The sequence below is a fragment of the Salmo trutta genome, chromosome 3, assembly GCF_901001165.1.
Source record: "Salmo trutta chromosome 3, fSalTru1.1, whole genome shotgun sequence".
NCBI classification, from domain to species: domain Eukaryota; kingdom Metazoa; phylum Chordata; class Actinopteri; order Salmoniformes; family Salmonidae; genus Salmo; species Salmo trutta.
Genome location: NC_042959.1, coordinates 53929706 through 54072121, shown reverse-complemented (window position 1 = coordinate 54072121; position 142416 = coordinate 53929706). Strand labels below are relative to the sequence as shown.

The window sequence follows — 142416 nt, the reverse complement described above, 5'->3', positions numbered from 1 at the left end:
AACCCGCCTAGGTCCCGTGTGGCTCAGTTGGTAGAGCATGGTGTTTGCAACGCCAGGGTTGTGGGTTCGATTCCCACGGGGGACCAGCACGGGGGGAAAAAATGTATGAAATGTATGCATTCACTACTGTAAGTTGCTCTGGATAAGAGCAGATGCTAAATGACTAAAATGTAAATGTACATTGTTGCTCTCTACCTAAAACCATTACATTGGCCTCAATTAAGCTTGATTGAACATTTCTGTGCAATAAATCTAGGAAATAAGAAATACATCTAGGGCAAACAGTGGACTTGAGTGACAGCTCTTTGTTGTTCGCATCCTCTAACCTGGTTCTTGACTGGGGTCACCATGCCCTTCTTGCGGTAGTCGATGGACCTGGGGAGCTTCACCACATTGTTGTCAGGGATCCAGGTGTTGCTACGGTCCCTGTTCATGGGCACCTGGAGGCCAGTAAGCTTCTCAACTATCTCCTCTGACGTCTGGGGAGAGGAGAGGAACGAGGATGAGGGAATTATGCATGCACAGCAATAGACTATGAACCATTTACCCACTATGAGTAGGGACAAGTGTTTCTATGTTTATAGTCCAGCAGTTATCATATTAAAAAAAAATCAATGGCTTATTAATCCCATGGGAGATCATGAAATAAAAAACTACTGCTAGTCTCTGTGAAACTGGATGTACTATATATCCTTGTTTTATTTACAGAACATCTCAACATAGAAGTGAAACTGACATTCAGATGACCTGATCTCTGTGTACTCCGATGGATAACAAATGGACAAAGCATTAATGAGTGGCATAGAAGCCACTCAGTAAAAGCCAAGCAGCGATATATCAGGTTGCTTTTCCCTACCATTTTAATCTACAGCCCGTTCAGGGAGTTCAAGTCTCACACTAACACGGTCATCACTCATGACCCAACCTGACATGCATGTCACAGCTAGGGGTAGATGGTCACTAACCTAACACCCTCCCTTTTAATCAGTAAGCCATTGAGTGAGTAAAAACACAGATGGCTGTGCTCTGCATCAGCTAAAAGCCACTACTCTGTCCTGTGCTTGATCTTGTTTGTGAAATAAAACCGGAACCACAACTTAAGAGACATTCCCGTATTTGAAACACATACCCAAAATGATAAGCCTTGGACAGTAGGGAGACACTGATTAGAAAGGGTAACCGAGGACAGCAAACACAAAATATTTTCCCTCGGACATATCATTCCAGACGTATGCTTTCACACGGAGTTACATAGACCCTTTTTAGACCCTCCCTTTTTTTGTGCTTTTTCTCCGCCCCATAGAGGATGTGGCTCACTAACTCACCATGTCTCCCAGGTGGTTCATGCCCAGCTCGTACGAGTGAATGCCCAGAGCGGCCTCCTCATTGTGGGCTTCGATCAGACGCATGTTCTTCTCCCAGATGGTTCTACGGATCGCCTCCTCCCCCTACCATGAAAACATCAACAAAACATGAGTATCAATCATACACTGGCCTTTCATGTGTTCTTTGGTCCCTGTGCTCACAGTCTCTCCAGTGCAACTGAACTGGTTCATAGAGGCACAAAATGGTGGAGGTGAAAGGTAGTTAGGAAAATATTTATTGTCAACTCTTTACAGTGCCTTCGATCACTCATTACAGTGTGTGAGGAATGATGCTTCAAGCTGGATGTAGTAGGGGAAAAAGTGCTGTTCTGTGTTTTCTGCTGACTGCTGAGGAATGTGCTGACCGCAAATTGTGGGGGACACACATCCTGAAGCAGTGAGGCCCAAACATTGTCTTGTAAGGTCAAGTTAGCTTATAGCACTGAAATACTTGTGTTCCTAACAGCTTGGCTGATAGCTCTTTACTGGTAAAAACAAGGAAGTTGAAATTCTGAACAGAGGATTAGTTCTCATGTTTCCTGCTTTTCTTGCTTGCAAGGTATAATAACAAAACATTTCAAGGGACAACAACACATACAGAAGTTTTCCACAATAGTTTGTAAACTATTGACTTAAATACAACAGTGTTCTCATACGTATAAGTGACACACTATATTATAACTCATTTCATGATGATGAATGGCTTTGATATTCAAAAAAAAAAATTCGCCGTCAAAGCAAATAAGAAACATCATGAGTATTTGTTATCCAAAGGCTGAGGTAATCGTTCTGTAATTGCCAATCTTAGGAGGAACGGGCATCATTTAAACAAACACCACTGCATAAATGTGAGGAGTAGGTAGCCAGGCAGCCAGAAAGACAGACACTCACCAGGCCGTTGTACTCTCTCAGGTGGGTGGTCTTCCAGGAATCCCACTGTGCGTCCAGTGACATCTCGTTCAGGGGATGGGCTAGGACTGAGCCCAAGAACAGCAGTACACAACCACACAGCAGCATTCTGAGAAAAGACAAAAGGGCTACTTTAGTCATTGATGAATACATATTACATTGATAAATAAACTTAGATAAATGCATTATGCATTATATTTCTACATTTAAATATTGTGGCAGCACCTAAGAGTCTAAACAAACGCAAAGAAGGGCACTATTTACAGTACAAATACAGAAATGGGTGTTGAATTTCATACTGACAACGTCACATCCATAAGAGAGCTGAAGTACACTGGGCTTCAGTTCATATTTTTCTGGCTCTGCCTCATTAGTAAGAGGTGTCATAACAAAAGACAGTATCTCTATGTTCTATGGGAAATGCCTCAGATCATTCATAGGGAACTTCATGCTACTGTATAAACCTTTGCTGCACAGTAATAATGCTTGCAACTTATGGTTTACTTAATGTCTAATATTCCCATTGTTTCATGGTGCTATAAATTAATGTAGGCTATACAGGCTATAAAGGTTTCATAGTTAACTTTAGAAGTGTTTCATTTCTATGATAAATGTTTGGCTACAACATGACCAAAGTGCATTCTTCGTTGCAAACAGAATATAGTACACTTATAATCACATCACAGCTCTGCAATGTTTTAACTATAAAACAAACGAAGCTTACTATTTGTCGAAACGCAGTGATTACCAATGTTATTTTTAACAACTAATTCGATGTGGTAATTGCTTTATGGAAACATAAAATCCCAAGTGAAACTGAAAATTGTAATGAACATAATTCTACAAAATGACTGCTTGAAAAAATAATGTAGACATAAAGGCAACATCAAAAGTTTGCGGGTTTAAGAAATAGAAAAAATGGTGAGTTGGCAAATTCTACCTTGGTCGTAGACTTGAAGAGAAGGTGTCGGATGAATTCCTTTGACCAGTTGTTTCCCTGCGATGAAGTAGGTCACTGTGTGAGCAGTTATATAGTCTGCAGTTTGAGGAAGTGCAAAGGGAGTTCTGAATTTAGGAGGGGAAAAAGTTTCCGCAAAGGGGAATTACATCTGGATTCGCTCATCTAAAGGAGCCAACCAGATGGTCAGGTGTCAAATTGCAGGGGCGTCTCTAACTTCAAAGTCAATATTTAACATTGCAATAGGCCTTTATTCATTGTGCACATTTATCTCAGTCGCATAGTTTTATAACAAGCGTATAACGATTATTTGAATTAAAAGATGTAGGCAAGCAGTAGCCTCTTACTGTTTATTTAGAACATTCAGAAAATAAAGTGAATGATTATGAATATATATCAAACAACTAAATATTTGTATAGTATTTATTATTTCAGAATGAGCCTACGTTGTAAGTTACATAATGGTGTAATGCAAAAAAAATACTAGGCATGCTGGTAAAATTGAGGGTATGAGCGGTGAGTGGGCTGGTGTTGTCTGGTGGTGGGGGGGATAGGCCATTTGGATAACTTTGGACCTTCACTTTGGATAGCTGAAGCAAAGTTGAATTTTTCCATGTGACTCAAATCAGGGTTAAGTATAATATATACTGCTCAAAAAAATAAAGGGAACAGTTAAACAACACATCCTAGATCTGAATGAACGAAATAATCTTATTAAATACTTTTTTCTTTACATAGTTGAATGTGCTGACAACAAAATCACATAAAAACAATCAATGGAAATCCAATTTATCAACCCATGGAGGTCTGGATTTGGAGTCACACTCTAAATTAAAGTGGAAAACCACACAACAGGCTGATCCAACTTTGATGTAATGTCCTTAAAACAAGTCAAAATGAGGCTCAGTAGTGTGTGTGGCCTCCACGTGCCTGTATGACCTCCTTACAACGCCTGGGCATGCTCCTGATGAGGTGGCGGATGGTCTCCTGAGGGATCTCCTCCCAGACCTGGACTAAAGCATCCGCCAACTCCTGGACAGTCTGTGGTGCAACGTGGCGTTGGTGGATGGAGCGAGACATGATGTCCCAGATGTGCTCAATTGGATTCAGGTCTGGGGAACGGGCGGGCCAGTCCATAGCATCAATGCCTTCCTCTTGCAGGAACTGCTGACACACTCCAGCCACATGAGGTCTAGCATTGTCTTGCATTAGGAGGAACCCAGGGCCAACCGCACCAGCATATGGTCTCACAAGGGGTCTGAGGATCTCATCTCGGTACCTAATGGCAGTCAGGCTACCTCTGGCGAGCACATGGAGGGCTGTGCGGCCCCCCAAAGAAATGCCACCCCACACCATGACTGACCCACCGCCAAACCGGTGATGCTGGAGGATGTTGCAGGCAGCAGAACGTTCTCCACGGCATCTCCAGACTCTGTCAAGTCTGTCACGTGCTCAGTGTGAACCTGCTTTCATCTGTGAAGAGCACAGGGCGCCAGTGGCGAATTTGCCAATCTTGGTGTTCTCTGGCAAATGCCAAACGTCCTGCACGGTGTTGGGCTGTAAGCACAACCCCCACCTGTGGACGTCGGGCCCTCATACCACCCTCATGGAGTCTGTTTCTGACCGTTTGAGCAGACACATGCACATTTGTGGCCTGCTGGAGGTCATTTTGCAGGGCTCTGGCAGTGCTTCTCCTGCTCCTCCTTGCACAAAGGCGGAGGTAGCAGTCCTGCTGCTGGGTTGTTGCCCTCCTACGGCCTCCTCCACGTCTCCTGATGTACTGGCCTGTCTCCTGGTAGCGCCTCCATGCTCTGGACACTACGCTGACAGACACAGCAAACCTTCTTGCCACAGCTCGCATTGATGTGCCATCCTGGATGAGCTGCACTGACTGAGCCACTTGTGTGGGTTGTAGACTCCGTCTCATGCTACCACTAGAGTGAAAGCACCGCCAGCATTCAAAAGTGACCAAAACATCAGCCAGGAAGCATAGGAACTGAGAAGTGGTCTGTGGTCACCACCTGCTGAACCACTCCTTTATTGGGGGTGTCTTGCTTATTGCCTATAATTTACACCTGTTGTCTATTCCATTTGCACAACCGCATGTGAAATTTATTGTCAATCAGTGTTGCTTCCTAAGTGGACAGTTTGATTTCACAGAAGTGTGATTGACTTGGAGTTACATTGTGTTGTTTAAGTGTTCCCTTTATTTTTTTGAGCAGTGTATATAAAAGTTTCAAGGTGGCCTCTCTACATAGAATATGACATACTGTCTGTAGCAAATCCCAACAATTCTATGCTATGGTCCCCCCTTCTGCATATGATCGCCATTGCTCTTTTGTTCGAGCGGTTACTTCCGTGTGTTAGTCAACCCCCTGTGGTCCTGAGCAAATGTGTCAGGGCTGTGTGTATATGAAGACTGTCTCATGATGTTAGGTACATGCAGTCAGACATGACTCTACATGCTTAAATCACCCCTTAAAAAAGAATGCATCTCGTGACATACACTCAACAATGAGAACAACCCACTAAACTGCATGTTGATTACTCACACTTTTTTCATGTAAAATGGGGCCCTATTCAACCCAAACTATTCTTCCTGTGCTAAATGAATGCATGTTTAAGTGGATTTCCTCATATTTTTGCATCACAAGAACTTGTTTCTCGGTCTTATCCACCTAATCTAGTTACCATTTTTGATAAGACATTATCATTATTTCAACATAAAACACTAGATAACAGAATAAAGATGTTTAGCTCTCTCTGTTTCAAAAGTAGAAGATTGATGTTAAAGGTCAAGCCATGTGGAGTCTCGAGTATGAGAGTCATTCATGTGCAAGGGAGCTAGCCTGGCATTCGTCAATGACCATTTGTAATCTGTCTGATCTCTGGTATAGACTTGGGCACCTGAAGCATATGCCCTTGGCCCTCCGGAGCTCACTGGGCAGCAGAATGAGACTTACTTAGCTCCTTTAAGACTCTTTCAGGCACTGTTTGATTGGGCCAGACACTCTAGATAATGAGACCAGGACTGTCTGCATCGATCAACCAGCAGTCCCCCTCTCAGGTCAAGAACATGTCATGGTGATGTGGTGATGTGCGTGTATGTGTTTGTGTGTGTGTGTGCGTGCGTGCATGTGCGTGTTGGTGTGTTTGTGGAGTGGGGGGCGTTGGCATTTTACTAGATATTTTCTGATTGACCATGTTTAAGTGACAGTGCCAATACCTGAATTAACTTGAATTCCAATGGAGTGTTCACTTTGAAATTGCTAAGCAAACAAGTTAGATGTGAGAAATATAGTATTCTTTCTAACAAAGATATCTACATATACAGTACCAGTCAAAGTTTGGACACACCTACTCATTCAAGGGTTTCTCTTTCTTTTTACTATTTTCTACATTGTAGAATAATAGTGAAGACATCAAAACTATGAAATAACCCATATGGAATCATGTAGTAACCAAAAAAGTGTTAAACAAATCAAAATATATTTTATATTTGAGATTCTTCAAAGTAACCACCCTTTGTCTTGATGACAGCTTTGCACACTCTTGACATTCACTCAACCAGCTTCACGAGGAATGCTTTTCCAACAGTCTTTAAGGAGTTCCCACATATGCTGAGCATAACTCAGCTTCACTCAACTCATCCCAAACCATCTCAATTGTGTTGAGTTTGGGTGATTGGGGAGGCCAGGTCATCTGATGCAGCACTCCATCACTTTCCTTCTTTGTCAAAAAGCCCTTACACAGCCTGGAGGTGTGTTTTGGGTCATTGTCCTGTTGAAAAACAAATGATAGTCACAGCAGAATGCTGTGATAGCCATGCTGGTTAAGTGTGCCTTGAATTCTAAATAAATCACAGACAATGTCACCAGCAAAGCACCCCCACACCATCACACCTCCTCCTCCATGCTTCACGGTGGGAACCACACATGCGGAAATCATCCGTTCACCTACTCTGCGTCTCACAAAGACACGGCGGTTGGAACCAAAAATCTCAAATTTGGACTCATCAGACCAAAAGACCGATCTTCCGCCAGTCTAATGTCCATTGCTCATGTTTCTGTCTCCTCTGAACAGATGATGTTGAGATGTGTCTGTTACATGAACGCTGTGAAGCATTTATTTGGGCTGAAATCTGAGGCTGGTAACTCTAATGAACTTATCCTCTGCAGCGGAGGTAACTCTGGGTCTTCCTTTCCTGTGGCGGTCTACATGAGAGACAGTTTCCTCATAGCACTTGATGGTTTTTGCGACTGCACCACTACCTTGAAATGTTACACATTGACTGCCATTCATGTCTTACAGTAAAGAAGGACTGTCATTTCTCTTTGCTTATTTGAGCTGTTCTTGCCATAATATGGACTTGATCTTTTACCAAATAGGGCTATCTTCTGTATACCACCCCTACCTTGTCACATCATAACTGATTGGCTCAAACGCATTAAGAAGGAAAGAAATTCCACAAATTACCTTTTAACAAGTCACACCTGTTAATTGAAATGGATTCCAGGTGACTACCTCATGAAGCTGGTTGAGAGAACGCCAAGAGTGTACAAAGCTGTCATCAAGGCATAGGGTGGCTACTTTGAAGAATCTCAAATATAAAATATATTTTGATTTGTTTAACATTTTTTAGGTTACTACATGATTCCATATGTGTTATTTCATAGTTTGGATGTCTTCACCATTATTTGACAATGTAGAAAACAGTAAATATAAAGAAAAACCCTTGAATGAGTAGGTGTGTCCAAACTTTTGACTGGTACTGTATATGTAGATATCTTTGTTAGAAAGAATACTATATTTCTCACATCTAACTTGTTTGCTTTAAATACAAACTCAACTGAGGAAGGAATTTTTCCATAGTTTGAACTTGACTAATCACACAAATGCGAGGTGTCTTCAAAATTGGGGCAGGAAATGTCTGGGACAGGGATGTTGTTTCAATGTGGAAATTCTGAGGCTACCAAGCCCATGAAACTGGTCTGCAAGATTCTTGATTTGTTTAGCAAGCTCAGACTCATGTCAGACAAGAGCTTGTGTGCCTCGGCTACTCTATCATAGCCTCTCTTTCACATAGGTACATGTTCATTTTCTTTTTTGCCTATGTAACTCTTAAGTGTAATTTGGTCCAATTTTTCATCCCTTGCTGCTGCTCGAATGGACTTCTTCCTTTCTCTCACTTCCTTGGCTGCTCTTTCAAGAACCTCAAGGGGCTAGACCCTTGCTTGTTTTTCGTTTGTATACATGGGACATGATGTTTGCTCTGTAACAATAGAAATGCATCTTAAGTTCATATGCATGACAAACTGCAAAAATACTATGCGTAATATGCATAAAACCAAATAGTGCAATTTACCTCAAAGAAACAATTTTGACTATATTAGCCCACACAGCTGAGGATGAGCTTTCATGCTAGGTTTAGGACCTCATATTGTAGTTTATAGAGACCCAAACTAATGTATAAAACAGTCTTAAAACGATCTACTTGGTTTAGATACAAGCATCATGAAACCTTTAACACAATAAATTAATTTGACTTAGTGAAAATCATTTTTTTTTACCTAACTTTTTCCATCTGGTTTCTTCCTTCACAGACTCCATGAAAAGATGGCCTCTTCCCAAATATTTGGTTACATGGTTCATTTTGTCTACGGTATCCTAGAAACAAGGGGTGGCTAAACTAACCTTTTGGCACAACTTACCCCACTCTCACCTATAGTTCCTTAAATGGTATGGTCATTGTGTTACTACAGAGCTTTCTGTTCTGTCCAAAATCCTGGTACCATTACATTAAACATATTTGATTTCCTATTTACTTGAATTTCCGTTCAATATTCAGTGAGACCTGACAGCAGTTGGAGGGGAGGCCACATCTGTTTCCTGTTTTGTGCATACCATTGAGCCCACCACAAAACTGGAAGCAGATCACCTCCCAGGATCCTCTGCTCTGATCATATGACCAATCCCGTGACTGAGTCATGCGGTGGGATCTCCAGTTTGACTAAGCTGGTCTGGTACTATAATAATAAGTAATCTGACATCGTTGTGCTGTTCTATGAGAGCAACAAAGTAATCATAAACATCCATATATACAGCATGTTTATATATACACCCCAATATCCATAAGATCCATACAGCAATTCCACAGTAGAAGCTTTGGAATTTACAACCAATCCATATATTTTGTTAGGAGAATTATACATCTCTTTTGTTTATTCCCTGTCCAGTATCTGTATATGGAGTAACATTCTTTCAGATTTTTTCCAATCTACTGAAATATGTGTATGCCTGGGTTTGAATTCAGATGTGAACTGTGTGCACTTGTCACTGACCAATTCAGAGAAATGCATTTAAACTAGAGGGTTTTAAAATATTTTTGACAACAGATTCAAGTATAGTCTTTATTTCATTCTCGGCAGAGATAGTTAATAAAAGGAGGAGCTGGATTTTAATTCCAGTACATTGATTTTTAAATTGACTGTTAAATATATTCTGTATCATCTCTCAAGGCAATAAATCCATGATAAACCAGGGGGGTAGGCAGGATTGTTTGATTTGAATGTCCCGCAACTCTGGAACATCCAGATGTGTTGAAAATAACCTCTTGTCCCATTATAGCTGGGCATTCTTTCACCGTTTGAAAGGGTTAGAGAACCAAACTAGATAATGAATAACTGCAGTTGTGTAGATTGTTCATTCAGATGGCGCATGGGGTTGTAGGTTCCCACATGGGTTACATGTACCAATAGGCCTACTGTATGTGTTGACTTGAAGTCGCTCTAGATAAAAGCATCTGGTGAATGGCTGAGCCTGTCCTGAATCAGTCAATCAGTGTTCAGAGAATTAGCAACACATTGTATTACAACAAAGACTTGAGGTTCTGGATGGGAAATCTATCATTGCATAGAATGCATCCAACCACATTGTGATCTTAGTGTAAGTAGACCTTAGTATGTACTGAAATACTATCAGTGACCTTGGTACAAAATCCACGTGACAGCTGTTAGTTTTGGGGTAACTAGTTAAACCGTAAGGCTTGGGATGTAATGTCACTTAGGGGCTTCCTCCTTTGGCTTTGCACATAGGGAATGCAGGAAAACTACATGTCACCTGTGCAACTAGAGGTGAAAAAACTCTGGATCGCCTTTACTCCACTCACGGAGACTCTCCCTCACCTTCCATTTGGCAAATCTGACCATAACTCTATCCTCCTGATGTCACGTCCTGACCAGTAAAAGGGGTTATTTGTCATTGTAGTTTGGTCAGGGCATGACAGGGGGTGTTTGTTTTGTGTGTTTCGGTGTTTTTGGTTTAGGTTCTATGTTTTCTATTTCTATGTTTAAATCTAGTTTTCTATTTCTATGTTGGGGTTTTGGTAGGACCTCCAATTAGTGGCAGCTGGTTGTCGTTGCCTCTAATTGGAGGCTATATTTAGTTGGGGTTTGTTTCACTTGTGTTTTGTGGGTGGTTGTTTTCCTGTATAGCCTGTGTTGCCTTACGGAACTGTTTCGTCGTTTTGTTTGTTTATTTTGTTTGTTTATTTTGTTTAAGTGTTATCTTTAAATAAATTAAGAAGATGAGCACTATACCCGCTGCGCCTTGGTCCAATCCTTACGACGTCCATGACACCTGATTCCCGCTTACAAGCAAAAACTCTAACAGGAATTGATGCCCTCAATATGGAAGTGGTCCGAGGAAGTGGATGCTAAGCTACAGGACTGTTTCGCTAGCACAGACTGGAATATGTTCTGGGATTCATACGAGGGCACTGAGAATTTTACCACACCAGTCACCAGCTTCATTAATAAGTTACTCGATGATGTTGTCCCCACAGTGACTGTACAATGGATTACAGACAACATCCGCACAAGGCTAAAGGCTAGAGCTACTGCTTTCAAGGAGAAGGACACTAACCCGGACGTTTGTAAGAAATCCTGATGAACCATTAAACAGGCAAAGCGTCAATACATGACTAATATCGAATCCTATTACACCGGCTCTGACGCTCGACAGATGTGGCAGGGTTTTCAAACTGTCATGGATTACAACGTGAAACCCAGCTGCGAGCTGCCAAGTCATGCGTGCCTATCAGACAAGCTAAATTCATTCTATGCTCGCTTCGAGGCCAGACGGATTACCAGGATGCATACTCAGAGCATGCGCTGACCAGCTGGAAAGTGTCTTCACTGACATTTTTAACCTCTCCCTGACCCAGTCTGTATTACCTACATGTTTCAAGCAGGCCACCATAGTCCTTGTGCCCAAGAACGCCAAGGTAATCACGTAGCACCCCGTAGCACTCACATATGTAGCCATGAAATGCTTTAAAAGGCTGGTCAAGGATCACATCAACACCATCATCCCAGACACACTCCAATTCGCAGAAACACTCCATCATCCCAGACACACTCCAACTGTTCATTGACTACAGCTCAGCGTTCAACAACATAGTGCTCTCCAAGCTCATCACTAAGCTAAAGACCCAGGGACTGAACACTCTGCAACTCTGCAACTGGATCCTAGACTTCCTGATGGGACCCCCCCCCCCCCCCCCCCCAGGTTGGGAGGGTAGGCAACAAAAACCCCCTCAGTGGTGCGTGCTTAGTCCCCTCCTGTACTCTCTGTTCACCCATGACTTTGTGGCCGCACATGACTCCAATACCATCATTAAGGTTGCCGACGACATGACGGTAGTAGGCCTCATCACTGATGATGATGAGACAGTCTATAGGGAGGAGGTCAGAGACCTGGCAGTGTGGTGCCAGGACAACAACCTCTCCCTCAACTTCAGCAAGACATAGGAGATAATCGTGGACTAGAGGAAACGGAGGGCTGAGAACGCCTCCAATCACATCGACGGGGTTGGGTGGAGCGGGTTGAGAACTTCAAGTTCCTAGGTGTCCATATCATGGTCCAAACACACCAACACAGTTGGGATGAGGGCATGACAACGCCTCTTCCCACTCCGGAGGCTGAAAAGATTTTTCATGGGCTCTCAGATCCTCAAAAAGTTTGACAGCTGCACCATTGAGAGCTTCTTGACTGGCTGCATGGTATGGCAGCTGCTTGGCTTCCGACCGCAAGGCGCTACAGAGGGTAGTGTGTGCGGCCCAGCACATCACTGGGGTCGAGCTCCCTGCCATCCAGGACCTCAATACCAGGCAATGTCAGACGAAGGCCCGAAAAATGTCAAAGACTCCAGCCACCCAAGTTATAGACTGTTCTCTTTGCTACCACACGGCAAGCGGTACCGTTGCACCAAGTCTGGAGCCAACAGGACAGGAATAGCTTCTACCCCCAAACCACAAGGCTGCTAAATAGTTAGTTAAATAGTCCGGGTAGCTATTTGGTTAACTATGTTCATTGACCCCTTTTTGTACTCATCACATACACTGCTGCTACTGTTTACTATCTGTCACTTTATTCCTAGTTATATGTACGTATCTACCTAGATGACCTCGTACTCCTGCACATTCGGGCAGTAGGTAGCCTAGTGGTTAGAGCGTTGGACTTGTAACCAAAAGGTCGCAAGATTGAATCCCCAAGCCGACAAGGTAAAGATCTGTCGTTTTGCCCCTGAACAAGGCAGTTCCTAGGCCGTCATTGAAAATAAGAATTTGTTCTTAACTGACTTGCCTAGTTAAATAAAGGAAAAAAAATAAAAATGGACTCGGTACTGGTACCCCTTGTATGTAGAAAAGTTATTGTTACTCATTGTGTATACAGTTTATTATTACTTTAATTATTACGTGTTTTACTTTTCTATTATTTCTCTATTTTCTTTCTCTCTGCATTGTTGAGAAGGGCCCGTCAGTAAACATTTCACTGTTAGTCCACACCTGTTGTTTACGAAGCATGTGACAAATACAAATTGATTTGATATGTGCTGATGTGTAAATTATCAATGGATACCATCATATCTGGCAATGGAACAAAGCCATTCATGATTCCTAATATCTAATCATAATAGCTGGGATCGTTGTGCAGACATCTGTTATTTTTGTTCCCTTTACTGTTTATGGGATTAAAGTTCATGCACCGCAGCAATGGCTAACCTCCACATCACACACAGAATGAAAAGCCCATTTCAATGCCGCAGACTGCCAGCTCATTCACAATTTTATTTCAATATTGGTAGATCTCATCTGCCACGTGCTGCTCCATCTCCAAGTTTGCGCTTTAGGGATTAGTAGTCCGAGACAAGTGGTGCGTGCCTCATGCTTCGGCCTTCAACGCATATTTTTAGACCAGGGTCAAACACTCACTGTGCAGAAGAGAAAGTGAAATGAGCTGGGAGACTGTAGCTAAGTGACGTTCACTTTATAGCGGTGCCAATATTTTAAAGAATAGTTGAGCGCTCTGCATTATGGGCCTGCTCATTAGAAGAGCCAAGAGAGCCACAAGAGAAAACAGCTGAGGCCTCACTGTGGGTTTAAAAGCTGATAGGTCTATTTGGAGTTCCATGCTTTGACCACGGAATAGTATTAGGATGACCTTTGACATCATCTGAAATTCCATGCACCACAGTTACTATTTTATGTGTGGGTATGTGTGTGTTTGTTTACGTGGTTGGTTGGTTCGGTCTGTTATAGATTTTAAACTCAAATCTCAAATTGAAATGGTGGTCAAGCTATTATAACAGATGTATCCCAGAATCTATTATCTGCATCAACCAAGCAACATTACCAACACATGATTCTGTTTTGCAAAAACATTTAACGAATTCATCACAACAATGTTTTACTAATTACATGTTTGTCTGAGATTAGCATGTACATTTAATTCATTTCTTGAGTCTTGCTTTGGAGAAGGGAGTGTGTTTTGTTTTCGTTTTTCCCATGTTTTCATTATATAAAAATATTTAAGGATGGATCAGAGCCACCCAAAACAAATAATCCCAATGTAATCTTCTTGGTTACAGAACGAAGTGCTGGCTGCTAACCAAGCAGAGCCTGTTAGCAGGTCTTTGACCAGCTGTCTGTGGCAGCCGTCACAAAAAGAAAAACCCTCAAGAAAGCTCATTCTTAATTTCAGGCTCCTTCCAGTGCAGAGAAAAACATGAAGATTATTAATATTATACAGATTATGATCCTTTACTGTATCATTCTGATGAAACACAACATTATCGTTCTGTTATTCTGTACATGTTTTGTTTTTGGCTAGAAATATATATCTACATTAATCGACACTGTTGATATTAAGATTTTGACAATGATACAAATCATTCCTCGTTGTGTTTTCTCAGATTTCAATCAGGTCTGATATATGTGAAATGGAGTATGTGACACTAATGTAGTCCACTAGCTTGTTTTGTTGTACTACTTTAATTCAGATTAAAGTAAGTGAACTCCATTCGGTGGTAAAGGTGAACTTGGCTAATTATAGAGAACCGGCTCCATCTCCCTTTGTTCATTTTAGACATTCTCCCCCCAGTGGCCAAACGTAATTAAAGTCCTTTGGGCTTTGCCAAGAGTGCCACTGTCCTCCCAAATCACTAATGGATGGCGCACCAGTTTCAGATACAGAGAAATAAAAGGCTACTCACGATCACTACAGCAAATGTACCATACTGGTCATTAAAATTAATTAAGTGACTGTCAGCTACATTATGTCGGCAAAGCAACCAATGCCAACTAATGCACCTTAGTGAACAACACTGTAACAGAATGTCATGTGGAGAGCGTGGGACTCCTGTACAATCAAGACGTAATGTATCTCTAATGCATTTTTTTTTTATATCAATCCCATTCTATCTGAATGCTGGATATCGCAGGCAGGTCACCTGTGATACAAGTCAGTATTCTGACGTCCATCCATGTCCGAGGATGTCAGGAGATGACGCGGAAACTAGCCACTAGGGGCAACAGTGAGCGATGTTAAATTCAAGCATCTGCCTCTAATTCCAAAAGTTGCATGTTTAAATCCAGTGATAGAAAGTCGTTTTCAATATTTTTGTTTTAAGCCTATCTCAAACCTTAACCCTTACCTTAACCCATCGGAGTTCATGCCTGACCTTAAACATTACCTTAAAAATGTGGAGTTGATGCATAAACTTAACCTTAAACACTTTGAAATTTGACATTTGAGAAACATGGATGAATGTCTAATTCTGACGTGTGAATGTGAGAGCTTGTAGGGATATCATCTGTTCAAAACGAACTTTGACAAGGCCTAGGGCAGTTTCTCCAAATTAACATGGCCATGTGTTGAGCGTTGTTAAATGCAATAACCTTCTGCACCTGCCTCAGTTTCAGACGCACTTTTCCTCTTGCTCCTCATCAGGAACATACCCGCTGGCAGATGCTCCATGTTATGCTCCATAGAGAGGAACCCAAGGCTGCCCTGCTCCAATCAGAGAACACCAGGCAAACTGATGAGGATTCTTTAAAATGGAACGTGAGGTTGAGCCCAAATCTACCATTTACTAGCGGGAGCCAAGGTCCAACATCTAGCCCATCTGGCATCTTTCTGAGAAACAGTCACAGTGTTAGATTAAAACAAAACCCAGAGTAGTTTGCCCGAATCCCATTGACGGGGCGTTCACAGGGCATTGTCAGGTTGGCCACACTTGATAAGGTGCAAGACAGAATTCTTCTTGAACACAAATCTCTTGTATACCCTAAAGGGAATGCTCAATGTCAGGTTAGAATCAACCATACCAACATGTTTTTGTACCAATTAAAATATCAAATAATGTTTTGTGAGGATTATTGGGGCAAATCCACGAATGATTGCATGCATGTGTATGCACACTTTGAGGCATGGACTCTCCAACCTAACCCCGAAGGGGATGAATTTACTCTGTGATTGCCCTATAGTTTTTTATTTCTATATATTTCTTTATTTTCTATCCAGCTGGTGTCTTGCCTAAGTCAAAAGATTTGGCTGACCAGAGTGCACATTTGCCCATCATTCCTAAAATATTGGCCTACCCAGTGCGATAGTAATGTACTGTCCTGGATCATTTCCAGAACTCAATCAGTCTAGTGGATAAAATCACAAATCCTGTCAGAATGCTGAGAACTCAGGGATTTCGCCACCATATTCGCACATCTACTGTAGCCTACTATGAACCCGTTGATGCTCTCTGTCCTCATGGACAAGTGTTTCATTCATGTAGTTGACTGGTTCGTTGATTCACACCTATAGGCTACTTTCCCCCAGTTCGCTTGAGGTAATTATGATATTTTTCTGTGGGATGCGATTGCGACTCGAGCAAGAGCATCACCACCACGCAGAAGAGCACGAGCAGGGGCAAGAAGGCGGGCTTTCGAAAGCGTCAGAAGAGAATAAAGTAGTCGACCTAAATTATTTTCTGTAGCGTAATTATCCCACTACTCCCTGAGGGTGGTGCAGTAGTCAGAAGAAATTAATGAAGGAGGACGAATTAAATTGTGTGAGGTCTCAAGGCATATGTTTTAAAGTCTCGTAAAACATGATAAATCAACCAGCAACCGAACGAAAAGCTTAGGCGAGAAGGAACCCGAACGTTTGGAGTTGTGCGTAAGATATGGAAATGTTTTACTATCAACGTTTTATTGAAGTCATTAGCTGGTGAGTTTTCGTTCACTGTATACAATTTTCAGTGTACATTTTAAATTGTGTAACCATAACCCTAATTGATTTTGCAATTGTGTTTTTATATCAGACATAGTTCATAAACTAGGTTACTGATTTACCAATCTGCAATGTAGGCTACTTGTCAATAATATGAACTAAGCACCTGTGGGCAACAATATTTTCTACATATTGTGAATTACATCATACTTGTTTGTTTCTTGAAACTCAAGCAGGGCAGTAGTCCAGGAGCGGACTTGTGTTGTCGCCCTTTGGCGTCGATTGATTTATGGGTCAGCCTAATTCAGACCCCATGTAATAGTTTTATGGTCAACGTGGGCTTCTGGACTGAGACCAGCTCAAACGAGTTCTTGACATGGCTTTCGACTTTAATCCCACAATAAGTGCCAAAATGGTGACTGTGATTTCCATTTTATTCCTTCGACTCAACATTTGAACAGGTCCACAACCTAATATGGAAGGAACAAAAACACAAACAGAATATAAATAAATATACAAAAATACAGTACCTGGGTTGGCTAGGCTATATTGTCAAAGAAGCAAAGGCTAGACTACTTGATTTATCTTCAGATGTAAGTGTATGCACGATGCTAAGTTTTTCAGGTGGTGACCATTTTTTTTAAACATTTAAAGCAATCCTGATTGAGCATGGTAAATGTTCTTATCATTTAGAATAAGTTGGATGAGCTAATCATATAAATATCCATTAAAACGTATAATTAGATAACTAGACGTTTATGATATATTTTCAATTTCATAATTGATTTTCATCTGCAGCCTGATAAACTAAAATGAACATTTCAATTATAATTCATCAAGGGAGTGAGAAAAATACAATAATGTTATCCAGCCTGTAGAAGAAAAAATAATGTTTTTTTCCCCCCCAGCCAGAGAGAAGGCGGATATCACAATAATGAAGTGCGACTGGCAAAGCTGAGTGCCAAAGAGTACGTTTTGGTGACTGGCCAAATAGGCACTTTACTCAGGAGGTGCTTTATGCACAGGAAGTATTTCAGTGTCCTTGTTAGTGGACTGATTTATCCTGACTTTTAATTATTAACAAGACATGATCTGGGTCAAGCAAGAAAGTATTTTTCATCAGTGCCTTCTTTGTTTTGCTTGGTCATCGTTACCTAAGTGTAAAGCCAATATTTCGAATGTACTTGTTCTTCATTTCAAAGTTCTGTGAGGCAGGGCTGCTTATACAGTCCCAACAATCCAGGAATGAGAATATATTTTGATGGGTTGCTCAACTGCAGCTTTTAGTTTCATCTGCAGCCCTTAATAGTAGGCTTAGCTAAAAGCATTGGGGCAAGGTCACGCGGTAACGGAGTCACACTCCCACTATATCTTTTAAGATGTGTCATGGAGCCATATGGGAGTCATTAAATGCATACAATTAAGATGTATTATTTCGTTGCTGGGCAGCTGTGACTCCATCAAGCACTAATCATTATTTTGCGTTAAAGATATATTTGAACAATTACTTGTTAGTATTGCACTAACTAGTACGGCACTATAAATACATATATATTTATAAATATAATCGTTAAAGATTCAATACGTAACATTTTGTGCGACCTGACCAAATTCACATAGAAATGTGGGTTATAGATCTATCATTCTCATTGAAAGGAAGTCTAAGAAGCGGTAGATCTGTTCTATGTGGGTTATTTCTATGTTTCCCATTCATTAAGTTTAGTTATTGCGTCTTTTACTTTCGGTTTTGTTTACCAGCTTCAAACAGCTGAAAACACAATATTTTTGCTTACTGAAAATATATTTCACAGAGGTTTAGATGGTACAATAATTCTCTATACATTGCTTCTTTTGTCACATAAACTAAAATGATTTGAATTTGAACAACCAGGAAATGGCAGAACGATTTCTGCATATAGCACCTTTAAGATTTGGCCCCAATTATAAAAAAATATATGCCCATTTTTATAGTGGGAGTGTGACCCCTCAACCGCATGGCCTTGCCCTTTGAACCTGGAAGAATGCACCACAGATCCCTGCACACTTTCATCCATTCTGCTCCAATTTGACTCTTATAGTCCAGGGGATTAACATCAAGGCAATTCCACAGTAAAATAATGGTAGTGAGACGACAATTTAATAGTATGCCAAACAAAAAACATTGATTTCAAAGTTAAACAAACCATACAACTCTATGCACAAGGACTACTTTTTTTTCCACAGAACATTTTACAAAAATACATTTACTCGAAGAACAGTGCAGATGTAAAGTTTGGTAACAGAATGACAGTGAAATCTCCATCATTTATGTTACCACGTTGTCCAAAAACGACTCTGAATTAAGATTCAAAGATGTCTGCAGAAATAATGGGGTGTCAGCTATGATATGCTGTATATACAAAAGTATGTGGACAGCCCTTAAAATTTGTTGGATTTGGCTATTTCAGCCACACCCGTTGCTGACAGGTGTATAACATCGAGCACACAGCCATGCAATCTCCATAGACAAACATTGACAGTAGAATGGCCTTACTGAAGAGCTCAGTGACTTTCAACGTGGCACCGTCATAGGATGCCACCTTTACAGCAAATCAGTTTGTAAAATTTCTGCCCTGCTAGAGCTACCCCGGTCAACTGTAAGTTCTTGTTTTGGGAAATAGAAACGTCTAGGAGCAACAACGGTTCAGCCACAAAGTGGTAGGCCACACAAGCTCTAAGAACGGGACCGCCAAGTGCTGAAGCTCGTAGCGAGTAAAAATCGCCTGTCCTCAGTTGCAACACCCACTACCGAGTTCCAAACTGCCTCTGAAAGCAACGTTAGCACAATAACTGTTTGTCGGAAGCTTCATGAAATGGGTTTCTATGGGTGAGCAGCTGCACACAAGTTTAAGATCACCATGCGCAATGCCAAGCGTTGCCTAGAGTGGTGTAAAGCTCACCGCCATTGGACTCTGGAGCAGTGGAAAGACGTTCTCTGGAGTGATGAATCACACTTCACCATCTGCCAGTCCGACGGATGAATCTGGGTTTGGCGGATGCCAGGAGGACACTACCTGCCCCAATGCATAGTTCCAACTGTAAAGTTTGGTGGAGGAGGAATAATGGACTGGGGCTGTTTTTTATGTTTTGGGCTAGGCCCCTTAGTACTAGTGAAGGGAAATCTTAACGCTACAGCATTACATTCTAGATGCTTCTGTGCTTCCAACTTTGTGGCAACAGTTTGGAGAAGGCCCTTTCCTGTTTCAGCATGACAATGCCCCTGTGCACAAAGCGAGGTCCATACAGAAATGGTTTGTCGAGATCGGTTTTGAAGAACTTGACTGGCCTGCACAGAGCCGTGACCATTCAGTTGTGGCTGAATGTAAGCATGTCCCCGAAGCATCTAGTGGAAAGCCTTCCCAGAAGAGTGGAGGCTGTTATAGCAGCAAAGGGGGGACCAACTCCATATTAATGCCCATGATTTTGGAAAGAGATGTTCGACGAGCAGGTGTCCACATACTTTTGGTCATGTAGTGTATGACACCTTGAGTTTGAAAAAATATATATTTTGGTTATTGAACTACAGTGAAGTGGATTAACACATGGTAACAGAATGATGGTAACAGAATGACATCATGGGTCCCTGATCTGTACTATAGACGGGTTAGCAGACGTCACAAAAACAATGCAAACGCTTTAATGGGGCAGAAGGCAGTGTGTTGTTGTGATTCTGGATGGCCAGATGGCTTGCAATAATGATAAGAAACTGCCATGTGGGGATTTGTTTCAGCTAGTTTTATGTTGTTCTTGATAGCATGTCTTGTTTTGAGGTGTGTTGACTGATTTCATGTCAATGTTAATATGTCAAAAATGGGCTAGCTAGCTAACCAACATCTGTAATGATGTATTTGAAGGACAAGTTTTCATTCTGCAAATGTATTTGTTTTCAATAAACATTGGAGATGAAATATATACTGAACAAAAATATAAACACAACATGCAACAATTTCAAAGAATTTAAGGAAATCAGTCAATTGAAATAAATTCATTAGGCCCTAATCTATGGATTTCACATGACTGGGAATACAGATATGCATCTGTTGGTCACAGATACCTTAAAAAAAGATAGGGGTGTGGATCAGAAAACCAGTCAGTATCTGGTGTGACCACCATTTGCCTCATGCAGCGCAACATCTCCTTCACATAGAGTTGATCAGGTTGTTGATTGTGACCTGTTGTTCCACTCCTCTTCAATGGCTGTGCGAAGTTGCTGGCTATTGGCGGAAACTGGAACACGCTGTTGTAAATGTCGATCCAGAGCATCCCAAACATGCTCAATGGGTGACATGTCTGCTGAGTATGCAGGCCATGGAAGAACTGGGACATTTTCAGCTTCCAGGAATTGTGTACAGATCCTTGCGACATGGGACAGTACGTTATCATGTTGAAACATGAGGTGATGGCTGCGGATGAATGGCATGACAATTGGCCTCAGGATTGAAACCGCCATTAATAAAAATGCAATCATTTTCATTGTCCGTAGCTTATGCCTGCCCATACCATAACCCCACCGCCACCATGGGGCACACTATTCACAACATTGACATCAGCAACTGCTCGCCCACACGACGCCATACACGTGGTCTACGGTTGTCAGGCTGGTTGGACGTACTTCCAAATTCTCAAAAATTATGTTGGAGGCGGCTTTTGGTAGAGAAATGAACATTCAATTCTCTGGCAACAGCTTTGGTGGACATTCCTGCAGTCAGCATGCCAATTGCTCGCTCCCTCAAAACCTGAGACATCTGTGACATTGTTTTGTGTGACAAAAACGCACATTTTAAAGTGGCCTTTTATTGTCCTCAGCACAATGTGCACCTGTGCTGTGGACAATGCTGTATAATTAGCTTCTTGATTTGCCACACCGGTCAGGTGGATGGATTATGTTGGCAAAGGAGAAACTCTCACTAGCAGGGATGTAAACAAATTTGTGCACAAAATTTCAGAGAAATAAGATTTTGTGCGTATGAAACATTTCTGGGATCTTTTATTTCAAATCAAATTTTATTTGTCACATGCGCCGAATACAACAGGTGTAGTAGACCTTACCGTGAAATGCTTACTTACAAGTCCTTAACCAACAATGCTGTGACAAGAAATAAAGTTAATAAAATATTTACTAAATAAACAAAAGTTTTAAAAAATCTAATCGATCGAAAAGTAGCATAAGAAATTTACATAACAATAACAAGGCTATATACAAGGAATGTGCAGGGGTACAGGTCAGTCGAGGTAATTTGTAAAGTGACTATGCATAGATAATAAACAGCGAGTAGCAGCAGTGTAAAAACAATGTCAGCTCATGAAACATGGGACCAACACTTTACACGTTGCATTGATATTTTTGTTCAGTGTAGTTTACATGCTGTCAACGATCTAAGTCAACTCTCATCTGTTTTGTCCCTTAGTTGTGCACGCACCAGTTTTGATGCTAAACAACCAACAATTCTATACAGAAATGCATAATTATGAATGTCATTCTCTTCAGGATGATGTATCCTGAATAGGTACACAAAGGTAGAACATTTTTATTATTCTACACACTGACTATTATTTGAATGAGCTCCGCTGCCAAGCATGCCACTCATTGACTACAGCTCAGCTTTCAACACCATAGTGCCCACGAAGCTCATCACTAAGCTAAGGACCCTGGGACTAAAAACCTCCCTCTGCAAATGGATCCTGGACTTCCTGACGGGCCGCCCCCAGGTGGTAAATGTAGGCAACAACACGTCTGCCACGCTGATCCTCAACACTGGGGCCCCTCAGGGGTGTGTACTTAGTCCCCTCCTCTGTTCACCCACGACTGCGTGGCCAAACACGACTCCAACACCATCATTAAGTTTGCTGACGTCACAACAGTGGTAGGCCTGATCACCGACAACGATGAGACAGCCTATAGGGAGGAGGTCAGAGACCTGGCAGTGTGGTGCCAGGACAACAACCTCTCCATCAATGTGAGCAAGACAAAGGAGCTGATCATGGACTACAGGAAAAGGCGGGCTGAACAGGCCCCCATTAACATCGATGGGACTGTTGTGGAGCGGGTCGAGAGTTTCAAGTTCCTTGGTGTGCACATCACCAACGAACTATCATGGTCCAAACACACCAAGACAGTCGTAAAGGCACAACAACACCTTTTCCCCCTCAGATTTGGCATGGGTCCCCGGATCAAAGTTCTACAGCTGCACCATCAAGAGCATCCTGACACGTTGCATCACCGTCTGGTATGGCAACTGCTAGGCATCTGACCGTAAGGCGCTACAGAGGGTAGTGCATACGGCCCATTACTTCACTGGGGCCAAGCTTCCTGCCATCCAGGACCTCTATAATAGGCGGTGTCAGAGGAACGGCCCAAAAATTGTCATAGACTATTTTCTCTGCTACCACACAGCAAGCTGTACCGAAGCGCTAAGTCTAGTACCAAAAGGCTCCTTAACAGCTTCTACCCCCAAGCCATAAGACAGCTGAACAATTAATCAAATGGCCACCGGACTATTTATATTGACACCCCCTCCCCCCTCCATTTGTTTTGTACACTGCTGCTACTCGCTGTTTATTATCTATGCATAGTCACTTCACTCCTACAACGACCTACCTGTACCCCCCGTACATTGACTCGGTACCGGTACCCCCTTTATATAGCCTCGTTATTGTTATTTTATTGTGTTACTTTTTATAATTTTTTTTGCTTTAGTTTATTTGGTAAATATTTTCTTAACTCTTCTTGAACTGCACTGTTCACCTCTTAAGGATCAGACCCTTTTTTTCAGTTTTCGCCTAAAATGACATACCCAAATCTAACTGCCTGTAGCTCAAGTATTGAAGCAAGGATATGCATATTCTTGATACCATTTGAAAGGAAACACTTTGAAGTTTGTGGAAATGTGAAAGGAATGTAGGAGAATATAACACATTAGATCTGATAAAAGAAAATACAAAGCAAAAAACAACAATTTTTTTGTACCATCTTTGAAATGCAAGAGAAAGGCCATGATGTATTATTCCAGCCCAGGCGCAATTTAGATTTTGACCACTAGATGGCAGCAGTGTATGTGCAAGGTTTTAGACTGATCCAATAAACCATTGCGTTTCTGTTCAAAATGTTGTATCAAGACTGCCCAAATGTGCCTAATAGGTTTGTTAATAACTTTTAAAGTTCCTAACTGTGCACTCGCCTCAAACAATATCATGGTATTCTTTCACTGTAATAGCTACTGTAAATTGGACAGTGCAGTTAGATTAACAAGAATTTAAGCTTTTTGCTAATATTAGATATGTCTATGTCCTGGGAAATTTTCTTGTTACTTACAACCTCATGCTAATCGCATTAGCCTACGTTAGCTCAACCGTCCCGTGGGGGACCCACCGATCCTGAAGAAGTTTTAAGGGCTTGTAAGTAAGCATTTCACAGTAAGGTCTACACTTGTTGTATTCAGCGCATGTGACAAATAAAGTTTGATTTGATTCCAAATTTGTCTGTGTGTGTGATTTCAGTGCTATCGATAAACAACTCCTGCATTCTCGCCAGCCAGTGCATCCATATGACCCTCAAATATTTGGGGCCTTCCCATCTAGCACATTGGGTTCCTTGGAAGTTGTGGGAACTACTGTTTTTGGTTTCACATTGGTTGCTAGAATGAAGCCATGCATTTCCTGACCGGTAAAACGTAATGTTTTTTTTTTACTTTCTGCGAACAGCAGTGAACATTTCGGGCCTCCCTGTAACCCAAAAATGTATTTTAGGTTACAGGGAGGTTCTGAGAATGTTTTACTCTGGTACCCTGTAAGCTTTCATGGGAGGGTTAACTAAAGCTATGTGAATGGAGATTATAGTTAATTTGGAGGTTCTTGAATAACTTCTTTAAAACTTTCACTGAATTTTTCAATAAGACTTTTAATAAACTGCTATCTTGGGTTACTTTTTTTAACTCCAAGCACAGATAGAACACATTGAGCCTATAATCTTCTGTTATTTTTCCATGGAATTAGTCCACTGCGCCACCAGGATGGAGGTAGCATGACATGTTTTTTTACGCAAACAAAACTGTTCATTTTAGTCTATTCAAACAGACTCCATTTCAAAGGAAACAAGCACTCCAAGATGCACTCATTAAGATCTGGACAATAAACGGGCATGGCCAATACACCTGAACACACTTAACAAGATAGAGGATAGAGAGAATTTTGTTGATGCTGAGAACGGAATGTATATGTTTTTAAATAACATTCTCTAACGTTACTAACGTTTTCTTGTGGTTTTTATGGAAAGAACAATTTGAGAACATTCACAATGGACAACCACACTCTCATCAAGCTCTAAGAAACATTTTGTTCTCAGAACATTATGTGCTAGCTGGGCTTATACCCACAATACATCACTATGAACCAGACCAAATCTGTACCAATCATAGATGTCACAAGTTTAGACATCACAGTGCGGCACACGACATTAGAGTAAAGTACAGTATAGTTCAGTACATTTCAGTACAGTACAATAGAGTCAATTATATTGTACTCTACTCTAGTGTGCTCTACTGTACTAACCTCTACTGTACATTACTGTATTGCACTGACCTCTACCTTTCTGTACTGTACTATACTGTGATGGGCTGTACTGTACTGTACTGTGCTGTCCAAACTTGTGAAACAGACATCTATGATTGGTTCAGATTTGGACTGACCAAATTTCAACTACTTTTCAACATCCATGGACGTCCGGTGTCAGTCAGTGCTCAGTTGGTGGGGGGGTTAGTTACACTAAATGGAAAGAGAGGGGGCACATGGGTAGGTGTCAGTAAGAGGTGGGTTATCCAGACTGTTTTCAAACTCTTGCTTTGACCACTACGTGACAGAAAGAAAACAGTTATGAGCTGAACATAACATTATGCCAGTGGAAGGGAGGACAGGAGCAGCTGACCCAACTGTGGTTTCTGACTACTATGAATTCCCATTGTAGCCATTCAGTTGCAGTCAGTCTGTTACAGATTTTTTGGTTATTCTTTTTTCCCCGATTTGGTAACAGAATAATCACTTAATATATCATGAACCAAATTGCTATCAGTAAAAACACAAACTAACTGGTTGGTCTACCTTTACTTGTTACTTCTGTGAACTTTCATAACCCTCCCTCTTCATGAGGGAGCGACATTTGAAAATATCTTAAAGATGTGTGGGTTTTTGGTAACAGATTCCAAGACACTAGACAATATTTCTTAAACTTACAGAAGGCAAATTGTTTTTTTAAAAATGTATTTCTAATACCTTTTAAGACTTTTTCTGCTAGATGTTTTCTAAGACCCCTTTTCCATCTGTTTGACCAGAAATCAAGCCTTAGCTTATTCCTAATTTCTAGGATGGAAAATGGTTGACAATGTCCCCCCCCCCCCCCCCCCGAAAAATAGACTATCATAGCTTTCATTTCACACCAAATGTGATGTGCTCCTATGAACTTCACATGTTAATGCTCAGGGCTTTTTACATGGAACTAACCATCACTAGTATTGGAGAGTTGGTTTAAAAATCTGTTTATGGAGGATAATGTATTCTGTTCACACCAACTCTGCCCTGGGTTGACCGTTTCAAAGGATTGTTTCTGTCGTTCTCTTTTTTTATGCCATCTCAGTAGCCTCAAACAAGACCCATTTGGAAGGATTGTGCATAAACATTATGCATACATAATTAAAGTCACAATATGAATATTTAAATGGCAATACACTTGGGCTCATGTCAAACCAACAAATTACTTATTTTCATCATTGCAGTGGTTATGAGAGACAGTGCTAAAGGACTAGGACTAATGTTTACGCATGTTTTCATTCCACCTTTTAATTTGATTATGTTCAACTAAATTCCGTAGTGTTTCTGCATATCAGAGGACTTATTAAACTAATCAATGATGTAAACACAACATCACAGCATTATAATAAAACCTCATTGTTAATTTGCCAACCAATCTATTTGAGCAAAATGAAGCATGGTTGAAACAAAAACCTGCATACTTACTCTGAGATCACAAGGAAATGGACTCTGTGTCTCTGGAGCCTTTATTTGATGATGTATTCTTTCAGACTCAACCGCGGTTATCACATTTATTGGATGAGAGAACAACCCCAGTATGTGCTGTACCGAGAGAGTACAGCATGTGCGTTTTATTACCATGCCACATGATTTGACCCACACTATAGCTTTAGCACCACCATAGCAGGTTACCTTTATTGGAATCAAGTTAGGATTGTGGATGGCTCTGATCAGATTAACAAGCAGCCCGGTAAGTGTGCCAAAGGGAAAAAGCTCCACCTGTCCAGTTGTGTGTGGAGGATTATGTAGTGTAGTTGCTTTTCTGTGAAAAACGCAACCCGCAACAAACTGTTGTGGCTCTCTTTCAAGAGGTTGATCTCTTTGTCCTCTCAAAGCTGTTTTGGAATAGTGAAAGCAGAGAGGGTATGCTGAAAATGGAAGGACTTTCTAATGAAAGTGTAGCCTAAAGGAGACCTTGTAACAGAGGCCCAATGTAATCCACGAATGGTATAATTGGCCGCTGTTATTTATTCTTGGTATATTCTTGGTTTATTCTTTATTCTTGGTATATTCCCCATAGGCAGAACGTTTCCTGACCGCTGAAGTCCACCTTCAGAAGAATCAAGCACCTTTTGATGAAGCGTGCTTGTTTACCATCCATCTCCTCCTGTCAGACATTGTTCTTTCTCTCATTGTACCTCGATGGATTCAATCCGTCAATGCTATTAACTAAAACGACCTCATTTGGCATGTCACATCTGTGCTACACTGAAACCAATTAACTTTTCTAATTTATTTGTGCTATTATTAATTTAGCAGACAGTGCACTTTGTGCGAGCAGTGACTTAACTGACTGCCTTGATAAAGAATTATAATATAGTGCACCCTGCAACACGACAGAACAGTGTCTCTGGAACCAGATTTATTTAAGTGGGCTGTCACAGTGACCCACTTCTGCCTCTGCCTGTGAGACAGAGTGAGAGTGTAAATACAAACATATTCAGAGCACATACACATCCGTGTATACACACACACACACACAAAATGCATAATGCCTAACCCTAAGCATACTGACGCATAAACACACATTCCACCATACAATGACCAAAAACTCCCCCAAACCCACAGGCATTTAAGTTGCAAATACACACAAAAAGCATTTGTATAAAACACATTTAATCCATATGAAACAAATGCAATTGCAAATGTGGGCACAGTGTCACACAGTTAATATAATCATATTTGTCACAGTTGCAAGCTTACAGCCAGACAAACATACTCTTCTTTATTGCTTCCCTACATGCTTACTGTAATGCAAATACACAATCTATCTAACGTAGGTCTACACACACACACACACACACACACACCGCAATATTATTGAGGTATTCGTTGTCTTTACAAAATGTTTTAAAGTGATTGAATCAGAAATGGCTCGCTTGACTTGAGGTTGTTTACGAACCCTTTCTCCTTTTCCTGGCAGACCCAATGGAAAAAGAATCTGGCATTCTGAAGAGCACTGCTATTCTCTCCCCCTCAGCCTAGCAGCTGTTCTGCTCACAAACCTTTTAATACATGCTTGTAGAACTCCGGTGCATATCACAGGGGCTGGTACACTGTGGCAGGTGCCAGGAGCAATAAACAATGTCTTTCTAGCATATAAAAACATACAGATATACACACAGAGACACTTTCAACAGAGTGTAACACACACCCTGGCCCCCATGTCCGTGCTGTTGTTTCATTTCAGCCATTAATTGGTCTAAGAATCAGTGGCGGTTCTAGACCATTTCAACTGGGGGGGGGGGGGGCAAGCTGGGGCCAGTTACATTAGACGTTATTGTTGTCATATCGTTTTCTTCACTGCATCGCAGGCATTAGCAGGCAAAAGACCATGTTCATTATCATCATCGTTGCCACAGTCTAATAATGGATGTAAAAAAAAGAATGATAGCAAAAATTAGTTATGTAAAAATTATTTCATGCTCCACATTTAGGGGCCCACAAGGGGGTCCAAAATTGTTGTCACAGGGGCGGCACTGCCCCCCCCCCGAACCGCTAGTGCTAGGAATAGCACTTAGGCAAGTGTCAAAGTGTAGCCTGGCTTACACTGTGCATTCTCTTTCTAACCCCATGGCGATTTAGAGAGTGACCAATGTGGGGAGGGGAGGAAAAGTCTGCCAGGGTGTCTGTTTTGAGGACAGACTTCAATACAATGAATGAACATAAGACTGTTCTCGTGGCCCATCCAAAGCGGCCCCCAGCTAGACATCATGCACCGGTTAAATTGGGTCTTTTTGCCTATAATCTGCCTATAAAGTGTTCCTGCCAGTACTGATTGGGAAAAATATGTCTTGAGGTAGGAAAGACCAAAGGCTTTGGGAAATACTAGGCAGGCTGCAGAGCAGATATCCCTTAAAAACAATGAATCACATAAAAAACAGATCAAACTTAGTTTGGGGTTGTTGTTTTGCTCCGTTTCTGCTGCGTGTCATGTCAAAATGAGAAGGAGGCTCATGAGCCACAGTGCTGAGTGTGTTGGTTACCTAAAGTGATTCCATGGAGTCAGTAATGGGGATTCTGTAGCTAGGCACGCACTTCAAGGTCACTGTTTTGACACTCAGAATGTTCTGACATCTGTCCACAGTTTGATGTAACACGATGACAGCTGAGCGGACTTGATGAGTTTTGTGTGATGATGGGGGAGAGCTGAGTGGGAAAGTCAAAATGTTTGAAAGAATTAAGCAACAGTGGGGACCAACCCAAACACCAAACATGGTTTCTGGATCTGCCATGGGATTGTCTGAGTGGATGTTACATCAGGTTGGCTTTGATATTGTTTGCATTTGGCGTTGTGGTTGTCTGTTAGATAAGAGCTGGCCGCTGCACAGGTTTGGACGGCTGGGTTTTTGTGTTATGCAAAAGGTTTACGGTAGCATCATATCGGCCAATCAGGCATTTTGCCATCAACTCTCCAGCTGAAAACAAAACAAACCCAATACCCTTACCACCCAGGACAGACTTCATTCAGCAGCTTCCTCAACAACAACTATTTCAATCGGAACAATAGTTGAAATTGAATACTATTTTTACCTGTTAGAATGTACTTAGCATAAATACAGAGGAATATGATACCGTGTGACTGTGGAATCTAGATTCCTGACCCTGTCTAATTTTACAGACGGGGTCAGGTCTCTTTGTGACCCCTAGGTCACGACCATCGACTGCAATCTAACTTCATGGTGTATGCATGGACATACAGTACCAGTCAAAAGTTTGGACTCATTCAAGGGTTTTTCTTTATTTATACTATTTACTACATTGTAGAATAATAGTGAAGACATCAAAACTATGAAATAACACATATGGAATCATGTAGTAACCAAAAACAAATCAAAATATATTATGTATTTTAGATTCTTCAAAGTAGACACCCTTTGCCTTGATGACAGCTTTGCACACTCTTGGCATTCTCTCAACCAGCTTCACCTGGAATGCTTTTCCAACAGTCTTGAAGGAGTTCCCACATATGCTGAGCACTTGATGCCTGCTTTTCCTTCATTCTGCAGTCCAACTCATCCCAAACCATCTCAATTGGGTTGAGGTTGGGTGATTGTGGAGGCCAGGTCATCTGATGCACTGCTCAATCACTCGCCTTCTTGGTCAAATAGCCCTTACACAGCCTGGAGGTGTGTTGGGTCATTGTCCTGTTGAAAAACAAATGATAGTCCCACTAAGAGCAAACCAGATGGGATGGCGTATCACTGCAGAATGCTGTGGTAGCCATGCTGGTTAAGTGTGCCTTGAAATCTAAATAAATCACAGACAATGTCACCAGCAAAGCAACCCCACACCATCACACCTCCTCCATGCTTCATGGTGGGAACCACACATGCAGAGATCATCCATTCACCTACTCTTTGTCTCACAAAGACACAGCAGATTTTTTTTGTTTAGATCAAGATGGGGCACAGTCATGGGCGTATGTTTCATTACCGTACCAATCCCTTTTAGCCTGCAGCTTAGACTATATAAGGTGCAGAGTAAAAGTGGAAAAGGATGTATTATGTGGTAATCAATTAGTAATCAATTAGTGGTTGGAACCAAAAATCTCAAATTTGGACTCAGACCAAAGGACAGATTTCCACCGGTCTAATGTCCATTACTCGTGTTTCTTGGCCCAAGCAAGTCTCTTCATCTTATTGGTGTCCTTTTTATTAGTGGTTTCTTTGCAGCAATTCAACCATGAAGGCCTGATTCACGCAGTCTCCTTTGAACAGTTGATGTTGGGATGTGTTTGTTACTTGAACTCTGTGAAGCATTTATTTGGGCTTCAATTTCTGAGGCTGGTAACTCTAATGATCTTATCCTCTGCAGCAGAGGTAACTCTGGGTCTTCCTTTCCTGTGGCGGTCCTTATGAGAGCCAGTTTCATCATAGCGCTTGATGGTTTTTGCAACTGCACTTGAAGAAATGTTCTGCATTGACTGACCATGTCCTCAAGTAATGATGGACTGTCGTTTCTCTTTGCTTATTTGAGCTGTTCTTGCCATAATATGGACTTGGTCTTTTACCAAATAGGGCTTTCTTCTGTATTCCACCCCTACCCTGTCACAACATAACTGATTGGCTCAAACACATTAAAAAGGAAAGAAATTCCACAAATGACCTTTTAACAAGGCACACTTGTTAAATTACATGCATTCTAGGTAGCAACCTCATGACGCTGGTTGAGAGAATGCCAAGAGTGTGCAAAGCTGTCATCAAGGCATAGGGTGGCTACTTTGAATTATCTCAAATATAAAATATATTTTGATTTGTTCATCACTTTTTTGCTTACCACATGATTCCATATGTGTTATTTCAAAGTTTTGATGTCTTCACTATTATTTAACGAGTACTTTTGGGTGTCAGGGAAAATGTATGGAGTAAAAAGTACAATATTTTCTTAAGGAATGTAGTGAAGTAAAAGTATAAGTAGTCAAAAATATAAAAAGTAAAGTACAGATACCCCCAAAAACTACTTAAGTAGCACCTTAAAGTATTTTTACTTAAGTCCTTTACACCACTGCTTTTAATGTTTTCGATTTTGATTTTGCCCTTTGGTGTTTATGAGGGCTACTGTAGATCTACATGTAGTTGCAGTTACGACTAATGTTTTTGGCATTTGTGTCGGTATAAGAGTTAGTGCTTTAGTCGTCATCAGGATTAAAACTTTTTAAAAGCATTCCCAAAATCTGATTTGCACCGTAGTTGAATCACAGATGTTGCTTAAATGTATGTCATATTCTATTGTATATATTTGTACTTAAAAGGATAGTTTGAGATTTTGTCAATTAAGCCTTTTTTTCTACTTACCCAGAGTCAAATAAATAAATTGATGTGTCTGTGTGCAGTTTAAAGGAAGTCAAGGGTAGTTTCTGGAGTTATTGCTTACTTGTGTTAGTGCAATGACTGGAAGTCTACAGTAGCTGCTAGCATTGTATTCATGAGTTCATCTGACTCTGGGTAAATAGAAGAAAGGGCTTAGTTACCAAAATCTTGAACTATCCCTTTTAATACAGTGAAGTGGAAAATGTTCCCTAATTTCTTGTCCTGCTTAATTAATTGAAAACGAGGCTGCACAGTACGACAAAACCTTTTTGTTTCTTGGGGTATGTATGATGTGCCTCTATGGGAATGTTGACTATTCCCTACTCGACCTTCTCAACTTGGTCCTGTATAGCTTACGTGTGCACATCTGCCATCACATGTCACTGGCCCTTCCCCAGATAGCCTGCCTAATCCAGATGTCTGGCCAGGGGGCACAGCTCCCATCCGAACTGGCCTTCATCAGGGTTTTTAGAATCAGTGAGCATAGGTTTGGATGCACTAATGAGGATTTTTTTGTGCAGATCAAGATGGGGCACAGTCATGGGCGTATGTTTCATTACCGTACCACTACCTTTTAGCCTGCAGCTTAGACTGAGGATATAAGGTGCAGAGTACAAGTGGTAAAGGATGTATTATTTGGTAATCAATTAGTAGAGATGCTATCTGTATTAAACAGAGATGTAGGTCGATAGTAACTATGGAATCTGCTCTAAATCGTACCCTAATTATGCTCCGATGTTAATAATAATTTTTAATACATTTTTTATTGTCTTGATTCCACTCTCAAATTCACCACTTTGCTAGGTTTATCTCAAAATGTTGGAAACTCATGCTTTGTCCATAAATATAGCATTTGCAATCCATGATTTACAAATGCTACAAAGAATCCTTGCTTTTGTATTTTTGGGAGGGGGAAGATTCATTCCTGTCTCTTTTGTCTCTCTAGGTCATTTGCAAGGACATGTTTTTTACAGAACATCATCTCTTATAGAAGACTTAACTCAAGTCTGATCCCAACTTGACCACCACTGGTTATGAAAACCTGCATCCTCATAGTAAATCGGTAAGTTCCTTAACAAATACTAAAATATATTCATACCTTTGTTTTCATTTGTTATAGCATTGCGAGTAAGCATGACTGCTCTTTAGCTATCGGTTCATACCTTGTGTCCTTTTTGTTTCCCTTTTTAGGCAGGAGGCAAGATGTTTGTGGAGTCTGTTGTCCGATGGGGGGCATTTAGCATCTTGCTCCAGTGTGGATTATTGGGTGTGTCAGCAGGGGACTTCCCCTGGCCTTGCCCTGCCAGGTGTGTGTGTCGGCTTGAGACTTTAGAAGCGAACTGCTCTGACAAACAGCTGACTTCTGTGTCTCAGGGCTTCGCTAGTGGCACCCAGCGCATTAACTTATCTCGTAACAAGCTGAAGACGCTGGGTCGTCGCCAGTTCTTTGGCATGACCCAGCTAGAGGATCTGGACATTAGTGACAATGTCATCGCCATGATTGATGTGGAGGCTTTCCAGGGCCTGCAGAACCTCAAGACCCTGTGCATTAGGGGCAACCGCCTCAAGATCATCTCTGTGGGGGTCTTCTCCGGACTGCCCAGCCTGCGCTTCCTGGACCTGAGTGAGAACGAGATCCTGGTCTTTCTGGACTACACCTTCCGTGAGTTGGTGAGCCTGCACCAGCTGGAGGCTGGGGAGAATGACCTGGTGTTCATCTCCCAGCGGGCCTTTACCGGCCTGCAGAACCTGCAGGAGCTCAATCTGGACCGCAGCAACCTGACCTCCATCCCCACCGAGGCACTGTCCCAGCTCCAGAGCCTGACTCGGCTGCGCATGTTCCGCCTCACCATTTCGGCACTGCCCAACAATGCCTTCCGCCGCCTGCATCGACTGCGGAGCCTCATCATCTCCCACTGGCCCTTGCTGGACACCCTGGCCAGCAACAGCCTGATTGGCCTCAACCTCACCTCGCTGGTCATCAGCAGCTGCAACCTCAGTGCTGTCCCATACCAGGTGCTGCGCCACCTGGTCTACCTTGGCTACCTGGACCTGTCCTACAACCCCATCACAGCCATCCAGGGTAACCTGCTGGGGGACCTGTTGCGGCTGCAGGAACTGCACCTAGCTGGGGGCAACCTGCTCCGCATCGAGCCAGGGGCCTTCAGGGGGCTGGCTTACTTCCGTCTGCTCAACGTGACATCCAACCAGCTCAGCACGCTGGAGGAGAGTGCCTTCCACTCGGTGGGGAATCTGCAGGTCCTGCGGCTAGATGGGAACCCCCTGGCCTGCGACTGCCGACTGCTCTGGGTGGTCCGCCGGCGACAGCGCCTAAACTTTGACGGCCGCCAACCCACCTGCTCCACCCCGGACATGGTGCGAGAGCGGGAATTCCGGGACTTCTCGGAGAAAGAGCTCCCGAGACTGTTCACCTGTCGGCAGGCCCGCATTGTAGACCGCAGGTCCCAGGAGGTCAGGGTGGAGGAGGGCACTACGGTGCTCTTCTCCTGCAAGGCGGACGGTGACCCAATGCCCTCCTTTACCTGGTTGTCAGCCCAGCGGATTCCGCTCTCCACTACAGGGCGCATCAGGGTGTTGTCCAATGGGACTCTAGAGGTACGCTATGCCCAGGTTCAGGACAGCGGCACATACCGGTGCACAGCGGGCAACGCAGCTGGCAACGACAGCCTGTACGTCAGCCTCTATGTGAAGGGTTTCCCACGTAACCGCACCATGCCCTTTTTCACCGACGAAGGCTGGATAGAGTCCTCACACGCCCCTACTGCCAACTCCTCTGCCCAGGTGGCCAACCAGTACCCGTTTGATGCCAAGACACTGATCATCGCCACCACTATGGGCTTCCTGTCCTTCTTCAGCTCAGTGGCTATCTGCTTCGTCTTCATGTTCTTCTGGAGCCAGAGCAAGGGGCAAATCAAACACACAGCCACCATCGACTATGTGCCCCGTACCTCAATGGGAGTAGGAGGAGGAGGAGGGGGTGGAGGTGACGCTGGCAAGTTCACCATGAAGCTTATCTAAAGTTATGTGGGAGAGGACTTGGGACACATTGACTGTGTCACTCCCTGAGGGTGAAGGCTCTACAGGGTCACAGTGACACGGTCTGCCTTCAGAAAGCTAGATCCTCAGTGCACCCTTAACATACGGAAATTATACATATCTGATAACATATCATCCTAAATATCTTGGAGAAGAAAATAATGAACAGTGGTTGTCTAGAAGCCGGTTTATTTAAATTCTGTTGTCAATTTTTTTTAAATGGTGTCATTTACTTTATTCAAGTCTTTATTCAACATTACAATTACAGTGCTACAAATCGAACATGATGATATGAAATATTATACATGTTCATGTGTATAAGGAATGCTCTTAAAGTGTCAAGGTTAATTTCACTCATATCAGGTGTGCTTGGTGGATCTGATATACAGATATATAGCAAGTGTGGATATCATGTGTCAATTTGCCAATACAGGTCAAGCAAGAATTGCCCTCTGACCTGAGGATAACTACTTATGCTTATCCACAGAGGATCCATTCAGAGACTGCATACTCACCATTTGCTTAAGACTCTATGAAACTATAATAATATGCAAACACATGACTGTAGTTATAATAGATGTATAGAATACTTTACTAGGCTATATTCAAATACGGTAGATAAATCAGTTTCACTGTACAGTAACATTTCATGGCTCACTTTTTGACTAGCCTCTCGTTTACGAAAATTCATGTTGTTTTGGCGACAGGAGTATTATTTAGTTATCAGAATATGACGGTGTCCAGCGGGTGATGAAATTCTAATCTGTACATGAGAATGTATCCAATTCCATGTCATATTATAAACAATCTTTTAAGCTTTAAATCCTATTTCCATTTTCTTTTTTATAACAAAGTAAGATAGTTCGCACACATCAAATAGAGAATTCAAGATTATTTTTTGCAAGTCATTTTCTTTTTATATCAGTGGAATTTCATACTGTATAATTTGGTAAGATATTGCAATCAGCAACAATGCTTCAATGATAATATAACTGTATAACATTCATGTAACCTCACACTGTTTATTTTTCCTGAATGTTTATCGATCACTGGGTATTGAAAATATGTGCCTGAGTAATCTCACTCGCCATTAAAGAAATAATGATGAACTGTAATGGCGAACAGTACCTTGTGAAATTCGATGTTAAATGTAGGTCATGGACATTTCCATGCTCTAGGTTACTTTATGGCTATATCTAGTCCTGTGGATTAGTGCCACTCTTCTTTCATGTTCACTTGTTGTGTAGGTACACACAAACCAAAATTCCAAAACAATGTAAATGATGTACACATCTATAGTTAAGTCTGTTGTTTTGCTATCTTATTTGTAAAATATAATCTTTTTGCATTTTCAAATGATTAAAAACCTCTTTAACCTGCCTTATTGCCTTGGATTGATTCAGCAATATCCCATAGCCTTTTATGAAATGACAAAAAAACTATTCAGTCTGCTACAACATACAAATCTCAGTGGTTCTGAGTTGGGCTCTATTTTAAATGACTATACAGTACATTGTTAAATAATTGCTATGAGAGAGACATCCTTCCATGTATAAGACACAGTACATTAATAATCTCAATGTTTTGACTCAGTTGTCAGACCATTTCAATCGATTAGAGCAGAGAAAATAAACAGATTTGTTTCATCGCCTCAGCGCAAATGCAGATGGTTATTTGATAGAGCTGTGTTTGTTTGTTACCCTTCCTTGTTAGTCTTAATTTTCTGACGGGAAAGGGGGAAATAGTAAATTAGGGTTTTGCTGTATATTGTCTCATTAGTTCAGTTGAAGGTGACAGGATGAAGGTCAACCTCAGGAGATCCACGATCCACTGACAATTTCCCATCCAGACGGATATGAAGCCCACCAGCTCTAAGTGGATTCTGTGGAAAGCAAATAATTTTCTCTCTCTTGCCCTTGCCCAGAATAATCTAGAAAAAATGATAATCACGTGCATGAGCAGAGATTTAAACCCTTTTGGATTACCTCTGCATGTCTCAATCTGTTATATAGGTCTGTCTGGTGGCTGCTAACCCAAGGCCTGGCCTGTCATATTATCTGTTTTAATGCAACTATTTCCTCTCATGGAATGGAATCCAAAGATTTTACTGTAGCGTCATAAGCCAATGCTCCCTATGGGAAGCAAATCCAAGGGCATTATTTATTTACTTGTGCTATCATGTGCAATGTTCACTGATATTAAAGACAGCGAGGACAGGAAATCATTATTTTTTGTAGGTATAAATCTATTTAGGTTTACAACAGGCTGCCAAAGAAAGATATACTCTCAGGTAGGTCTCATGGTTTACAGTACAGGTCTACAGTATTATTGCACCTCTACACAGATGTGCCCACAAGAGAAAGAACATGTCAGGTGTGTCAGTTCTAACATGGCTAACACCTTTAATGAACCCACAGTGCGGTTTTTCTTTACCTATAATTGATTGAATTGGGGCCCTTGTGTCTGAATTCCAGGTGATAAAATAACCATGATGCTTTGTGTTCCCCTTATCTGGCCTGATGCTGGCCACTGAGTGGTGCTAAAACACCATGGTTAAAGATTCTCAGGTCTCATCCATTACACTTACCAAACATGTTTTATTTTGTATTAATTATACAAAGGTGCTGGGTCACCGTTTCTTGGGAAATCATTTTGTGGAACTCCTACTGATTGGATTTTATAAGAAGGGAAATAAAATGTAGTTATAGGTGACAATGACTAATTAATCTAGGCGATGGGTATGGGTATTCTAGGCGATGGGTATGGCATATGCTGCAGATACAGTAGCCTATATCTAAAATAACAGATGCCAAATGATCTCTGTATTATGTAAATATCGTATTTTGCTAAAATAATCTAAATATCTATTACTCCGGAGTTGCTGTGAGCACTCTTCTTAGTGTCTCAGATGGTAGCCACCATGGCATACACTGACACTACCATTAAGATTGTAGATAAATGGTAAATGTAGCCTACATTTTTTCCAGTTTGGATGATTGTTTTATGCTATAGATACTGCTGTTAATATCTGAAAATTGCATCCCAAAAAAAACTGCTCACATTCTGGACATAACTTTGTAAGGACTGTGTTTGTGTAAATAGTTTCTGAAAAAAAGTGTGGCCAGCTCAAATGCTGATTGTTGCTTCATAAGAAACTGGCCGTTCTAAATAAGCATTCTAAATGAGCGTTCTAATCACACGCGTGTGATCGTACTCTTCAGGAACCACTGTAGAATGATCACACCTGTGTGATGGTACGTGTGAAAATGTAGGCTACATTTGTCCTAGCGCTGAGGAAAGATCAACGCAACACAAGCGGTCATATTTTCTAACTCTCGGCTGACATAAACTACAATATGAATTAGCTAATAGCAATTACTATGTATAATTAATCACATCACGGGTGAGCTCAACATAGATCGAAATAATTGAGTAAAACACTTTCTAAAAATCGAAAGTAATCTGACAATGATTAGTTTCAGCACGCAGCCATGCTTTTTTTCCTCACAGAAATCTAAGATAATAAGAGAAGACAAAATGAGTTTGGTCTGTTTATAGTATGCATGTTGAAGGGGTGTTTCGTCTACCATCATTCGATTCTCACCATTCACTTCCTGAAGTTCTCAAAAAAATGAGTGTACCCTTACTCACCTCATTTTGTTATAGCATCTTTGGTCTGATTACGTGAAACCCAGAATGCATTGTATGTCAACAAACATGGCTCCACACATAGCTGAAATTAGCTTAGCTCATCATAATCAGTACAACATTCAAAAAAGTATTTTATACACATATTTTGTGCCTATTACAATCTATGCAAGAATCGGAATGCCTGATTTATCACAGGTAATATTTTCTGACAGTGATTTATTGATACAAATGGCGCATGCAGGCAGTCAACCACGTAACCTCTCAATCCCACTCTGAGCCATTCAGTGTTGTTGTTTTATGTATGTAGCTAGTGAGCTAAGCTGTAGCATTAGCAATGTCTTTCAAAAGGAGACAACTCACAAATGCGGAAATTCTGGAGATTTAAAAAAATTCTGACAATGAGTCTGAAAGTCAGGAATCAGATTCTGACAGTGAGAGTGAGGAGCTGCCCCCCAGCCATTGAGAACCCTGAATCTGAGGACCCCTTGTCCACTGACAAAGTCCTAGTTCTCTTTGAAGATGCTGGGGTGATGGAGACAGACCGACTGTGGATGAAGTACATGTAAAGGGTGCGTGCTGGTGGCAGGGATGTCAGGCGCAGGAGAGTGAACTTGGTATAAACGTAGCAGTTTAATAAATGCTAAAAAACTCTGAAAACCAATATGTACAAAAATAATATAAAAGGGTACAAAACCCGTCACACACCAGAACATGACTTGAAGAAAACATACAACAAACAATCACCGACAAAGACATGAGGGGAAACAGAGGGTTAAATACACAACATGTAATTGATGCGATTGAAACCAGGTGTGAAGTAAGACAAGACAAAACCAATGGAAAATGAAAAATGGATCAGCGATGGCTAGAAAGCCAGTGACGTCGACTGCCGAACACCGCCCGAACAAGGAGAGGGACTAACTTCGGCGGAAGTCGGGACAGTACCCCCCCGACGTGCAGCTCCAGCAATGCGTCGACACGAAGTCGGGGACGACCCGGAGGGCGAAGCGCACGGCGATCCGGATGGAAACGGTGGAACTCTTGCAGCATAGAAGGATCCAACACGTCCTCCACCGGAACCCAGCATCTCTCCTCCGGACCATACCCCTCCCAGTCCACGAGGTACTGAAGGCCCCTCGCCCGACGTCTCGAATCCAGTATGGAACGAACGGAGTACGCCGGGGCCCCCTCGATCTCCAGAGGGGGCGGAGGAACCTCCCGCACCTCAGATTTCTGGAGCGAGCCAGCCACCACTGGCCTGAGGAGAGACACATGGAATGAGGGGTTAATGCAGTAATCGGGGGGAAGCTGTAACCTAACAAACCTCGTTCACTCTCCTCAGGACTTTGAATGGCCCCACAAACCGCGGACTCAGCTTCCGACAGGGCAGGTGGAGGGGCAGGTTTCGGTTCGAGAGCCAGACGGGGCCTCACTGCAGTGACGGTCTGCGGCAACTTTCTGGCGCAGCACGGCGCGCTGAAGGTGGACATGTCCCATGTTTCCTCTGCGAGCCGGAACCAGTCATCCACCGCAGGAGCCTCGGTCTGACTCTGATGCCAAGGAGCCAGAACCGGCTGATACCCCAGTACACACTGGAAGGGAGAGAGGCCAGTGGAGGAGTGGCGGAGCGAGTTCTGGGCCATCTCTGCCCAGGGCACGAACGCTGCCCACTCCCCTGGGCGGTCCTGGCAATAAGACCTCAGAAACCTACCCACATCCTGGTTAACTCTCTCCACCTGCCCATTACTCTCGGGGTGAAAACCTGAGGTAAGGCTGACCGAGACCCCCAGAAGTTCCATGAACACCCTCCAGACCCTTGACGTGAACTGGGGACCCCGATCAGACACTACATCCTCAGGTACCCCGTAGTGCCGGAAGAAGTGTGTAAACAGGGCCTCCACAGTCTGTAGGGCCATAGGGAGACCGGGCAAAGGAAGGAGACGACAGGACTTAGAAAAACGATCCACAACGACCAGGATCGTGGTGTTACCCTGTGAAGGAGGAAGATCAGTCAGGAAATCTACCGACAGGTGCGACCACGGCCGTTGTGGAACGGGTAAGGGTTGTAACTTACCTCTGGGCAGGTGCCTAGGAGCCTTACACTGGGTGCACACCGAGCAGGAGGAAACATAAACCTTCACATCCTTAGCCAAAGTGGGCCACCAGTATTTCCCACTAAGACAGCGCACCGTCCGACCGATCCCAGGATGACCAGAGGAGGGTGGCGTGTGGGACCAATAGATCAGCCGGTCGCGGACAGCAGACGGAACGTACAGACGCCCAGCTGGACACTGGAGGGGAGCGGGCTCTGCACGTGACGCCCGCTCAATGTCCGCGTCCAGCTCCCACACTACCGGCGCCACCAGGCAAGAGGTGGGGAGTATGGGAGTGGGATCCATGGGTTGCTCCTCTGTGTTAATACAGCCGGGACAATGCGTCTGCCTTAGCGTTCTGGGAGCCTGGGCTGTAAGAAAGGGTAAACACAAAATGGGTGAAAAACATGGCCCACCTTGCCTGGCGAGGGTTCAGTCTCCTCGCCGCCCGGATGTACTCCAGATTGCGGGGGTCAGTCCAGATGAGAAAAGGGTGTCTAGCCCCCTCAAGCCAATGTCTCCACGCCTTCAAGGCCTTGACGACAGCCAACAGCTCCCGGTCCCCCAACATCATAGTTTCACTCCGCCGGGCTGAGCTTCTTCGAGAAGAAAGCACAGGGGTGGAGCTTCGGTGGCTTACCCGAGCGCTGAGAGAGCACTGCTCCTATCCCAGCCTCGGACGCATCCACCTCCACTATGAACACCAAAGAGGGATCCGGATGGGCCAACACAGGAGCCGAGGTAAACAGAGCCCTCAGGTGACTAAAATCCCTGTCCGCCTCAGCTGACCACTGCAAGTGCACCGGGCCCTCCTTCAGCAGTGAGGTAATGGGTAATGGGACCAAAACCCCGGATAAACCTCCGGTAGTAGTTGGCAAACCCTAAGAATCGCTGCACATCCTTTACTGTGGTGGGAGTCGGCCAATTACGCACGGCTGAAATGCGGTCACTCTCCATCTCCACCCCTGAGGTGGAAATGCGATACTCTAGGAAGGAGACAAACTGTTGAAAGAACAAGCACTTCTCAGCCTTGACGTACAGGTCATGCTCCAACAGGCGACCAAGCACCCTGCGCACCAGGGACACATGCTCGGCGCGTGTAGCAGAGTATATCAAAATGTCATCAATATACACCACCACACCCTGCCCGTGCAGGTCCCTGAAAATCTCATCTTCAAAGGCTTGGAAGACTGATGGCGCATTCATCAACCTGTACGGCATGATGAGGTACTCATAGTGCCCTGAGGTGGTACTAAAAGCCGTCTTCCACTCGTCTCCCTGTCGGATACGCACCAGGTTGTAAGCACTCCTGAGATCTAGTTTAGTGAAGAAGCACGCCCCGTGCATTGACTCTATCGCTGTGCCTATGAGCGGTAGCAGGTAACTATACCTCACAGTGATCTGATTCAGACCCCGATAGTCAATACACGGGCGCAGACCTCCCTCCTTCTTCACAAAAAAGAAACTTGAGGAGGCTGGTGAAGTGGAGGACCGAATGTACCCCTGACGCAGGGATTCGGAGACATATGTTTCCATAGCCTCCGTCTCCGCCTGTGAGAGGGGATACACATGACTTCTTGGAAGTGCAGCGTCTACCAGGTGATCTATAATTGAGTCGCCTTCTTTTTGGAGAAGGCGAGAGCCAAATCGGCATATTCAGGGGGAATGCGCACGGTGGGGACCTGGTCTGGACTCTCCACCGTAGTAGCACCAATGGAAACCCCTAAACACCTACCTGAGCACTCTCGCGACCACCCCGTGAGAGCCCTCTGTGGCCAAGAAACAGTGGGGTTATGACAAGCTAACCAGGGTAGGCCCAGCACCACGGGAAACGCAGGAGAGTCAATAAGGAAAAGACTAATTCTCTCCTTGTGACCTCCCTGCTTCACCATGCTCAAAGGAGCAGTGACCTCCCTAATCAACCCTGACCCTAATGGTTGACTATCTAAGGCGTGAACGGGGAAAGGCACATCCACAGGAACAATGGCGATCAGTAAACTATGGGCTAACGCTCAATAAATGAAATTCCCAGCCACGCCTGAATCGACGAGCACCTTATGCTGGGAATGCGGGGAAAACTCAGGAAAAGTGACAAACACAAACAGTTGTGCAACAGAGGGCTCTGGGTGAGAATGGTGCCGGCTCACCTGGGGTGATGCCAGAGCGCCCTGCCTGCTGCCTCGATTCTTAGAGGAACCAACCCGGCACAGACCGGCAGTGTGACCTCTGCGTCCACAGATGGTGCACGAGTGGGAACCTCCTCCGGTCTCCCTGCGCACTGCCCCTCCCAGCTCCATGGGTATCGGAGAGGGCGTGCGAGAGGATGGAACCACCAGACCCCGATCTGAACGTCCGTGAGTAGCCAGCAGGTTGTCCAGCCGGATGGACAGGTCCACCAGCTGGTCAAACGTGAGGGTGGTGTCTCTGCAGGCCAGCTCCCAACGGAATTCCTTGCGCAGACTGCAGCGATAATGGTCAATCAGGGCCCTGTTGTTCCATCCCTCGCCGGCAGCCAGGGTCCTAAACTCCAGTGTGAACTCCTGGGTGCTCCTCGTCTCCTGTCTCAGATGGTAGAGGCATTCACCCGCCGCTCTACCCTTGGGCGGGTGTTTGAAGACTGCCCAGAAACGGCGGGTGAACTCCTCAAGCTGGTCCAACGTCGCATCTCCCTCTCTTCACACTGCGTTGGCCCACTCCAGGGCTTTCCCGGTGAGGCATGAGACGAGGGCGGACACCCTCTCACGGCCAGATGGAGCCGGGTGGATGGTGGCCAGGTATAGCTCCAGTTGAAGTAGGAACCCCCGGCAGTCCGCAGCCTCTCCGTTGTACTCCTGGGGCAGGGAGAGACGAATCCCACTGGAACCAGGTGGAAAAGGGATGCTCAGGGGAGACCCCAGTTGTGCTGGTGGAGGCGCTGGAAGAACTCCCTGTCTCTCCCAGCAGTCCATTTTCTGGACAACGAGGTCCATGGCGATACCAAGATGGGGAAGTATTTCTGCATGCTCCTGAACGCGCTCCTCCACCTCTATGGCCGGGGTACCTTGTCCTGCTGACTCCATAAATGGGTTGGTGATTCTGTAAAGGGTGCGTGCTGGAGGCAGGGAAGTCAGGCGCAGGAGAGTGAACTTGGTATAAACGGAGCAGTTTAATAAATGCTAAAAACTCCGAAAACCAATATATACAAAAATAATATAAAAGGGTACAAAACCCATTGCACACCAGAACATGACTTGCACAAAACATACAACAAACAATCACCCACGTGGGTGATTGAAAGAAGAACTGTGTTGCCAGTCAGTGTAGCAATACTATGAAAGTTTAGATGCCAATCGCAATATCAAGTCAAGAGAAGAAAAGGCCTGGAAGGAGGAGAGATGACTAGAAATGATTCGGTTGACCGTTTTATGTGTGGATTAATTGTCGGAGTAGAGGACCTTGTTCATTTCAGGTAAAATATCAACTCAATGTTTATATCCCAGGACAAATTACCTAGCAACAGCAAGCTAGCTAAATAGGACAACTTAGCTAGCAAGTGCAAGCAAGCTAGCTAAATTGCCATAAAGGTTTAATGCTTTTCGACCTGTCCCCAAATTAATGTAATTGGTTCAGAGTTTGTTTTGATATTTTAACCTGCGTGTCGTGATCGCGTTTGGTGTGGGGGGACAAAATAAATGTATGCACGATGGAGCACGCGCACAGCCAGTTTGGGTTCCATGTTATACCCTGACTACACCGCCCGTGTCGTGTGCGCGAGCGTTGCAAAATAAATTAGAAATCTATGTTATTCAATTTTTGCACCCACACTGCTTGTACGCGTCAACGAGCGTCTGCGTTGCCAAGGGCTAAAATAGGAGTCCTTTCTATTTCTGACGCAGATTGTGCTGCAAGTCCTGCCTCTCCCATCTCCTCATTGGTTTATAGAAGCAGGTACCCACGTGCCATCTCCTCATTGGTTATACCCACGTGGGTGATTAAATGACAAACTGTGTTGCCGGTTGTCATGGTAACACTATGAAAGTTTAGATGCCAATCACCATATAAATTCAAAGATGAAAAAGCCTGGAAGAAGGAGAGATGACTAGAAACGATTCGGTTGACCGTTTCATGTGTGGATTAATTGTCGGAGTAGAGAACCTTGGGCATTTCAGGTAAAATAACAACCTAATGTTTATATCCCATGACAAACTAAATTGCCATAAAGGTGTAATGCTTTTTAACCTGTCCCCAAATTAATGTATTTGGTTCAGAGATTGCTTTGATATTTTAACCTGTGTGTCGTGATCACGTTTGGTGTGGGGGGACAAAATACATTTACGCACGATGGCGCACGATGGCGCACGCATGCAGCCAGTTTGGGTTCCGTGTAACGGCACTTGCTAGCTAATTTGTCCTATTTAGCTAGCTTACTGTTGCTAGCTAATTTGTCCTGGGATATAAACATTGAGTTGTTATTTTACCTGAAATGCACAAGGTCCTCTACTCCGACAATTAATCCATACATTAAACGGTCAACAGAATCGTTTCTAGTCATCTCTCCTCCTTCCAGGCTTTTTCATCTTTGAATTTATATGGTGATTGGCATCTAAACTTTCATAGTATTACTACACTGACTGGCAACACAGTTCTGCTTTCAATCACCCACGTGGGTATAACCAATGAGGATATGGCATGCTGCTCAGAAATAGAAAGGAGTTCTATTTTAGCCCTTGGCAACGCAGACTCTAGTTGACGCATGAGCAGTGTGGGTGCAATAATTGAATAACATAGATTTCTACATTTATTTTGCAACGCTCGCGCACGCGACGCGAGCGGTGTGGTCAGCCTATTAGAGAGTTTTGGAACTCACGCATGAAAGGGTTCGGGCACATTGAGGACGTGGAATGATGAATTATATCATATTGGCGACCGTTTTTTCCATGGTTTTTGCCGAAAAGTCACCTCGGCTGAAATTCATTGTAAAAGGTATGTGCTAATTTAGCTATTTGCGTTTAGGGTGGTCAGATACGCCCTGTCTGTGTATTAGGCTATATGCGAGGACCTTGTTTTTCCTCCATAGAAATAGTTAGATTAACAATGAACAATAGACTGTAGTCTACTTGAAAATCAAAGTAGTGGATCACTTTCCTCATCACGCGTTTATACATGCATGACATCATGCATGATTCAAGGTAGACAATAATGTAAAATGTTCCACAAAACAGGCTATACCAACAAAATAGAAATGTAGCCTAATAATGATAGTAGGCTATATTAAATTGGCAGAATGATTGGCATTGTGTCAATGAGAAGGGATCTCAGAGAAACGCAAATAATGTGATGAGAGAGAAAACACGTTGGACTTGGTATAATTGTATTATTTGAATAGCCAATTTGTCAAATTATATATGCGTCCCAGTTCTCAACTAAAGGAAATAAAATAAGCAATTTGTATTAGATTAAATGGAAGAAATGAAGCACTGTGTATTAGATTATATTAATCTTTATGGGGGCTAATTTAGGCCCAGTTGCCTATTCCATTGTAATGAAAGGTAAGGGACAGAAGTGTTCATACGTTTGGAACAGGTTTATGGCAGCGAGAACGTTGGAATTATTCAGAACCAATTGTGTTTTACAAGAAACTGGCTTAATTAAGATAGCCTATTATTACTATTTAGGCGTTGATTATTCGGGTAGCCTGTCCTATACAATAGTGACCCACTCCTACGAAGACATCTAATCTTGAATTCAGAGCGCACCTCAGCATGTCAATGCAGAGGCTGTATGTTAAAGGCCCAGTGCAGTCAAACATGTTTTGTCTGTGTTTTATGTATATTTCCACAATATGAGGTTGGAATAATACTGTGAAATTGTAAAAAAAAAAAAAAAAAAAGTTGATAATGCCCCTTTAGTGTAAAACCTGTTTAAAAAGGCCGCCTGAAATTTCTGCCTGTTTTCGTGGGATGGAATTTTAGCCTAAATTCGGCTGCATTGGTCCTTTAAGTGTTTTGACAGGATCGCGGTTTGGCGTTTGGGTCATTAATAATCCATGTGTAAGGTTCAACCTAGCGCAGTGGGTAGACGTTTGCCAGTTGTCATGGAAACGCAGTCCTGGTGTTGTTTACCAATCAGACAGCTGTTATTTGTGATCAATGCCCGGACATTTCTTCTGATCTGCACCTCATTCACTCTTCAAGACAGAATATAAGGCAAAATGCTACGTGCTAATTGAAGAGTGCTAAGGAGCTCTGGATGTAATGTCATTAAGTTTACTCAAATACACAATGTCAGTGAACGTATTACAAAACCACTACATTACAGTTAAAACCCAGCATTATGGTGAATATTTAGCTCGCGCTGCAGAACTGCAATGCAGGTGCACGAGCTGACGCGTTGATGGTAGGTTCTGCAGTAGCTGAGGCTTGTTGAGGATAGAGCAGCAGCATTAGCTCCAGGACCTCATTAAAACACGCGAACACAAGCTCGCGCTAACACGCTCGCGCGCACACACACACACACACACACACATCCACACAACCCAATGAATATTTATGAGAATTCCACGCAGCAAACTAACAATTATATTTTCAAACTCATGCCTCACACCTTGCACAGTAGTCTAATATATTCACAATCAATAGAAACAGGGCTATCAAGTTAAGATGCACGGACCCTATAGTCATTTCAGGTGTAAAGGACAGTATTCCTCTTGGCAAATCAGCAGTCAAATACAGAACAACATGGCGTATTTGTTTGACATAACAAACTTGTTATACAAACCTATAAAGGGATGTCATGTTAACGACATTCAGTCTTAGTGTACCTGATAGAGACAGAGACATGTCAAAACAGAAAGATTAAATCGATAAAGCATTACATTCCTCTCACCGTGGAGGTTTAAATGACTGAAGCCTAGGTCATCTCCTTGGACAGCGCCATTTGGTGCTCTTTTGTCGGCCAATTGAGGAACTTGTGGTCTACTTTCCTGAAGCGTCGAGAACGTCAGTAACTGAATTGGTAGACACACTATTGTCGGATTTGCATGTGCCTGTAGGAATAGGAGTCCTGAGGGTAAATTGACCTTAACCATGGCAACCAATTCAATTAAAGTACAGACTCTTTCTCTCTCTGATCTGTACAGCTTTAGCCTCATATCATGTAAAACTAAAATGGCTTGGGCCAAAAGGTAGACTGGCGGCTTTTTGAATTTTATTTTAGACGTTACATGACCACACCACAGAGCTCAATTAATACATTCTTGTTAAATCAAATTAATGAACTGAAAATGATGGCCAATTACATGTTCAATTGACTCAACTTGAAACCCCCAACGACACTGATCTACTGGTATATCATATAACAACATTGTAACAACACCTTCTCCTAATCTACTTTGATATGGCCCACAGAGCCGGCCAGGTACCACTTCTCGAAACCGGAGAACTACATGTCAGTGTACCACCAGGAGGGCACCAATGTGCTGTACGTGGGGGGCCAGACAGTGATCTACGTGCTGACTTTTACTGACAGGGGGGTCAGCGATGTGAAGGTGAGTTGCTGGTAACCATAGAGATGAACAGAGATACTCGGTGGTGGTGACACAGTAACCCAATGCAGGCACAGGAGACTGGCTTAAAGAGGAGGCTGCAGCTGTCGACCTAGTTCAACAGCCTCCGTAGCACGAGATGGGTCATGCATACATTTATAGAGAAGATCTAATCTCTGTCCAATCGGAAGGAAGTGATTATATAGTGTGGGCTTATGAGGTCAACATACTGTGGTAAACCGTGGGGTGTTTGGTTGAGCGTGCAGAGATTGACACAGAGACAGGGAGGTTTTAGTCCGCAAAAACAACTTTACTAAGACAGAAAATAAACATAACAAAGAAAATTCAGTTAGGTTTGGCGCTGTCCTTCTTCTCTGCTTTTGCTCGGTGTCGGTCTCTCCCCGTTCTCTCCCTCGCGGTGTGCCACAGTGCTCCTTTTATTTGGCCTCCACGGCTGGTTGGCACTTTCCCCTAATTACCTCCACTTGGAGCTATCTGTGTCGGGGTGCCCACCTCACGTACTCCCAGCAAAGGGAGCCAGCATCGCATCACGTACCTCCCCTCTATTACCATCCCTGGGGTAGACCTCCTGGGATACCCCCCCTTAGCCCTGACTAGAAGGGAAGCATGCTCAGGGCTAGGTTTGCATCCCTCCTGGAGAGGGCGTCTGCATTGCCGTGCTGGGCCCCCGACCTGTGGATGACAGAAAGAGAATCGCTGTAAGGACAGGAACCAGCGGGTGACACGGTCATTCGTGTCCTTACCTCTTGCCATCCACACAAGGGGGGCATGGTCAGTGATCAGGGTGAACTTCCTCCCGAGAGGTAATACTTGAGGGTGTCCAGTGCCCACTTCACGGCAAGGCACTCCTTCTCGACAATCAAGTATTTCTTCTCCCTCTGGAGGAGCTTCCTGCTGACATACATGATTGGGTGCTCTTCGCCGTCCTGCTCTTGGGACAAAACGGCCCCTACCCCTGTGTCAGACGCGTCTGTCTGGACCAGGAGGTTTTTTGAGAAGTCCGGGGTGACGAGTACCGGGTGCGAACATAGCGCATCCTTCAGGGCCTGGAACTCTGCCTCTGTGTCCTCCGTCCATCGCATCGTCTGGGGTAGTCGTGCCTTCGTTAAGTCTGTGAGGGGAGAAGCTATTGCGGCAAAGTTAGGTACAAATCTAGTGTAGTATCCTGCTAACCCCAGGAAGGACTTCACCTGCCTCTTGGTTCGGGGGAATGGCAGCTCTTTTTATTTTATAATTTTTTTCTTGGTGTTTCACATTTCCCCTCTCGATCTGATAGCCCAGGTACTCCACCTCGGCGTAGCCCAGCTTGCACTTGTAGGGGTTCGCGGTCAGACCTGCATCCCTTAGCGCATCGACCACTGCCTGTAACCTGCAAAGACTTGACTCCCAATTGTTACTGTGCACAATTAGGTCATCCAGATAAGCTGCTGCGTACTCACTGTGCGGCCACAGGACGCGGTCCATGAGTCACTGAAAGGTCGTTGGTGCTCCGTGGAGCCCGAAAGACAGAACTCGGTAATGGTATAGCCCCCCGGGTGGAGAAGGCAGTCTTCTCCCGGGAAGCTGCTGCCAGTAGCACCTGTCAGAACCCCTTTGTCAGGTCCAAGGTGCTAACGTATCTCGCCATCCCCAAGCGGTCGATCAGTTCGTCCACCTGGGGCATGGGGTAGGCATTGAACTTACTGACATCGTTCAGGCCCCGGAAGTTATTGCAGAAGCGGACGCTTACGTCCGGTTTCGGAACCAGCACTATGGGGCTAGACCACTCACTGTGGGACTCCTTCAGTACCCCCATTTCTAGCATTGTCGTCACTTCTCGCTGGACCGCCACCCTCCGGGCTTCTGGTATCTGGTATGGCCGTTTACGCACTTTTTCTCCCGGACGTGTGTGGATATGATGTTCCACGAGATCTGTGCACCCTGGCACCTCGGAGAACACGGCCGTATTCTGTTGGACCAACTCTCGGAGCTCTTGTCATTGGGTCAGGTTGAGGTCTTCCCCCATTGCAACTTCGACAGAGGGCGTGCCATGCTGTGGCCGGGTCCACGTTACGCACAGCGCCTCGCGTGCGTGCCATTTCTTCAGTAAGTTCATATGGTAAAGCTGGAGGGGTTTTCTCTGCCCCGGTTGGAGGACCTTATAGTTGACGTCGCCTACCCGCTCAACGATGTCGTAGGGCCCATGCCATGTAGCCAGGAATTTACTCTCCGTTGTAGGGATCAGCACCAAGACCTTCTCACCTGGTTGGAACTCTCGTGGTTGGGCCCCCCGGTTGTAGACACGCTCCTGGGCACGTTGCGCCTGGGCCATGTGCTCTCTCACCACTGGCCAAATCCCCGTCATCCTCTCCCTCATCTCCTCCACATGTTTGACTATGCTAGGGGTCAGCTGCTCTTCCCAGACCTCCTTGGCTAGGTCCAGCAGCCCGCGGGGCCGACGGCCATACAGGAGCTCAAAGGGGGAGAACCCCGTGGATGCTTGGGGTACCTTGCCCACTGAAAACATCAGGTGGGGCAGCAGCTGGTCCCAGTTCCTCCCGTCTCTCTCGATGACCTTCTTCAGCATCTGTTTTAGGGTCTTATTGAAATGTTCAACTAGCCCGTCCGTTTGTGGATGGTACACACTGGTCCTCACCTATATTAATCGTAACAGATTGCAGACATCTTTCATCACACGAGACATGAACGCGGTGCCCTGATCCATCAGGATTTCCAGCGGAATAGCTACCCGGCTAAATAAATGGAAGAGCTCCCATGCGATACCTTTTGCTGCCACCGTGCGTAGCAGGATTGCCTCAGGATACCGGGTGGCGGAATCCATGATTACCAGGATATATTGGTGTCCCCTCACGGTCTTCACCAACAGACCCACCAGATCCTTTGCCACCCGCTCGAATGGCACTCCTATGATGGGCAAGGGAACCAAAGGGTTTCTATACTGTACCCTTGGAGCTGTGATCTGGCACTCTGGGCAACTACGGCAGTAGTCCTCCACGGCGCGCTTGACTCCGGGCCAGTGGAACCGGTTCCTGGTCCACTTCCTGGTTTTCTCCACATCCAGGTGTGCCCCAAGCAGGTGGGTGTGGGAAAGCTGCAACACAGTCCTAACATACTGGCTGGGTATGAGTAACAAATCTTTTGTCTCCCCATTATGGTTTACTACCTGATACAATAGATTATGCTTGATTGCGAAGTGGGGCTAGCGCCAATCACTTACTCCAGGTAACAGTACGCCATCCACCGCAATCACCTGGCCCCTAGCGTTCTGGAGATTGGGGTCTTCTAACTGGGCCATCCCAAACTGACCCGTGAGGATTCCCGTGTCAGCGAGTGGCTGAATGGGCCTCCCCACCTCCATAAAGGGGAGCCTGAGGTCTTCCTCGCACAGTGGCTCGCTTGCCGGAGCGGGGTCGTCTCCCTCCTCCGGGTCCGACTCGGGCCCAGTGGACACCTCTCGTGGCGGAGGTTGGGTTGCACAGGCCACCGTCCTTTTTACTTTTCTTCCTACCTCACGTGCGCGCCTCCCCAGGTCCCTTCTCCACAGGGCCTGGAAGAGAGGGCAGTCTCAACCCAGGAGAATGGACACGGGTAGGTTAGGAACAGCCCCCACGCGCATCTGGCACTCCCCCTTGGGGTGGTTATCCTCACCACCACCGTTGGGTACCTCTTCGTGTCCCCGTGGACACAGGACACTGTCACCTCCTCGTCCCCCGGTTCCTCCTTCCCACCTCGTGTGGGCCCCTGCGGGTGGGCCAGGGTCCCCATGCTGCCGGAGTCCAGCAGAGCGCTGGTGTCGATGCCATCGATTCGTACAGGAACCATCGGAGGGGCTGTCTCGGTGTGCGGCCAACAGGAGGTGATGTAACTCGCCATCCGGGTTACCCCAGAGCTGGGGGATGCGGCGGGCATGGCCTCCTCCCGGCTGGGACAGCTTCACGCGAGGTGCCCCGGCTCACCGCACTCATAGCAGCGTCTCTGATCTGGGTCCAGCAGCTGCCGACGTTGTCGGTTTGGGTCACCCTCCTGCTTCACAGCCTCGGCTGGTTCCGTCTGGGCCCCCTTCAGCCCCTCGCCTCTCTTTGTGTTGTTCGTCCCGCTCACCACATCTCCTCTCTCCGCTCGGGACCCTCTCAGCAGGTCCTGGGTGTTCTGGTGAAGTTCCACAGCGGTCAACAATTCCTCCAGGCTCTCGGGGTTCTGCATGCTCACCGTCTTCTTCATCTTGTATGGCAGGGCCCGAAGGTATTGATCCAGGACGAGCTTGTCGAGCATCGGGAGGGACGGTACTTCCGTCAGTAGCCAGCCCTTGGTCAGGCGCACCAGTTCACTCATCTGAGCACGGGAGGAAAGGGTGGGGGTCAAAGGCCCAGTCGTGGACCAATTGTGCATGGCAGGCGAGGCTGAACCCATAATTGCTCAGGATCTCCCGTTTGAGTCCCTCATAATTCGCGGCCTGGTCAGCGTTCAAATCAAAGTAGGCCTTCTGGGCCTTCCCAGAGAGGTAGGGTGCCAACAGGCTGGCCCACTTGGGCTTGGGCCATCCTTCCCTCTGTGCAGTCCTCTCGAAGGTGCACAAATACGACTCCACGTCATCTTCCTCCCTTAACTGAACCAGGAACTGATTCGGGCCAGATTCCTGAGCCCTCCCAACCTTCAACTGGGCTACCTCCGCTACCAGTCTGCGGTTATGTTGGTGCTGCTCCTCCAGTGCTTGCTCCTGGAGAGCTTGTTGCTTCTGCTGGCTGAGGATGAACTGAGCCACCAGCTCCTCCATGGTAATCTCCGTACACTCGACTCCACGGCACCTAAAGCTACTGAGTTGCCCGCATTCTCCACCATATGTGGTAAACCGTGGTGTTGGGTTGAGCGTGCAGAGATTGACACAGAGACAGGGAGATTTTAGTCCGCAAAAACAACTTTACTAAGACAGAAAATAAACATAACAAAGAAAATTCACTTAGGTTTGGCTCGGTCCTTCTTCTCTGCTTTTGCTCGGTGTCGGTCTCTCCCTCGCGGTGTGCCACAATGCTCCTTTTATTTGGCACTACGGCTGGTTGGCACTTTCCCCTAATTACCTCCACTTGGAGCTATCTGTGTCGGGGTGCCCATCTTGTGTACTCCCAGCAGAGGGAGCCAGCGTCGCATCACGTACCTCCCCTCTATTACCATCCCCCGGGGTAGACCTCTTGGGATACCCCAATACAATAAAGAAAATACACTGAGCTAATAATGCCAACGTTGACTCGACAAACATGAGCAGAAGGTAGCCTATCATTTGTGTTGTGACTATTCTGATTGTCTGTGCCCTATAGATACGCTTAGGTGATCAAATATTAGAGACAGCAAAGTAATCCTCCCTTTGTTAGTTTATGGCACAGGACCAGACTTTTGTCATTTTCAATCAGCACTGAATTTGATTGCAGTTATTTGAAAAGGCCTAATTTGCATACGAGTTATGGATAAATTGTATGAAATACTGGAATGTATCTTATATTATTACAGATCCCTGTGGTAACCGATGAAAATGCAAAGGCAGCTTGCATCGCCAAATCAGACCCACCAAAGGTAGGTGGTCACCACCATCATCATGCTCCATCAATCTTCGTCATCATTATCACCATCATTACAGTGAGGAAAGTTTGTTGCTACTGTAAGAATATGAATTAAACAGAGACATAATATCAACATGATATCGACACCAGTAGAAACTGTCCCAAAGGTTAAAGGTTGGGACAGGGGAACGGTACAATGCTGTATTTGGTATTCAGGCACAAATTCCATCTGGAAGTTTCTCTCGAGATAAAAGTCCTGCCACTGTACTTAATGAATAAGTGATGCAATGCATACGAAGTTATGCAGACAATGCATTCCCTCAGTACTGCAGAGGTAATTCTTGCGCTGTCTGCCAAATTAGGGAAAATGGATCAGTTCCAATATTCTCTCTCTTTATCGCTCTCTCTCTCTCTCTCTCTCTCATCCCCCTCTCTCTCTGCTACAGTTGGAGTGTGACAATTTTATCACAGTCATTCAGAAAGTCAATGACACTTTTGTGGTATGCGGGACAAATGCAGGAACCCCTAAATGCTGGCTGCTGGTAAGATGACATGATGATGAATAGAATAGCTATTGTCTTCAACATGTGTTTAGTGTTCTCACAACGGTCACACTTTGATCTTACTTAACTCCTGTATCACTTTTATAAAAGTTGGTAATAGTGTTCAATAAAAAACTTTAACTTATATCTCTATTTGTACATTTTACATTTACATTTTAGTCATTTAGCAGACGTTCTTATCCAGAGCGACTTACAGTAGTGAATGCATACATTTCATACTGTATACAAGGAGGTAAGAACATTCAGGATATGGCTTGTGAGGTTGTGATGTAATTTCCTCTCCATAGGTAAATGACACTGTGCTGACTGACGCCCCCACCAATGGACAGATGGCACCAGCCTCTGACATCTCCCCTCCCTACCCCTCCCAGAGGTCCGTCAGTCTGTCCGCAGGTACGATGAGAGGACAGACAGACACTCCAGCCAAACATCCATAGAAACTCTGCTATTGGCACAATACCAAACCCATCCCTCACCCCTATTTCTACATCCTTGTTAACTCCTCTCTGTGGATCTGAAAGGATAGGATAAGTATCAGCATTTTGGTGGAGAGCTCCATCAAGCCATTATGTTCATAAGTATACAGACCAATCAGATCCTCAACATTGGCTTTGGTATGGGATAGGAGATCTGTTTAAAATGGTACTATAGTACTACAGATGGTTCACGACATGTAGCGAAGCTGTAACTCACAGTATTATTGGAATCATGGCAAGGTTACTTTGTATAGCAGGTTCTGTGATAGCGCAGACCAGGCTGGACTGGAGTGATGAACCAATAAGCCATTTGCTAGAGTGAGGCAGCATTCTGATAACGTTCATTTCTCATTGAACCATTAATGTCATGATCCAAATGACCTTCCTTATTGCTATGGAGACAGTGCCCTAAGTGGGGTAATTGTAATATGGTTATGGGAGGGTGTTGGCGCAGTCAGCTGTCTTCTGTTGATTTATTTTTTATCTCTCCCTCTAACTTCTGTTTCTCTCTCTCTCCCTCTCTCCTCTTTATCTTTCTCTTTATCTTTACCCCCCCTCTCTTTCGCTCTCAGATGGGAATCTATACTCTGCTCTGTCAGCAGTGGGGCGTCACCCTGGCTCTATCCGCCGGACCTACGGCACTCAGAAGCTCCTGAAGACTGAGACCAAGTGGCTGCAGAGTGAGTGGGATGAGAGCAACATGGGACTATATTGGTGTAGGAGAGCTGCATGAGGCACTGGAGTGGATGAGCATGGAAATAGCAAGTCTACATTATCTAATATCTTGTAACTGTAACATGCTGCATGCAGAAATGTAATCCCTATGAATTCTTCCATTTTAAAGATCATAAGTTAAGTTCACAGTTGTGATAAAACATTGTATGACCTACTCCCTGTATTATGTACGGGAAGTCTTTATTAGCCTATAAAACTTCCAACCAAACACTTTTATCAACATGTATTTTTTAAATACACCTTTATCTCTGTACACGCTAGATGGCCCTGCTAGAATGAAATGCATTAGTTTGAAATGTGCCCAGATAGTTACAACCAGTGACTGAGTTGGCCTGGAGCTCACTGGCCTCAAATGTTTTACTACCTGATTGAGTATTAACACTTATAAAATAGTGCCTGTTAAATAGTGATAAGTACCAGCACCTAAATATAAAGAGTAACGGCACCAGAAATGAGTACCGGCACCTATTTCAGTCCACTTCAAGCACTGGTGGAAGTCCTTTCTCTCTCCTGCTGCAGGCCCCCAGTTTGGTGGAGCAGCAGTAATGCCAGCCTCTCAGAAACACAAGGAGGAGATCTACTTCTTCTTCAGTGAGATCAACAAGACGGCCATGGTGGACGAGGAGCCCTACAGGTCGCGCATCGGCCGAATCTGCATGGTAACCACAACAACATCACTATATCAGCTGTATTGCAACGTTATTGCGTATTAAAGCTGAGCTCTGCGAAAGGAGAAACAGCACCACTGGTCACCCCATGCACATTTGTTATTGTTTAGTTTTTTTAAACAGAGGAGATGAGCATCCAGCCTCATGGTAAAAAGAAAACGTAGCACATACTCTGATGTTCTATCGCCCGTGCAATGATGTCAGAGGGGGATAAAAACTGGGTTTGTTGTTTGAAGTAACATCTTTGTTGTTGTAATATTGCAAACAAACCTGGCAGTTTCACCGCTAAGGATTCCAGCTTTAATGTTATGGTGTACTGTTGTATACTGTGTGTCCGTCTCCAGGTGGATGAGGGGGGCATAAAGAACCTGCTGGCGGACTCGTGGACTACCTTCCTGAAGGCCAGGGTGATGTGTGGTGCGGGTAGCACCCCCCAGCAGTACAACAACATCAGACAGGCCTTTGTGCTGTCTGACGTGGCCCAGGAGAAGAGGACCGGGGTCATGTACGGCCTGTTTGCCAACGCCTGGTGAGTACACACCTTACACCTTCAACACCCTTCAACCCATATGGCTGCTTAAGACTGTGTCATGCTTAAAATGCAGGAGAGGAATGAGCTGCACAAACAACACAATCAGAGGAAAGGAGGAATTATGCACAGCACATCCAAATGGGGCACAGGAGCTGGATAGACATGTACATCAATGAAAACCTGCGAGCAGCAAAAAGTTTCAGTGAGGAAAATACTTGATTGTATTTGAAAGCGAAAGGGAAAGGGGGATACCTAGTCAGTTGTACAACTGAATGCATTCAACTGAAATGTGTCTTCCGCATTTAACCCAACCCCTCTGAATCAGAAGTGGGCTATGCTCTGTGGAGGCGGCCGATTACTTTTGAGTTTGAGTGCTTTTATTAGCATATTTGAGCAGCCTTAAGGAAGGAAGGCTTTTAAGTGTTGTATTGTTTGGTTGACCAGGGACACGACAGTGATATGTGCTTACTCCATCGAGGACATTGACCAGGCCTTCGCCACATCCAAACTGAAGGGCTACAGCATTCCTCTGATTGGACATCGCCCTGGCACAGTAAGACACCCACTGAATCAGTTAAATTAACTTTCTTTTAATTAACGTTTTGTAGTGCCAATCAAAGTAATTTTGCAAAGGCCAATTGCATAAGCTCATGCATGTGAGTCCATCAATTTTGGGGAAGTGGAAGACTTGTGTTTCTATTTTGGAACAGTTGCAGATGACAGACACTGGTTATGAAATTATTGTTCAAGGCAAAGCCACAGCCTAAGTCTGTCTCCCTTCCTGATTACATCACTTCCTGTCCCAGTGTGCCTTCAAGAACTCCACGGCAGCCCACAACCCTAAGACCCTAGTGGTGATCAGGGACCATCCGGAGATTGAGGACGTGATTCGTCCGGTCGGGGGTGCTCCGCTGAACCTGCCCACCGACGATCACTTCACACACACTGTCGCTGCCATTGTGCTAGCAGTAAACGACGAGCACTATAGTGTGCTGTACCTGGGAACAGGTGTGTGTGTGTGTGTGTGTGTGTGTGTGTGTGTGTGTGTGTGTGTGTGTGTGTGTGTGTGTGTGTGTGTGTGTGTGTGTGTTTTGCTGTCAAGCTGTATCTCATGTACAGGCGTTTGGTGTAACCTATTTAAAAGGGATCTTTTAGAAGACGTAGTCTCCTTGACAAAGTAAATAAAAAAGTTCTTTGCTCAACGCAGGCATGAGTTGGGGCTTATTATAAGAGTGCATTTTTGGCATGAATCCCAAATAAATTGACTGAATTAAAAAAACACTAAGTAGCTACAGCCTAATCGACGTGCTCCGATAAAGAAGTCAGTCGCTACCACAGGGAAAGTAGTGATAGAGCTGTGAACAGAGCCATGGGTCTCTGAGGTGGCCTAATAACAAACTAGAGCAGTTAGTCTTCTGTGGGAAGTAATAGCCTCTCAATGTGGGGAGGAGATAAGAGAGGACAAGCTGCAGGACAGGCCTGCTCCTCTCCGTAAGTCACCCACTGATGAATTGACCAGTAGAGGAAAAAGGCAGCATGTGCTATTATAAACCTGGGGCCGTATTCAATCAAAAATAGTCACTGGGTTTCCGGGATACATAAAAAAGAACAGGTCTCGACCATGGTGTCTCTCTCTTTTCTGATAATGTTCTCTCTCTCTCTTTCTGGTGATAGAACAGGGGAAAGTGCTCAAGGTTCTGCACACTATCGAGGAGGCCTTTATCATATCCCAGTACTCCCTCTTCCACAACGAGGGTCCTGTTCTAAGCATGGCCATCGACTCTAAGAAGGTACTGTGAGACCATCAGCGAACACTCCTTAGCAGCTAGCACTAATATCCGTAGAATAATTTGTTTACGACGTAGCTGCAGTCCAATCCATTTAAACAATGCCCTTCTAGTGATAACCACTGTATGTCTCTTCCTGTCTCTCATGTATTACTCCCTGCCTTCTCCCCCAGGGCCACCTTTATGTGGGCACGGCAATGGAGGTCCAGCGCATACCATTGGCTGACTGCGGTCGCTATGGAGACAGTTGCCAGGAGTGCATTCTGTCTCGGGATCCCTATTGTGGTTGGGACGCAGGCAGGAGGAGGTGCACACCCATCCCAGCTGGATACAACATCAGCACTGGGTATGAGATGTGACGATGTCACTCCTGGAATACAGTTTAGATACCTATGGAAAACATGCAGTGTACCAAAAAAATAACAATCAATACCAGCCATAACATATCATTTCTTACAGAGGAGTGTCGAGGTTCCAACTACTATTGTAGGTTTTATGATAATTGTTTAATTTACATAAAATGGTTGATTGTTCAAAATGGTACATGCTAATTTGATGTTCCTTCAATAATTTGTTTCATACCATAGGGCACTCACTCAGAGTCTGGACCATTCCAATGCCTCTATCTGTGGTGAAGCTGCTGGTGAGTGCCACTCCACCTCCTCTCTGACTCTCTGTATCTTTATTAACTGAAATAAGGAACTTTTTTCCAGAGCCTAACTCAGAAGATGATATCATATAATTGAGCGGAGGCTCAAACCCATTGGGTGGTTTAATATCAGTTTGCCCTCACTTCAAAGCCCAATAGCTTCAGCCATATTAACCTCTAATAATCCAAACAAATGATGGGATATGTACTGTCTTTGTTAGCAGTCTCTTTTTTCCATTACTTCTGTTGGTCGCAGTCTCGGTGCAGCTGTCATGCATATCCGCTGACTGTTTCCCTTTCCTCCATTCCTGGAACATTGAGATATAAACCCAGGGAGTGGAGGATGAAAGGTGATGCAATATCATATATAAAGATATTATATTTTTATCTGTTATTTTATCTGATATTTTCCAGAGAGAGTAAGTATCAGACCACAGAATACAATTGATGCATCTCTGTGTCCGTTTGTACACGTTAGTCTGGTTTTAGGTTTACTGGGCTTTGAGTCACAATTGTCCTACTAACTGAGAGCAAAGTTATAATTTACAATAACCTGAATACCTGACCTGCCATTCCCATTTTGAACTCACTTATGATTGTTACCGTTTATACGTAAACAATCCATAGGTATGAAACCATAGCCTATTCTCTAGTCTAGGGAGCCCATAAGTAAGTATTTAATTTGGGTGAGATCAATGTTAACCAGGCTGTGCCCTCTGAACCACCACAGCACCGAAGACCCATAGGACAAACCCCAAACAGGTGGTGATTGACTCGGACGGCCCCGTTAACCTCCCCTGCCCCGTGCGCTCCTTTCACGCCACCTACCGCTGGGAGAAGGACAACTGTATCCAGCACTACCCCTGCTTCATCACTGGAGACTCCTGTGTGCTGGAACCCACCCCTGACCTGCCTCTTAAGCAGGGGGTGTTCCGCTGCATGGCCACGGAGAACGGCTACAAGGTGGAGCTGGTCTCCTACAGGCTGGTGATCAACAGTGGGCCTCTGCCTGCCTCCTTGGCCTCCAACCTGGGGCCCTGCCTCCTGCTTGCTGCAGCCACCCTCTGGCTCCTGTAACCATTGCAAATGCTAAAGCTAACCCCTTAGCCTCTAAGGCCCTCTCTCTGACAGACAAGAGAGGAGGGGCCACCATACCCAGGTTAGGTTCGCAGAGCATTGCTATTAATGGTCGGGTAATGCGATCAGTGTTGCCCACAGAGACTGTTTTCAGAAAAAAGTGTTTTTTTATTTAATTTACATTTTTCTGGAAATGCCTGAAAATAAACAAAGCCATGTATTTTTTAATTATATATGGACTTACCATACTAACCAATACTGTACTGTTTAAACAAAAAAATACCTAAAACAAACTTAAAATACATAACATTTAAACTTAATACATTAACATCAATATGGGTTTTATGGAAAGACAAACTATATTATCACGTCTTATTCAGAATTTTAAATACAGATTCAAACCACAAGATGTGCTTTGCGAACCTTGCCTGTTCCACCCAAGAGATGACATCTCATGAGTTGGGTTAAATACAATACCAGGCCAATTTCTCTTTATGGTTTCTCAACTTATTTTGAAACTTGATTGTGCTACTTTGTGAATATTTGAAGCTTGAATACTTCTCTAACATCCAAACATCCTGTTGAATGTCATAAGTATAGGCTAGTATTTAGAAAATGTCTGGTATTGAGTAAAAAAAAAAGCCTTAACAATTCTGGGACATACCCCCTAAGCACAATTTGCAGTGGAAGCAAAACTGATCAATTATGTTGACTTGAAACTGTGAATGAGGTGGCCAAGCCTTACTTTGATGCTGGGAGGAAGTGTCATCTTTTTGACAGGAAGTAGGTAGAAGAGCATGAGCTCATCCTCGAACATCATTGTGTCTCGGCAAGTCCTCTGCAGTAAAGGCAGTTTTTGCATCATTTTATTGGATAGTATCAGACATTCATATTATGCTACTTCATTTTCAATAAACATAAGTACAGTAAACGTCATTCAGTGGCAGGTGAGGCCAAATTAGAATTGAGTAGATGACATGTAGAGTTAGTTGCATTTTGTAGTTTGCTATATGAGAAAAAGCTTGTGATTATATGAGTACTGTGTGTTAAGTATTTTATTGCTCCACAAATGCTGATTTCCACCATTGCTGCCTATGTATATGGAAGTTATTCTTGATGGTTCAAGGTTTTATACTGTACAGAGGTCCAGAGAGGACAATAAAAAAATCCTTGTCATGTCGAGATAACAATTTATTTATCTCATGATCACGACATAACAAAAGTTGTTTTGTCGAGATCACGAGAATGTTCTCATGATCACGAAAAAACAAAAGTTGTTTTGTCGACATCACGAGATTAACTCTATAAATTGATGATAGATTGACATTATGGCTGAGGCGGTAGAGCCCACGGTGGATCAGCACATATGTTTCTATTGATTGCTACACTAAGGGATGGTACATTTCATGCTAACATGTCGCTCATTGTCAGTTTATAAAGTAGAATGTTAGCAAGCTAAATGTCCTTTACCTTGAGCAAAGAGTGGCAGATAGCCAAGTGGTTAGAGTGTTGAGCCAGTAACTGAAAGGTTGCTAGATCAAATCCCCGAGCTGACAAAATAAAAATCTGTTGTTCTGCCCCTGAACAAGGCAGTTAACCTGCTGTCATTGTAATAAGAATGTGTTCTTAACTGACTTGCCTAGTTAAATAAAGGTTAAAAATAAAAGACCTCTTGGGGCATCTAAGCCTTCATGGGGCATTTGAGCCCTGAATGATGCCTGAAAGGGTGGCTTGTCTCCCAGGTTGTATGCCAATTGCATGCAACAATGCAGCTAGTCTTGTGAGTGTGTTAGCTAGGTAGTCTTATTAGCCAGCTAGCTTGTTATATATCTCAGATTCCACCTTGTAGGGTGTTTCATAGGTAGTGCTTCTTGCAGTCAGTGCATTATGTATATGATCAAGATTGGATGCGCTTGATTCTTGGCAGGCTCATTTGATTCAATAACAGTGACAGAGGCTGATAAGTCAGGATGCTGCCTAGTAGGCTGTCTGCAAGGAGCCTTACATATGAAACAGCCTACAAGGCAGCACCCTGATTTATCAGCCTCTGAGGCTTCTATTGAATTGGATCAACTTACCAGAAATAGATGTCACCTACTTTGGAATGTATGCATCAGCCTATATTGCGCTGAGCTAATCTGCCTGCAAGGAGCCTTACCTATGAAACAGCCTACAAGGCAGCATCCTGATTTATCAGCCTCTGAGGCTAAAATGTAACCTGATCAGCGTGTCAGGAATGCAGCTCACCCACTGTAAATGTGTCAGGCATCGTTCAGGGCTTAAATGCCTCACTTTGCAATCAACTCAGCCACAGTGCTCCTTGATGAAGTGGTTATCGTGCATCTGAAGAAATTAATGGATGATGAGTGGTACTTTAGATTATCTTGTGATCTCGACAAAACAACTTTTGTTATGAGATAAATATGTCTTGATCTCGACATAACGAGGGAACTTTTTTTAAATTCATATGTCCTCTCTGGGCTTCCGTAATACTGTGGTTATACAATGATGTTACTCTTTGACTGCTTTAACTAACCTATTCTCAATGGGAAAATTCAATGCATAATTTTCAAAGGGGTTATTTTCATACTTGTATCTGTATGCTGTGACAAACGCTTTACATAATTTGATAGGCTCCTTTTGTGAAGTAGAACACTTTGAGCAGCCACCATACTCTGGGGAGAAAGACTGAAATTAATGATTTACATATTTGGAAGATATGGAACAAAATTCCTCTTTAAGCAATAGATGTTTTTTATTTTAGCACCTGACCTCAAATAATAAAAGTATGTTGGAGGCAGAGAATGTTTGCTGGTGTAACAGTATAGCTTCTGTCCCTCTCCTCGCCCCAACCTGGGCTTGAACCAGGGACCCTCTGCACTCAGACAACAGTCACCCTTGAAGCACCGTTACCCATCGCGCCACAAAAGCCACGGCCCTTGCAGAGCAAGGGGAAGAACTACTTCAGGTCTCAGAGCGAGTGACGTCACCCAATTGAAACGCTATTAGTGCGCACCACCGCTAACTAACTAGCCATTTCGCATCGGTTACACTCACCCCCCTTTTGACCTCCTCCTTTTCTGCAGCAACCAGTGATCCGAGTCACAGCACCAATGTAACAGTATAGCTTCCGTCCCTCTCCTCACCCCAACCTGGGCTTGAACCAGGGACCCTCTGCACAGAGCGAGTGACGTCACCCGATTGAAACGCTATTAGTGCGCACCACCGCTAACTAACTAGCCATTTCACATTGGTTACACTGGGAGGGAGTGGTTAACTCAGAGCAAATGTTGAATGTGACATAGTAATATGAATGTAGTGGCAACAAAATGCAAGTCTATTGTTCCCATTTATTGATTGTAGTATCTCAGTACTGAAGCACCATCTTACAACCACTACTGTGTTTTGAACTGTGCCACTGAGCTTTGTGGCAAATTTTGAAATGGCAAAAAACCACTGTCGCCTGAAAATATTGGTAGAAAACAGGCTACATAATGCTGTTCTTAGAACAGTTTTAGCCATAGTTCTGCAGGTTCTATCTTTCTCTCTGGGGGGGGGCAGTACGTTTGTTGTCTCGAGGTCTCAGGAGGATCTGCTTGCTGCATTGCACTGATGCGGGATATTGACTGTGCCAAACATAAGCTGTGTTGAGCCGCCTCATCCACCGCCTGCCGCTTCTCACTCACTTAGCACTTTGAGTAATTGGTTTCCCAAATCTCTTTCTCAAACTCACACACATTCTTATATATGTCACAAATACACACAGGCATATTGGGCACGCACACACACACACCTCTTGTTTACCAATCACCCACTTCAATCTCATTCCCTTTACTCCAGTATTTACTGTTGCTTATCTGTTTCATTATATTTTTGAGCATGAAGCTGGTGTATCTCTGAAAAAAGTGAACAGAAGCCGGTCATACGCTAGCCAACACTAAATAGGCAACTGAACCTGTATCGCTCACTGCAGAGAAACACAAGCTCTTTTACCAAGACAGATGGCCTAGTGTCACTGGGTATTGTTAAAAACAGTCAATGAATCATGCCTGTGCAGAGTTGATTGTATTTGGCCTTTCATGGATTTCAAAAGGGCAGCAGTGATATGGGAGTTTCGTTTCTCTGGAGCACTTTATTTAATGACCAACTTCATAGCCAGGAGTCCCTGCTATGACGTGGACATAAACAGTGGATATATCGCATGCGGGTGATTATCATTATCCTAGAAAGATTTAAACCGGTTTGTTGTGTTCAATTTACCCGTTCGATAAATAATGCCAGCAGAGAAATAGAGTGAAGTGAATCGTATTGTCTTTAAATCCTTTCTCTGGTGCTTTGGACAGTGTTGATCGCATTCTGTGTCTTAGAATGTTTTATTACCATAACCATCATTTTTTTTAAAGGACAGATGTCTGTCTATATGAAGTGGTAATACATATCCATGTAACAAATCTGTAACTCCATATGTTTCCCTTTACTGAACATGTACAGTGAAAATCAATAAAGTCATCAACTACAGTATTTCCTTTTTTATTCACTTCTATTTATTCAGGGAAGCCCAATTATGTATTTTTTCACAAACTGGAAGAAAAATGTATATCATTGGTCTTTTTTTAATTTGCATGTGTGTCTGTGAAGAGAGAGAGAGAGAGAGAGAGAGAGAGAGAGAGAGAGAGAGAGAGAGAGAGAGAGAGAGAGAGAGAGAGAGAGAGAGAGAGAAAGGAGGGGCAGAGGAAGGGATGTGGACAAGCATATCAAACGAGGAGAGGGAGAGGGAGAGAGAGAGAGGGAGAGAGAGAGAGAGAGAGAAAGGAGGGGCAGAGGAAGGGATGTGGACAAGCATATCAAACGAGGAGAGGGAGAGGGAGAGAGAGGGAGAGAGAGAGAGAGAGAGAGGGCAGAGGAAGGGATGTGGACAAGCATATCAAACGAGGAGAGGGAGAGAGAGAGAGAGAGAGAGAGAGAGAGAGAGAGAGAGAAAGGAGGGGCAGAGGAAGGGATGTGGACAAGCATATCAAACGAGGAGAGGGAGAGGGAGAGAGAGGGAGAGAGAGAGAGAGAGAGAGAGAGAGAGAGAGAGGGCAGAGGAAGGGATGTGGACAAGCATATCAAACGAGGAGAGGGAGAGAGAGAGAGAGAGAGAGAGAGAGAGAGAGAGAGAGAGAGAGAGAGAGAAAGGAGGGGCAGAGGAAGGGATGTGGACAAGCATATCAAACGAGGAGAGGGAGAGGGAGAGAGAGGGAGAGAGAGAGAGAGAGGGCAGAGGAAGGGATGTGGACAAGCATATCAAACGAGGAGAGGGAGAGAGAGAGTGATTCATACTTAATGGTATAATACATGAGCAAAGAGCATGGCACGGTTTGCGGCACAGTGGAAAGTTGGGTTACTTTAAACTGTAGCAGATAGTGTTCAATTCATGCTGGAGAACCACAAAATGGTTGAATTCGACATTGAGTAAATTATGTTAAATGTTGCACCATCTACTGGTGTAGAATTGTATGACAGTTCAGTGTCAATGCTCCACATGTGATCTTCATATTAGTAAAATAAAATAAAAACATCACTTAAACCATGAAACAGACAAGTAAACCATATTTATACTGGTGATGAACCCTATTTATACTGGTGAATGCCTATTCTAGGACATACTCCATTGTCAGGGAAGTGATATTGCTAAACACAATAGAGACTATTTATTTTTGCCAACTCACTGTAAGGTAACTTTCTATCCATCACTTCCTGCTTTTTCCCCCCAAAGGATACTTGGCTTGATATGGTGATGGATCACTTAGGATTAATAACAAGATCTTACAAGACAGCTTGCATTTGTTATGGGCTGTCATTCACTTTTTAACACCCACCAACAAACTGAGGCAACCATAATGAAGAACATGTTTATTTCTCCCAAAATACAACCCCCGACAAACCCCCATCCCCCCCTCTATTCTATTAGGATCGTTTCAATCCATTTCCCATGAAGTTAGTTTCCTATTTGGAATGAAGAAGAGAAACAACTAATTTTATTCAATAACAGACAGGCTTACTGATCGACTGCCAGAGATAGTCACACGAAACAAAATCAAAACACCTGCTACATACTAACATAACAGTATATTAATCATCCATTTTATAAGGTTCAGGCTTTCCTCTGTGCAAAGACAACCACAATACAAGTATATCTAATGACACGTCTCACTAAATCAATTGAATTGCCAGAGAGGTTTTAACTATGAACTTTGAAGGATCTAACTTAGCATTTTCTCCAATGTGATAGAATACCCAGGGTGGAATAATAACAGAGACAAAACTATTTCAATGTACTATTGCACAAGATGGCCCCATATCTTACTTTCCCCACAGTCACCTCAAAAGACAACGTATGCAATTAAAGGTTGCAAACCCTGGCAGTAGTGCTTGACTTGGACTGAAATAGGTGCCGGTACTCATTTTGGGTGCAGATACCTTTTATATTTAGGTGCAGGAGCTCTGCAATACTTTTGAGCTAATATTCTATGAGGTGCTGGCTCCTGAATAAGTCCTGAATAAGTCAAGCACCGCCTGCAGGAAAGGGAATGGCTTTATCCCCCACATTGCACATTCCTGAGCGCTTACAAACAGAGCAATGTGGAAAATACGACTTAAAGGGCTGGTCTTCTTCCTTCATGATCAGTCACAGAAAACACATGTTAATGTGTTGTTGAAAACGGGTAACTGAAGGGCTGAATTGGTTCACTAATATTTCATCTTAAGGTGAGTTCTGAGACTTTGTCTGACTACTTTATGTAAAATGTTGATCGTTTTAACAGTATGAAGATATTCACAGTAGGGAGATGGTGATAGCCCCAGCCATTTTCACTAATTTAGATATTTTTGAGATTCACATTACCTCAAATATTTTAGCAGTAACTATTTTTGCACTAAGGGATGTTTTCACAAATACCAAACAGTTGGGCATCAAGGGAAAAAAAATCTAGATATGCAAATGTAAACTGTTTAAGTGACTGAGAAATCAAACAAGTTAAAGTAAGCATGTCTAGACAAGCTGTATAAGACAATTATAGAACCACACTGCGATTATAGAAGGAGTCACCATCATGAGCTTTGTTCTGTCAAATGTTTCCCTCAAGTCCAGGAACACCGATCTGCCAGGTGGATGAGGGTGCGTTTGACTCCATTAATATTGTGCTAACTAACTGAAGGACTCATGTGAGGGCCATGGCTTCGTGCAGTCTGTGCAACTGAGACATTTTATCACATATGTATTTAATGTTAATGTGTCAGGGTACAACTTTATATTGAAGACCTTTAACCAGTTCTCTTGAAAAACAGATTCTGTCAATGAGACTAACCTGTATGAAAAAATATTAAATATAATTGTAAAATCTATAGCTCAAGTCAAAGTCATAACTTAACAGTAAGCGTGTCAGGAAATCAGACAACAGACAGTACTATGACAGAATAGTTTGGGGCAAGTCATTACCTGGGAGCAATGTGCAAAGCTGTCATCAAGACAAAGGGTGGCTACTTTGAAGAATCTCAAATATTAAATATATTTAATATTTGATATTTAAACACGTTTTTTGGTAACTACATGATTCCATATGTGTTATTTCATAGTTTTGATGTCTTCACTATTATTCTACATTGTAGAAAATAGTAAAAAATAAAGAAAAACCCTGGAATGAGTAGGTGTGCCCAAACTTTTGACTGGTACTGTATGTCACTCATTTGTAGATAATAATTAGCCTATCAAAAGTGAAGTTTTGTATTTCTAGTGTAAATCACACATATTTGGGTAGGCAAGTCATCTGATCCCAATATTAGACATTCAGAAGCACACAACCAGTGTGTTATGTGTTATAATGGTTAACCAGGCTAACTAACAGAGTTCATGTAGCCTATTAATACTCTAAACATGTAGGTTAGAGGCACATAGCTCAGGGTTGACTGCTCTTACCTGGTGGTAAGCAGTAACATTAAGTAAATAGAGACCGGTTTTAGAAGGAAGCTCCTCCTACTTTCCAGTAAAAAAATCCTCCCCTTCTCATCAGCCACTCATTGCGTCATATTTATGAGTTGCCATGCAGTCTGACATTGGTCCGTGGGACATTAATCAATCACTCAGTTATAGTTGGCTGATATTGATTTCATCACTCTGCAAGGTCTAGTGTTAATCTAAGCAGTTTTTAAAGGAGGAAGACCTTTCCTGAGTTCCTGGTACAATAACAATAAGATTGGTAAATACTTATATTGAACCATTTCATGATTGGCCTATGCTTTATTTTGGTCATTATGCTGGGTTATTATTTTGTGATGGGGTTATATTCATGTAAGGAATTTTACTGAATCAATATTAATGACATGGTTTATCTTTTTTTCATTCATTTGTAGGAATAGCCATCAGTGTTGGCTAGAGAACTGATTCCTCTAAACTACTGGTACAGTAGGTATCATTGTGAAATAAAGCTATGATTTTTTTTTTTTACACCCATAGAAACATAGAAGGGCATATTTCCTCTATGTTAAATTACAAAACAACCCCACATAGTAAGGAAATATTTACAAGTCAAGGAACCCTGCCAGATATGAATGTATGGCGATGCACCTCAGAAAAAGAGGTCAAGATAAAGATAAAGACAGCAGTCTAACAGACTGCCCAATAGATTATAAACATCATAAATTGACCCCTCCAGCAGAAAGAAGGCATTCCTTACCTAAATATTTACCTCTATATTGAGAGCAGAACTCTGACCTGAAGTTTGAAAGGGTTAGTTGCAATTGCTGGTCTCCAGGAAGTATTCCATATGTATACAGTAAACAAAGTGGAGGCTAATTGAATACCGTAGACATTTTGTTATCAGAAAATACAATATGCCACAGATAAAACATTTAAAAAATCCAGAATCTTTATTGAGAAAAGCAACGGCTTCTGAAAATAAAATGTTTTTGTTTCATGTTTCATCAGTTGAAATTATTCAAAATATCATAAAACATTGATAGAATACCAAACTTACTGTAGGCCATAGCAGGGGTTCCCAAACTTTTTCACTCGGGGCCCCTTTCATTTTATTTTTTTATTTCACCTTTATTTAACCAGGTAGGCTAGTTGAGAACAAGTTCTCATTTGCAACTGCGACCTGGCCAAGATAAAACATAGCAATTCGACACATACAACAACACAGAGTTACACATGGAATAAACAAAACATACAGTCAATAATACAGTAGAACAAAAGAAAACAAAAAGTCTATATACAGTGAGTGCAAATGAGGTAAGTTAATTAAGGCAATAAATAGGCCATGGTGGCGAAGTAATTACAATATAGCAATTAAACACTGGAATGGTAGATGTCCAGAAGATGAATGTGCAAGTAAAGATACTGGGGTGCAAAGGAGCAAGATAAATAAATAAATACAGTATGGGGATGAGGTAGGTAGATAGATGGGCTGTTTACAGATGGGCTATGTACAGGTGCAGTGATCTGTGAGCTGCTCTGGCAGCTGGTGCTTAAAGCTAGTGAGGGAGATATGAGTCTCCAGCTTCAGTGATTTTTGCAGTTCGTTCCAGTCATTGGCAGCAGAGAACTGGAAGGAAAGACGACCAAAGGAGAATTGGCTTTGGGGATGACCAGTGAGAAATACCTGCTGGAGCGCGTGCTACGAGTGGGTGCTGCTATGGCAACCAGTGAGCTGAGATAAGGTGGGTCTTTACCTAGCAGAGACTTGTAGATAACCTGTAGCCAGTGGGTTTGGCGACAAGTATGAAGCGAGGGCCAACCAATGAGAGCGTACAGGTCGCAATGGTGGGTAGTGTATGGGACTTTGGTGACAAAACAGATGGCACTGTGATAGACTGCATCCAGTTTGTTGAGTAGAGTGTTGGAGGCTATTTTAGAGATGACATCGCCGAAGTCGAGGATCGGTAGGATGCTCAGTTTTACGAGGGTATGTTTGGCAGCATGGGTGAAGGATGCTTTGTTGCGATACAGGAAGCCGATTCTAGATTTAATTTTGGATTGGAGATGCTTAATGTGAGTCTGGAAGGAGAGTTTACAGTCTAACCAGACACCCAGGTATTTGTAGTTGTCCACGTATTCTAAGTCAGAGCCGTCCAGAGTAGTGATGCTGGACGGGCAAGCAGGTGCTGGCAGTGATCGATTGAATAGCATGCATTTAGTTTTACTTGTGTTTAAGAGCAGTTGGAGGCCACAGAAGGAGAGTTGTATGGCATTGAAGCTCATCTGGAGGTTAGTTAACACAGTGTCCAAAGAGGGGCCAGAAGTATACAGAATGGTGTCGTCTGCGTAGAGGTGGATCAGAGAATCACCAGCAGCAAGAGCAACATCATTGATGTATACAGAGAAGAGAGTCGGCCCGAGAATTGAACCCTGTGGCACACCCATAGAGACTGCCAGAGGTCCGGACAATAGGCCCTCCGATTTGACACACTGAACTCTATCAGAGAAGTAGTTGGTAAACCAGGCGAGGCAATCATTTGAGAAACCAAGGCTGTCGAGTCTGCCAATAAGAATGTGGTGATTGACAGAGTCAAAAGCCTTGGCCAGGTCGATGAATACGGATGCACAGTAATGTCTCTTATCGATGGCGGTTATGATGTCGTTTAGGACCTTGAACGTGGCTGAGGTGCACCCATGACCAGCTCTGAAACCAGATTGCATAGCGGAGAAGGTACGGTGGGATTCGAAATGGTCGGTAATCTGTTTGTTAACTGGGCAGTTTGGGTCTAGAGTGTCACCCCCTTTGAAGAGGGGGATGACCGCGGCAGCTTTCCAATCTTTGGGAATCTCAGACGATACAAAAGAGAGGTTGAACAAGCTAGTAATAGGGGTTGCAACAATTTCGGCAGATAATTTTAGAAAGAGAGGGTCCAGATTGTCTAGCCCGGCTGATTTGTAGGGGCCCAGATTTTGCAGCTCTTTCAGAACATCAGCTATCTGGATTTGGGTGAAGGAGAAATGGTGGGGGCTTTGGCGGGTTGCTGTGGAGGGTGCCGGGCAGTTGACCGGGGTAGGGGTAGCCAGGTGGAAAGCATGGCCAGCCGTAGAGAAATGCTTATTGAAATTCTCAATTATAGTGGATTTATCGGTGGTAACAGTGTTTCCTAGCCTCAGAGCAGTGGGCAGCTGGGAGGAGGTGCTCTTATTCTCCATGGACTTTACAGTGTCCTAGAACTTTTTTGAGTTAGTACTACAGGATGCAAATTTCTGTTTGAAAAAGCTAGGCTTAGGTTTTCTAACTGCCTGTGTATATTTGTTCCTAACTTCCCTGAAAAGTTGCATATCATGGGGGCTATTCGATGCTAATGCAGAACGCCACAGGATGTTTTTGTGCTGGTCAAGGGCAGACAGGTCTGGAGTGAACCAAGGACTATATCTATTCCTAGTTTTTTTTAAATTGAGTGGGGCATGCTTATTTAAGATGGTGAGGAAGGCACTTTTAAAGAATAGCCAGGCATCATCTACTGACAGGATGAGGTCAATGTCATTCCAGGATACCCCGGCCAGGTCGATTAGAAAGGCCTGCTAGCAGAAGTGCCCCTCTTCCAGCATTGGGGAACATCCCACGCCACGTCTATTTCTATGAGCACAAGCACTGTTCATGACACAAACTGTTCACAGCTCTCTTGTTGGTGAATAGAATTTTGCAGGTTTAAAGCTCATTTCCTGCAATTCTACACATTTTGTCATGGGGTGCAAATAACATTTTGCAGTTTTAAAGCTAATTTACTTGCAATTCTATACATTTTGCCATGTCTAATGTGTATTCATCTGATATTTGAGTGACAAAAAATGACAACAATATTTATGGGCAAAAAAAACGACATTAAAAAACATTAGCTGACATGAGCTAGCTGATCTGGACATTTCTGAAGTGTTATAAATAGCTCTCTAAGGTATGCTATGACTAACATGAAAAGCGGAAGTGATGATGCACTACCCAATTTTGAAATTGCACCTTGTGCATTCTACTATTGCAACTTTCAATAGTAAGTTTAAAGCCGGACTTAGTTTGCCCTAGGTTTGGGAACCATTGGCCTATAGAACAACAGTCAAAAGGGTTCACTGGTTCACTTTGATGAGATGTCAGAATATGTCATCCACGACAATCAGTTATTTTCATAAATATTGGTGAAGAAAGTGTTGGCCGATAAGTCAGATATAAATATAATGAAGCAATAATTCTGAAGCCAGTCAATGTTTATTCATTACATAAATGTATCTGTGTGTGAGTGACTTTAAACAACAAATATTGGGTTTGTGGCATTTTATTTCCTTCAACAGGCTTGGCCCATAGAGACAACTAAACCAGATTAATCGATTCTCTACTGGATACAATTTTACTAAAACTGTTTGTTCTACATGGTAATAAAACTTGATATATTGCCCACGTGAAGGTAATGCCAAAACAGTGAGTTTACCGTTGGTTTGTAGTGTAAATAAAGGAAAGAATTATGAGGACTTGGGGGATTGTATTTAACAGCCATGAGCAGAGAACTGTGTCTTATGAGGGTTAGTAGAAACATTCAGTCGTGAGAATTAGTCTGCAAGAGGATTTTAATCTCAGTCAAGGAGGATGAAGCAGTTCACTCCCTTGTGTAAGACATATCAACACATCAGCTGGTCTTGAACAGATACTGTAACAGCATCACCTCCACTAACAGGTACAGTTAAACGTTTTTAAAAGATGTATCTTTAAATATAGTTTAAAGGTTCTCCATTGAGCATGCATTTTAGTCCATAAATAGGTTTAAATCTGGGTCCTGGAAATAGCCCCTGTCACAGGATCCAACGAAAGTGGCGCCCCTCCTCGGTCGGGCGGCGCTCGTCGTCGCCGGCCTATTAGCTGCCACCGATCGTTGTTTCTGTGTCGTTTAGTTTTGTCTGTCTGTTCCGCACCTGTTTTGTGTATGTCATTAGTGGGGACTTATTTAAGGTGTGTTTTCAGTTGGGATTTTGTGCGGGATTGTTTATTGTCCACAGTATTTTTGTAGAGGGATTTACCGGGCTGCGCTCCTTGCCTTGGAATTATATTTTGTGCTGTACGGGCGCAGTTAACAAATACGTGAACTTTGTATAGCGCCCTGTGCTTTTCGGCATTTGTGTGAGTAAGGATTATTAAAAGACACTCACCTCCAGCACCTCTGTCTCCTGCACTTGATTCCGCCTATCAGCCAGTCCAAGTCAGACGTGACAGAATCCCGCACCACAACTGATGGAGTCAGCAGGAGCAGAAGCGCCATTCATGGCTGAGCAGGTCTCCCAACATGCCGGCCTCCTCCACCGCCTAGGCTCGGCCATGAATCAGGTGTTGGCCCGGTTGGAGAGATGGGAGAGAAGTTCCTCCCCAGCAGGACCAGCTCCGGTCCCTCACCCTGCGCCCCTACCCACATCCACTGAAGCGGGTGCCAGCGGGATCCGGATTTCACCTCCCAGGGAGTTCGATGGGACGGCCGCTGGGTGCAAGGGGTTCCTCCTCCAACTGGAACTGTACCTGGCGACCGTCCGCCCCCCTCCCTCCGACGAAGAGAGGGTGAGCGTCCTCGTCTCGTGTCTCACAGGTCGAGCCCTGGAATGGGCCAATGCGGTCTGGGATGGTCCAAACTCGGCCCGGGGTGACTACCCTGAGTTCACCCGCCGCTTCCGGGCGGTTTTCGATCATCCCCCGGAGGGCAGGGCGGCGGGTGAGCTACTATTCCATTTGAGACAGGAGACGAGGACCGCTCAGGATTTCGCGTTGGAATTCCGGACTCTCGCCGCTGGATCGGGGTGGAACGAGCGGGCCCTGATAGACCACTATAGGTGCAGCCTTCGCGAGGACGTCCGCCGGGAGCTGGCATGTAGGGACAACACCTCCACTCTGGACCAACTGGTGGATTTGTCCATTAGATTGGACAACCTGCTAGCTGCCCGGGGACGTTCCAGTCGCGGCCTGTTTGTTCCGCCTACCAGTCCTCCCGCTCCACAGCCCATGGAGATAGGGGGGGCTGCATCGAGGAGGACCGGAGGGGGGGGGGTCTCTCCTGCACCCAATGTGGACGCAGAGGACACACTGTGGACCGGTGCTGGAGAGGTCCCTCCGGGAGTTCGGAGGGCAGGCAGAGCACTGCTTCGACCCCCCAGGTGAGTCCGCACCAGCCACACCCAGAGCCCCCTGTCGACCACTTGTACACCTCCGTTTGTTTTACTAATTTTTCCCCTCACTTCCAGTATAAGGCGCTAGTCGATTCAGGTGCAGCTGGGAGTTTTATGGACCATGGGTTAGCTAAGAGGTTAGGGATTCCCCGGGTTCAGCTGGACCACCCCTTCCCCGTGCACACCCTAGATAGTCGACCGCTAGGGTCAGGCCAAGTAGGGGAGGTCACCGTGCCACTGGTTATGCAGACGTGGGTGGGTCATGTGGAGCGTATCAGCCTGTTCATCATTGACTCCCCAGCGTTCCCAGTGGTACTGGGAATCCCCTGGCTAGCCACACACAACCCCCAGATTTCGTGGGGGCAGAGGGCTCTAACGGGGTGGTCGAGGGAGTGCTCAGGTAGGTGCATAGGAGTTTCCATCGGTGCGACTACGGTGGAGAGTCCAGACTAAGTCTCCACCGTGCACATTGCCTCAGAGTATGCCGATTTGGCTATCGCTTTCAGTAAGACGAAGGTGACTCTATTACCACCCCATCGACGACGGGATTGTGCGATAAACCTCCAGGCTGACGCGGTTCTTCCTAGGAGTCACGTGTATCCTCTGTCTCAGGAGGAGACAGTGGCTATGGATACATACGTCGCTGAGTCCTTGAGACAGGGATACATTCGGCCCTCTAAATCCCCCGTCTCCTCAAGCTTCTTTTTCGTGAAGAAGAAGGAGGGAGGTCTGCACCCGTGCATTGACTATAGAGGTCTAAATGCTATCACAGTGGGTTTCAGTTACCCGCTACCTCTCATTGCTACGGCAGTGGAGTCATTTCACGGGGCGCGCTTCTTCACGAAATTGGATCTCAGGAGTGCGTATAACTTGGTGCGTATCCGAGATGGAGACGAGTGGAAAACCGCATTTAGTACCACATCGGGCCATTATGAGTACCTCGTCATGCCGTATGGGTTAAAGAATGCTCCCGCTGTCTTCCAATCCTTTGTGGACGAGGTCCTTAGGGACATGCTCGGGCAGGGTGTGGTGGTATACATCGATGACATCCTGATCTGCTCCGCCACACGCGCCAAGCATGTGTCCCTGGTGCGTAAAGTGCTTGGGCGGCTGCTGGAGCATAACCTATACGTCAAGGCTGAGAAATGTGAGTTCTTCAAAAGAGCCGTCTCATTTCTAGGATATCGCATTTCCACCTTGGGGGTGGAGGTGGAGTGTGACCGCGTGACGGCTGTGCGTAATTGGCCAACCCCAGCCACTGTGAAGGAGGTGCAGCGGTTCTTGGGGTTCGCTAATTATTATCGGAGGTTTATCCGGGGTTTTGGCCAGGTAGCAGCTCCCATTACCTCACTGATGAAGGGGGGGCCGGTGCGGCTACGATGGTCAGCAGAGGCGGACAGAGCCTTCCATCGTCTGAAGGTTCTGTTTACCAATGCACCTGTCCTGGCGCATCCGGACCCCTCTTTGCCATTCATAGTGGAGGTGGACGCGTCCGAGGCTGGGGTAGGAGCTGTGCTGTCGCAGCGTTCGGGCGTTCCTCCGAAGCTCCGCCCATGCGCGTTCTTGTCTAAGAAGCTGAGCCCGGCGGAGCGCAACTATGATGTGGGGGACCGGGAGCTGTTAGCCGTGGTCAGGGCTTTGACGGTGTGGAGACATTGGCTTGAGGGGGCACGTCACCCTTTTCTCATCTGGACCGACCACCGTAACCTGGAGTATATTCGGGCAGCGAGGAGGCTTAATCCCCGTCAGGCGAGGTGGGCCATGTTTTTTACGAGGTTTAACTTCACTCTCTCGTACATTCCAGGTTCCCGGAACCGGAAGGCTGATGCACTGTCGCGTCTCTACGACACCGAGGAGCGGACCATCGATCCTACTCCCATACTTCCCGCCTCCTGTCTGGTGGCACCGGTGGTATGGGAGGTGGATGCGGACATCGAGCGGGCGGGTCGGTCAGAACCTACTCCACCGCAGTGTCCCGTGGGCCTGAAATACGTTCCGCTTGGTGTTCGCGATCGCCTGATCCGATGGTCCCATACTCTACCCTCCTCGGGTCATCCTGGGGTGGAACGGACAGTACGGGGCCTGAAGGGGAGGTACTGGTGGCCCACCTTGGCTGAGGATGTCCGGCGTTATGTCTCGTCGTGTTCGATATGCGCTCAGTGTAAGGCTCCTAGGCACCTACCTCGAGGGAAATTACAGCCCCTCCCCGTTCCACAGCGGCCCTGGACTCACCTCTCGGTGGATTTCCTTACGGATCTCCCGCCGTCTCAGGGGAACACGGCGATCCTGGTCGTTGTGGACAGGTTCTCTAAGTCCTGCCGTCTGCTCCCTTTGCCCGGTCTTCCTACGGCCCTGCAGACCGCGGAGGCCCTGTTCACCCACGTCTTCCGGCACTATGGGGTGCCCGAGGACATCGTATCTGATCGGGGTCCCCAGTTTACGTCCAGGGTATGGAAATCGTTTATGGAGAGGCTGGGGGTCTCAGTCAGCCTGACCTCGGGGTTCCACCCCGAGAGTAATGGGAAGGTAGAGCGCATCAACCAGGATGTGGGCAGGTTCCTGCGGTCGTATTGCCAGGACCGGCCAGGGGAGTGGGCGCAGTTCGTGCCATGGGCCGAGATGGCCCAGAACTCTCAGTGCCACTCCTCCACTAATCTGTCACCCTTCCAGGTGGTGCTGGGGTATCAGCCGGTCCTGGTGCCATGGCAACAGAGCCAGACGGAGGCTCCTGCGGTGGAGGCATGGGTCAAGCGCTCTCAGGAGACCTGGAACGCGGTCCAGGAATGTTTAAGGAGGGCGAGCGAACGACAAGGAGAGCGCTGACCGCCACCGCAGTGACGCCCCCGTGTTTAACCCGGGGGATAGAGTCTGGCTCTCGACCCGGAACCTGCCTCTCCGCCTGCCCTGCAGGAAGCTGGGTCCGCGGTTTGTGGGGCCGTTTAAAGTCCTGAGAAGGATAAACGAGGTGTGTTACAGGTTACAACTTCCTTCGTATTACCGTATTAACCCCTCGTTTCATGTGTCTCTCCTCAGGCCGGTGGTAGCTGGTCCGCTGCAGGACAGTGATGTGCTGGAGGCCCCCCCGCCCCCCCTGGACATCGGGGGGAGCCCGGCGTACACAGTCCGAGCCATCCTGGACTCCCGACGTCGGGTAGGGGGCCTGCAGTACCTCGTGGACTGGGAGGGGTACGGTCCGGAGGAGAGGTGCTGGGTTCCGGCGGCGGACGTTCTGGACCCCTCTATGCTGCTGGACTTCCACCGTCGCCGGCTGATCCTCGCCCTCCGGGCCGTCCCCGAGGCCGGCGTCAGGGGAGGGGTACTGTCACAGGATCCAACGAAAGTGGCGCCCCTCCTCGGTCGGGCGGCGCTCGGCGGTCGTCGTCGCCGGCCTATTAGCTGCCACCGATCGTTGTTTTTGTGTCGTTTAGTTTTGTCTGTCTGTTCCGCACCTGTTTTGTGTATGTCATTAGTGGGGACTTATTTAAGGTGTGTTTTCAGTTGGGATTTTGTGCGGGATTGTTTATTGTCCACAGTATTTTTGTAGAGGGATTTACCGGGCTGCGCTCCTTGCCTTGGAATTATATTTTGTGCTGTACGGGCGCAGTTAACAAATACGTGAACTTTGTATAGCGCCCTGTGCTTTTCGGCGTTTGTGTGAGTAAGGATTATTAAAAGACACTCACCTCCAGCACCTCTGTCTCCTGCACTTGATTCCGCCTATCAGCCAGTCCAAGTCAGACGTGACAGCCCCCTAGAATTGCATATATTCTTTTTTAGTTTTGCTGTGGAAATTTGAGCATTTCACTTCCCAACACCACAACAGTAGTCTGAACTAAGTCAATAGACCAGGTGGGGTGCATGCCAGAACTAACATACAGTCCGTGTTGAGAAATCTCACGTTCAATTGGCATTTCCTCATTTTATTGCCCACAAAGCGAGAACTATACATAATGGGCAGGAAATTATTGGTTGTTGGTATTCTTCATCTGGTTGCTTTTTGCCTATATTATCAATACTTTGCTGACTTCTACACTAAAGCCTAACTTGAAAGATGCACACTGTTGGACCATTCTTCACTGCAAGCATGTTACTATTCAACCTGTAATAATCAAGACAGTGATGGTAAACATGGATGTAAACATCAAATCAAATCACATTTTATTTGTCACATGCGCCGAATACAACAGGTGTAGACCTTACAGTGAAATGCTTACTTACGAGCCCCTAACCGACAGTGCAGTTTAAAAAAATATGGATAAGAATAAGAGATAAAAGTAACAAGTAATTAAAGAGGAGCAGTAAAAAATAACAACATATACAGGGGGGTGCCGGTACAGAGTCAATGTGCAGGGGCACCGGTTAGTTGAGGTAGAATGTACATGTAGGTAGAGTTAATTAAAGTGACTATGCATAGATGACAACAGTGAGTGGCAGTGGTGTGGAGAGGGGGGGGGGGGCAATGTGAATAGTCTGGGTAGCCATTTGACTAAATGTTCAGGAGTCTTATGGCTTGGGGGTAGAAGCTATTTAGAAGCCTCTTGGACCTAGACTTGGCGCTCCGGTACCGCTTGCCGTGTGGTAGCAGAGAAAACAGTCTATGACTAGGGTGGCTGGAGTCTTTGACAATTTTTAGGGCCTTCCTCTGACACCGCCTGGTATAGAGGTTCTGGATAGCAGGAAGCTTGGCCCCAGTGATGTACTGGGCCATTCGCACTACCCTCTGTAGTACCTTGCTGTCGGAGGCTGAGCAGTTGCCATACCAGGCAGTGATGCAACCAGTCAGGATGCTCTCGATGGTGCAGCTGTAGAACCAAACATGTATCCATAGATAAGAGTGTCATGGCAAAATTTCACAAATCCCTTCTCTTGGCTTTGAAACAGAAATGTGTGGGTAATGTTGGGCACAGACACATCAATACTGGGTAACATCAGAGTGAAATCCATTTTCTCCTTCCCTATTTCCTCTAATTGTAATTGAGGCTTGAAGGACGTAAAGAGGAGACTATAGTCAAACTTCAAATGATAAAGACCTAGAGATTGCAATAGATGTTTGTTAACAATCTTGTCAATCTTGTAATTTGTTAAACTTGACAGATTTTTACATTCCTTTACAGATCCAAAATGCACACAATGATTCTACTGGGTTTTGTGTGGTTTAGTCCACCACTTCTTGTGATCCTTGCATCACCAACCCCTGCTTCGAATGAAAAGAGAGGCCCCTGTCAAATCTACAACTCTGGTCGCTCCGCAAACTGCCTTGGTCAGCGACTGGATCATGTTCCATGGAAACACCTCCCTTCCACGCTTGAAAGGATAGATCTATCCTACAATGAACTTCATGCCATTCGTGTTAATTACTTTTCTCGCCTACCTCATCTTCGTGTCCTCGAGCTGCAGTTCAACAACATCTCTGTGATTGAGGACCGTGCCTTCCACAACAACCCCCTCCTGGAGCATCTTAACATCTTTAACAACTCCCTAGAGGAAATCCCTGCCAACGCCTTGCAGGACCTCTTTAATCTAAGGGAACTCCTTATGTCGAATAACCTTTACACCCAGGCCACATTGTCAGCTGACGTTTTCTCCAGATTGACCCACCTCAAGGCCCTGTCCATGGGCGGCCCCATGGTCAAGGGTCTAAGGAAAGGGGACTTCCGGGCATTGAGGAACATTCAGTTGAAGGACTTTGCCATTAAAACTTCATCAAATATCAGTTACTATGAACCGGGTAGTCTGAAGGTAATCCAGACAGGTAGAATGGGTTTTGACATGGCCATAGATCAGAAGCCGAATTTCCTACCTTTGATTCTACGAGACTTGGCCAACAAGACTTTCAGTCTCATCCAATTCAGGAACCTCTTTGAGTTCATGTATTACTTGGGAGATGAGGATATTTTCAGAGGCTTGCAAGACATCAAAGTAGATTCGCTCATATTTCACCGTGGAAAATTCAATGAGAACCTTATGAGGATGGCTCTGTTAAATCTACAGGTCACCCCCCTTAAACGTCTGACACTTCAATACATTGACTTTGCTCGCTCGCCCAACTTTGTGGATAATGGCTTGGCCTCCAGTATCAAACACCTTGCTCTGACTAGACTAAATCTGTGGTAAGCATATCTTATTCTACTATTCTATTACAAAAGCACTATGCAGACATTTCTACCCAGAAGATGCAAAAACAAATACAGGTTCCTAGTCACAAGTGTATTTTTTCATCAATTGAAATCTGTTTCCATATCTATGTAGTGTGAAAGTACCAATTATGTTTTATTCATGCTCCATTACTCCTCAGGCACATCAGTAATCCAGATATTATGCGTTTCGACTGGCGCTTCACATGGTTCAACAAAGTCCGACTGCTGTCCATTCAGAATGTCAACTTCAATTCTGTGCCTTGCGATGCCTGGCTTAATATGGAAGACATGGAGGTTTTGGACATATCAAACAACCGCCTGCAGGACAACATCCTCTTCAACCAGAGATGCGACTACAGGGGCACCATGCCGGCTCTTCGTTCCTTCAATGTCAGCACCAACCAACTGACCAGCCTTCAGGACTTAGCCTCCCTGACCAGGGAGTTCAAACAGTTGAAGGTCCTGGATGTTAGCCACAACATGCTGGGCTCTGCTGAGGAGAGTCGCAACTGTAACTGGACGCAGAACATCACCCAAGTGATCGCACACCACAACCGATTCGAAAGTGGTGCCCTCCAGTGTCTGCCCACCACAGTACAATTCCTGGACCTTTCGTACTGTGACCTGGACCAGCTGGACATGGCCTACTTCCGACAAACCATCAGCCTCAAGGAGCTACTGCTCAATGGGAACAAGATCAAGTTCATCCCCTCTGGGTGGAGAAGTCGTTCCTTGCAGTCACTGGCTCTGGATGGGAACTCTTTTGGGCTCATCAGCATGGGTTCCTTCCAGGACATGTCCCAGCTGTCTCGACTGACAGCAGGGAACAACCCATTCCACTGCACCTGCGACCTCCACGCCTTTATCCAGGAGACAATTTCCAAGGGGAAGGTCAACATCACTGACTGGCCAGAGAACTACAAGTGTTACCATCCAGAGGCCCAGCTCAATACCGCTGTGGCAAATTTCTTCCCGGGTCACGTGGCCTGCGATGTCAGACTGGTCATCATCATCTGTGTGGCTACTACTGCTGCTGTGGTTTTAGTGTTGATGTTTATATGCTACATATTCAATGTTCCCTGGTACACCAAAGCCACATATCAGATCCTCAGAGCCAAATACAGGGCTCATCAGGAAGGAACATCTGGAAAATCACAGATCTATGCTTACCATGCATTCATCTCCTACAGCCACCCAGATGCTGACTGGGTCAGGGACCAGTTGTTGCCCTGCTTGGAGAACAGCAAGCCCCCCTACCGACTCTGTATCCATGAGAGAGACTTCATGCCAGGAAAATGGATCATCGACAACATCATTGAAAATATTGAGAGCAGCGAAAAGGTAAGGTTGAGGACCCACCAAGACAAGTTAGAGGTGTTTTAACAAATAAATAGTAACAGACTTTTGAATATAAAAGGTCAATTGAACAACCCAAAATGTCAGATGTATGTTTTGTTTAGGTTTGTATCCTGATTCCTGCACTGTGCATTTGCCTAAAATTTAGGCCCTAAATGAATACACCCTATCCTCTGAATTTTTTGTTTCCAAATCCAGGTCATATTTGTGCTGTCACACCACTTTGTGAACAGCGATTGGTGCAACTACGAGCTCTACTTTGCCCAGCAAAGAGCCATCGGCAAGACCTTCAGTGATGTTATTCTGGTGGTTAAAGAGCCCATCGACCCTGAATCTCTGCCCAGCAAGTATTGTAAGCTCAAGAAGATGCTGAACACCAAAACGTACCTAGAGTGGCCCCAGCAAGTCACGCAGCAGACCTTCTTCTGGGCTCAACTTAGGAGCTGCCTGGGCAAGCCCACAGTGACTAGAGAGCAGGCTCTTAGTGGTAGGAGCAGCAGTGTATCCTCAGTGGGCGTTGTGCCTGTGATAGAGCTCCCTCTAGAGGATGGGAAGCCAGCGATAGCTATGCCAAATTTAGACAGAGAAGCAGGGCTCCACAAAGTAGTTCCTCAGGAGATCAAAAATCTTTCAGAGAGAAGTGCAGAGTTTTATGGGCAAAGACCAATCCCTGTAGCCGTGGCATGAGACAAAATAAGCCAAGAATGTAGCTTGTAATGTGTAAAGTGTCCCAAGACCAATCTCTCTCTGAAGTGCTGAGCTTGAGTGACTTCTTGGCCATGCTGTGGCAGATAATGTTTTCCAAGCTGCTGGTAGCGTTAGCAAGTGTTTCATAATGATGACAGTGAATAACATGATCTGTCGGCCACCCACCCTCTGACATGTACAGTGCTTACTCCCCCTTGAAATCTTTACATTTTGTTGCGATACAAAGTGGGATTGAAATATATTTAATTGTAATTTTATTGTCATTGATCTACACAAAATACTCCATAATGTCAAAGTGAAAAAAAATGTTATATAAATGTTAACAAATGAACACAAATTAAATAACAAAAAAATATGGTTGTTGCATTTAGTTCAGAAGTAAAAATCGGCTTAACAAATCACATAATAAGTTATATGGACTCATTTTGTATGAAATAATAGGGGTTGATGTGATTTCTGAATGACTACCCTTTCCTCTGTCTCACACACACACACACACACACACACACACACACACACACACACACACACACACACACACACACACACACACACACACACACACACATACATACATACATACATACATACATACATACATACATACATACATACATACATACATACATACATACATACATACATACATACACCTGTAAGGTCCCTCAGTCAAGTATTGAATTTCAAGCACAGATTCAACTACAAAGACCAAGGATCTTTTTGAAAGAAGGGCAGTGATTGGTAGATGGGTAACAATAACAAATCAAACATTGAATATATCTTTAAGCGTGGCCAAGGTAATAAGTATGCTGTGGAGGATGTATCAAACAACCCAGACACATCAAAGAAACAGCCGTCCTTCTGAACTGAGCTGCAGGATAAGAAGGAAACTGCTTAGGGATGTCAACATGCGGACATTGCTGATTTTAAAACAGCTACAGAGTTCAATGGCTGTGATGGGAGAAAACTGAGGATGGATCAACAACATTGTAGTGACTTCACAATAATGACCTAAATGACAGAGAAAAATAATAATACAAATACACAAAATACATTGTTTTCCAAAACATGCATATGTATGCAACAAGGCACTAAAGTAATACTGAAAGAAAAAGAAACACGGCAAAGGAATACACTTTTTGGACTAAATGCAAAACCTTATCTTTGCGGCAAGTCCAACACAACAAATCACTGAGTAACTGCCTCCTCATTTGCAAGCACAGTGGTGGCTGCATCATGGTATGGGTATGCTTGACATCGGCAAAGACTGGTGAATTGTTCAGGATAAAAAGAAACTGGAAGGAGCTAAGCACAAAATCGTAGAGGAAAACCTGCTTTAGTCTGCTTTACACCAGACACTGGTAGAGGAGTTCAAATGAAGCAGGACAATAACCTACAACACAAGGCCAAGACTTGAAAATGGCTTTCTATCCATGATCCCCAACACCATCCCAGAACTTGAAGAATTTTGAAAAGAATAATGGGGAAATATTGCACAATACAGGTGTGCAAAGCTCGTATAAGACCTACCCAAGAAGACTCACAGCTGTAATCACTGCCAAAGGTGCTTCTAACATGTATTGACTCAGGGGGGTGAAAACGTATCGAATCAATGCGTATAAATGTTTTATTTTTCAATTATGTTAAAAAAAAAAAATTCTACCACTTTGACAGAGTATTTTGTGTAGATCGGTGACAAAAAAAGACCATTAAATGCATTTTAATTCCACTTTGTAACACAATAAAATGTGAAGAAATCCAAGGGGGGTGGTAGACATTTTCTATAGGCACTGTAAGCTCTCTGCCTCATGTGCTCTCTAAGCGACCCAGGCCAAGGGCCCTGCTGACAGGTGTTGAAAGACCACAAACTCAACAGCTCAAATGGGATCTCCCGTGTCACACTTGAGATAACAAGCGAGGTGCCAGGGAGATGTGGTGACAGGTGTCACGCAGCGTGGTTACACTCCCAACACCACTCGGCCACTGATCACAATTACTGTAACACATAATGGATGCCATTTAGCAGACACTTTAATCCAAAGCAAATGACATTTTATGTGCACGTAGAATCCGCTCTGCCATTTCAAAGGGTATGCAAGCCACAAATCTCATATGAAAGAGGGAACCAGTGGGGACTGCATGTTAAATGACAGTTGTTTAGAATGAAAAATGTAGCTTATGCAATGTATTCATGTCCAGTAATATTGATACCATTATACAATATAATACCATTATAATAATGAAATATAGTTTCCTAAATATGTTTTACTTTTCTATACTCTTTACATGCTTTAATGTACATGTGAATGTTGTTGTTAATGTGAATGGTATTATCTAATTAAGTAAATAACAAATGAGTTAATTGCTTATCATAACATATTGCCTAATGCAAATGAATTTAAGCCAATAACTCTAATAAAACAGTGGTGTGTTTTATACTTGACGGTTGAGTGGGAATTTAGAAATAGGGATGTGTTAATCCAGTGTAATTCTGTTTTACAATATCAGTGTGAAGGGCTGCTTTGTGAAACCTGCCAATATTTACAAGTGACCAATAGATGACACCCTTTTACATTTTCTGGAAGTCACATTTAGTTGGTGTGTGTGTGTGTCTGTGTGTTTTGAGGAAGAGATCCGACTTACAGTATATCACAGAAACTGGCAGATGTCAGACATGATATAACAAACATCATCTGCCTGTAGTTTTATGCCCAGCGAGACAACAAACATGACATAATGCCACAGGGGTCACATGAAGTTCAGATTGATTTTAATAACGATTCTGGGAAGAATATGCTGAGATCCTTTCGCATGGGATATTACTATCTGGGTGTAATATATATTTTTATTTTATACTATTTTGATATCTTGCAATGCTTCCAGATTCAATATCCAAATATTTTAATGTTGATTTGATGTACAGTATTAAATATGTCTGTTCCTATTCTAGTACGTCTCCTTTTGTGTTTTTCCAATTGTTAAATGAGAAAATTCCTACTCAGACTAAATCAAAATGTATTATGTGCTGGCTATTTACAGAAATTGCCACCTGAGCACAGAACATAAGAAGAAAACATGGTATCACTATGCATTTTTCAATCCCATGTGCATTATCATTGCTACCTGTATTTTCAGTATTCCGGAATAATAAGTGTGAACAGTGTTTATCAACAAGATAATTGAAGGTACGATTAAGTTGAAGCTTGCACAGGCTGTAAGAGATTCTAACAGTTGGTTCTGCTTCTCTGCACAGTAATGAGAGATGGTGGTTTTAGTTTCCCACACAAAAGGGAAAGGTGAGTGCTCTTTTTCCGGGTCACTCAGGTTGACATCTACTTAAGTGAGATCACCTCGGAAACGCACTCCGTACAGCCCGCTGTTGTGGCCTTGACATGGCCAAGCCTCGGTGAATGACTTCCATCAGACTTACAGTATTTGTCCTGGAGCTGTCTAATCTTGGAAGGTTAAGCAAAGTATAGCCTACAAAGTAATACACAAAGTACATGACGTGTGAATACTTATGACAGAGGTCTGTATTCTGACCACATGGACAGTTACCACATATCAGGCCTAACACCTTTGCCAAGATATCCTATAAACCACGGCTTCTCAGGCATTATCTCTTAATTGACTCCTTGGTTTTGTATTCTGCAAATATACTTTTGAAGTAGTGTTCGTTTTATTGTGTGTGTTTATCTAATCTACCATAGTCATAGCATAAGAGCATGTAATCTTGAAAAAGGACAGAAGGACAGACACTGTATGTCAACGTGTACATTAGCATATGAATGAATTACAATCTCATAGAATATAGCATGTGTGATGATAGATGGCTCATTCATCGGCTACAGCTTATTTGAATTTGGTAGTTAGCGTCTGATATGAGCGCAGAAGCATGCAGAGGGAGATTATTTCCATGTGATGTCATTTGAGGTGATAAATGCTGACAAACCATTTTGGGTGCCCAGCAAGGGACAATGGTGAGAGAGAGAGAGTGAATGTATGGAACATACTGTAGTAGGCCTATACGTATCTGACCTGCTGCTGTCATATCCCATGGCTAATGTACGCCTATCCCCTAAATGATGATTCAATTTACACTGATTAAAAATATAAACACAACATGCAACAATTTCAAAGATTTTACTAAGTTACAGTTCATCTATGGAAATCAGTCAATTTAAATAAATGAATTATTCTCCAATCTATGGATTTCACATGACTGTGAATACATGTATGCATCTGTTGATCATAGATATTTTTTTTAAAAGGTAGGGACATGGAAAACCAGTCAATATCTGGTGTGACCACCATTTACCTCATGGAGTGCGGCACATCTCCTTCGCATAGAGTTGATCAGGCTGTTGATTGTGGCCTGTGGAATGTTGTCCCACTCCTCTTCAATGGCTGTGCGAAGATGCTGGAAATTGGCAGGAACTGGAACACGTACACGTCTATCCAGAGCATCCAAAACATGCTCAATGGGTGACATGTCTGGTGAGAATTCAGGCCATGGGAGAACTGGGACATTTTCAGCTTCCAGGAATTGCGTACAGATCATTGCGACATGGGGCTGTGGATGATCATGCTGAAACATGAGCTGATGGCGGTGGATGAATGGCACAACAATGAGCCTCAGGATCTCGTCACGATATCTCTGTGCATTGAAATTGCCATTGATAAAATGCAATTGTGTTCGTTGTCCAAAGCTTATGCCTGCCTATACCATAACCCCACCGCCACCGTGGGGCACTGTTCACAACGTTGACGTCAGCAAACCGCTCACCCACACAACGTCTGCCATCTACCCGGTACTGTTGAAACCGGGATTCTTCCATGTAGAACACACTTCTCCAGTGTGCTAGTGGCCATCAAAGGTGAGCATTTCCCCACTGAAGTCGGTTACAACGCTAAACTGCAGTCAGGTCAATACCCTGGTGAGGACGACGAGCACGCAGATGAGCTTCCCTGAGACGGTTTCTGTCAGTTTGTGCATAAATTCGGGGGCTTATTTTTCGTGGACAGATTTTGGGTAGAGTAAAACCTCTTGCTTCGCCTCTTCCTCTCTGCTTACAGCCGGTCCCTGTCTTGGGTTCTCAGCAGATGGTATGGAAGACAGCTGGCTCCATGTGAATTACAATCCTATGTTATGTTTTAACATTTAGAAACGTTAACAATCCTCCCTTGCGATACGGTTTTGGAAACATAAAGCCTTTCACTTTCACATCAAAAATAATTTCACAAATGCAAAATAAACACTTACTGTACACTGTTTTAACCGCTTTTAACACAGTTGCAGCCGACAGTATTTTTCAGTTACAACACTATTACACACAAGTGTTAGGAGATGCTTCGATAGCAAATTAGAAGAGATGGTCGCATCTTCTTCTCTTCTTATTATTATTATTCTACAAATTTGTATTGGAGGACCACAACAAACTGAAATGTACATACACCGCCACCTAGTGTACTGGAGTGTGAGGCCGGTCACAGCCTCCCTATTCATCTATTTCTCTTATCTAGGCCTGTGTTTCCGCCTACTATTCTGGAGTGTGAATTCATCACACTTTGTGACACAAAAAGGTAAGGGGACGGGGAAAAGGGACCAACTAACCTTACACCCATTAAAAACCTCACCACTTTTCCACGACTTGGCTCTATCTAATCCTACACCAGGCCAACAAGACACTATCATTAAACACACCTTGTAAATCTTCTGCAGTAAAATCTCGTACACCCAAGTACTTCTCTGCAGCTGCCGCCACAACATATATTTTATGTGATTTACGTTCCATTTCTGTGGTACAGTTGATAACCATGGCTATGCCTCACTCTCTGTTGGCCTCAGTTTCCTCACAGGGATCCTCTCAGGATCTCTAGCACTGTACCCATCTTCCTCTCCTACTCTCTTCACTGTCTCAGCATACCACACCTTCTGTACTACTCTGATCCTGGCAACTTCAGCCTGCCTTTCTCTCACTGGAAACTTCTGATCCTCAGCATCATGGGTACCCCCAAAGTTAACACACAACTGTTTCCACCGATACTACATATTCCTTTGTTTCATGCCCTCCTGCACACTTCTCACGGTCTCCTCTGTCTTCCGTAGGCCTAAACAAGCGCTATAACATGGAAATATGGCAGCCCGGCATGGGAACTCTAATCTTAAAAAGCTGTGTAGTCATTTAACATTTAGTTTTTTTAAATAAAAACTTTCTCACAGAATTGAAAGTTATTCCAAATGTTTACAAAACGGTATCTCTTCGTGCAAGGCATAGGCCTATTTGCGTTTAGACATGAGGTCCCATTCCCGTTTTCTTTCTTCCATCAGTTTGATTCTTTAAACGTAAACGGTTTCCGTTACAACTTCAAGACGTAATGAATACAACCCCGCTAATGAACTCGGAATGGAAGTCCGTCATTTTAGTTGCTTTAAACCAATAGGTCCCATCATTTGAAGACGTCATTGTTAAATACAGCCTATACGATAGTATACTGATACTGTATTGTTTATGCGGTAGGCTAATACATTCTGTATAATAATTGTAATTAGTAGTTGCACCGCCAAATGTAACCTTACATGGTGAAATGAATTAGGTCTACCCGTGCCATTTGTATCCGTGATGTTGCAGGTTTCACCGGTGGGAGGCGCCTGATTTTAATTTTCTAACAGGTGAGATGCATAAAACAGGTAAGATGAGGATCGACGCCACTTCTGCTTCGTTTGTCATCGGCGTTGAGGTGAGTAGCGAACGTGTTTGTGGTCAATAGATTTTGTAACAACCTGCATGCCTATTTCTTGTTGAGCATATGTACATTTATGTGCCATGCAGCCTATAGGCTTCCTGGTGAGAAATCATATTTCCTTTTTTTGTGCGGGGTAGCGTTGAGTTTATTTTATAGTGATTCTCTTTTGGTTATTGCACATTTTGCCATCTGTTTTATAATTGTCTTTAATTAGGCCTACAAAAGGTTCAGCAAAGGCCTATGTTAACTATACAGTGTACAAAACTTTAGGTACACCTTCCCCTTTTACCCTAAGAATAGCTGCAAGGTGTCAAGTGTTCCACAGGGATGCTTGCCCATGTTGATGCCAATGCTTCCCACAATTGTGTAAAGTTGGCTGGATGTCCTTTGGGTGGTGGACCATTCTTGATACCAATGGGGAGACTGTTGTGAGTGGAAAAACCCAGCAGCATTGCAGTTCTTGGCACACTCAAACTGGTGCGCCTGGCACGTACTACCATACCCTGTTCAAAGGCACAAATCTTTTGTCTTGCCCACTCACCCTCTGAATGGCAGGTAGCCTAGTAGTCAGTGTTGGGTCAGTAACTGTAATGTTAATCTGTCATTCTGCCCCTGAACAAGGCAGTTAACCCACTGTTCCTAGGCTGTCATTGTAAAAAAGAATTTGTTCTTAACTGACTTGCCTAGTTATATAAAAATGCACAATCCATGTCTCAATCCTTATTTTTAACCTGTCTCCTCCCCTTCATCTACACTGATTGAAGTGGATTTAACAAGTGACATCAATAAGGGATCATAGCTTTCACTTGGTTAGAATGTCATGGAAAGAGCAGGTGCTCCTTATGTTTTGTTCAGTCAGTGTACTTTCAGTCAAATTGCCTCGCCAGCCCTTGGAGTTAATGTAATCACATGTCCTTGAGGGTGTTTTCAGTCTATCACATTTGTAAGGAACAGAACCACACAATCTGAATGTATCATATTGCTTGATTCAGGGGTATCAAATATTAGGGGTGGCAAATAGCCTAGTGGTAAGTGTTGGACTAGTAACTGAAAGGTTGCAAGATCGAATCCCCCAGCTGACAAGGTTAAACTGTCGTTCTGCCCCTGAACAAGGCAATTAACCCACTGTTCCTAGGCCGTCATTGAAAATAAGAATTTGTTCTTAACTGACTTGCCTAGTTAAAGGTAAAATTAGGCCTACCCCCCCCCCCTCTTCAGAGCTTGAATTACTAGGATAGCTGCACCCATCACTCCCCCACCGCACACAAAAGACGGCTACATTATTTATGCATCTCTGGGGATAACAATCAATAGCTTGCGAAACCATCTATAGAGTTACTAAGATACCTGATCGTTTTGAGGTTTATCCTGGACCCCTGAGAACAGCAAGGTCTGACGGTTTCCTCAGTGTAGGCCCACCAGGGCTGTATTGGTGACGTGTGCTCACCTGGGCAACCAATAGCAGTCTCATTCTCTGGATCAATATTTTAATTCATGGGTTGCTAGTTATCGGATGCCTGTATCTAGATCATAATTTAGCATGTACTTTGTTTTTCAAAGACCAAATTTGAAAGTCTGATAGATTTGAACCCACATGATCATTTGGAACTGGATGAAATGCAAAGGAAAAACTTGCCCCAGTGGCTTTTGCATACAGTTTACAATAGTCTACACAGACACATGTGTTAAAATAAACAGGAACCAGTCAGGGGTTCACTTCATGCAAATTGACTTCTACTGTAAAATCTAATTGTCCATACAGCTGTAAATGACCTATCCCTTTTTTTTTTTTTTTTTTGTAGGTATTCACAGTGCTGTAAAATGGGTTCCAAACTTGAGAGTGCAATGGAGGGGCTAATTCGAGTGTTCCACTCATACTCCTCAAAAGAAGGGGACAAGTACAAGCTGAGCAAAGTTGAGCTGAAGAATCTGTTGCAGGGCGAACTGAGTGACTTCCTGGCGGTGAGTTTGATTCCTAATGCTGTCAGGGGGAGGGATATGTGGTTTCAATATGACATTCTGAGCAATTACATTTTTATGGACATAAACAAAATGAGAACTGCCCCAAAGCAAGTCATACAAACAATTATGGGAGATGTCTTGAATTATTGAACAGTTGTGGGACCCATCACCTTCAAGACATATTCTACTAGAATAATTTAAATAATACAATGGCCTTACCTAGAAACAACGCTTATCACCTAGACATTTCTTAAATCTGAAATTATTTGATGGGTATAACAATATGACATGAGATCGATCTTTCCATCTGATTGGTTTTGTGCAATTTTCTGCGTATTGCCTTTTTAATTTTTTGTAATTTTTTTTTATCTACAACTGTTCCAAGAGTCATGTGGCTGCTTCTGGTCTGGGCCTACATTTCAATGCATTAACCATTCCTACTCCTCTCCCTCAGGCAAGTAAGGACCCTATGGTAGTAGAGAAGATCATGAGTGATCTGGATGAAAACAAAGATGGCGAGGTGGACTTTCAGGAGTTTGTCATCTTGGTTGCTGCGCTGACCGTGGCCTGTAACGAGTTCTTTGTAGAAAGCCTGAATGAATGAGTTTGGAAACAGTCTGTGACCTCGGCTTTCTACTCATTATTCCTTGTTAATAAAACAAACATGTATGCTTTAATTTTTTTGTACTTTTTGACAGAAACCGGCAAAGGTTTCAATATTGTCACATAATGGTTATTTCTAACAAAGGCTCTTTTGACTGTTGTAAAATGATTGCCGCTGTAGAGAATCCTGCAATGGACTGACCAGTTTCAGTGTACTGTCATTGCACTAGTAGTTAACATTCTGCTCAGATCAATAAAGGTGATTGCAGTCTAAATATGTTCAACTCAGCTCATCGTAGACTTGAATGCGCATTACTGGTACATGTCTTTTGCATGTGAAATCTGGGGCTGTATGAATCAATTGTCTCAGGAGTGCTGATTTAGGATCAGTTTTGCCTTTTTAGATCACAGTGAATAAGATTACATGGACAGTAGGGACTTGATCCTAGAACAGCACTTGTACTGAGACTCTTCATGTGGCCCCTGGTCTGCTACCTATGCTTAAACATGGCAAACTGCACCCAACATTATAGTGAAGGATTTGCACTGAAATACATAACCCCCTTCTGTTTGGCTAAAAACAAACAGTTCTAAACCAAGTTCCCATGAAGCAGACTGGTGAAACTGATTAGAATGCAGCCAGCCAATCTTAATGACATGCTTGCTTTAAATCCAATTTGCAAAAGAGAAACTGCTTTAGATCCTGTGTGACGATGCGTCTGCAGCAACAGAACACTTCAGTCTGACAACTTAATACTGGAGTCTGTGGCCTAAGTCTGGATGCTTCAGTCATGTGTTAAACACTCCCTGTAACAAACTTATGTCACGTGTGGTGCAGACTGTAAAATTCAAACTATTTGTGGCTCAATAGTTAGAGGTACATCAAGATACTGTCTATATGGCACATTTGTGGTCATGAGTCATGGACACCAAAGTAGGATACAACCAATGGTATGTGGCGACTGTTCTTATATAATGTGGTTGATCACGATATACTTGGTGCAACTCTTGCGGGTTGAATAAATCGAACAATAGCACCACCCTGCACCAAACTAGGTCTGTGGATAAGGTTGAGACGTCTAGAGCTTGCCGGCTTAAAATGAGTGTGCACTGAGCCACAGGTCAGGGGTTTCATGTATGGCTGCTGTGTAAAATACATTTGCTACGTTGGATTAATCCTTCAAAATTACAGGTTGAGGTGAGTGTCAGCGAATGTATCAATCCCTGAAAAAAATTCATGAACAATGGCAATTACTACTGGAAACAGGCTTTGGAAAATAACTAAGGATTAATCTGGTGAAGTCTAAATACCAATCTTTATTCATTTACACAATTTGACAGAAAAGGGGCACATTCTCTCCCTTTAAAAAGCAATTTTGTCCAGACATGAATATGAAAAAGCAATTGCATTACATGTGTATGGTTGCGTGCCCTCTACTTCTTTCCACATTCTGTGATGAAATATTAGTAATTTGACTGGCCATGTCCAAATACCCATACTTGCATCCTAAATATTTTGAGTATGCAAAAAAAACGTTTTATAGTATGAAACATTTTGAAAATCAAGTATACTTTAAATACCCAGATGTCTTCCTTATTTTAGCTTTGACAACCAGATATGGGGATGTGCTACCAAAATTAACCAATAACATGAAACAATGCAATTGCGCATGATGCATTCTCAGTATGGGAAAATAAAGTTTTATAGTATGCAATTTTCAAAAATCAAGTATGGTGTAAATGTTACTCATTTCAGCTCATCTAGTAGAATTCAATGCACATTTCTCCACAATGCATTGGAAGAGGTGGGATGCGAGTGATTGGCTACTTAGAACTAGGGCCTAACAAAATTGGGCAACTTAATTAGGAAGATGCCGAATAGCGACGCTTCTGCGGTGGTGTTTAAATTTAATGTAGGCCATATAGTCTTTGTTCTCTTTAAAGTGATCATGGCCTTCCCTGTAGCTCAGTTGGTAGAGCATGGTGTGTGCAACGACAGGGTTGTGGGTTCGATTCCCACGGGGGGCCAGTACAAAAAAAAAAAAATGCATGCATTCACTACTGTAAGTCGCTCTGGATAAGACCGTCTGCTAAATGACTAAAATGTAATGCAAACGTAATCATGAGTGTTGCATCGTAGGCTACATCTTTTGACATTTTTTTTTTTTACCCAAAGTCAATTTGTTCTCATTAAAGTGTTCTGATGTCGTTCCCAATTATCAGTGCTTTAGTTATGTTGCTGTCCAGCAGTTTTGAATTTGCGATGCACCTAATTCTTTTTGTCAATTTGAACATTTGAAAAGTTTTGGGTTGTGTACTAGGGTATTTGATTTCATTTATATATGCACTTGGGTTTCACTATGTTAATGAAACCAAAACCAGATTTAAGTGCCTTTGAACAGGGTATGGTAGTAGGTGCCAAGTGCACCAGTTTGTGTCAAGAACTGCAATGCTGCTGGGTTTTTCACACAACAGTTTCCCATGTGTATCAAGAATGGTTCACAACCCAAAGGACATCAAGACAACTATAATTCCATTACTATTCTATTCAGACGGTACGTGCAAAATAGCTTACGACAATGAGTACATAATATGCAGTTGAAGTTTTTTTATTTCACCTTTATTTAACCAGGTAGGCAAGTTGAGAACAAGTTCTCATTTACAAGTGTATATACAAGTATGTAGTACGCTAGTATGGATATTCGGACACAGCTACTCCTAAACTTCCACTCAAGTCCTTGAGCACCAATGAGTAAGGGAGTAAACTCTGAAGACAACACACGGTTTTAGAGGTGTCCTTGGTTATGGAAGGGTGCACTCAGTCTCTTTGTCCCTTGTCGGCTGCTTCAAAGCCATCAGTACCAGGTTTCGGGGAGAGAACGCAGGGTCAAAGAGTGGCACCAGCTGACTCTTTATACCTACACCAACAATCAAGCAATAACAAATAACACCTTTACTGTTAGCACTGGGCCCACAAAAAAGATGTATGGAATCCAGATACAATATCAGTATACATTAAGATCTGATAATACACAGTCTCTGTACATTTCCTCACCTTTCTCCTGCAGGTATAGCATCCTGTCCAGCAGCACCAGTGTCTCCACCACCGGTGCCAGTAGCAGAGCCAGGCTGAAGTAGACCACCACACGACCCTCCTGCCTCAGCATGGCCTCCACTTTGCAGGTGTCCAGGGGCAGGTCAGGGGGCAGGCCAACGCGGGGTAGACCCAGACGGGCATACCTGTGGGTACATGGTGAGAGGGGGTCAGGGGTACATATAAGATAGATGATCATGTTTGACCTAAAGGCGATATTGAATTCTAAATGTGATCATCAAAAGTATTATCATTATACACAAGGATAATACCAAATAGTTTGAGACATGCAAGGATGAATTTCTTAAGTTTTCATCCTAACATACAGTGAAAGCTGCTACCTAATGATACAGACTGTAGAGGTATGGATACAATCTTGGGTAAACACTCACTCTGTAAAGGGTAGCAGATGTGCTTTCTTTATTGCCTGGACTCCCGGCCTGCGCAGCTCTGGCTTCGCCTCCCTGATAACTGTCTCTAGGGTTGCCCGATAACAGTGCATCCTTAGCAACCCACTCTCTTCCCGCAGCCTGTGCATGTAGTCCTCTATTGCATGACACGCCCCCTCCCGCGCCTTATAGGACAGCTGGTGTCCCGGCAACCCCTGCACCCAGGAGCTCATTGGGTAGCCAAACTCTGAGTGAGATGCCTCACTGGTGGGCAAAGGGGATAGGGGAGGGGCTATGAGGCCAGGGGGGTTGGGGTTCTCACTGGTGGTGATCTTCATGTAGCAGCACGCCACTGAGGTGATGCCACGAACGTGAGGGCAGCTGGCAAAGTGGCGAAGGAGGGTGGCACTGAGGTCCCCGCAGGCATGGAGGCCCGTTAGGATAAAATCTGGACATCCCTGCCCCTCTTCCACAGGGCAGACAACAACTTCTGTGGATGAACTCTCTTGGCAGAGTGGGTGGACATATGGGCTTTGCCCGGCTTCAGTCTTGCAAAGACGTTTTGGAAACGAGAGTGAGCTAGACTGGGGTTCATGTTTTACACTAGTAAACGAGTTTGTACATGTATTGTCATTATTCTTGAGTGGGGATGCAGCCTGGCCATTGTCTGAACAGCCCAGGAATTCTGATTCTGCAGTCAACACAGGCTGGTCTCCGTGCCCATGTTGCTGATCAGCTTCTGACATGGACTCCCGCTGTCTCTTCTTACTGGGTCCAGCCGGAGCGGTCTGATCCTCACAGACACATTTACCATTTCCTACCTGCTTGACGAAGTCGTTCCATGATGCTTTGGGGTTGACCCAGCCAGCCACATGGCAGGGTGAAGGGGCAGATCTAGAGAGCGGAGGTCCATTCTGAAAAAGTAAGAGCAGTATAAATATTGAATTCTTCATTACATTGCATATTAGCAATATTCACCTAATTGCTTAATAACTCTGGATTTACAAAAAATGCCTAGTCTGAGCCAATCAGCTGTGCCTTTCTTGCACTTTACTGAGCGTTCTGGTGCATTACCTTCCTCTGCCGCTCCTTCTCCAGCGTCCACAGAAGCTGTCCATCATATTTGGATGCCATGGAAACTAGAGTGGGATCAGCCTCAATTCCAGTCACAGACAGACCAAGCCCAAACGACAAGAAACGAGTCAAATGGCCCTAGGGATACCGGTAGGGATACACAATCATGTACCGTGACAAATCTCATTGTTAGGAAGATTACAAAAAGTAATATTGTGTGACACCTAGGTCTGATAACAAGACTGAATATTAGGTTACCTGTCCAGAACCCACATCCACCACACTATTGCAGTCTGTCAGGTCACAAAGCTGCTTCACCAACTGTGGAGAGAGATGAACAGATCAGTATCAACAACAACTGAAATGCTTATTTGAATCAGAAGCATATATAAAAATCCATATATATGCAAATTAGTATGCACATCTTTACCGTGCCCAGACTCCGGATCTCATGCTGCTTCTTGGGTTTCACATGTTTCCTAAATATGTGTCCCAGCAGTGAGCTCTGACTCTTGTTCTCCAAGAACTCCTCTGGCTTCAGCATGCCCACTTCATGTCCCCGCTTGCCCTGGGGTGTCCTGGGGAACGTCAGAGCATGTGCGGTGGCCCGGAAAGCCAATAGTGAAAGAGGCCATACACAAGAGTAGCTGAAATAAAAAAGTTAAATTGTATAAGTTATTTCAAACTGTTTTATGATATAGAATCCAATTCAAATTGAATGAATACACTGGTATGACTGAATACCTTCTATTCACATTCAATCTGTCCAATAGGAGGTCAGCTATTTGTGGGGGTGACAGGTCACAGAGGATCTGTTGCCATCTGGTAGGCAATGTAGCCCATAGATCCTCACTGAAGAATTCCTATGGCAGGAGAAAACATGATCAATAAAAAATTAATTCATTGAAGAGTAGCTAGAGAAATCGATCCAGGGATCAAGCTTCATGGGAGCGTGTAAGGTGAAGTTGCCTCTAGACGCCGAACTTCGGTCAGTTTAGCATTTTTCCAAATAATGGTTTAGGTCAGGATTGAGGGAGGGGAAGTAAGCCTAGATCTGTACGGGAAACTTCAACCTGGAGCGGAGGACTCCATAATCAAATAACCGTATAAAAACCTGCAGCAGCGTAACTTAAAAAAACATAGAAATATAATGAGTTGCTTACTACGTACAATTATGAAGGAATCGGAGATGTGTTTGTATGTCGACAGAAAATATGTAAGATTTCTTGCCAACTCTCTTTGCTGCTCTGCTGAAAGTGTCGGTGAGCACATCATTCGACCGTCTCATCGGCAACTGACCGGTTATAAATTGTGAACATTAAACATTTGAACAATACACTATTACACCCGAGTTTTATATAACGACGATGAGAAATGTTTGTTTGTAGCTCTTCCTCACAACACGACCTCTGAACCGGAAGTAGTCGACTGTTCGGCTGCTATGGATGTCGGAGCATGGTGCTATATTTATAGGTCGGCGTATATGTGTAATTTGTTGTATAACGCTGATTTGTGCACCATATTATCAGGACACAATATGAGTTTAGACATACAGTAAATTAGACTGTCTGGAGAATAAAGTTTCATTTCTAGTTAGCGAATGTTCGAGTCGCTGTTTCGGGTAGCTTAGCATCAGAGCCAGCTAATATTACTGTAGCTAGATAGCAAGCTAGCCAAGGACCCAATGCTAGCTCGCCTAAGCCATATTTTCTACTGTAATATCATCCTGACAACTATCTATCAAGCTAACATTTACACTACACGGATTACACATACTTTTCGAAAATACCTAAAGTTAATTGTGGCTAGTTAGTTACGTGGCCTCAATGTGTTTCATGCTAAGCTAGTGCCAAACTAGCTAGATTATATAAACAGCGAGCTAGCTGGCTAGTTAACTTTTTTGTTTGTCATGACTAGAATGTTTTCCCACAATTTCAGACATACAAGCTGATTTGTTAACATAAATCAATTTTATTTTTGTCCAGGTATCACAATACCGCTTCAATTGATGTCATGACAATTGGGTCAGAATGACATTTGATTAAAACAAAAAGTTGAACCTAATTTTGCACAGCAGTGAAGGCCTTTATGTCCTGTTGGAGGGAGTGGGACGTCAACAGTTTTAGTCCAAGAACAAACCCAGCCCCAGCTGAGGAAGATTCCCCTCCAAGATGTCGGACATGATGTTCAACCTGGGCTGTTCGGGCAGCAGTGGACCCTGTAAGGACTCATCGGGAAGCAACAAACACAAGGCATTCATCGACAGGCGGCGACTCTTGGAGAAAAAGGGTTACCTCAACAAGAAGCAGAACCAGCACAATCATAGACAGGGGAATAAACATCAGGGCCCGCCTCCCTGGGCCAATCGGCCGCATCAACCCAATGCTGCACACAACAAAAGCTCTGCTCACACTCAGAATACTCACAGTAAAAGTTCATATCACATACCCAGTTCAGAGCATGCCAGAGGTGCTACTTCCAAACCTGCATCATCCACAAGCAGCTCAACATCCTTGACCATTACTGTGAAGAATTCCACCAATCCTGAGCAATCCACTTCGACTATCACTCCGGGGCACCAACCCCCACCCACCAGGACTGTTGCCCACTGCGCCCCTATCCCAAGAGGGTCGGCCCCCTTTTGTAACCCCCTGAAGTACCTTGCCATGGACTGTGAGATGGTTGGCACGGGCCCCAAGGGTCGCAACAGTGAGCTGGCACGATGCAGTATTGTCTCCTATGATGGAGACGTGGTGTATGACAGGTACATCAAGCCCACCAACGCAGTCACTGACTACCGGACTCGTTGGAGTGGCATCTCCTGGCATCAACTGGTCAAAGCCATGCCATATCAACATGCCAGGAAGGAGGTAAGAAGCCTCTTGGAGGAGAATGTTCTAAGGAGGATGATTTTTTTAAATTATTTTTTCCACCAAAAAGGACCTATGAGCATATCAAATTCGGTGTCAAATGAAAGCTAAGAGTCTATATTTTGGGGAAATGAAGGCATAGATACATTTTTCAACTATTTTCCATCTTGAAAATGTGATATTAGCGAAGGCTTTGATTTCTGGATAAACAGATGGAAAAGGGGCCTTAGAAAACATATACCAACAAAAATTATTTAAAAGGTATCAGAAATACATCAAAACATAGTATTGTAAAGACCCCTGCCAATTAATATCAACACTTATATTTCGTTTTGGGTAAGTTGTTTACCTCCTGTAAGTTGAATAAATATTGCCTTGTAATTCCATTACTAAAAGCCCACATGTTTAAAAAAATTTCAAACTTCTCTCCCTCATGAGGAAGGAGGATAATGGTAGACCTACCAATAAGTTATAGTGATTTTACTGACATAAATGTTGTTTATGAATTATTCAGTGATTCAAACTCATAATTCTGTTACCAAATGGTTAACGGAATTACCCAAAAAATCAGTTACGGACTTACTGCAACTGAATTGGCTACAATGGGAAATCATAAGTCACAAAGTGTTAAAACAGTCTGGATAAGCCTCACTCTCTCTCACCATGGATCGGTGTCATTCATTTTGAGCTGGACTGTTATGTTTCACTATATTGGATCACTCCAATATATTGGATACATCCGAGGTGAGGATTTACAGATTTGCTCCGGTGTACACCTGTGTCACGGCTGGGGTCCGCCACTATATATAGACTCCATGGCCTCGACATGTTCGCTATCATTTTCTCGGTGGACGTCCGTATGTTTTGAAGTACAACCTTTCTGAAGTTTGCTTGGTAAGTCACTAGTAAGTGTAATATCTTGCGTGGAAGTATACTCACTGGCTGTTTGCAGCCTGGAGCAGCTGGCCACATGGCCAGACCCTCCTCGTGAGTGCTCCACTCACTGCGTGCGGTTGATCTGTGTCTTCCGCATGTGGTTTGTCGTGCTTGTGTTTCGTTAGCGTTACACTACGACTCCGTGTGCATTAATATATTGGTGGCTCTTGCTGCCACAAACTGTAATTTACCTTACACAATTTGCCGACTGACATGTTCTATGTGTGTGTTGTGAATCGCTTTAGCATGCTGCTTTAGCGCGGGTTCTCTGATAATTATCTTGCAGGGTTTTTTCTTGTTCTTTCCCCTGCAGAGTGCGAGTATTATGGAAAACTACGTTGAGACATTAACTTTGGGGTTCCTTAACGGGCGTTACTCCATATGGTGCTGTTTTTACTGCTTACATATTAAACCGGTAGGTAATGTTGGAGTAAAACAAATAAATCAATCCATTACCTGGTTGCTGTTTTTTTTTTTTTGTCTGCCTGTTTTTCCCACAGGGGTCTTCCTCTGTGTTTGCAGAGGTACTGGGTAATTTATCCCTCAGAGTTCCTATTCCTCCAAGCGGGTCACGACATAGCTCTCCCAGGGTGTCAGTGGCCTTGTTGGCTTGGCTGAGCTTATGGCTTCCCTTTGTGACAGGTGTGATGGTGGTGTCCCCCTGCGGATCCGCATACCTCGTGTATGCACATCCTGGGTTTGAGCCACGCAGGGAGGGCGGTGGAGCGCCCTACTGGATGTCTGTTTTGTGTGGTGTTCTCAGAGCGCCTGGAGGCCATGCGCGAGTGGATCGGCCAGGCTTGGGCTCAGGCTGGGGACGAGCTCCCTCCCCCAGGAGTGGTGCGGCAGCAAGCTTTTAGTCTGGGCCCAGTACCCCTCCCAGGAAGCGTGGCCAGAGCCACCGCCGGCAGAGCTAGGACCACCTTGAACGTAGGGCCATGCCCTGCGTCAGGAGGTTGGTAGCTTTGGTGGCGGCAACAGCTGTTCCCTGTTGGCCAGTGATAGGCTGTTCCTGGGGGACAATGCTGGCACTGTTCACCACCGTGAGCGGGGCTACCAGGCTGACGGGCCATCAGAAGCCACCAGCGGGGGGCTTCATCGCCCCCCAGTGGCTCGAGAGGCTATGAGGAGCCCACTCACTTGGGTAGCCACTGCACTGGACATCAACTGGTGGACAGTGATGACTCTCCATCTGTCCCCATCTCTGCTGAGTTCTGTGAGGCCTTGCAGGAGAACTGGGCGTCTGCCAGGGCGGAACCCCCAGAGTCTTTGATGGAGACTTGAAAGCCAGATATGGGTCCCTTTGCTCTCTTGGCTGCCTTACCAACGTGGCCATGCTGCTGCAGGCCTACCTGCAGACTCTGTTTTCCTGGCTGCAGGAGGGCACATAGGAGCTCCTCCGGGAAGTGATGGAGGTGTCTTGCCTGCTTTCACTGATCCAGAGGGATGTGGCCCGTGCCAACGGACGGGCCATGGTGCAGGTGGTTACCTCCCGGCGCTATCTCTGGCTGGCCTAATCCTGTCTGCCACCTGCTCTCCAGAGCACATTTGCCACTCACCCCATCACCCCAGGGCTGACGTTTGGCAGAGGGGTTGATGACATTCAAGAGCAGACGATAAGGTTCGTAGGGACCGGGAGACCCTGAGACGGTTCATGCCGCCTCCTCGGGTCCTAGGCAGACGGACCGTCGCCACCCACCTGCACCCGAACAACGGTGGGGTCCCTCTCCTGCCACATCGCATCGTGCTAAGGGACGAAAGCGGGGAGGGGCACAGCGTGCGGTGAAGGCAACAGCCTGTTTTTCCCACACGGGTCTTCCCCGGTTTTTGCAGAGGTACTGGGTAATTTATCCCTCATCGGGTTCCTATTCCTCCAAGGGGTTCACGAGAAGCTCTCCCATGACGTCGGACCCCTGCTCCGTGGCCTTGTTGGCTTGGTTGAGCTTATGGCTTCCCTTTGTGACAGGTGTGATGGTGTCAACATTCACCGCCATAGGGATGTGCCTGGGAGACCCAGGTGCTCATGGCGCCAGAGGAGAGGCGGGCCCCGGCAGGACCCCTGACACACCCTTCCCCGGCCTTGGCGCTTCTCCAGGTCTCAAAGGGCGAAGTGGGAGGAGGGTGTGGAGTCCCCCTGGGTGTTGTCCACAATGGTCGAGGGGTACTGACTCCAATTCCGGTGCCGGCCCCCATCCTTCAGAGACCTTCGTGTCACCACTGCAGGATCAAGACATCAGAATGACTAGGTCGGTTCTACTCCACTTTATTTTGTGGTTCCAAAAAGAGACCGAGGGTTACGACCTCAACCTCAATGGGTACTTGAAGGTACATGCTGTCCCCAGCCTCGTGTTGCAGACTGTGTCCAGGGACCAATGGTTTGTGGCGCTGGACCTGAGGGATACGTACATCCATGTGCCTGTTCACCCAGCTCATTGGCAGTACCTTCGATTAACTTTCGAAGGGACAGCTTACAAATTCATGGTTCTTCCCTTCGGGCTCTCCTTGGCACCCCGCACTTTCACATGGACGTTGTCCTGGCACCTCTCACATCCCGAGGATTGTTGATTGTTGATCCTCAATTACCTGGACGATTGGCTGATTTGTGCCCCGACCAGGTCCTGTCAGACAGACATGCTCCTGACCCACATCGGCAGGATGGGCATTACTGTAAACGGCAAGAAGAGTCATCTGATGCCCACCCAAAGGGTGGCCTTCATTGGCATGGAACTGGACTGAGTCCTCAGGAGAGCACGCCTGCCCACCAGAAGGGTTCAGGCGATCCATCTTGCCTCGACCACTTTCTGCAGAGGCGGGTGGTATCCGCCCTGACCTGCCAACGCCTGTTGGGCTTGCTGACGGTGGCCTCGTTTCTGATTCCCCTGGGCCTGCTCCATCTCCGGCCTTTTCAATAGTGGTTCAACTTCCACCAGCTGCACCCGAAGCACCACCGTCGCTGCGGGCCTCAGGGCATTGTTGAGGTGGCGCTGTCGCTCCTTTCTCTCAGGTGGGGTGGAGATGCTGAGGATGTGCCGCCGGGAGCTGGTCAACACCGATGCCTCCCAGATTGGCTGGGGGGATGTGTGACCAAGGGCAGGTCAGCCAGCGGCTGTTGGCTACCCCCTTGGAGCAGCAAGCACATCAATACACTAAAGCTCTGAGCTGTACTGCTGGCCCTGCGGTCATTCCTTCCACATCTGAAAGGAAGCATCCTGGTGACAACGGACAACACCACTGTGGTGGCTTACATCAACCATCAGGGTAGACTGAGGTCCCACCGCCTCAATCTTATAGCACGGGAGCTCCTTCTCTGGTCTCAGGGCTGTCTAGTGTCTCTACGCGCAGCACACGTACCTGACATCCTGAGTGTGGCAGCGGATATGCTCTTGATGGAGGGTCCGCCACCTTGCGACTGGAGCCTACATCCCCAGGTGGTGCAGCACCTGTGGGACAAGTTCGGGAGGGCACAGGTGGACCTGTTTGCCTCCCTGGAGAATGCACACTTCCCCCTGTGGTACTCCATGTCGGAGCCACCAGGGCCTCTGGGCTTGGATGCTCTGGCTCATGATTGGCCAGGCCTGGAGCTTTACGTATTCCCCCCCCTTTCCCCTGATCCAGGCTGTGCTGGACAGGACCAGGATGGCAGAGCATCGTCTGCTTCTGGTGCCCCATATTGGCCCAGACGACCCTGGTTCAGCCTTCTCCTGTCCCTGTTGTCTGGGACATCTTGGCAACTTCCCCTGAGACTGGACTTGCTGTCTCAGGCTGGGGGATCTCTGTGGCATCCAAGGCCGCACCGCCTCAGTCTGTGGGCTTGGCCACTGAACGGCACCAATGATCCATGTTAGGACTACAGGAGGGTGCATTGAACACCATGCAGAGCGCAAGGGCGCCGGCTACAACCACAGCATACCAGTTGCGTTGCCGGTTGTTCTGCTGTTAGTGCACTGGTATTGAGGTTGTGCCCGAGTCATGCGGGGTGCAGTATTTCCTCCAATAACTGCAGTCTCGCTTGGATGAGGGCTTGACAGCCTCTACACTGAGCAGGTATTTGGCCGCTATATCTGCCTGCCATGTGGGGTGGATGGACAGGCCAGTGGGGCACCATCCGTTGGTCTCCAGGTTTATGAAGGGGGTTCGTCACCTGCGTCCAGCTAGGACCCGCTCAATGGCGATCTGGATGTGGTCTTGGCAGCTTTGGCAAAGCCGCCTTTCGAACCGTTTGGGTCTGCCTCCCTGAAACACCTCTCTATGAAGGTGGCTTTCTTGAAGAGGGTGGGTGAGCTCCATGCTCTTTCAGTAAGTTCTGATTGCTACCGGGTGGACCCCGGGGGGAGGAGTATATCTCTCAGCCACAACCCTTCATTCCTCCCGACGGTTTTGTCAGACAAGCATGTGACCCCCCCCGGCAGTGGCGGGGGAGTCTGGGCCTCCCTCTGGCATGCTGTGCCCTGTGAGGGCACTGGCTGCCTATGTGGAGCGGACACGGTCAGTGAGAACAACAGACCAGCTCTTTGTCTTCTATGGTGAGAGAGTCCTGGGGGCTGGATCATGGCCCCGATTACGACAGCATACCGCCTGGCTGGCATGCCAGTGCTGGGATCTGTGGTGGCACATTTAACACGAGGTGTGGCTGCGTCCTTGGCTCTACTGAGAGGAGTGCCCCTCGCTGAGATCTGTGCTGCGGCCAGCTGGGCTTCCTTTTGTACCTTTGCTAGGTACTCTCGGGTAAATGTGGCACCTCCCTCTGCGGTTGGTTCAGCGGTCCTGGGCGTCGCCTCCCCTTCTGGGGACTGTGCCGGGACCCCCTTCCACATTGACGGCCCCTGCGTCTCGGTCCCGCGCTGTGACTTCGCTGCTGACTGGCCAGGTCCCTCTAGCACTGACTAATCTGGTACGTGTATGCCAATATATTTGAGTGATCCAATATAGTGAAACATAACGAAGGTTGCGTATGTAACCACGGTTATCTGAGCTATATGGATCACTCCAATCCTCTATGGTGCTAGAGGCACTTAAAAATTATGTAGAGAACGTGTCACGGCCATAGGGCCTCTATATATAGGGGCGGACCCCAGCCGTGACACAGGTGTACAAGGGAGTAAATCCTCACCTCGGATGTATTCTTCCACCGCGGAGTGATACCAATATATTGTAGTGATCCATATAGCTCACATATCTGTGGTTACATACGTAACCTTCATTTTTACAGCATGCGTTGATGCGCTTGTTTTGAGATCAAAGCGAGAGTTACATGTAGTGACGTGTGCATATTTGTTCATATCCTTTGCTAGTTAGTGAGTTATTAGTCCAATTATTGATAATTTGTAGTCAGCAATGGGGGATTTATTGCTTCCTTCAAGAGCCCAAAACATGAGCATTTTCTTTTAAAAAGCGAGTCAGATAAAGAGTTTTTTTTTTTTTTTTTTTGTCTTAAAGGGCAGTGTTGTATTTTGAGGCAGGCTTGAATAAGCTAAGTTGCCAATAGGCAGAGGGTAGCATAATTTGTCTGATTCTCTGTAATAATGGTTTGGGAATAATTATGCATTTTATTTTGTATAGTGGTTTCTTGCATCAAACAATATAATTTCAGTCACCTTGTCTGAAGGTCAAGTAGATTAACAGGTTAATATCAAGCCCTGCATGTTTTTTTCAAAAGTCTCATGTAATGTAGGCCTACATTGAACTCCATACATTGGCTGCTACTGTTGTTTTTGATGGTAGGCCACTCTGGTAGGACTACATTATGATCAAATACTCACAGTAGCCTACTTGACCACTGTTAAAACTTACCTAAAGCGGGTACAGCATCAGTGTTCAGAGTAAACGCGCACCGGAAGTTGAACAGAATTTTCACAACGTTGAAGTTTGCGCTCAGCAGACCGGAAATTTGCTCAGTGATTTACAACCAATGTTCCCTCAATTTTTTTTATGGTTTGTTAAACTTTGAAATCAAAGTGAAAAAACTGAGTCGAAGCGTAAAGCCATTATTGTGGAATTGCCCCTTAATCTATTCTATTTGGACCTTTACTTTACTAAACATCACCATGATATCATTTGATCTCTTATTTGTATTCCCCCCCTCCTATAGATTCTGAAGATCCTTTCAGGAAAGGTGGTGGTAGGGCATGCTGTCCACAATGACTTCAAGTCCCTAAGTTACAGTCACCCTGCTGTCTTAACGCGGGACACCTCCCGCATTCCTCTCCTCAACCAGAAGGCTGGCTTTCCAGAGAAAGATGTTGCCTCTCTGAAAAGACTCACTAAGGCCCTGTTCAACCGCAACATCCAGGTGAGAAGAGACTTCTGATTGAAACGGGATTGATTTGAATATAATCTACAGTGATTCAGTCTGGGTTGTTTGTTCTATTCTCGACAAAAGCAGTAAGCTAATAAACCTCTTATTGTGTAGCTTATGTTATTTTGTAGTAACAAGGAATTCCCCTTGTGTTCTCAGACTGGGAAGAAGGGGCACTCGTCTGTGGAGGACGCCAAAGCCACCATGGAACTGTACAAAGTTGTGGAGGTGGAGTGGGAGAGGACCTTAGCCTCGAAATAAACTTCTGTATGGACTGAACTGGTGAACGGGTTGAGCGATGGTATGGAACTATCATGTTTAACATAATTGTAACATTCAGAAATCACTATCAGGTCTTCCACTTCTCACCTCAGCCACTTTTGTCTCTTTTTCTACTTCCGTAAAAAAAAAAAAAACAGTGCAGGGTTGCAGTTGTTTATTTTGTGGTGGATAATCTATGCCACAAGATGGCAGTCCTCTGCCACAAGGGTGCAGTCTATTTTCTCAGTTTAATTTAATGAATTCCTAATACAGACCTGTGATACATTTTATGTTGTTGCTTTGAATGGTCTAGAGTTATTTGTTCAGACACTTCTAATTTTATATATTCAATTGTTAACATACAGTATCTCAGTACATGTTCATTTTGACGGGTGAAAGTAAAATCGATTTTAATGCCACTGCAGTATAATGATGAAATTGGTTTTAAACAAGCATTGTAATGGAAAACATGGGGGGGGGGAAAGAAATAAATGACCATTGCAAACTTTTAAGCCTACATTACTTATTGATAATAACCATTACACAGAGGCAATTGTATGTCTGTCCAGGGACTTAAGATTGAACAGTGGTTTCTAGAATCTTTCCTGAAAGGTTCTTGTGAAAGTAGACTGTGGTCCTATTGACTCACAACTATTACCAAGACACCATTCAACAAAACAGTGTGCCAGACTGGTGTGATTAGACTACAGCCCAAGTAGTCTTTAAACAAACATCATGCGTTGTCGTTCAGTTGTTTCTTTTCAGTGGATAATTTAGCGGCGCATTAGCTTAATGGCAATACTCAATTAAAAGCATTTGTGTCAAAACTAAAAAAGATTTCAACTAGAAATCCCATTGATTCATGTTGCTGTTATCTGTTGGAGCTGACTGTGGACTTATACATCCGTGCTGTGGGACCCATAAAGAGAGGCCCCTGTTGTGTCTTCTCCTGCCCGGGTCAGGGTGTGAACTGTGCTTCTGCCTTTGGCTGTTCTGTTTCCCCCCCTCCTGTGAAGACCTATGCTGGGTATTCAAAGAGAACCGTTCTGTTCTTCTCATGTCAGCCTTGGCCTAACCTCTATTGACCGAGCAGGCAACCGAAAACCACGGTATCGCCACCGCTGGTGCCAGAGCTCCTGATGGCTAAATCCAGGACATTACACCTTCTCGCCAGAATGTATCAGTGATTCTGAGAGGGCACGCCTCATTATGCCAGTCTTCCCGGCTGCCACCCATTCACTGGTTACGTGGACCCTTGTTTTATCTTGATGGACATCTTGAGACTTCACAACTATCCACTGAGGTTAAATGACAATTCATTTCACAAAAAAATCTTTGACTTGTTGGAGCTTTCCATCGTTTCCTCTTGTCAGATAGTTTTTACCATTTCATGTCAAGGAATAAATTGTGTCTCATGCATATTCCCACTTGTGTAGGCACCGCAAAGTGGACCTTTACAAATGACAGAGAGGCCTGAGCTCTAAATTCTGCCACAAAATGCCTGTAGGTGCCATGCAGAGAAGTCATTGCGTAAGGTTGAGAAATGACCTTCTACCAACGCATTCATCAGTGACACAGCTGAAGAAGTATGCAGCCTGTGAGATGAGCCAAACAGGTTCTCATTAATGTTGATTTGAAAAGGCAGTAAAGTATTACAGCAGTGGAACAATCAGGTCAGTGATCAGATTTAATCGCAGGTGGAATGCATGTCTTTGTGCCATGAAGGGATATAGCTGAATGAATTGGGTAATGTTGCCTGAAATGAAAGTATGTCCAGAGCAAGTTAAAGTTATAACATACATGTGTTTTCTACAATGATGTTTTGGCCCTCAAATCATGATCAATTTATAACATTGACATGGATGGTCGCAATAACCAGTAATGAACTAGACTTGGGGTGGGAAGTGCATGGCGAAAATATTGGGCGACTCTCTGAGCCAGCCTACAATCATATCCATGCCTCTGGGCCTGCAGTCCAACAGCGGCGTCCGTTCCACTGGCTTCCCAGCACCCATGTTGACCGTCCTGCACCATGCCTATATGTTAAATTCCTTCACAGCCTGCCACTCGGCCGCAACTGTCAGCTGAGCAAGGCTATGAACAAAGCGGTATTCACCCTCCCCACTTACCAAGACCTCTTGCTCAGCACTACTACTATGCTATACCCACTTTTCTAACTTCTGTCTGTTTATACCGTTGGACCATTAAAACCTCTGCGGGTGGCCAGCATCCACCCTCTGTCCACAAGTGGTGAGCACAGCAGACATGAATCACGACTCTGACTCTGCACCCTGTCCACGAGAAAGCAAGGTCCTGCTTTGTGTCTAGTTGGAAATCTGTACATAATCGTTTCCCACATAATTTCAACCTGTGTCATGTGTTTGACTTTTATAGGAAACTGGGTTAACTCTGATAGCTGTGAAAGGACAAATAGTTCCTCCATACACTAATATTGTTGTGCAAGTAATCCAATACAGGTCTTGATGAATCCCATAGAGATTTAGTTAAATTGGGAATTGAAATTGCATAAGCATCCAAATGGAACTCAAAGCAATGTGATTGTGACACTTTGTTTGGCCTTTCATGTAGTCGACAGGTTGAGCAAAAACATCTGCTATCATCCACGTTAGTCAAGATTATCCCAGATTACTAACCCTTAATGAATCCCTTTGTGCAGGGGCACATAATGAGGATAATGTTAGATTGTTCACCATTAGCTGTTAACCCTCAGTCTTGCATGAATTGCTAATTTCTTGAGAGCCTTGCAATATTTCAGGGGAGCTTGTATAAGGAGTATTTTAATGAAGATTCCCTCTCCTTTTTATGAGTGATCAGCAATGGTCATAACTGGTCATATTCTTCATTACAGGCAATGAATAGGCCTAATCAAATCACCATGATATGTTCTCTTCTCACTGAATTTGCAGCATGGAAACAAATAATTTGTGGTTTACAAGTTTGGTTGGTCAATTTAAACATTTACGCATGATTGCTCTAAATAAAAATTGAAAGATTGAAAAACCAGCAGACTGAAGTGGTGTTTTCTTTTAATTGTAGTATAGGTAACTGGAGTATGTGAATGGGCGCTGCTGGTAGACTATAGGGCTCTATTGTAGTCCCACTTCAGCATTCTCAGTGGTGCCCTCTGCTGCAAGATTGTGTGGGATCATGCTCTTCACATGTGTTGCTTATCGGACCGCAAAGCATCCTGAGTCCTGCTTTGACTTGCAACTTTGAATTCAGGCTATTACCTTCTGATATTAAGTGATTCCTTCTACCTGTATCCTTGTGAGTGATTGGTTTGTCTTTTCGTTATCCACCCACATCCCCCTTTCTCCATTATCCCGCAAATGGGAAAGTGTTCTTGGTCGGAGGAAGAAAGGGGGCTGTTCAAGATTTTGGTGTGCATAATTCTCTGCCCCCCAATCCCTCTTTACTTTGCTTCCTTCGCTGGCGGACGGAGCTCAAGTCGTTCTTTAGCTTTTTCAATTCAACGTAGGGAATCCTCGTACCTGACAACCCATTGTCTAATTTCATTGAAATTTGGTGGAAAAATATTTATTAGAAGTTGCACCTGTCGAGTCTGCTTCAAAATACAAAGGTACACAGAAAGGATCATTTGAGTGCGTCGTTTAAATGAGGTAGGTGATGGATTTGTAAATCATATATTTTTGGCATGTCCTTGATAAATATAAGAATACATTTCTGTCGCAAAATAACACGTTTTGTTCATCAATTAGCCAACAAATGTTTTTTCGTTGTATACGTGAAACATAAAATCCTCAATACATTTTGCCATAATTAGAGCAAATTAGAGACATTTTCGAAAAACGTTTAAACAATAGCCTATTTTTAGTCAAATATATGATTTAAATATTTTTTTTCACCTCTTTTAACCTACTGTTATTGCTATTCTGTAGGTCAAAATGACAATTTTATGGAAGTTTTTTGATACAAAGTTATTTTGACTTACCTTTGAACCCACAATCTCAATTATTCAATATAAAATAACATTTTCCTCATGCATTGTTTGCTGAGCACAGTTAAGCAGGATCCAGACAGATTGTACCTGCTACAGTGCTGTGTAAGAATTCACTCCAAACTGATTTTATGATCAAACTGATTTTATTAAGTAAATCATATGGGGCATGGGGCAATGCACACTGTTGTTGCAGGCCTACTCGTACCTATAGAAATACATGTTGTACTGTACTCCAAACTAGCTACATATGGACATTCTGTGACAGGGAATAAAGCTTATTTTCCCCAACCAACTACTGTATTGACATTAATACCAGTGGCTTTGTTTAAAAAGATTGATTAAGACATACAGATCTCTGAACTGGAAAGGGAAAGGGGGATACCTAGTCAGTTGTACAACTGAATGCATTCAACTGAAATGTGTCTTCTGAATCAGAGAGGTGCAGGGGGCTGCCTTAATCGACATCCACGTCATCGGCGCCCGGGGAACAACTGGGTGTCAAAAGCTTGGACCTTTTGATGCCAGTTGATATTTCAGTGGGCTAACACAGATGTTTTGTGGAATGGCAAGTGATAGTTACGTTGGAACAGGTAGCTTGCTAATTGCTCTACACCTCTCACAGTCAGCATACATATTTTGCTAGTTTTCGTCATAGTTAGGGGCACTTACAATGTTTAAGCTATTTCAAGTGATTGGGTTCCACGCATGACATCTCAGTGTTGATTTATCAACACTTCTGTTTCTAAGTTGATGTTGTCGTTTTAAAATAACTAACGTCGACCCATACAGTACGTTAACCTAGTTTAGTACTATGCCCCAATCAGGACCTGCGTGTGAGAGAGCCCCCCAAGCCCAGTCTGGCCCCTGGAAGTACTCATCACTCAGGCCCCAGGTAGGGACAGCCATGAGGAGCTCCCTGAAATATGGAGGTGTGAGGTGAGCAGAGGAAGTGACACACATGGCCTACCCAAGTGGACTCTACTGTATGGAGTGGAGGGAGAGAAAGGGCAAGGTGAGTGCATGACAGCGCTCTGCTGTCCAAGAAAGAGAGAATAATTAACTTCTTTTTGTCAGCTTGAAACTTTTATATTTGAATATTCAGCCTACCAGTCACCGGAGAAACGATAAGCAGGTCTGTATCATAATATATGCCGTTTAGCAGATACTTTTATCCAAAGCGACTTACAGTCATGCAAGCAAATACTGTATTTTCATATGTGTGGCCCTTGTGGGAATCGAACCCACAAACCTTGGCTTAGCAAGCAACATGCTCTACCAACTGAGCCTCACAGGACCATTATTATTATCTGTTCCATAAAGAAAGTAGAGGCATATAAGGGTAAAGGTGCACTTTGATGACACTTAGCTGAGTTTTAACAGGGCCAGATAATGCCCTAGTTGTCAGCCTGACGTTACTGGTCTCCTAATCACGTTCCTATGTACAATCAAGTAGCTATATCCTGCTTGCAGCCAGACTGTCAAGACAGACGCTTTGATGCTGTGGTATCTGGGTTATTCTTCTCAGTTTGACTAACCTTGCAAATATGACTGTCCATTGCAAATGGGATATCACTGGTTCCTAAATAGGTTATCGCACCATCTTTGTGTTGTTGACTGCCGAAAGTGGACTGATTTGGTGTACTGCTGTGAGAGTTGCCACAGTTTGCCTTGACAGTCTCCCATAAGCCCTTAAAGCGCTCAGAAGCCCTACATTTCTGCCTAATCAGCCCATGGCACAGGCTACAAATGGGCCAAGGCCCCTGCCCCCCCATCCACCTCCATGAGTCAGTTCCTTTGGCTGGAGTGGCTAACGGCTAAAGCTAATAGCAATATGGCTAATGTCACTCCTCAGCTGGACCTTCTGTTGTGTCCTGCCCTGCTGGAGGGGCACTGCTGAATCACACCAAAGCTTCCTTCCTGCTGACTTTCTCTGTCTCTGTCTCTCCTCTCTTAGTGCACTCTGTACAGTTTTGTCCCCCTATCTCGCCCTCTCTCTCTCATAGCCCCTTTCTTTCTCATTCTCCCCCCCAACTTTGCTTTCTGCCAGCCCGGGCCTGTGAGTATGGGTTGCCCTTAGAGATGGGCAGATGGAGTCATACGAGGTAACGCGAGGCAGGATTGGAGGGTGGGCGTGGTGGTGGGGTGGAACGAGGCCGGGTAATGGAGGGTGGCAGACTGGCAGAGGTGGTGGTGGGTGTCGAAAACAATGACTAGGACAGCTGGTGTTTGATAAGCTACAGAGGAGAGAGGCTGTGTGGGCCAGGTATGTGTGTTCATGTTCACAGTATCTCATTCTATTTGACCATAAAGAGTGACGTATCATACCATTACATAAGCCAAAATATAAATAATCTGTTACTAACCCTCATTGATTCAGTTCAAGAAAGCATAAGTCCACTTACAGAGGTAGTTCCACACTCACACATTTCCCCCTTCCCACCACCATCATCCCCATCACCAACACTGTATACTGCAGTCCATCAGCCTGAAATTACCTTTCTTGGTCAGACCAAGGTGAAGTCATTGGTTATTCCAGCCACTTGTGATGCATGTCTAAGCACTTCTGAGGTTGCTTGGGATGCGTCCTCCCCCCTCTCTCTCTCCCCAGAGGAAGCCCTCTCCTTCTCTCTCCTTGGAGTATGGAAATGTGGTTGTGGCTAAGGGCCATGTGCCCAACACAGCAGGGAAGAAAACTACTGTGTGTGTGTGTGTGTGTGTGTGTGTGTGTGTGTGTGTGTGTGTGTGTGTGTGTGTGTGAGTTTGGCGGTATGAACAAAAATCCATATCATGATACATTTACTGAATTATCATGATAAGTTGAACGGTAAGTTTACAACACTAATGTGAAATAGTTACTTTTTTTTATATTACACTTAAAACTACTTCTACCTCATTGAATGTTGTGGCTACCTGGATATTGGGGGGTGGGGATGTTTTGGGTGTTGGGGGAAAGGAATACATATCAATGCTGTCTGCTAATATACTTCATTAACAGTCATAGGATTGAGGAAGATTGAATGGAGGGTAATTGAGGAACCGGACAAAAAAGACTTCATTTTCCTAGAAACCGGAGCTGAGACAAGTAGGAGAGGGAAGGCTGCCAGGATGGCAGTTAATTTGCTTGTCCACATTCTCACAATCTACTGTTATGGATACTGCCACAGATCCATCAGCTGCCCAATTTCATTTCAACCGACAGTTATGATGTGGATTATTTTCCCAATGATTTCCTTCACAGGTTCGAGACAGTTTCGTTCATGTGCAATTTACCCACTTCTATCATCACCACTCCTCTCTACTGTATCTACTGTATTAGCGGAGATCACACTCTAACAACCCCCATGTTTACTAATGGATTTTACAGTTTATGTTATGCAATAGGTCACTGTACTTCAAACTTTGAAAACAGAGTTTTACATGGGAACTTTGGGTAATTGATCATTAAGCGCAGTCGGATTACTACAAAAAAAACGTTAGTTTCTGCCTTGATTTCGAGTTAATTTAGTTCTTCTTGACCTAATTCCAGTTCCTGATGGGATTTTCCACAATATCAGGATTCTATATAAAAGTGAAGCAACAATCCAGACAGGCGGTGTAGTGTATAGGTTGAGATTCTCTTCCTCTAACCTCATCACTGGGTGCTTGTAAAATAGCTTGTAAAAAAGATTAAAGGGTCTGGATGTGACTTTTACAGTTATTCGGCAATCTACTGTGGGCTGCCAGTAGACATTTCCAATTTAGCAGAATCATCACTTCCTCCTTAGACAAAATTTAAGATATCAAGACATTTGAGTTACAGGGATATATCTGCAGATAGAATAGTCATTATAAAGATAATTAGCCTGATGATACATGATTGTCACCTACAGTACTAGATAGTTAAGGTTGAATAAATCATTCACATTGACTATATAGCCAAAGTTAGACCTGCATTTGAATAAAGGCAATGTACTGTACACTGAGTGTACAAAACATTAAGAACACCTATTCTGGCCATGACATAGACTGACCAGGTGAATCCAGGTGAAAGCTATGATCCCATATTGACGTGTAGACAATCAGTGTAGATGAAGGGGACGAGACAAGCTAATTAAAGAAGGATTTTTAAGCCTTGAGAAAATGAAGACGTGGATTGTGTATGTGTGCCATACAAAGCGTGAATGGGCAAGACAAAAGATTTAAGCGCCTTTGAACGGGGTACGGTAGTAGGTGCCAGGCGCAGCGGTTTGTGTCAAGAACGGCAACACTGCTGGGTTATTCACGCTCAACAGTTTCCCATGTGTATGAAGAATGTTCCACCACCCAAAAGGACACCCAGCCAACTTGGAACGCTTTTGACACCTTGTAGAGTCCATGCCCTGGCGAATTGAGGCTGCTCTGAGGGCAAAAGGGGGCTGATCAATAATAGGAAGGTGTTCTCTAACTGTGAGTGATCACTAAAGCAACCAGTGCACTGGGTTTGCAGCATGACTGCGCAGTTCATTCACCAACACATCCAGTAGGGGGGGGGGGACTCTATTCATGTATACATTTTTGCACCCTCTAAGAAACGCACTGCTTATTTGAATACACCGGCCTGCTCAGAATGGGTAATGTGGCGGTCCTATCGAGTCAGTGGGGGAAATGTGTAGCTGTGTCTGTGTGTCTTTGGTGCGTGGGTAATGTTAATGGGGTGGGGGTGGTTGGGATTTAACATTTAGGTTGCTAAAAGGGATATAATGATGATAAAGCAGTGGAGTTGGAGAAAGGGCTTTGTGCCATGCCATCCTGGGGGAATTTGGGGGACATCAGAATTCTGCTCACACTCGAGAGCTCCCAAAGTCTGACTCATGCCAGCTGGATAACACCAAGGCCACACAGACAGTTACTCTCTAACACACTCTAGTTGACTGATGCAAAAAGGCACAGGCAGCTCACAGCTACTTTACACACACACACACACACACACACACACACACTATCTGACTAATGACACTCCCTGATTTAAAGAGATTTATATACACATGCAAAACACAAAACCCCACAAAGACATATCCATAGACTCATCAATTAACTTATTGGAAGCTCAACAAAATTCTGCAGAACTAAAGAACAATCCCTCACACTTGTCATACAAATCCATTTTTCAAAATGAAGAATGAATATTTGTTACTTCAAAAGGACTTCAGCTTGATCAGGACTGACGTTGCATGTGATGGATTAACACACCATCCTATGTGCCACCTCATCCTATGTCTCAAGGTCTCTGCTAAATGACAGCGCTGATGTCTTAGCCACGGCTTTTACTTTACGGTCGCAGAGGCTGAGGTGGCTGGTGAATGCTGGCCACTTGCCACTGTCTAGTAATATACTCTGAGGTTGATGAATGACTGTAAGCATGAATCAATATTTGTATGTCTTATCTTTTCTCCAGGTATCCAAAGAGGCCACAGGACCCTCTGAGAGTTATCGAGGGAGTCATCCCTACCTCTTTGCCTCTTTCTCACTTTCTCTACAGCACTTCTCCATTCGTCTATTAAGCTTTCACGATAATGAAACGGTCTTTCTGTCTTTGTGTCACTTTCTCCCCCCCACCTCTCTATTTCTCTCTATTGCAGATTGGAGATGCTCCTGTCTTTGCTGCTGTGTGCCATCTGTCCACTCGTCCTACCGTCCTCCTCTACCCCCAGCCAAGCGTCAGGTGCGTGACTACCCTCCGTCAGCCCCGGCTATACTGACATCCGTTCAATGATCTATGACCTTTGACTTCTAAGGGTATAGGGGCGCTTTCTAATCACGCCCCGATTATTCATCGTTTTTGCTGACACACACACTCTGGAAACTATTTTAGAAGGTGTGACTTTAACAGCAAAAATCAAGGTTAACTGATGTGCCCAGGTGTGAAGAGGAAGTGTCTCATCCCATATTTGTTTCAACAACACCATTACGGCAAATGGCAACTGGCAAGAATTTTAAATGGGTTCAAGACTTTAACAAATAACATCAACTGCAACCTGAGACATGCCCCCCCCCCCCCCCCCAATTGTTTTTAAACTGTGAACTTTTTGACTATAAAGTCAGCAATTTAACCCATTTATTCTGCACTCTCCAGATGACTCCAGACTCCTACAGGTGACCATCCCTACGACCCCTCCCTTATCTGCCATCTTGGGGGGCTCTCTTACCTTACCTTGCCTGGTGTCTCTGTCCCACCCGCCCCCCAACACGAATGGCCGCCACGCCGTCCTCTCCCTACCCAGGGTCAAGTGGAGCGTTCTGTCCCAGGGCCATGAGACTGAGATCCTGGTGGCCCGAGGGGACAGGGTGAAGGTCAGCGAGGCCTACAAGGACCGAGCCTCCCTGCTCCATTACGCTTCCTCCCCAGCCGACCTCACCCTGAGGCTGGATGGCCTGCAGTACAACGACTCTGGCTTCTACCGCTGTGAGGTGCAGCAGGGCCTGGAGGATGCCGACGGTGTGGCTCAGGTCAAGGTCAAAGGTGAGGCCGGGGGTTGATGTCATAGATGTCGGGGATAAGCCAGAGTTCCTGACCTATGACAATAACAACTCAGGAGTGTGTGTGTCAATGCTTGTGTCTCAGCAGGCAGTGAGCCAGTCAGAATTGTCAGTCGCAGGATGGCTCTAGGAGAGACAGAGAATGTCCTACAAAACACAGCATAAACACTGACTGTACATTACCACTTACACTGAGTGTACAAATTATTAAGAACAGCTGCTCTTTCCATGGCATTGACTGACCATGTGAATCCAGGTGAAAGCTATGATCCCTTATTGATGTCACTTGTTAAATCCACTTCAATCAGTGTAGATGAAGGGGAGGAGACGGGTTAAATAAGGATTTTTAAGCCTTGATGCAATTGAGACATGGATTGTGTATGTATGCCATTCAGAGGGTGAATGGGCAAGACTAAAGATTTAAGTGTCTTTGAACGGGGTATGGTAGTAGGTGCCAGGCGCACCAGTTTGTGTCAAGAACGGCAACGCTGCTGGGTTTTTCACACTCAACAGTGTGTACGTGGGCCAGAACCCTTGTGGAGAGCTTTCGACACCTTGTAGAGTCCATGGCCCGACGAATTGAGGCTGTTCTGGTGCAACTCGGTATTAGGAACGTGTTCTTAATGTTCTGTACACTTATTGTACACTTCTGTCCCTTTATAATGTCATACAAATTCTGCTGAGATGAATTGGTTGTCCCACCCTATGCACCCAGCAAGTAATAGATTATGGATTGCCTGACTAGAGCAGTTTGTAACCTAATGAATCAGATATAGCCTATGCTTGTGAATGTAGCTGTAGTTCACACAAAATACTGAATCTGAAATAACGGCAAGACTGTGGACCTTCAACAGGGGTGGTGTTCCACTACCGGGATGCTTCCAGTCGCTATGCCTTTACCTTTGCGCAGGCCCGGGACGCCTGTGAAGAGATCGGGGCTCACATCGCCACCCCAGAGCAGCTCTTGGCAGCCTACCACAGTGGCTATGAGCAGTGTGATGCAGGCTGGCTCTCAGACCATTCAGTGAGGTAAGGGCCAGGCAAATAAAAGACCACTGTAAATGTTCTCTCATATCAAGTGGACACAGATAGAGAGATGCTTCAATAGACTTTCCGCCTTGTTATAACAGTTGTATAACACTATGTAATATCGACACTCTTCTCCACAGATATCCCATCCAGATGCCACGAGAGGGATGTTTTGGAGACATGGACGGGCATCCTGGAGTGAGGAACTATGGGCTGCTGGAACCTGATGAGCTGTACGATGTATACTGTTATGTGGAGAACATAGAGGGTAGGAAAATGTGTTATTTATTGGAGTATGTCATGAATTTGATCAAGTGCAGATTATTACAACCTGACTTCTCCCTCCATATCTACAGGGGAAGTGTTCCATGGCTCTGCCCCCCGAAGTTTCACCCTATGGGAAGCTAAGGCCTATTGTCTGGCTCAGGGAGCGGAGCTGGCTACCACAGGTCAGCTGTATGCAGCCTGGAATGACGGACTGAACGCCTGCAGCCCGGGGTGGTTGGCTGATGGGAGTGTACGCTACCCCATTGTCACTCCCAGGGAGCGTTGTGGTGGAGGGGAGCCTGGGGTCAGGACTGTCTATCGCCATTTGAACCAGACAGGCTTTCCAGAGGCACACACTCGCCATGACACTTACTGCTTCCGAGGTAAGAGGTTTTGAAAGTTATGCTGGGTTTCAGTAGTGGCATCCCAACGCAGTTCCTACTGTATTCTAACTCATCCTCTGGCCTAACTTTGATTTATTGCCCTTGCATCTGACAGGCAACAGCAACACTCACACCGAATCTCCCCATGATTACCTAGCAACAGAGCCAGAGGACATCGGCCAGGACATTGTGACGGTGTTTGAGCCTCTGGAGGAATTCAGCCTGAGTCAGGTGACGGAGCAGGTGGTGAGCGAAGAAGCTCAGGGCTCCCTGACTGCCCTCCCTGTTCCAGAGGAGCAGCACCCATCAGAGCATATAGAGGAGCAGGGGGCTGTCCCTGGAGAGCAGTACCCAGAGCAGAGGGCTGTCCCTGGAGAGCAGTACCCAGAGCAGGGGGCTGTCCCTGGGGAGCAATACCCAGAGCAGGGGGCTGTCCCTGGAGAGCAGTACCCAGAGCAAGGGGCTGTCCCTGGGGAGCAGTACCCAGAGCAGGGGGCTGTCCCTGGAGAGCAGTACCCAGAGCAGGGGGCTGTCCCTGGGGAGCACGGAGAAGAACAGGGGTTTGTTCCTGGAGAACACGGAGAGGAGCAGGGGGCTGTTACTGAGGAGGCATACATCAAGGAGGACGGAGAGGAGCAGGAGGCTGTGCCTGGGGAGCACGGAGAGGAACAGGAGGTTGTTCATGGGGAGCAGTACCCAGACCAGCCTGGAGAGGAGCAGGCGGCTGTCGATGGCCAGGGCCCTACTGTTGTCTATCACGAGGAGCTACCCTTTCCGGTTGAACCCCAAGACCCATTCACCCCCACATCCTTCCTCCAAGACCTGGAGCCCACAGAGGACACCTGGCAACCGGTGAAAGAGGTCAGCAACCCAGAATCATATCAGCCTGCCCCTGAGGAGGCAAACTTAGATTCAAACTACCCAGTCACACCCTATGATGAGCTGAATGCAAACCCAACACTGTATCCACCTTCTCCCAAGACAAATTATGAATCAGGTGATCTTACCACTGCTCATGAAGACAAAATTGGTAGCCCCGATCCCTTCCAGCCCTCGTTAGAGTCAAACGTGGAATCAGGAGAGCCCTCTATAGAGGGTGTACCAGGGACTGCTCTGGAGGCCCCCATGCCCACCACATCATATAAGGAAGTGGACGGGTCCAGTGATCCACATCCCATGCCTGGCACAACCCCTGAGAGTGGTGAGCCAACAGAGTCTCAGTATGGTATTTCAGAGGAAAGCCATATGCAAACAGAGATCACCCAGGAGACCGATCACTACACTTTTACCTCTGAGACCGCAGGCTCTAATGTATCAGGAGTTGAAGCCACTACTAGGTATGACAGCTCTCCAGAGGAGCAACTGGAAAGTGGGCTGCCCACACCTCCTGAGGAGGACCACTCCGGAGATGAGCATGTCATCCAGGTGGAGCATGTCACAGACATGGTCTACCCAAGCACCTCTTACGACCTCTCAGGAGGGTCCATCAGGCCTGAGGGAGCCATCGCTGGGGGTGTCGAGGATACATCTGTATCTTCCACTTCACCTCACGAGGAAACAGAGCTCTTCACTGACCAGTCCACCACTCAGCCTCCATACTGGGAGAACACACCTGAATACCGCCGAACCAACTCTGTGGACCACAGTGCCAGTGTCCTTCTCCCTGAGGAGCATACCACATCACTGGACTCATTGGTCATCCAGACAGGGGAGAACAGTGGCTCTGCTACTGCTGAGTCAGGAGACCTGGCTACCCTAAGCCCAGTGGAGATGGACCCCTATGAACTGATCCCTACCTCTGAATATGGTGAGTCCATAAAGCCTTTTTGTGCATAAGTTCTTTTAGTTTTTTTTACACTTATCTTTATGTAATGTACTGAAGATTTAGTGCAGTAAATATTTAATGGTATTGAATGACATAAAACCATGAGCTGGTGCACCCCCAAAAAAGGTGGTGGAGGTGTTGACTAACGGCGAGTAAATTGTATTTATTTAATTTGATCTAACCCTTATTTTACCAGGTAAGTTGACTGAGAACATTCTCATTTACAGCAACGACCTGGGGTATAGTTACAGAGAGGGACGAATGAGCCAATTGGAAGCTGGGCATGATTAGGAAATTAGATTGGAAATTAGCCACCGGGGTTAACACCCCTACTCTTACGATAAGTGACATGGGATCTTTAGTGACCACAGAGAGTCAGGACACCCGTTTAACGTCCCATCTGAAAGACAGCACCCTACACAGGGCACTATCCGCAATCACTGCCATTGGGATATTTTTTTAGACCAGAGGAAAACATGCCTCCTACCAGCCCTCCAACACCACTTCCAGCAGCATCTGGTCTCCCATCCAGGGACCGACTAGGTGTTAGGAGTGTATCGGAGGCGAAGTCAGGTGCAGGAGAGCAGAGCAGAGTGTAGTGAATAGGCACACTTTTTATTCCGGTCAAAATGACAGCACAAAAATAACATAAAATGTGCCCAAAACACGGAACATAGACAAAAAGTAATGCGCGTAACGATATCCACAATATCAAAATACACGTAACACAAACAATCCTACACAAAGACATGATGGGGAACAGAGGAATAAATATATATGAATTGATTGGGGAATGAAAACCAGGTGTGCAGAGAACAAGACAAAACAAATGGATACATGAAAAATGGAGTGGCGATGGCTAGAAAGCCGGTGACGTCGACCGCCGAACGCCGCCCGAACAAGGAGAGGAGCCGACTTCGGCGGAAGTCGTGACACCAGGACCAACCCTGCTTAGCTTCAGAGCCAAGACAGCAGTGGGATGGAGGGTGGTACGCTATAAAAGGCTATAAAATTATAGGCTATAATTATTTTAATTTTTTTAAGAGAGTCGCACAGTCTATATACCAGCTCCAAGTAATTTATTGGATAAACCACCAACATTTCAGCATCACTGTGCCTTCTTCAGGGTAATGTCATGAATGCATGAACGTGACTGTCTACATAACCTGGTTCAAGCATTCATGACATTACCTTGAAGAAGGCACAGTGATGCCGAAACGTTGGTGGTTTGCCCAATAAATTACTGGAAGCTTTTACAGTATATAGACTGTGTGACTCTCTTTCAAGTGAAATGAAATCAAATTCTATTGGTCACATGCACATGGTTAGCAGATGTTAATGCGAGTGTAGCGAAATGCTTGTGTTTCTAGTTCCGACCATGCAGTAATATCTAACAAGTAATCTAACAATTTCACAACAACTACCTTATACACACAAGTGTAAAGGAATGAATAAGAATATGTACATATAAATATATGGATGAGCGATGGCCGAACGGCATAGAGTACAGTATATACATATGAGATGAGTAATGTAGGGTATGTAAACATTATATAAAGTGGCATTGTTTAAAGTGACTAGTGATACATTTACATCCAATTTTTTATTATTAAGTGGCTAGAGATTTGAGTCAGTATGTTGGCAGCAGCCACTCAATGTTAGTGATGGCTGTTTAACAGTCTGATGGCCTTGAGATAGAAGCTGTTTTTCAGTCTCTCTGTCCCAGCTTTGATGCACCTGTACTGACCTAGCCTTCTGGATGATAGCTGGGTGAACAGTCAGTGGCTCGGGTGATTGTTGTCCTTGATGATCTTTTTGGCCTTCCTGTGACATCGGGTGCTGTAGGTGTCCTGGAGGGCAGGTAGTTTGTCCCCGGTGATGCGTTGTGCAGACCTCACTACCATCTGGAGAGCCTTACGGTTGTGGGTGGAACAGTTGCCGTACCAGGCGGTGATACAGCCCGACAGGATGCTCTCGATTGTGCATCTGTAAAAGGCTGTGAGTGTTTTTGGTGACAAGCCAAATTTCTTCAGCCTCCTGAGGTTGAAGAGGCGCTGTTGCCCCTTCTTCACCACGCTGTCTGTGTGGGTGGACCATTTCAGTTTGTCCGTGATGTGTACGCCAAGGAACTTAAAACTTTCCACCTTCTCCACTACTGTCCCGTCGATGTGGATAGGGGGGTGCTCCCTCTGCTGTTTCCTGAAGTCCATGATCATCTCCTTTGTTTTGTTGACGTTGAGTGTGAGGTTATTTTCCTGACACGACATTCCGAGGGCCCTCACCTCCTCCCTGTAGGCCATCTCGTTGTTGTTGGTAATCAAGCCTACCACTGTAGTGTCGTCTGCAAACTTGATGATTGAGTTGGAGGCGTGCATGGCCATGCAGTCATGGGTGAACAGGGAGTACAGGAGAGGGCTGAGAACGCACTCTTGTGGGGCCCCAGTGTTGAGGATCAGCGGGGTGGAGATGTTGTTTCCTACCCTCACCACCTGGGGGCGTCCCGTCAGAAAGTCCAGGACCCAGTTGCACAGGGCGGGGTCGAGACCCAGGGTCTCAAGCTTAATGATGAGTTTGGAGGGTACAATGGTGTTAAATGCTGAACTGTAGTCGATGAACCGCATTCTGACATAGGTATTCCTCTTGTCCAGATGGGTTAGGGCAGTGTGATTACGATTGCGTCGTCTGTGGACCTATTGGGGCGGTAAGCAAATTGGAGTGGGTCTAGAGTGTCAGGTAGGGTGGAGGTAATATGATCCTTGACTAGTCTCTCAAAGCACTTCATGATGACGGAAGTGAGTGCTACGGGGCGATAGTCATTTAGCTCAGTTACCTTAGCTTTCTTGGGAACAGGAACTATGGTGGCCCTCTTGAAGCATGTGGGAACAGCAGACTGGGATAGGGATTGATTGAATATGTCCGTAAACACACCAGCCAGCTGGTCTGCGCATGCTCTGAGGACGCGGCTAGGGATGCCGTCTGGGCCGGCAGCCTGGCAAGGGTTAACACGTTTAAATGTTTTACTCACGTTGGCTGCGGTGAAAGAGAGCCCACAGGTTTTGGTAGCAGGCTGCGTCGGTGGCACTGTGTTGTCCTCAAAGCGAGAAAAGAAGCTGTTTAGTTTGTCTAGGAGCAAGAAATCGGGGTCCGCGACAGGGATGGTTTTCTTTTTGTCGTCCGTGATTGACTGTAGACCCTGCAACATACCTCTCGTGTCTGAGCCGTTGAATTGCGACTCTACTTTGTCTCTATACTGACGCTTAGCTTGTTTGATTGCGTTGTGGAGGGAATAGCTACACTGTTTGTATTCGGTCATGTTTCCGGTCGCCTTGCCCTGATTAAAAGCAGTAGTTTTCGCTTTCAGTTTTGCTCGAATGCTGCCATCAATCCACGATTTCTGGTTGGGGAAGGTTTTAATAGTCACCGTGGGTACAACATCACCGATGCACTTGCTAATAAACTCGCTCACCGAATCAGCGTATACATCAATGTTGTGGTTTGACGCTATCCGGAACATATCCCAGTCCACGTGATCGAAGCAATGTTGAAGCGTGGAATCAGATTGGTCGGACCAGCGTTGAACAGACCTGATCACAGGCATTTCCTGTTTTAGTTTCTGTCTATAGACTGGGAGCAACAAAATGGAGTTGTGGTCAGATTTGCCGAAAGGAGGGCGAGGGAGGGCTTTGTATGCATCGCGGAAGTTAGAGTAACAATGATCTAGGATTTTGCCAGCCTGAGTCGCGCATTCGATATGCTGATAGAATTTAGGGAGCCTTATTTTCAGATTAACCCTAAAAAAATCCCCAGCTACAATAAATGCAGCCTCGGGATATGGTGTTCCCAGTTTACATAGAGTCCAATGAAGTTCTTTCAGGGCCGTTGAGGTGTCTGCTTGGGGGGGATATACACAACTGTGATTATAATCGAAGAGAATTCTCTTGGTAGATAATGCGGTCGGCATTTGATTGTAAGGAATTCTAGGTCAGGTGAACAAAAGGACTTGAGTTCCTGTATGTTGTTATGATCACACCACGACTCGTTAATCATAAGGCATACACCCCTGCCCTTCTTCTTACCAGAGAGATGCTTGTTTCTGTCGGCGCGATGCGTGAAGAAACCAGGTGGCTGTACCGACTCTGATAACATATCCCGAGTGAGCCATGTTTCCGTGAAGCAGAGAATGTTGCAATCTCTGATGTCTCTCTGGAAGGCAACCCTTGCTTGGATTTCATCTACCTTGTTGTCAAGAGACTGGACATTGGCAAGTAGTATATTCGGGAGCGGTGGGCAATGTGCCCGTCTACGGAGCCTGACCAGAAGACTTTAAATTACATAAAACATTTGTGCATATGTAATGTGTGCTACATTTTTTTTATTAAGAGCTGAACACTCAAGTGTGGACAGGGCTACACTAACTGTAGGCTTGAATAATGTTTGTGATCTGTTTCCTGGCAGCTTATGACCCCACTCAGGAGCAGTCTGGTGTCATGTCACCCGACTCCTCTACCCTAGATGACCATGTGGAGCAGGAGGCAGGAGGCACAGTGGACTCATTACCAGAAGTTTCCATGGGTTCCACTGACCAGGATGAGCACACTGACCTGAGTTCAGTTCCAACTGACAAAGTCCTTACAGTTATTTATGACACTGACTCTAGTGAAGCCTCGGGGGTCCACAAGAGAATGCTTGACGTTACCCACTTGACATCCCCCATACCTATAACCTATTCCCCCCCAACCCAGCGTTCCGTGGAAGCAGAGGCCAGCTCCCCAGGTGACTTCATAACCTTCATCCCAGAATCCAGCGTTCCTTCTGGGTTTGATCCCCTCGAGGAAAGGCTAGAGAAGGTGGAGCAAGAGGGGTTGGGTGAAATCCCAGAAGTAGTCGAAACTACTACGCCAGAGACAGCTTCTGGTGAGGAGGTGAGTAGAGATGAGGAGAATGGTCAGGAGGTGAGTGGAGAAGACGAGAGTGGTCAGGAGGCGAGGGGAGACGAGGAGAGTGGTCAGCAGGTGAATGGAGATGAGAAGAGTGGTCAGGAGGCGAGTGGAGACGAGGAGAGTGGTCAGGATGTGAGTGGAGACGAGGAGAGTGGTCAGGAGGCGAGTGGAGACGAGAAGAGTGGTCAGGAGGCGAGTGGAGGCAAGGAGAGTGGTCAGGAGGCGAGTGGAGGCAAGGAGAGTGGTCAGGAGGCGAGTGGAGGCAAGGAGAGTGGTCAGGAGGCGAGTGGAGGCAAGGAGAGTGGTCAGGAGGCGAGTGGAGACGAGGAGAGTGGTCAGGAGGCGAGTGGAGGCGAGGAGAGTGGCCTGAAGGTGAGTGGAGATGAGGAGAGTGGAAACGAGGACAGTGACCAGGTGGTGAGTGGCCAAGAGGGAGTGGAGTCCAGCTTAGGATCAGACGAGGAGCACTCTGAATCTGCTGAATCTGAAGAAAGCTCAGGGATCCTTGAACCAGACGTCCCTTACATGAATGAAACTGTCACTCCCATCAATGGCACAACTGTCAATAGCACAGATGCGCTCTCTACTGATACGGAGATCACGCTGCTCCCTGACTTGTCCCAGACCCCCCTGCCCTCCCCTACCGTACCCCAGGAGTCCCGGGCCGATGCAAATCTGGAGTACAGTGGGGAGACCTCAGTCACTGAGGACCCTGACTCCATCACTCCACTCACTGAGGAGCCTGAGGAGACCCCCAGCCCGACGCCCACCACAGAGGACTACAATGACCAGGCTACGATGGCAGCACCCCTATATTCAGAGGACGTTGATGAGGAGAAACTGATTACCACTCCTACTTCTCCAAGATTTGGGAACATTTCAGGTAACGTTCAATGTAACTCAAACCATGACAATTATTTGAATGCATGTGTTAATGCAAATCATAATTGCATACTTTCTACCATATAACTCACCTTAAATTACTCACTTGACTCTTGGATTTATTTTATGGTCTCATGCCTCCCCCACTCTGCTTAGTCATTAGAAAGTAAAAAAAAAATGCATTCACATGGCAGTCAGAGTAAACAACTGACTCAGCAAAAGAAGGGGATTATCATTGTTTCTGTTGGAGGTCAACACACAGCAGGAGGAGCTGTCTCTGTTCATAGCAGCAAAGGATTGGGAACATAATATACAGTGAGCTCCAAAGGTATTCGGACAGTGACATTTTTTGGTTTTGATTTGGCTCTACTCCGCCACCTTGGATTTGAAATTCTAAACACTTCTACATTAATGTGGATGCTACCCCCCCCCAAAGTGTTCTGAAAAATATTATATTCTTATTTACAATAAAAGTGACTCCAAAATGACACAATACATTATTTACCATTTTACCATTAATTTGTATTGGGCACAAAATAAGTTTAAACTCAACCAAAACAAATGCATCCAACAAGGTTGTAGGGTCACAAGCTTGATGTACTGTATTTAGTCATTGTGTGCTAGGAATATGGGACCAAATACTAAACTTTCAACTACTTTAATACACAAGTGAATTCTTTTGGTTGCCTAAAATGGGGGGACTATCTACAAAAAGTGCTGTAAGTTCACCCTATGTTGATGAAAATACCCTTACTTTAAGCTCATAGTCATTGTATAATTTCAAAGTGTTGGAGTACAGAGCCAAAACAAAAATAAATAAAGGGGCAGTGCAGTCAAAACATGATTTCCTGTTTTTTGTAATGATATTTCCACACTATGAGGTCGAAATAACACTCTGAAATTGTAAAAATTATGATAATTCCCTTTTAGTGGAAGAGCTTTTTGAAGAAGAAAAAAAATACCTGGAATTTCAGCCTGTTCAGGTGGGAGGGAGTTTTTGGCCCACATCATGACATCACAATCTGATCTGATTATTCTGACCAATGACCAGTCATCTTTTATTTGCATATGTATCCTCTTACTTTGAAGGGGCTCTAGAGTCTAGACCAGGGGTGGGCAATTCCAGTCCTCAAGGGCCTGATTGGTGTCACAGCCCCAGCTAACACACCTGACTCCAATAATCACCTAATCATGATCTTCTGTTTAGAATGCAATTTGATTAATCAGCTGTGTTTGCTAGGGATGGAGAAAAGGTGTGACACCAATCAGGCCCTTGAGGACTGGAGTTCCCACCCCTGGTCTAGACAATCCTATCCGCCAAGCAGGGCTGTATATGTAAATATATTTCAATTTGTATCAACACGATCATACTGAGCATTTCAATGGCAAAAGGGGACTCAGGGACTTATTTCCATGAAATAAACACTGTGATTTATTAGACATACAGTGATGATTTAAAAATAAAATTAAAAAGACTGCATGGGTAAAATTCTATTTTCTGTAAACTGAACACTCAGGCCACTGTAGGCCTATGATGATGTTGAGTACTGTTGGTATAATGGCTCCCTCCAGTGGCAGTCAAATAAATTCCCATGTAAATCAACAATAAAGTGATCCCATCATATCTGTCCTTTACATTGACACTCTAAAGAGGGGATTCAAAAATGGAACACACACACACACACCAAAAATATTTTAGATATGTTGTTACTGCATTTACATTGGTGCCAATGCTTGTCCTCTCCTACCTTTGTCTCAGATGCCTGCCTAGAGAATCCTTGTTATAACGGGGGAACATGTGTTGACAGTGGGTCTTCAACCAAGTGCCTTTGCTTGCCCACCTATGGAGGAGACATGTGCCAGACAGGTACAGTAACAGATTTCATGTTTTGTTTTCTCAAAGATAATGTTGAAATAATGAACATATCGCTCCCCCTTGTGTATATTTTTGTCTCCTCTGTGTGCATCTAACCTCTTCTTCTTCCTGTTGGTCAGACCTGGAGGTGTGTGAGCCGGGTTGGGAAAAGTTCATGGGCTTCTGTTACCGACATTTCACCAAGCGTCAGGGCTGGGAGGTGGCAGAGCAGCACTGTCGTATGTGTGGCGCTCACCTGATCTCGGTCATGACCCCTGAGGAACAGGACTACATTAATGGTACAGCAGGCCTGAAAACATGTCCTTTGATCTTGTAACAGACAGCTCCAAGTGCTCTGCATAACTTGACCTGTGTAACCCTCATCCGTGGACTGTTAAAAAGGGGTAATTCAATCATTTAAATGGGAGTATTTGTTAAATTAACTATTTGTCATAGCTTTATTCAGTGTGAACAGAACTTACAGTCCCAAAATGCATAACCTGAATGCGTAATGACCCCTCTGTAACCCCAGTACCATCTGTGAGGAATGTTTTGTAAACTAAAAACAATTGTTTAAACAGATGGCTTTGACTGTTTAAGGTTGTATGGTCCAGGGAAGACGCAACGTTGTCTTCTTTCATGTCTTACCTGCCATCCACTCATTTTACCATGAAGCATGGGAGGGCTTGGATGCCAGTGTTAGTATTATGTCTAGAAATATGGAGATGATTATTTCGCATTCCTTAGTTGTTTCCCATGGCCTGTAGACTGACACTGGCCCCTACCTGCTAGTGAGCGAGTGTTTGCAGGCCCAAAGTTACAGTGCGCTCTCTCTTTCCCTTTAGATAAGTACAGAGAGTACCAGTGGATGGGACTGAATGACAGAACCATAGAGGGAGACTTCCGCTGGTCTGACGGGAATCCTCTGGTAAATCTCACATAGTCTGTGTTCCCATGAAATATGTCTAGGTTCTCCGTAAACATAATGTTATTTGCATGAACGTGCCTCTGGGATTGTATCCCATTGGTATACAGAACATCCTCACTTATGTTTTGTAAGACCTGATGCAAAAATAACCTCCTGGTATGTGATCTGCTTCTCATACTACTTCTCTGCTACTTTAAATGTCAACTAACATTATTAAAACTCCCCTACTTCTTCATCCTACTTCCCATCTTTCTCTGCCAGTTGTATGAGAACTGGTACCGGGGCCAGCCTGACAGTTACTTCCTGTCTGGAGAGGACTGTGTGGTGATGGTATGGCATGACGGGGGGCGCTGGAGCGATGTGCCCTGTAACTACCACCTCTCCTACACCTGCAAGAAGGGCACCTGTGAGTACACAACCAAAACCACCACGGTAGTGTAGCATAGAAGTTGTCCTCAATCTCTCAGTATAGTTTTAATGTATTTGCACTCCTAACCGCATTATTTCTGTTCAGCTTTCTGTGGCCAGCCCCCCGTCATTGCCAATGCCAAGGTGTTTGGTAAGTCGCGTCTGCGCTACGAGACCAACTCCAAGGTGCGCTACTACTGTGAAGAAGGATTCCTCCAGACACAGAACCCCGTCATTAAGTGCCTATCCAACGGCCAATGGGAGGAGGCTCTGATCACCTGTCACCCTGGTGAGGACAGACATTAATTCTATTGACTGACATACAACTAAATAAATGTATGATGTGTGGGATAGGTCTCTAATGTTATCATTGTATGACCCGCTTAAGTTATTTTATGCTCACTGTGATAATGACATGATGTACCTGCGATGTTTTTCCAGCCCTGAGCAACTTAGCAGACGGAGAGCAGAAGGTCACGACGCCACCCTATCAGAACGAGGGGGTGGAGGTGGTGGACACAGCCACGGAGAAAGCCACTTCAGAGTTCTGGGACATCAAGTGGAACTAATAAGTTCATCAAACTCAATATGCCCCTTCCCTCTGCCCCCTTCCCTGGTATCTTATGTTCCACTCAAAGACTGTCCAACCTTGTCCCTCCAACAAGGTGGAGCCTTGTAAAATAAATGTTCTCCCTGAGAACGAGTCATCACATTCCTGTCACCAGCTCTTTCCAGAATAAACCCATTTAGAACATCAACAGACTTGATCAATCACACTTACAATAAGAGTACATCCCAACATAAGGCCACTATTAGAGGAAATGGATCAAATTTGCACAGAACAGTTTGTCATTGGAATGAGCTTTAACGAAGATGTCCCATCCATCATTGGGCTTGTTTGTTGTATGTGATTGTTGACTAGTGAAATACTTCGATATCCACCTGTGCTACGACACTGTTGGATTTTAGTAAAGTGCAACCTAAATCTCAACCTCAGCTGGTCTGACATTAACCGAAGCCACTTTCCCACTCTCTGCCACAAAGACAGAATTAAGATTTCCACTTTGGTATGCTTTTGTATAAGAAAATCTCCTTCTCAATTCCCACAACCCAAAGCATTTTCTCAACATGTCCTCTTATCTGGTGCTTTGTTTTTCAGGTGTCTTACGAACTTTGGACCCAATATTAGAAGCCAATATCCACTTTAAAGTACTTGGTTTGAAAATAGGCAGAATCCAAAGTTTGTTATTTTATACTCTCGTAAAAACGTAATCACTAAGATACTAGGAAGAACATGTGAAAATGTCCACAATGGTATTTCAGTTTTCATGCATCATTAAACACTACTTTACGTTGGTAGTGTTTAACAGTAATCAAATAACGCTAATTGTTAATCCCATTTGTGACTGCACAATTACATAATGAACTTGTTATGAAAGAAAAAAGGTCATTGTAAAACTAATTAAAACTTAATTTTGTAATGTAGTCTGAGTTTTTGGAGAATAGAAAATAAATATCTAATAAAATGAATTGATTACAATGTATTTATCCATGTGAATACAGTTGCATTTTAATTCTATTTTAATTCCATTGATCAAATACACTTTCAAGATCTTTTATTGTATTACAGTTATGCTCAATGGATATACTTTCTCCCATTCTGCTATTCACACACTCTCTTACATCAGATAAAAAGCTAACAACAGCATTTTATGAATTTGTCATTGTGTAATAACTATCCTGTTACATTAGAATAGTGCTTCTTGGATAACAAAGATCACAAAACGAATGTTACACAAATGCAGGAAAACATGTACAGCAGTTGTTACCTGTTGCAGTAAAGCTCATAAAAGTGGCAGGCTTTTATTGATGTGTTCCATGGAAAAAGGTGTTAAGCCTTTGAGGTTTCCTGTAATAACATATTGTAGTATTGCAGAAAAGCGCAGAGCTACTTGTATCTTTTGCCATTGTTGAGGAACCAGTTCCCAGCCTTTTGACTACCTGTATCTGCAAGCTCTGCGTAATGAAACCTGTAGGGGTCACTGGTAGTCTTCACAATGGCTGCGTCTTGGATCTATGAAGTCTGGGATGTAGGCTCCACACGCTATGGGTCTCATGACAGCTACCTGTAGCAGTAGGCACCATAGAGACGCAGGGTCTTGTTGGGGTACCCAAAGGTGCGCACCCCAGCCTCGGGAATATCGCCACAGCGCTCTCTAGGGGTGGTGATAGGGAAGCGCACACTGCCGTCCTTCAACCAACCTCCATTACAGCGATCATAGCTCAGGAAACGCCAGGCTGAATAGAGCTGGCCAACCAGAGCTAACTCTCCTCCCTCACCCCTACACACCTGCACTGCCTCCCCAAATGTGAGTGGCCCTCCAACGAAGAACACAAAGCCTGGAAGAGAGGAAGGGGAATACAAGCTCTTTAACCTGCTAAAGCAGTGTTCGCAAACTGGCGGCCCGTGGTTCGAATTTGGCCTGCGGGTGATTTTATTTGGCCCCCCCAGGTTTGAGCATTTCTTTTATTGTGGAACATAAAAGACTGTAAAAACATCAGCAAATCAGCTCCAAGTGATTTAAATTTTGGAAATCTGTTCCAAAGTACAGTATATATGTGATCATATACAAATGTAAGCAAGGTTTAAAATGATTATGTTTTAGTCAAATTTTATATCTGTTTGGGCTTCTTGCTGTTAATTTTTGCAGTTCACAAATTATTTGTAAGTATGTCCCTGCACCCTGACCATCCGCTCAAGAACAAAATCGTCCCTCTGCTGAATCTAGTTGATAACCCCTGTGCTAAAGCATTAGAAGTAATTTGTTGTCTCAGTCATTCTGGATCTGAAGTGTTGACATGCACTCACAACAATATCATTACTGTTATTTAAGTTAAGTATGGTGCTGGAGCCATCCCTATATTGCAGCGATCATCAACTAGATTCAGCCGCAGATTTTTTGATAATTATAATAATTTCAAATAGTTTGTAGACTGCAAATTGACTGCAAGAAGTCCAAACAGATATAACATTTGACTGAAACATAATAATTTCAAACCTTGCTTACATTTGTATACGATCACATACCTGTATATCTCTCTATTATGTGTGGGAATACTTTCAAACATATTTCCTAAATTAAAATGTACAGTCTTTTATGTCCAACAATAAAAAATGTAAACTTATTAGGGAACCGTGCTATATGGTAAAACCACCCACTATCTTTAAAATTCAACATTTCAACTGAGGTTTTTATTTTCCGATTATAGTGGATTTTCTAATGTCACTAAAGGGCAACTAGTTTCCCACAGATGGACTTGTTTACAAGTGTGTCTGAACAACAGCCTTTATTGTCCATCACCATCCTCTCAGGACCATTAACGAGGCCACTCCTATGTATCGCCAAAGGTCACCCTGTTGCTATGGAAAGTTTACAGTCAGAATAACTTCAGACTGTTCTGAACACAGTCTTTTACCAATACTATAATGTAATTGCATCCTTATTAATGTTTCGATTAATATGTTGGTTCCAGACTATTTTTAAATGTACCACATCACCCAAATCCAATTGAACTCCTTTTATTCATTTTCAATAAGCAGCATCCCGAATTAAAAGGGGTGGAACTAATTTGGCACATGAAGACTGTACTGACATTGCTATTTGACAGCGTCACAAAGCACCAAAACCCATTCAGCTGACCTGTGGTTCTAGAGGTGAAACAGAAGGCATCAAAGTGGTCCCGGATCCTGTCCCGGGGGCCATAGCTCCGAATGCCAGGCAGCAGCTCCCCCCCACATTCTGCTCGTGGGTGCAGGATGGGGTAGTGGACTGTCCCATCGACGAGCCATCCCGCATTGCACCAATCCAGACCCTCTGTCCAGGCTACACAACGAGAATGTGTTACTGTTTACTTAGTGAACGTTAGCCTTACATAAACCTCTATGGCATCAGCAAAGTTACAGCATAAACTGTCAATGTTTTACTGATTGAAAATTGAATACCTCTGTATAGCTGCTTGAATGTGGCCAATGTGCCATCCTGTTCAACACAGGCCTCCTTAGCTTCCTGGTAGGTGAATTTGTAGCGGCCGTTTTTGCTCTGATATGGGAACACCATCCCTAAAAGTAAATAGAAGTTGTCTCTTTCTATGTTAATGTTAAGTCACACAACATATCAAAAACTTTGTCTGATCTGCCTTTTTTTTCTCCAAATATATTTTTGTCTGATAGCAAGCAATACGGTTTCTTTACAACATTTGGAATGTTTTGAAAGGTTACAAGAATCATCAAAATGTACCTTCTATCTCCAATGTAATGATGACGCTCTCGTCCTCGATACCGTTGATCAGCTCACAGCGATATCTACCAACGTCTTCTAGTTCCAGGTTGCTGAGTCGTAGTGAGGCATCCATGGCATGAGCCTTACGAAGCGAGGCCCGTGGCCCAAGCAGGCCATAAGGTTTGTGGGCTGAACCGTTTGTAATCATGACAATGTTCTCGCTTCCACGACGAAGTGGTTCCAGTTTTGTCCATTTCACATTGTAATGGCTTGGTTTGAATCGCAGTACACATGGCAAAGTGGCATTTCCTCCCCGAGGGCTGGTTACTTCAGCATAAACAGGTGGCTCAAGCAGATACTTCAATTTCTTTGTTGCTGAGGGAATTAAAACAGCTTCCTTGTAAGATTATTCCTCCATAGTCCTCCATTATTCAACAATGAAAGTCTCATACATTACATTCGGTTAGAATTATTTTATGGTCATCAATAAGCAATGTCACTGACCTATAGCTAGTGGCCTTCATGAACTAAATTGAACAGATTCAATAGATGGATACAATTCTGCATAATCTCCTGTCATAAGCTAAAATACCTTTTATACTCAGAAAATGATCAAACATACCTTGCCTGTTTGGGAGATAAATAGCAGACGTCCAACTGAAACAACTTGTGGTCAGTATCAAAATAGCAGCACAGTTCATAATGAAGCAAGTCACCCTCCCTGTCCCTGCAATAGAATAACAACATTATCTGATTTAGAGTGGTTACATAATGTGGTAGAGCAATTTTGATTGTACTAAGAAGAACAGTTTTATACATAGAACATTTGCCCCTAGGAGGACCAAAACAGATCAACAGACACCAAAAGAAAATCTCAAAGTTCTAACCTGCAGCAGTTGATGAGATGAGGATTTATTTTTCTCTTCAAAACAGTGGTGACTGATCACCTTTGAGGGTTATTCAGCCAAACATGACCGTTGGTGGGATAGTTTGGAAGCAAATACATCTTCTTTCTTTTTCTCTGAGCCCCTTTCTGCCACTGCAATCTCTCCCTCCTCCCTCCTCCCTCCTCCCTTTGACCTCCAAGGTCTCTCTCTCCCTTCTTTGGTCGCCCTCCTCTCTCTTTCTCTCTCTCTCTCTCTCCCTTCTTCCCTCACCCTCCTCTCCCTTCTTCCCTCGCCCTCCTCTCTCTCTCTCTCCCTTCTTCCCTCGCCCTCCTCTCCCTCCTCTCCCTTCTTTCCTCGCCCTCCTCTCCCTTCTTCCCTCGCCCTCTCCCCCTCTCTCTCCCTTCTTCCCTCACCCTCCTCTCTCTTCTTCCCTCGCCCTCCTCTCCCTTCTTCCCTCGCCCTCCTCTCCCTTCTTCCCTCGCCCTCCTCTTCCTTCTTCCCTCACCCCCCCCAATCTCTCCCTCCTCCCTCCTCCCTTTGACCTCCAAGGTCTCTCTCTCCCTTCTTTGGTCGCCCTCCTCTCTCTCTCGCTCTCTCCCTTCTTCCCTCACCCTCCTCTCCCTTCTTCCCTCGCCCTGCTCTCTCTCTCTCCCTTCTTCCCTCGCCCTCCTCGCCCTCCTCTCCCTTCTTCCCTCGCCCTCCTCTCCCTTCTTCCCTCGCCCTCCTCTCTCTTCTTCCCTCGCCCTCCTCTCCCTTCTTCCCTTGCCCTCCTCTCCCTTCTTCCCTCTCCCTTCCCTTCCCTCACCCTCTCCCTTCTTCCCTCTCCCTTTCTCTCTCTCCCTTCTTCCCTCACCCTCCTCTCCCTTCTTCCTTCGCCCTCCGCTCCCTTTTTCCCTCTCCCTCCTCTCCCTTCTTCCCTCACCCTCTCCCTCTCCCTCTCCCTTCTTCCCTTTCCTTCCCTCCCCCCCTCTCTCAGACCAGTGCTCATATGTCTCAGGCCATGGTGGACAGTGTAAACAGGGTTCTCCTTTCTGCTCCAGATGTTAATGAGGATGTGATCTGACAGGCTACCATTGTCTCTCTCTGCCTCCATCCTCTACTTGTCAATAAGGGACACGTGAGAGGAAGTGAGGAAAAGTTGCCCGTTTTCAAAGGGTTTGAAACTAGAATGTGTCTGTTTACTGTATTTATGTTATAGAGAGACAGTTAGAGAAATGGATATTTATACATGTTTAGTTTTGAGCCTGGTATTGTGTATGGGTAAAACAGTACCATATCCCCATGGAAGTAACCATGTTGCTAGTCCATGCTGTGACTTTCAGTAGCAAGGTTGTAACCTACTGCTAGCTCAACCACTGGTGTAGTGCAGTTTCTCTGGACCCCAGAAAAGTCGGAGTCTTCTGGACTTGTCACGTCCTGACCATAGTAAGATGTTATTTTCTATGGTAGAGTAGGTCAGGGTGTGATAGGGGGTGTTTTGTGTTTTTCTACGTTTTCTATATCTATGTTTAGTTCTAGTTTTCTATTTCTATGTTTTTTTGGGGGGGATGATCTCCAATTAGATGCAGCTGGTCCTCGTTGTCTCTAATTGGAGATCATACTTAAGTAGGGTTTTTTTCCACCTGTGTTTGTGGGTAGTTGTCTTCTGTTTAGTCTATGTACCTGACAGAACTGTGCACTTTCGTTTTTCTCGTTGTTATTTTAAGTTATAATAAACATTCATCATGAGCAATCAACACGCTGCGCTTTGGTCCCCTCTCTACGACAGCCGTTACAGGACCTCAGAAAATTGAATGCGTTAGCCACTCACGAAGTTTAGACTACTTACTGATCGCTGTCCATGGTTCTTAAATTGCGACGTCTACACGGCTGCCTATCAGATTATGTGGTGCTAGTGCTTGTAGTAGCCTATAGCTTTGCTTTAATGGATTCTTGTTTACTTTTATTTGGTCTGCATTTTCTCATGTTAAGCCTAACGTTTATGTTTCACGAAGCTATAGGCCTACGATGTCACAATTCTGCTATTTAGAATGATGGCTGGCGACAATATTGTATGTACTTGTTCAGCAATTAAAGTTGGAAATTCAAACATTGCAGATTGTAAAATTAATTTTCCATGTAACAGCCCAATGTAGATTGACAACACAAACACTTTGCTTGCTACATGTTGACATTTAAAAGGAGGGTTACTGTCAATGATTTATAAAAAATATATAATAAAATTTAGACATACTGTAGGTGTGAGATGATGGGCGCATGGGCACCCAGAGCTCGTGGGACCCCCACCTTGCGGGGGCTATTGGGGTTTCCCCTACGCCAGTGAGCTCAATTTATCATTTCAAAACCCTATTGATCGCAAGCCTGCCTGTACGCTGAGGGCCTTTCCATCTTGCAGGGAGGGAGGAAGCTGTGTGAGCCCTGGCTTACTCTGGCCCTGTGGCTCCAGACACAAGGGCTGCATTGTGAGAGCCACAGTCTCCTTTCCCCCCAAAGACAACAGGCGGCGGGCTGGCATACAATCACGAGGAGAAGGGAAAAATGAAATAATAGAATTCCTCTACTTCCCCTGTCCCTTCTCCATTGTGCTCAGCCATCAATGGAACTCTTTCTGGCTCTTTAGTTCACAGCAATTAGTATTCATCAGGACACGCTTAAGTGACAACTGTCCCGTCTCTGTCCCTCCCTCTTTCCATCCAACTCTATCTCTTTCTCTCACTCCCTCTCTCATTATACTTCAACCCCAGCTCTCCATCTATTTTCTATGTGTTGGTCTTATTGATATATTTGAGTTAAGTTCAGGGGTTAGATCAGGGGCGTCAAACTCATTCCATGGAGGGCAGAGTGTTTGCTGGTTTTTGTTATTTCCGTTCAAATCAAATCAAAGTCAAATCAAAATGTATTTGTCACATGCGCCGAATACAACAACTGTAGACCTTATTGTGAAATGCTCACTTACAAGCCCTTAACCAACAGTGCAGTTCAAGAAAGAGTTAAGTAAATATTTACCAAATAAACTAAAGTAAAAAATAATAAAAAAGTAACACAATAAAACAACAATAATGAGGCTATATACAGGGGGTACCGGTACCGAGGTACCGTTCAGTAGCGGCATGTGGGTAAAATCACTGAGGAAGCCAAGCCAAGCCAGTAAAAAATCCATATAACAACCTATGTTATGATTATTGTGTTGTTTGCTCTATAACTCAATCGTTCATACGCCACCGTGAAATACAATAAGGCCGTGACAACAAAAACACAACAGTCACACAGTGGCGGAATAAATTCAACTACACATACGTTTGTTTCATCACAAAACCGGAGAGCAACATCTGTCTGGTGAAGTCCACAAAGCAAATATTGCATGTAACAAACCGTTATATCACATGCAGAATAATCAAGTTGTCACGCCCTGACCATAGAGACCCCTTGGTTCTCTATGGTGCAGTAGGTCAGGGCGTGACTATGGGGCGATCTACTATATCTATTTCTATTCTGGTGCTAATGTGGTTCCCAATTAGAGGCAGTCTTTGTAAGTTTTGTTATTTTGTTTTGTTAGTTTCACTTAAATAAATATGCGGAAATATACTCACGCTGCGCTTTGGTCCACTCATTTCCAAGACCGTGACAGAATATCGCACCAACAAAGGACCAAGCAGCGTGAAAATGAGGTAAGGGAGTTTTGGACTTGGGAGGACATGAGAGGACACGAGACCCTTCCTTGGCGGGAGTCGCCAAGGAGCATAGGGGGACAGCGACGACGCCGGGGACCGCGGCCACAGAAACCCCAATATTTTTTTTTGGGGGGGGGGGCACATGGAGCTGGCGGCTGAGCAGAGGAAAGAGCCAGAGACCGTCAGGGAGGCGATAGAGAGGTGGTCGGTCGACCCAAGAAGAGTGCCAGAGCCTGCCTGGGAATCGATGGAACAGTGTGAGGAAGGATACCGGAGAATGGAGTTGGCTAGGAGTATGCGGCAATGCAGGCGTTTGGAGGAGCGTGTCATCAGTCCGGTGAAACCTGTGCCGGCTCCACACATCAGATCTCCAGTGCGCCTCTCCAGCCTGGTACGTCCTGTGCCTGCTCCCTGCACTCACCCTGAAGAGTCAGGGAGGCAATGGGAAAGTTGGGAGAGAGATGAGAGAGATGTTGTGCAAGTGTGTTCTGCTTAACATCCGACCAGAGGATCCGGTTAGCAGTCTGGTGCAACCTGGGCCGGCTCCACGCTTCTGGCCTCCAGTGCGGCTCTCCAGTCCGGTACGTCCTGTGTCTCCTCCTTGCACTCGCCCTGAAGTGCGTGTCCCCAGTCCGGTGCAACCTGTACCGGCCCCACGCATCAGGCATCCAGTGCACCTCCCCAGTTCGGTACGTCCTGTGCCTCCTCCTCGCACTCGCCCTGAAGTGCGTGTCCCCAGTCCAGTACGTCCTGTGCCTGCTCCTCACACTCGCCCTGAAGAGGGTGTCACCAGTCCGGTGCAACCTGTACCGACCCCACGCATCAAGCCTCCAGTGCGCCTCCCCAGTCCGGTACGTCCTGTGCCTGCTCCTCGCATTCGCCCTGAAGTGCGTGTCACCAGTCCGGTGCCACCTGTACCGGCTCCACGCACTAGGCCTCCAGTGCGCATTCACAGTCCAGAGCTTCCGGCGACGGTTCACAGTCCAGAGCTTCCGGCGACGGTTCACAGTCCAGAGCCTCCGGCAACGGTTCACGGTCCGGAACCTCCTGTGACAGTTCACGGTCTGGAACCTCCTGCGACGGTCCACGGTTCCAGAACCTCCTGCGACGGTCCACGGTTCCGGAACCTCCTGCGACGATCCACGGTTCCGGAACCTCCTGCGACGGTCCACGGTCCGGAACCTCCTGCGACGGTCCACGGTCCGGAGCTTCCCGGGAAGGTCAACGGTCCGGAGAGTCCAGGCATGGTGTCCAGTTCTGCTCCATGGCCGGAGCCTTCTTAAATAAATATGTGGAACTATACTCACGCTGCGCTTTGGTCCGCTCATTTCCAAGACCGTGACACAAGCAAGTTAATGTCTGACAGTTTACTAAACAACTAATGATTTAGAACCACAGAGTTATCGCAAGTCTGCACAAAGGCAACAGGAGCACTGCCTCAGCTATTTCAACACTATTTCAACATAAACATTTAAACATCGTCAAATCAACAGGGCTACACTGAAAACAAACTTAAAGACACAAAAAAAACGATTTAGTCCAGTCAGTGTTATGTGTGCGAGCAAGCAAAATCTTTTTTGGACTCAACCTACTTGTAGACTAGTTGAACGCCAATGTCATCCCCCTCTCTTTTACGTTGGCAAAATGGTCCATGGCTCAGTCATACAGTAAGTAAGCTTTTGGTTTTCGTTGTCCTAGGCTACCTAGCTAACATGCTTGCTAGCCTAACTTTCCCGCATGGGCAGAAATTGACCAGCTAAGTTAGCTAGCTAGTTAATTTTTATCCTAAAAGAGCTAGGCTACATCTAGGCTACATATTGAACTTCAATCTTCTCAGGCAAGCTGCACAGCATATTCATTTATGGTTACATCAGAATTGCATCATAATCATTGGCCTGTACAGAGAATTAAGTTAAAACCACAAGTCCAAATCCACATCTCCATCCATGGATTAGGAAAAGGCCGATAGCTACTGCGAGACATCAACACAAGAAGACCAGAAACTAAAATTACATTTTGCTTAGGGTGAGATTTGACTGGGGTGAAGCCAAATCCAAACGGGCCTCCCTTGGGGGGCGTTTTGATGCACCAGGACAACCCACAGTTGAGCTCAGCTCAGCACTAATTGCCAAATTATCTTACATTTATTTTATTAAAGGAGGCCAAATGATTGCTGGCATCAATCAAATGCTACGGCCGCAACATGTCATACTATTTTTGTCCAGACAGCATCAGATACATGGGCTACACACACTGAGACAGTGTACATGGGCTACACACAATGCCATCCTCTTTCATGTTGCAAAAACAATATGACTCTGTCATACAGTACACGATTTTAGTTTTTGTTGTCCTAGGCTACCTGGCTAAAATGCTTCATCGCTAGCCGAACTTCCTTTCATGGGCAATGATGTGACAGGCCAGCTAATGAATAACATTAGCCTACTACCAGGGGCGGAAATCCCGGGGGGGACGGGGGACACACGACCCCCCCATCCTGGGAAAAATATGATTTGTCCCCCCCAATATATCACTGAAACATAACTATGTAATTTAAATAATATTAATAATACGCAATGAAAGCAATTGTGCTGATTATAGACACTTAATAGCGCGTTTTTAAGTTTCAAAAGATTGCAACCCCCCCACCCTTTGCCTCACAATGGTTTGATCCACTGCCAGTTCCTTAGCTTGCTAGGTAACAGAGAGGTTGTATCTACTGTCTGAAAGGCACTCAATGCACGTAACTGACGTGAGGTTAATCCAGTCAATCGCGCACACACACTAGCTGAATATGCAGAGCTAGCGCGCAAATATTAACTATTAAGCTAGCTAGTACCTATTCCATTTATGTGGCGTCGTCAAAGATGGAATCAGCATGCAGATGATGTAAGTTAGTGCTTCAAAGTCCTTGTGATAAGGTTAGCGATAAACTGAAATCCAAACTGAACAGAACTACACTCTCTTCTACCATTGTCTTAAATATATTTAATGGTCTCGTTGCAAAAGCTAAATTGTCGCAAGTGAACTTTTATTTATTTATTTTATTTCACCTGTATTTAACCCGGGTAGCAAAGATTATAGCAAACACCACTGAAACTGAATTGGTGCTCGCTAGCTTTGCAAATTCAGCTATTGTTGGAAGCCAGCCAATATGAAACAAACTATTAAAATTACAAAAGGTTGCAGCATATGTTGTGTAAATGGTGAACTCATACAGCTGTCAACTCTTGTCATTTTAATCCGTTTCACATTTGCTATCTACCTTTTAGATCGAAGCCCAAATAGAATGATTGAAGATGATAGAAGCCCATCTCCTACTGTAAAGAACCTACACACTGTGTGTGTAGCCAGCCAGCCAGCCAGGTAGAAAAATGGCAGAAAAATAA

The 142416-nt window shown here is 44.7% G+C and overlaps 9 protein-coding genes across 14 annotated transcripts in view; 6 read left to right on the top strand and 3 right to left on the bottom strand.

The window, feature by feature from the left end:
- LOC115178886 (cathepsin K) overlaps positions 1-3349 on the bottom strand; it is a 7570-nt gene extending 4221 nt beyond the window's left edge. Inside the window, exons 1-4 of the mRNA XM_029740287.1 lie at positions 3214-3349; positions 2256-2382; positions 1326-1448; positions 327-479 (exon numbers count right to left, since the gene is read on the bottom strand). Coding sequence (XP_029596147.1) covers positions 327-479; positions 1326-1448; positions 2256-2381 — 402 coding nt within the window. The 5' untranslated portion in view covers position 2382; positions 3214-3349. The remainder of the gene's footprint in view (positions 1-326; positions 480-1325; positions 1449-2255; positions 2383-3213) is intronic.
- A 13001-nt stretch (positions 3350-16350) lies between these two features.
- On the top strand, positions 16351-36665 carry LOC115178881 (leucine-rich repeat and immunoglobulin-like domain-containing nogo receptor-interacting protein 1). Its single transcript, XM_029740273.1, has 3 exons — positions 16351-16794; positions 33175-33291; positions 33420-36665. The coding sequence occupies exon 3, from the start codon at positions 33432-33434 to the stop codon at positions 35265-35267; it is 1836 nt and encodes a 611-aa protein (XP_029596133.1). The 5' UTR covers positions 16351-16794; positions 33175-33291; positions 33420-33431; the 3' UTR covers positions 35268-36665.
- A 9205-nt stretch (positions 36666-45870) lies between these two features.
- On the top strand, positions 45871-63411 carry LOC115178874 (semaphorin-7A). The gene is made up of 14 exons (XM_029740260.1): positions 45871-45991; positions 48415-48554; positions 54075-54137; positions 54571-54666; positions 54975-55080; positions 55736-55843; positions 56418-56557; positions 56911-57095; positions 57543-57651; positions 57905-58106; positions 58773-58888; positions 59059-59231; positions 59473-59528; positions 60265-63411. The coding sequence occupies exons 1-14, from the start codon at positions 45910-45912 to the stop codon at positions 60609-60611; spliced, it is 1923 nt and encodes a 640-aa protein (XP_029596120.1). The 5' UTR covers positions 45871-45909; the 3' UTR covers positions 60612-63411.
- Positions 63412-67240: 3829 nt separating this feature from the next.
- On the top strand, positions 67241-83365 carry LOC115178865 (toll-like receptor 2 type-1). Its single transcript, XM_029740249.1, has 4 exons — positions 67241-67361; positions 79878-80873; positions 81059-82241; positions 82455-83365. The coding sequence occupies exons 2-4, from the start codon at positions 79885-79887 to the stop codon at positions 82941-82943; spliced, it is 2661 nt and encodes an 886-aa protein (XP_029596109.1). The 5' UTR covers positions 67241-67361; positions 79878-79884; the 3' UTR covers positions 82944-83365.
- Positions 83366-89635: 6270 nt separating this feature from the next.
- LOC115178857 (protein S100-A1) lies at positions 89636-92551 on the top strand. Its single transcript, XM_029740237.1, has 3 exons — positions 89636-89705; positions 91514-91673; positions 92128-92551. Exons 2-3 carry the CDS (start codon positions 91533-91535, stop codon positions 92275-92277), a joined length of 291 nt encoding a protein of 96 aa, XP_029596097.1. The 5' UTR covers positions 89636-89705; positions 91514-91532; the 3' UTR covers positions 92278-92551.
- Positions 92552-94877: 2326 nt separating this feature from the next.
- LOC115178828 (protein RRNAD1) lies at positions 94878-98133 on the bottom strand. The gene is made up of 8 exons (XM_029740178.1): positions 98004-98133; positions 97578-97696; positions 97264-97480; positions 97092-97154; positions 96834-96971; positions 95763-96673; positions 95332-95516; positions 94878-95194 (listed from the first exon to the last, which is right to left on the bottom strand). The coding sequence occupies exons 1-8, from the start codon at positions 98106-98108 to the stop codon at positions 95079-95081; spliced, it is 1854 nt and encodes a 617-aa protein (XP_029596038.1). The 5' UTR covers positions 98109-98133; the 3' UTR covers positions 94878-95078.
- A 101-nt stretch (positions 98134-98234) lies between these two features.
- Positions 98235-107707, top strand: LOC115178834 (interferon-stimulated 20 kDa exonuclease-like 2). 2 transcript variants are annotated; one of them, XM_029740189.1, is made up of 5 exons: positions 98235-98306; positions 98819-99703; positions 100953-101054; positions 106728-106928; positions 107094-107707. In XM_029740189.1, the coding sequence occupies exons 2-5, from the start codon at positions 99005-99007 to the stop codon at positions 107193-107195; spliced, it is 1104 nt and encodes a 367-aa protein (XP_029596049.1). In that variant the 5' UTR covers positions 98235-98306; positions 98819-99004; the 3' UTR covers positions 107196-107707. The 2 variants fall into 2 exon arrangements, with proteins under 2 accessions (XP_029596049.1, XP_029596057.1); XM_029740197.1 differs by lacking the exon at positions 100953-101054 and having other exon boundaries at positions 98240-98306.
- Positions 107708-110541: 2834 nt separating this feature from the next.
- Positions 110542-131894, top strand: LOC115178811 (brevican core protein). 3 transcript variants are annotated; one of them, XM_029740157.1, is made up of 15 exons: positions 110542-110836; positions 112002-112189; positions 116775-116857; positions 117269-117655; positions 118527-118701; positions 118842-118969; positions 119058-119351; positions 119467-121158; positions 125632-126999; positions 128758-128865; positions 128994-129152; positions 129699-129781; positions 130043-130187; positions 130296-130478; positions 130631-131894. In XM_029740157.1, exons 3-15 carry the CDS (start codon positions 116782-116784, stop codon positions 130756-130758), a joined length of 4926 nt encoding a protein of 1641 aa, XP_029596017.1. In that variant the 5' UTR covers positions 110542-110836; positions 112002-112189; positions 116775-116781; the 3' UTR covers positions 130759-131894. The 3 variants fall into 3 exon arrangements, with proteins under 3 accessions (XP_029596017.1, XP_029596008.1, XP_029596026.1); XM_029740166.1 differs by lacking the exon at positions 112002-112189 and having other exon boundaries at positions 110543-110836; positions 125632-126098; positions 126741-126999; XM_029740148.1 differs by lacking the exon at positions 112002-112189.
- On the bottom strand, positions 131791-139058 carry LOC115178845 (hyaluronan and proteoglycan link protein 2-like). 3 transcript variants are annotated; one of them, XM_029740220.1, is made up of 6 exons: positions 138947-139058; positions 135092-135196; positions 134488-134844; positions 134193-134309; positions 133891-134073; positions 131791-132589 (listed from the first exon to the last, which is right to left on the bottom strand). In XM_029740220.1, exons 2-6 carry the CDS (start codon positions 135168-135170, stop codon positions 132312-132314), a joined length of 1014 nt encoding a protein of 337 aa, XP_029596080.1. In that variant the 5' UTR covers positions 135171-135196; positions 138947-139058; the 3' UTR covers positions 131791-132311. The 3 variants fall into 3 exon arrangements, with proteins under 3 accessions (XP_029596080.1, XP_029596070.1, XP_029596085.1); XM_029740210.1 differs by lacking the exon at positions 138947-139058 and adding an exon at positions 135357-135515; XM_029740225.1 differs by lacking the exon at positions 138947-139058 and adding an exon at positions 135357-135515 and having other exon boundaries at positions 135092-135190.
- Between the last annotated feature and the right edge of the window lie 3358 nt (positions 139059-142416).

What these genes read in the sequence shown, in the direction of transcription:
- LOC115178857 (XM_029740237.1), top strand. Translation starts at nt 91,533, where the DNA reads ATGGGTTCCAAACTTGAGAGTGCAATGGAGGGGCTAATTCGAGTGTTC. An exon ending in AACTGAGTGACTTCCTGGCG is followed by an intron (nt 91,674 to 92,127) that starts GTGAGTTTGATT and finishes CCTCTCCCTCAG; the next exon opens with GCAAGTAAGGACCCTATGGT.
- LOC115178828 (XM_029740178.1), bottom strand. Translation starts at nt 98,108, where the DNA reads ATGATGTGCTCACCGACACTTTCAGCAGAGCAGCAAAGAGAGTTGGCA. An exon ending in AGATCCGGAGTCTGGGCACG is followed by an intron (nt 97,155 to 97,263) that starts GTAAAGATGTGC and finishes CTCTCTCCACAG; the next exon opens with TTGGTGAAGCAGCTTTGTGA. An exon ending in CATCTGCTACCCTTTACAGA is followed by an intron (nt 95,517 to 95,762) that starts GTGAGTGTTTAC and finishes ATGTACCCACAG; the next exon opens with GTATGCCCGTCTGGGTCTAC.
- LOC115178811 (XM_029740148.1), top strand. An exon ending in TTATGTGGAGAACATAGAGG is followed by an intron (nt 118,970 to 119,057) that starts GTAGGAAAATGT and finishes CCATATCTACAG; the next exon opens with GGGAAGTGTTCCATGGCTCT. An exon ending in GGTCTGACGGGAATCCTCTG is followed by an intron (nt 129,782 to 130,042) that starts GTAAATCTCACA and finishes TTTCTCTGCCAG; the next exon opens with TTGTATGAGAACTGGTACCG.
- LOC115178881 (XM_029740273.1), top strand. Translation starts at nt 33,432, where the DNA reads ATGTTTGTGGAGTCTGTTGTCCGATGGGGGGCATTTAGCATCTTGCTC.
- LOC115178834 (XM_029740189.1), top strand. Translation starts at nt 99,005, where the DNA reads ATGTCGGACATGATGTTCAACCTGGGCTGTTCGGGCAGCAGTGGACCC. An exon ending in ATCAACATGCCAGGAAGGAG is followed by an intron (nt 99,704 to 100,952) that starts GTAAGAAGCCTC and finishes TTTCCCCTGCAG; the next exon opens with AGTGCGAGTATTATGGAAAA. An exon ending in TGTTCAACCGCAACATCCAG is followed by an intron (nt 106,929 to 107,093) that starts GTGAGAAGAGAC and finishes TTGTGTTCTCAG; the next exon opens with ACTGGGAAGAAGGGGCACTC.
- LOC115178865 (XM_029740249.1), top strand. Translation starts at nt 79,885, where the DNA reads ATGCACACAATGATTCTACTGGGTTTTGTGTGGTTTAGTCCACCACTT. An exon ending in CTGACTAGACTAAATCTGTG is followed by an intron (nt 80,874 to 81,058) that starts GTAAGCATATCT and finishes ATTACTCCTCAG; the next exon opens with GCACATCAGTAATCCAGATA. An exon ending in ATATTGAGAGCAGCGAAAAG is followed by an intron (nt 82,242 to 82,454) that starts GTAAGGTTGAGG and finishes TTCCAAATCCAG; the next exon opens with GTCATATTTGTGCTGTCACA.
- LOC115178845 (XM_029740220.1), bottom strand. Translation starts at nt 135,170, where the DNA reads ATGAACTGTGCTGCTATTTTGATACTGACCACAAGTTGTTTCAGTTGG. An exon ending in CATTACATTGGAGATAGAAG is followed by an intron (nt 134,310 to 134,487) that starts GTACATTTTGAT and finishes ATTTACTTTTAG; the next exon opens with GGATGGTGTTCCCATATCAG. An exon ending in TTTCACCTCTAGAACCACAG is followed by an intron (nt 132,590 to 133,890) that starts GTCAGCTGAATG and finishes CCTCTCTTCCAG; the next exon opens with GCTTTGTGTTCTTCGTTGGA.
- LOC115178874 (XM_029740260.1), top strand. Translation starts at nt 45,910, where the DNA reads ATGATGAATTATATCATATTGGCGACCGTTTTTTCCATGGTTTTTGCC. An exon ending in GTCCGTCAGTCTGTCCGCAG is followed by an intron (nt 55,081 to 55,735) that starts GTACGATGAGAG and finishes TTTCGCTCTCAG; the next exon opens with ATGGGAATCTATACTCTGCT. An exon ending in TGAGACCAAGTGGCTGCAGA is followed by an intron (nt 55,844 to 56,417) that starts GTGAGTGGGATG and finishes CTCCTGCTGCAG; the next exon opens with GCCCCCAGTTTGGTGGAGCA.